Genomic DNA, 122289 nt, shown 5'->3' on the forward strand with positions numbered 1-122289 from the left:
GGCCCTCACCCTGCACCTGGGGCATCTGTCACCACACCCACGTGGGGCCAGGGGGAGCAAGTCAGGGTGAGGATGGGGATGGCCACCTCGTGCGGGCTGTCCAGTCGGTGCCAAGCCACTCTGCATGCAGCTGGTCCCTCTTGGGGTTAGTGGGGTCATGGCTAGACACAGGGCAGGAAGAACAGGAGGCCCCTCTCTGGGTCTAGTTTTGGACAGGAAGTGCCCAGACCTCGGCTTCCCCCACTGCTGTCAGTCACCACAGCCCTGAGCACAGGGCTCCTTCCCTCCCTCCCTGCTCTGGGACACACAACACTGGCTCCCGAGGGCCCTGGTGAGGAATGGGACCCCTCCTCACACCTGAAGGGCAGGAAGAGGAACTGGGAGAAGCAGGTGCCTGGACTAGTCAGCCAAGGACAAGGACTTAGTGGCCAACAGAATGGTTGGTGCTTTCAGATGCTGGGCGGAGGGACGGGCGGACCTGCTCACAGAAATGGCATACTGACTGACGGAGACGAGGCGGCTCAGGGTAGAGAATAAGTTTATACACGTCCACATAGTCCAGGTGCCCGCGCTGCTGGGCCACGGGTGCCTCTGGTGCTTGAGTTCATTTACAAGCATCGAGCCCCGCCCCTGCTCTGGAGCTTGAGGGGCGGGCACGCACCTGCATGTCATCGCCTCTCATAATGCTTTATTCAAGGGCAGATTAATACGCAACTTTTTGGGATGATTTTTACAAACGTCAAGAACTAATCAGGCATCCTGTACAGACTCTTCAGACCAGGGAGGTCTGCAAAGCAGGACAAAGTGCTCTTTACACAGGAATCGGTAGTACGCTCAAGTATCCGGTCCAAATATCCGGTCGTGTGGAGGCCCCTGACCGCCCTACACAAGCCCCAGCCAGCCAGGCTGTTGGGATGCTCAGGAGGCACAGAGTGGGCTGGCAGGCAGTGGTTTCTCGCTAACGTCCATTCTCACTACTTCCTCGGCTCCAGAAGTGGTTCCACACGGGTCCTGGGCCTCTGCAGGGCGTGAGAAGGAGGGGTGTGTGGCTGGCTATACCCACGGGGCTCCCTGTGAGGAGCCACCACCCCTGCTCTGGGAGCCTTTTCTTGTTTCAGTGGAAGGAGGTGGACAGCCCTGAAGCCAGTGGAGGCTCAGGTCACCACTGGGGCACCCCAAAGCTGTAGACCCACTCACCTGCTCTGTCAGATACTGTCCTCTCCCACCCAGGCCCTGTCCCAGCTCCCCCCTCACTCAGAGTGGCGGGCAGCCAATCTCAGCCTGTCCTCACCCTGCACTCACTCCTCCCACTCAGCCATTCCCGCTGCAGAACCTTTGCATGTCCCTCTGCCTGGATGGCTCTCCCCTTTCCTGTCGATCTGAATGAGATGCAGAGTTGGAACCCTTCTCACCCCCAACATCCGGGATATCCATGATCATGCAGTCGCCATCCTCCTCCTCCTCCTCCTCCTCTGTATCTGCCTGGAAGCCATCCACATCCCCGGCTCCAACCTGGACAGACAGGGCACACAGACCATCAGCAGGGAGAGGAACCCACATGCCACGTATGTGGTGGGCATCGGTAGTCCCCTCTCCCTGCATGTGCACACCCGCTAAGGCCCCCGGCAACTGGCAACAACTTCTTTAAACCTGATGGTTTGTCCGAGAACCTGTGGCTGAAGAAAATCCTGGGGTTCTCTAAATGAGCTGAAGTCAGATCACTGACAACTACCATCATTATCTGCCTTAGGACAAAAATAGTTTCTGTTTTGGGTTGAGCCAGGCACATGCCTGTAATCCCAGCGGCAGGACAGTGAGTTCGTCAGCAAAAGTGAGGTGCTAAGCAACTTGGTAAGACCCTGTCTCTAAAATATAAAATAGGGCTTGGGGTGTGGCTCAATGGTTGAATGCCCCGGAGTTCAATCCTTGGTACCTTCCCCCAAAAAAGGTTTCCAGTTTAGGTTGAGAGGTCGACAAGCTCCCACTTCCTGATCTGAGCCGGCCTGCGCTCTCTGCTGCAGTCTCGGGCACTCTGCTCCCTCGGCATGGCCTCGCAACCCCCTTCTGCGTTATGCTAGACCAGCTCTGCCGGTGGGAGTGCCCCAGACTATGGAACAGGGGCTGCTACCCAGAGAAGCTCGAGCCCTCGGCTTTTGCCCAAGGAGAATAAGCACTCAGGCAACATGAGTGACGGTGACCAAGGGTCCCACTCCAGCGGGGGCAGCTTCACACCCCAACTGGGAGGCCGTTCTGAGACACTTCTGAATTCCTCTTTTGTAAAAATCTGCCTGGAAGAGTGACAGCCCCGAGGGGGTCAGTTGTGCAAGGTGCTTTCCTGGCTTCCCTGCCGGCTGGCCCAAAGCACAGCCCGATGGCCTCCTGCCGCCAGCACTGAGTAGACAGGCCCACCTCCCCAGACCGCCTGCAGCACTGGCTCTCCTCGCACAGGGAAGAGCAGGTGGGGCGAGCAAGGCTTTCTTTAGATCCAGAATGTCCAGAGGAACCAGCACCCTACCCCTGGGGCCCAAGCAAGGGCCAGGGACCACGAGTCCCTCAGCCAGGAGCTGGCTGACCACCACCATCACCAGCACTGATCGCAGTGGCCAGGGAAACAGGAGCCAACGCCTGCTGTTCTTTGCCTTTTATTTTTGAGACGGGGTCTCACTATGCTGCCCAGGCTGGCCTTGAACTGGGCTCAAGCTTTCTTCCCGCTTGAGCCTCCCAGCAGCTGGGGCTCCAGGTGCATGTCACAGGGGCTACCTGGCTGCAGGGCAAGTAGACCCTCTATGGAATCTTGTTTATGGGGTGCTGAACCCAGGGCCTTGTGTGTGTGAGGCAGGCCCTCTACCAGCTGAGCTGTATCCCTAGCCCCTATTTAAACATTTTTTTAATGCTTATTTTTTAGCTGTAGTTGAATATAATACCTCCATTTATTGATTGATTTTTATGTGTGCTGAGGGTCGAATCCAGGGCCTTACACATGCTAGGCGAGCGCTCTACCGCTGAGCCAGAGCCCCAGCCCTACACTTTTAAAAATAGAACTGAGGCCCAATAGTTGAAGCACCCTAGAGCCAGAGGTCCTCGAGGAGGGACTGGAGGCCCAGTGCAGCCCTACTGTCCGAGGCCAAATGTCACACTACTCTGAGCTCTAGGGACGCCATTTACAGCCCCGGGAATAAAGACCCCAACTTCAGCTCTATACACATGCCACCTAGGGTCTTGGAACAGTCCTCCCCAAGGAGGCAGGACTGGGGTACCCGGCGTCTGCAGCCACCTGCGGCCTCTGTGCACTCTGGCCACAGAGCTGCTCAGCGCACACCCCAAAGCTGTTCCTGCCCAGGACTGTCTTCTGGGAGTCAGGGTCTCCTTTCTTCAGACTCTGGCAGCTAAAGAGCACTCTGAGGGCTGGGGAGGGGCTCAGTGCCCAGCATGCACAAAGTCCTGGGTTCCCAACACCTCAGAAACAACAAAAACTAAAAAACTGCCCCTTTCTTCCCTTCCAGCCTCCCCAGAGGGAGGTGACTAAGAGCTGGAAGAAAGGCCTGGCGCAGTGGCACGTCCGTGTTGGTAATCTCAGCAACAGAGGAGCCAAGATGGCAAGTTCAAGGCCACCCTGGGCAACTTAGCAAGACCCTGTCTCAGAATAAAATTTAAAAGGGCTGGGATGTGATTCAGGGGCAGAGCGCCCTTGGGCTCCGACCCCAGTACTGTGTAAAAAGGAAGAGGACAACGAGGAGGGAGCTGACCACAGCAGGAGGCTGGCCCAGCTCTCAGGACACACTGGGGAGCCAGGTGCTACGTGCCTCCTGGTGTGATGCACCCACTTCTCTTCCCATCAGTTTCTGGGGGTGGGGTGGGGGGTACCTTACAAATGCAGACTTCAGGGAGCCCTGGGGCCTGCTGAGGCAGAACTGTGGGGCACAGGCTAAGCTGGGTCTGGCCTGGGCCGCACTGCAGGGTCTTCAGCAAGACCCCCTGTGCTGCTGAGCCTGGAGGAGCCTCATGTGGGAGGGGTGGAGACCTTGCTGATTACTTGAGGCTGCTGCAGACAAGACGCCACCTGCAACGTGTCACATGCCAAACCTTCTGACCGCCACCTCCTCTTTGTTGGAGGTTGGATAAAATAACGAAGCACCACACTGCCCATGCAGCGCAGATCCCCACACCAGGCTCCATCCAATGCTGCACGCGTGCCCGAGCCACTGTCCTCCACATTGAGGGACGTGGGCCAGCCTGAGAAAGGGGGAAAACAGCCATGTCTAACAAGTTGGGGGACACGCTGTCTGGGGACAGGAGGCCTGATAGAGCACTGGGCACTGAGGGTCCCCAGGGAGGGCAGATGGGGGCAAAGGCTGACACAGCTGCTTGGAAAATGAAAAATGACACAAACAGAAGGGTGTCTTTGGGCCCTGGCCAGTCTCAATCTGGGACGTTCGGTTCACCAGCTAGTTTTGTGCCAGGCAGCCAAACCTGGGTTCCTTTTCAGATGGCCTGGGAGGAACGACAAGAGGGGACTCTGCTCCTCGGGCACAGCTTACACCGACGACAGACCAACCAGCACTTCTCGTTTTAGGGAAGGATCTGCGGGTCCTCCACAATGTCAAGTGGCACTTGCTGAGGGGAGCTCTGCATACAAGCCACATGAGGTCAGAGACTCTGGGGCTGACAGGAACAGCCACAGCAACGACACCAGATCCTCTTGGGAGTTCCCAGAGGCCCCCTTGCTCTGACAGTGAGAAAGGTCTCAAGGTATCCAGGCCCTCACCTGGCCTCTGCCCCACGGCCCTTTCAAGTGTGAAGCAGACACAAGCAGGGGCCTGAGCCCCCCTCCTCTCACCCTCCCCACCAGCTGCCACCCACGCAGCACCACTCTCTGGGTGCACAGGACGCTGGTCTCAGGAGTCAGTGCCCACAGGGCAACGCCAACTTCATGACAAAAGGGACACACTGAACACTAACCCAGGCTGCCTTTGGTTGGGCAGGAACCCAAGGCCCTAAGCAACTCAGCAAGATCCTGTCTCTCAAAAGGTCTGGGATGTGGCTCAGTGGTCACATGCCCCTGGGGTCAACCCCTAGCACCAGAACACAGAAGAAGGCAGGAACCGCAGGGCCCGCTGCCCCACAGGCTCCGCTCCTGCAGCCGGGGCAGCTCACCTGCCCGTCATGCCGGCGCTTCTTCATGAACTGCGTGATGCACATGCTCCCCGCAGCCTTCCTCTTCAGCGGGACGGGCGGTCCCTGGCTGGGCCCCGCAGCAGGGGCGCTGCCACTGTCCTCCCTGGGGGCCGAGGGCACCATGGTGACGTAGCTCCACTGGCACGGCACGGGGAGGTGCTCTTGGTCGAAGCTCTTCAGCACCTGCGGGTGGACGTACCAGCACATCCTGAAGTCCGGCCTCTTCTCATACACCGAGTTCTCAGAAATAATCCGCTTCAGCCTGGCCTTAGAGGGCACCGCGGCGTCCTCGCTGGTGGCAGTGGGGGTCTGCGGGCGGGAGGCAGGGCTTGGGGGGCCGCCCACGTCACTGCTGAGCAGTCCTCGTCGGCAGTGCTCCTGGAACTCCCGGATGATCACCTTGCTCCCGTTTACATTGCCATGTAGCAGCGGGAGCAGCTGGGCCAGGACTGGTGGGACAGGGGACATGGTGTGGGTCAGATAGAAGGTGCACCCAGACAGAGCCCCACACGGCCATATAGGTCCTCAACCATGTGCAAGGTGCAGGCTCGGCCGCCGGGGAGCAGACCCAAGGCAGGGCTGTGCACCTAGTCCCTGGGAAAGCAGCACCGCCCAGGCAGCTCGGGCCTGCCGCCTGCGTGCTCCTTCAGCCACTGTGCCCCTGGCTTCTGAAAAGCGAGGAGGCAGAGTCGGCACGTGCCCTGGAGACACAACTGGCCTCCCACTCCTCAGCGCTCCAAGCTATGTCCAGGACGATGACTAAAGTCACCAAGGACAAGATGGGGCTGAGGAGCAGAGAGGCAGAGCATGAGTCTGTACCTGGCCTGGGTCCCCTCCCGGCCCGGAGGACAGCCAGCTAGGACAGGCAGCTGAGGCCGGCCTTGCCCAGGAGCAGACCCCCACTTACTCTGCTGGTCCCTCCTCTCCTTCTTGGAGGCCCTGGGCGCCTGCTCCTCTTCCGAGGGCGCCGTATCCAGAAGGCAGGCTGTGAACTGCTGCAGCACCTTCAGCTCAGCGACCGAGCAGCTGTCCCTGTCGGCCGCCCACACGCAGCCAATCATCACGGGCTGGAGGACACGGAACCGCTTCCCCTTGGCCAAGTACTCGTCCCACTCCTTGGCCTTCAGCTTCTGACGCACCTTGTAGTTCTCGGGGTCCATGCACTCCTTGCAGGAGGAAAGCACAGTTGCTGGGGGCTCCCACTGCCCTCTACCCAGGCCCTGGCCAGGAGCCACTCACAGAGCCAGGCCCAGTGGGGAGGATGTTGCCTTAGAGCCGACCCCCCAGCCCTCAGGAAGGAGGCACGGCAGGGCATTTCCAGACATTCGACAGCTGGAGGCAAGTCAGATGCTGCTATGACCTTGCTACGATCTTGCCCTGCAGGCAACTTACTGCACAGCTGCCTTCCTGGTCAGTGTATGATCACCACCAACAACCCCAAATTGCCACCTGCCAGACCTAGACCATCCTCTAAGTGGCAGACGTCTGGGGGCACACCAGGACACAGGAAGGCAGCCCTCCCCTTCCACTGCTGCGACATGGCAGATGATGTAGAGCCCCAGAGTGGCTTCTGCACGGCTGCTCATCTTGCAGGTTTTGGTGAGTGGTAGCAGGGTGGCAACCTGGAGGCACGAGGGACCGCTGGTGATGGGGTCCTACGTTCTCCACACCTTGGGAGTAGTTTCAAGAACGCAGTGCACCCTGAGCCCAAGAGACCGAATGCTGGGACTGCTGGGGACCACAGGTGGTGCTGCGCAGTCACTCTCCAGCTGAGCAAGTTTGGGACCCTCTGAGCCCCAACCATGGCTGACCAGTCCTCAGGGCTCTGCCAGGAGAGCCCCATAGCTGGAATCTTCCACACATTCTGCTGCCTCCCAGGCAAAACCAGGTCCAGGTCCAGATCCAGCCACCTCGAACCAGCCCAGGCTGAGGACCCACCTGGAGCTACAGTGGAGCAGGTAGTCCAGTGGCCAGGACAGGCATTTACCACGTCACCAGCCCCTGGGTGAAATTCTGAGCCAGTCACTTCCTCCTTCACCCTTTACCTCAGTCACGCCTTCGTCCTCAGACAGGTATCCATGGGGCACGAAGAAGCCATCATCTTCATCTTCATCTTCTCCAACCTCATCATCATCGTCCTCAAAGAGTAAAAATGAATAAACTGTCATGTAGGAAACAACGTGGGTGTCACTAAAACTCATATCCAGGCCAGGGCTCCCATCCAGCCTGAGAGGCCCGGGTTCCATCCACACGGAGGGTCACTTTTACAGATAGCATGGTGTCAGTGGGAATCCCATGGGGTCATGGTGGCTGGAAGTCAGGCTACCAGACTCGGGCAGCACAGTTGGCAGGAGGAGGAGTGGAGCCCATGGCCAGGCCCTGGGCCAGCTGCCTCCAATGCCACCGCCACAGGAAGCACCTCCATAGAGAAGCGAGGCCCAGGCTGGCTTTGCCAGGCTGAGGTGAGGTTCAGCATCAGAGCACCTGCCTAGCACGGGCCAGGCCTGGGTCTCAGACCTGGCTACAAGGGCCGCTCTGTGCTCAGACCTGCCCTCACCCCTTCACTGTGGGACAGGGACTCCCCAGGCTCCTCCTCTTCCCACTCGTCATCGCTATCCACCTCATAGTCGAGCAGCGCCTGCAAAGAGAGACATAGGGTGTCACTGTCGTCGACAGGTAGGGGAAAGGGCACGGCCAAGAAGTGAGCAAACTTGGGGTCTGCATGCAGCAGGACATGTGGGCCTGGGCACCTGAGAGCCCCTACCTTGTCCTGGGCCCACGGGTTCCGCGGGTGGATGACCACTGTCTTCTTATTCCACGTCCCCCAGTACGCTGGCCGGTGATTCTCAGAGAATTGTAGGAGCTTCATGCGGCCAAACTTTCTCCGCTCAGGAATGCCAGCCACCTTGCTGCTGCCCACAATCACCATGTCACTGGCAAATAAAGGCATCCAGTCTGCTTCCTCTGCCACTGGCTCCCCGCCTCCGGCACCCCAGGACCCACTAAAGGACAGGTGCACAGGTTAAAGCTGAACAGCAGCACTGCCCGGCTCCAAGCTCAGGGAGCAGCACATGGCGGGGATGTCCCAACGGCAGGCACCAGCACAGGGCTGTGGACTAGGAAGCCCCAGCAGGAGCACGGGGCCACCCTCTGCTGCAGAGGCTGGAAATAGGAGCCCACCCGGGAAAGTGGGGACAATGAGATGGCAGGGTTCAAAGGGAGGCAGGTGCCTGGGAAGAGGTGAGGACCCAACTCCTGTCATCTGGCTTCACAAGCCTGTGGGCAGAGGACGGTGTCCTCAGGCTCTACCTGTTGAAAACATCTGTGTCCCGGCTGCAGAGCCTGGTGGGTCCAGACCTGAGGGGCTGGCGGCCTTTTAGCTCTTTCAAGAAGGAGCTATCTCCACTCTGCTGCTGGAGGAGCTGGTCCAGCTGATGGCAGTGGTCTTGGTTGAAGGTGGCCCGACAGCGGGGGGCAAGGACCATGTGCTCTTTAATCTCAAAGGGGGCAAACTTTCCACAGGAGCCAGCCAGAGTCTGAAAAAGAGTGGCCCAATGGGACACTGAGTGGAAAATGAAGACACTCATCAATGGAGAAAATGTGCGGTGGACACAGGCAGAGCCTGCTGCCTCCACGACGGGCCACTGTCAAAGGACACATCCAAAAGCAGAGATACCGCCAAGTTTGTCGGCAAAGCTCCAGGGTTGTCCATCCTGTGGCTCATGAGCCGGGAGAGGAGGAGGAGGAACCAGAGGAGGTCTCAGTGACTGGTGGACAGTTTCCAGGCCTTGACCATGGAGACAGTTACAAGGCCTCTACCACCTATCAAAACTCACCAAACATCTCCCAAAGGGTAAATTTTACTGTGTGTGTAAGCTACCCCTCAATAGGTGGATGGACAGACACAGGTGACCTGAGACAGAGGCAGAAGTGGGTCTAGTGGGCCACCCCTTCCTCTCCCAGGGCCCAGAAGAGCCACGCCATACTGCAAACTGCCTGGAACTGGAAATACCCTGCAGCTGCTCCGTCTCATCCAAGTGTGAACTCTGGGAGGTCGGATCCTCTGGCCACCCCCTTCAGGGCCCACCCTCGTGTGAGCAAACACGGGGTCTGCATGCAACAGGACATGCAGAGGAGCACGGTGTGGGTGAGGAGGAAATGCTGCTGGTGGGCTGTGGCACCACTGCACTGGGCAACGTGCAGACAACAGGTGGACCAAGCGGGCGTAGCCACAGCACACGCGCACCCACAGAGCCTCAGGCCAACCACCTGGAATCCAGCCACTCCAGGCCAAGGAAGTACATGTTTAAAAATGGCCAGAATGATAGGACACCTGTCATCCCGGGGACCCAAGATGCTGAGGCAGAGGGTGGCCAAGTTCCAGGTAAGCCTGGAATAAAAAGGGATGGGGATATGGCTCTGTGGAAGACACCTGGATTCAACCCCTGGAATGAAAAGTTAAAAATTGAAAAAAAGGAATCAAACAGATGTAAAATGTACCACGGCAAGAACCTGAGACCATGGCTGAACACACAGAGACCAAGACCAACTCAGAACAACCCTCAAGTACACACTCGTGTGTACAGGGTGTGAACACACAGCACAGCACCCGGTAACTCCCTTGAGAAGAGAGCCAGGTGCACTGCAGCCCGGAGCGGAGGTCTGGCCGCCAGCAGGCTGGGGCGGCTCCACGCTGTGCCCGTCTTGAGCACCAGGTCCCCACTCACAGGCAAGCTCTGACGGCTCTGCACTGCTACCAGGCACGCACATTTTTGTTTCGGGGATGAAATGAAATGACTAGATATGAAACCTGCAGACGCCAGCAGAAATGAAGGTGCCCCTGGGTAAATGGAGGCCCCGTCTTCAGCAGACCCCTCTTCATTTCTAGAAGGGAGAAAGTCTCAAGACATGAGGAGCCAGGGAGGGGTGCTGCTCACCTTGGGGGCCTGTGGAGTCTTTGGCTTCTGAAAGAACCTCGTGATCTCAGCCTTCTCTGCCTTAATGCGCTATGAAGAGACAGGGATGGGGTGGGGTGGAGAAGCACTGTGTTCAGGGCACAACCGAGGCCCAAGCACTCTCGAGCAAAGGGCCACGAGACCGTAGCCCACAAACCCATCAGCCCACAATATAGGGAGTGCGGCCAGTCTCAGAATGGCAGCTACCCTCGAAGGCCCAAGTCCTGTCAAGATGCCCGGCCAGCAGGAGCGTGGAAAGCCAGCACGGAGAGCCAGTGACACCAGTGGCATTTGAACGGACTACTTGGTCCCCATGGGTGTCACCAAGCTGCCCAGAAAGCTCAGGTGTAGCGGGGGCAGAGAGGGCATTTCCAACACGCGGCCTCAGAAGCTGAGAGGCAGGGGGCAGCACGCTACCTTTTCTTCTTCCCGTAACCGTTTCTCCTCCTCCTTTTTCCTTTTCTCCTCGAGTTTAGCCCTGTGAGACAGCAAACCACGGTTCAGGTTTTGGCTGCTGGCAGTGACTGTGGCACTCGGCTGTTAATACCACAGTCTGCACCCACCGATCACCAACTGCTCAAATCTCCCACAAAGCCGGGGTACAGGGTCAACCAAGAAAACTGAGGACGCTGGACAGGGAACTGGCGGGAACACAAGGCAGCCCAGCCGGCGGGAAAGCCCACCCACCCGCATGCCCCAGGAGCCCCTGGGCGGCAGCTGTTCCAGGCGGAGGGCAGGCAGGAGGCCGGTCACCCCAGTGCAGTAACCAGTGGGAAGCCCGTGGAGGCCGCTGCCGGGGCTCAGAGGTGCGGCCTGTAAGGGGCGGGGGCGGCCTCGGGAGGGCGAGGGCACTCACTCGAGAGCCTCCTGCCGCTCCTTGCGCCTCTCCTCCTTGAGCCGCTGCTTTTCCGCCCTCTCCTTCTCGTCCTTCTCCCGCTTCTCGCGCCGCTCCTTCTCCTTCAGCTCCTTCTCCTCCTCCTTCTTCCTCCTGGCCTCCTCCTTGGCCCGCCGGGCCTCTTCTTTCAGCTTCTCCTTCTCTTCCCTCAACTGCTCTTTATCCTGGGGGACAACCACAGTTGGTTCTTGGACCTCCCTGAAGGGAAGCATGAGCAGCAGCTCCAGAGGCCACCGCATCTCGTGCCCTCATAAAACATGCCATGACACCAGTCCTTCGTCCCAGCGCCTTGGGGGTGGTGCAACGGAAGATTCATTTAAAATGACTTTAAAACATGGACACCGCAGATGTGGTGGCCACACTGCCTTCCAGCTAGGCTGCAGGCTGAGGCAGGGGGACTGCAAGTTCCAGGCCAGCTGGGCAACGTGGCGGGAGCCTGTCTCTCACGAAACAAAAATGGAGCACTTAAAAAAAACTATTTAAAAGACAAATAGGGGGGCTGGGGCTGAGTGGTAAAGCGCTCGCCTGGCACCTGCGAGGCCCTGGGTTCGATCCTCAGAACCACATAAAAATAAATAAATAAAACAAAGATTTAAAAAAAAAAGATAATAGGGGCTGAGGTGAAGCTGTGGTAGGGCACTTGCTTGGCACAGGCAGGGCCTCTGGGTTTGATTCTCAGCACTACACACACCAAAAGCCAGAGGACACGGCGCCCCAACGCCCGGTTCCTCTATTAAATTTCAACTGTGTATTCAATCAAAAAAGTATGTCAAAAAAACAGGAACACCCAGGCTCCGTCTCCTACCTTCAAAACAAACACCCCCCACCTGCCACCCCAAACCACAGAGTGACAAAGAAGACTGGGACGAGACAAGGCCAGGGGACCCATGAGCGAGTCTTACCAGGTGAGAGTAAACGAGGAAACAAAGTAAAATAAAAATCTAACTAAAACTTCAACCCATCTTTCATGTGAAGAAAGGACAGAGTAACCTCAATGGCTGGGGTAATGTCAATGGTATTGGGGGCTTCAATGACCAGTGTCCCTGAGGCTTTCCACGGAGGGTGGGCTTCACTTCACGGTGCTTTGTTCTGCAAAGGTGGTCTGTGGCTCGAGGCACTGGCTGACTACAATCCCCATATTACCCTCAGACAAGCCACCCGACTGGCCGAGGGTGGACGCGTCCTTCCTGGACAGCCAAGATTATTTCCACAGGACCAAGCTTTCAGCTGTGAAGAGCTCGTCTGCCCCACACGTGAAGAAACATGCTGACCCTGCCTTGATGGACCTCCAATCACGTTGACAGAGTGTCCGAGTGTCCATTTCTTGTCCAGGGACTTGTCAAGAATCCTATGCAACACCACAGGAGATGGAAGATGCCCAAGAAAGGGGACAAGTCTGTCCTAGACGAGACCACGGGCACAATGGCAGGATGGGGAGGACTGCTCCCAGGTGCTAAATAAGGAAGCCAAGGCTTGAAATCCCAGGTAAAGCACGTCTTTAGCTATACCTGAGGCTGTTTCTCGACATTTATGGAGACTCTGAAATTCCAGCAGGAATACAGGGCTGGGGTGCAGCTAAGAGGTAGAGCATGAGCTTAGCATGTGGCTTAAATACCCAGCACAAAAAACCTGAGTGCAGCTGTAATGAGGCCCAGGAAACCCTGGGGAACTGAGAGCCAACTGCTGAAAGGGCCCCTTGCCTAAGCTGCAGGGGATGGGGTACCTCAGTGGCTGTCTCTGAACTTTGGCATAATAAGAACCAAATGAGCTGGGTATAGTGGCACCCGCCTATCATCTTAGTGACTCAGGAGGTTGAGGCCCGAGGATGGCAGGTTCAAGGACAACCTCAGCAAATCAGCAAGACCCCAACTCAAAATAAAATAAGGGCTGCATAAGTTAGTAGCAAAGTACACCTAGGTTCAATCCCCAGTAACACACATAAGCACACACCCGAACATGGTGAACCCCATTAACAGAAGCAAAGCTGGACAGGGAGCCACTAACAATTATCACTCCTCTAGTGTATTACTATTATTATTATTTTTGGTGGTGCTAGGATTGTGAATGCAAGGCAAGCACTCTACCAACTGAGCTATAGTCCCAGCCCCTCACTCTTCTAGTGTAGGGACTAAAATTCCTCAGAAGAGACAGGGCTGCAGGGATCAGGTTCCTTCTGGTGCTAGGGGTGGAGCCCAGGGCCACACACCTGCTGAACAAGGTTCTACCACCAAGCCACGCCCAGGCCTGTGAGTGGCCAGCTACTGAGGCAGAGGACTACCACCCCTACTCCTAGGCTAGGAAGAGGCGGTGTGCAAAACCCTAGGATTTAGCAAAAAGTGATGTAACCCACAAGCTACAATGTCCACAACGTCACCTGATGGTCAGGGAAGGTGAAAATGGGACAAGGGAGGAGCAAAGGGCTCTGCTGGTGACAAGGCCAACAGGCATAGCAGGCAAGTGGGACTATGCTCTCCTACAGGGAAAGCGCCTTACTCTTTGCAGTCTCATCCTGTTCTTCTCTGTGGACCCTTTGACGAATTTCTTGGTTATCTGAAATAGAAAGACATTTGTTTTCTTTCTTGCAGGACTGGGGATGAAACCCAGGGCCTCACCATGCTAGGTAAGGGAATGCCCCAGCCCAGGAGATTTATTTTTAAGCAGGGATTGTTTCAATCACTTTTCCCAATAGACACCTTCCCTGAATAGTGGTGGCAACTAGGAGGCCACCACTATTAAGAATGTCTTTGCAAAACAGGATACACTTCATCCTTTCACAGCCACCCATGTTCCTACCAACAGAACCAAGATGTCAACACGGTGTCACAGATTCCAATAAATGTGCATGTACCTGCGTGTATCTGGGACTAGATAAGAGGGAGGGTGGGGAGGCAGATAAAGGAAGGACCAAAGGCGCTGAGTGCAGGAGAAACCAGAGGCAAGCTCAAAAATAAAAGCCACAGGCAAAAAAGGCGTAGAGGGACTTGTAGCAAGGGAGATAGGACCTGTCATTCCCAAGGGATGGAGCTCTTATTGGAACCTGAGCCAAGAGACACTGACTCCCAGGAGGAGCTGACACCTGAATCATGCTGGGGATTGAACCCAGGGTCTTGTGCACGTGAGAGAAGCACTCTACCAACTGAGCTTCATCCCCAGCCCGGGAACAAGCAAATTTTTAACATAATATCTAAAAATTGGTACAACTTCAAGTAAATAAAACATATTTGCAGCTTGGACTTGTGTGGGCCTTTGATGGATACTCTGCCTTTGTGTGTGTGGTGGGGATGAAACTGGGGGCTTCACACCTGTCAGGCAAGTGCTAACCATGGAGCCACAACTCAACTCTGCTTCTCAGAAAACAGTCAGCTTCAGGGGCGGAGATCTGGTCCACAGCCCTAGACTCTTAGGCACAAAAATCTCTACCACCTTGAAAGGAGGCTACATGCACAGCCAAGACAAGGGAACTACACTCGCATATCTGGAATAAGAGTTCACACTACTGGCCCATGCACCTTCCACCAGGTATCCCGGACAGACGATTAAAACCAAGCACAGTGGGGAGAAATAACTCTCCAGGTTCCATTCAAACTCGCAGAGGAGGCTGAAAAAGAAAAGGCCCATAAACCTGGAGAGGCTCCAACAGGCGCACAAGGCTGTGTTGAAGTGACATTATTTATTTATTTATTTTTTTATTTTTTAGTTTTCGGTGGACACAACATCTATTTTTTAAAATTTGTATGTGGTGCTGAGGATTGAACCCAGCGCCCCGCGCATGCCAGGCGAGCGCATTACCGCTTAAGCCACATCCCCAGTGCCTTGAAGTGACATCTTTAACTAGAAAATCTGAACCTCTGCCAAGGACCACGCATGGAATCAGACACAACCCAGGAGACGTCCTTAGCTCCTGGGACCCACTGAACATGGGAGGTGAGCACCTGCTATGGCATGACGGCTGTGCTCAGCTTCTGCTGGGTGAGTCTCAACAAACGCTGATGGTCTGCCGAGTCTGTGGGCTTCACCTCCACACTAAAGGGCCTAACAGAAAGTGTGAGCGGCGGCATCTCTGTTGCTGCCCTCTGTGTTGGGACGGTCCAGTGCACAATGAGAGCCAGCTTCCTAGATGAGGGGACTGGAGGGGACACACGCTCACCGAGCTGTGCCCAGACTTACTCAGCCTCATCTAGTGTGTACAGCCTTGCAGGAGGTTTCCCTTTGCCACCAGGCTTCAAGCACTGGGTCCCCAGGAGGAGCAGGTTCATGTGACAGCAGGCTCAGGCTTGGAATATCCAAGGGCCCCAGCAATTGCCACCTGTTCCAGACCAGCACTGCCACTGGTTCCCTGAATGTCATGGCCCTTCTTGTCTGATACAACCGTCCTCAAATAGGGTCTGGTGTTGATAGAGCTACTCTGAATCACACGATTCTGGCACATGCTGCCCACCTGAGCTTGGCCAGACAGCAACTTTCCAGCCAAGGCCTGACCCAGGACCCTAGGAGGAAATTCAAGCACAAACCCAACCATGGTCTCTGCAAGATGGACCCCACTGAGTCTGGGTATTAAAGCACCTGCAAAGCCTCTCCAGACCCAGTGGTTCTGACATTTTCTCAAGGACGAGGATTTTCTAGGCACAGGAGAGAGAAACTCAACAGCAGGGGAGCCAAGGCAGGAAGGTGACAGCCCCAGAGCAGTCCAACCTACGGCAACAAGGAACGCACGCGCCCCTATGAGCTGGCAAGTGCTCAGTCTCTCAGCAGCCCAAGGTGGTGCAGAGGGTTATCATGTTGTCATGGCACAGCACAGAGGCCGCAGAAGCCCCCCGCCAGTGAGGACGGCAGCAGCAGCAGCAGCAGCAGCAACCACCCTTCCACACCACAGCAAGAACAGAGCAGTTAAAAGACGACTTCCCCTCCAAGGATGAGTGACACATATCTCTCATGAGGAAACAAAAGGTTACTGTGTATTTCTGAGGGATCTCTCCCATGCAGAGGATCAGAAAAGGACAAGAGGCAACCCCAGGGCAGATTCAGCAGGAGGTCCCGAGGTCAAGGTGTATTGATGAAATGTAACCCTTGCATGGGTCACGCCCCCTTTCCCATGTCCACTGATTCCAGAACCCCCACAGGTGTTCATGTCCTTATATAGAATAGCATTATCATGTGCACACCCTCCCAGTGACCTACAGTCACCGCTGCTCAGTACACGTATGCATGACTTTTCACCCAGAGATGCAGAAGCTGCAAGCCATGCAGCTGGCTGTAAATTCATCTGCATGGAAAAGACCTGAAACCTGGGCTCATTTGACATCAAGGCAAGCCAGAGGGTCCAGCATCATGACTGCCGTCTATGGAACATTCATCCTGTATCATCAATAAAATACACTAAATTTCACACCTAATTGCAAACAAACTACACGGTAAAAGGTCGTAAAGCAAAAAAGAACCTTTGGCTTTTCCAGAGAGCTTGGTATTTTCTAAAAAAGGCAGTTCCCAGATCATTGTTTTTCTTTTTTCTTTTTCTTTTAAAGAAAGAGTGAGAGAATAGAGAGAGAGGGAGAGAGAATTTTAACATTTATTTTTTAGTATTTGGCGGACACAACATCTTTGTCTGTATGTGGTGCTGAGGATCGAACCCGGGCCGCACGCATGCCAGGCGAGCGCGCTACCGCTTGAGCCACATCTCCAGCCAGATCATTGTTTTTCAAAGTGAAAGTCTCCTGCCCCATCTGGGTAATGCACGCCTGTAATCCCAGTAATAGGAGGCTGAGGCAAGAGGATCTCAAGTACAAAGTCAGCCTCAGCAACTTACCAAGTCCCTCTCTCAAAATAAAAAATTTTTTAAAAGAGCTGGGGATGTGGCTCAGTGGTTAAGCACCCCTAGGTTCAATCTCCGGTACTAATTAAGATCCAATCACATAAAGATCTAAAGCGGACCTGGGTTTGTAGCTCAAGAGTAGAGCACTTGCCTAGCACATGGGAAGCACTGGGTTTGATCCTCAGCACCACATAAAAAACTAAATAAACAATGTAAAGATATTGTGTCCAACTGCAACTTAAAAGATTTAAAGTGAACATACAAAAGTACAATCAAATCAAACAATACATTTTGGGATTCTGGACTGATTTTTATGAGTTTCATTCTTGAGACCTTTTTAAATTTTTGTACCAAGGCAACTTAACCAACTTAACCCAAAGGCACTTAACCATTCAGCCACATCCCCAGCCCTTTTTGATTTATTTTGAGATGAGGTCACACTAAATTGCTGAGGCTGGCTTTGAACTTGCAATCCTCCTGCCTTAGACTCCCAAGATGCTAGGATTACAGGTGTATGCAACTGTGCCTGGACCCTTTTCCTTATTTTTGGTGGTGCTGAGGAATGAACCCAGGACCTTGTGCATGCGGGGCAAGCACTCTACACCAACTGAGCTATATCCCCAACCGTGTGCCTGGACCTTTGAGACCTTAAAAATGAGAAAATTGAGAAATTCACCATTGTGCTTTATTAGAAATAATAAAGATTGGTTATTCGTAATCCAAAAATCTGAAACCACAAATCCTTCAAAATCTGAAACTTTCTGAACACCAACATGACGCCACAGGCAGAGGACTCTATACTCTACCCTATGGGACAAATGCTATTCAGAATGTTGTGTACTAAAGACTGGGCTACTGCACAGGGCACAGAAAAAGGACTGGATGAGGTTCAGTGATCAGGATGTCTGAAGTCCTGGGTTCCCTCCCCAGCACCACACCACAAAGAAAACAAAACAAAAAAACAGGTGTACACAAAGCATAAATGAATTTTGTGCCTAAACTTGGGTGCCATCCCAAACATATCTCATTATATATGTGCAAATATTCCCAGATCCAAAATGTTCCTTCTCCCAAGCATTTTCCACATGGGTGTGCTTAAAGCATTAAAGAAGCACATATTCTCGGGCTGGGGTTGTGGCTCAGCGGTAGAGCACTCGCCTAGCACGTGTGAGGCCCTGGGTTCGATCCTCAGCACCACATAAAAATAAAATAAAGGTATTATATCCATCTACAATTAAATAATAAATATTAAAAAAAAGGGGGGGGGAGCTGGGGATGTGGCTCAAGGTAGCACACTCGCCTGGCATGCGTGCGGCCCGGGTTCGATCCTCAGCACCACATACAAACAAAGATGTTGTGTCCGCCGATAAGGCACTGGGTTCGATCCTTGGCACCACATAAATGTAAAATAAGATGCCGGTCCACCTATAATTTAGGATAAATATTTAAAAAGTACATTTTTTTTTTTTTTGGTTCCAGGAATTGAACTAAGGGCACTCGACAACTGAGACACATCCCCAGCTCTATTTTGTATTTTATTCTATTTACAGACAGGGTCTTACAAAGTTGCTTAGCACCTTGCTTTTAATTCGTAATCCTCCTGACTCAGCCTCCTGAGCTACTGAGATTACAGGCGTGTGCCACCGTGCCCAGCAAGAAGCACATTCTTTGAAGGTCACCTTTCTGGGTCATTTACTATGGTGACAGGTCCCTCATGTTCCTATCCCTGTCACTGCAGACGAGGTTAAGAAGGTAGCATTGCTGCCAAGAGCGGATTTTAGTTTCCCTTTCATCTGCCCATTGTCTTGCTGCCACTTCAAAGACAATCCAACAGGTCTACACTGGGGCAGAAGGAAGGAGTGGAGGAAAGAAAGCTCAAGTAGGAAGTGAGGGCACACCTGCCCACAGTCTTTGTTCACCAACACAGCTATCAATCAGGTATGGGTGACAAAGGCTGAAACGGTTGTTCCACGAGATATGGGCACCATGTTGAATAGCATCCTCAGCCCTCCACAACACACACAGAACCAAACAACTCATGGATTTCACTATCAGAGAGAATTCTGCATATTTAGTAAGTCCCAAGACCCAGTGTAGGGCCCAGGCAGCACCAGGACCTGGGGTTCTGTGGAGATACTCACTCTGTGGACAGGCGTGGAGGTAGAAGAAGGGCTGGGACCACGATGCTGTCTTCCAGGAGCCAACTGCCCCTCAGGTGAGCTGGTGGACGAGGAGCTCAGGGGTGAGTGGCTAAGGGCAGAGTCTTCCTCAGGGCAGGATTCTAGAGCCTCATTCTCTGAGGCCATGCTCTTGTCCAGGGGTGTCCTGAGAGGCTTGGCTTGAGGAGGCTCCACTGCCAAGATATCCTGCAAGACCACCACAGGAACTTTCCCTCTGAACAGGATGCCTCCGGCTTCACTCCAACTGTCCTGCTCCTTCTGGGGGCACATTCTTGGGCCCCCTGTTGGCTCTGAGCAGCTTTGAGGGGCACCTTCCTGAGAGCTGCCATTCCTCTTCAGGGCTTCAGAGCCAACAGGCTCCTCTTCTGATTTACAAGGAATGTCTGAAAGGGTTTCTGCAGGAAAGGTTGCCAGACCATGGCTGTGAATGATCCTTGATAGCCCCTGACCTGGGTCTTCTCCGATCCCACTGGCAGGTTCCCTTAAGAGGGAGGCTTCGGGATTAAATTCATCATGGTCCACAGTACTGTCTGGCTGGTCGCTGGAGTCTTCCGTCAAATCAACAATGACCATGTTCTGGCCAATGCTGGTTTGGATTCTATTTCTTATGAGGTTATCTAAGGGACCCTTCCCATTGACAAGTTTTGGTCTGAAGTCTAGGTCAGAACCCATATGACAGTTGTTCTCCAAGTTGTCCAAAGATGTTTCTAAATCGGGGACTTTCCCTTCCACAGAAACACTCTGGGAACTTCCAATGTCTTCTGATACATCCTCGCATTTCTCCTTGGGGACAAGATTTAGGCGCTTGAACGGCAAACGGGCTGGAATGAAGAGAGAAGGAGGTTGCCCTTTCAGTGAAAGTGTACAGTGACAATAAATACTTTAATATTCTGTATGCTTGAAAATTATTCACCTTATCAATTAAAAAATTGGAAAAAGAAAATAAAACTTGCTGCACTCTGGGCGGAAACTTTCAAGTTTAAGAAGGGAATTTTGGGGGTTAAGGGTGTAGCTCTGTGGTAGATCATTTGCCTAACATGTGTAAGGCCCTGGTTGTATCCCCAGTGCCGCAAAAAGAAAAATAAGCAAAATGGTGCTCTCAGGGCTGGGGTGTGGCTGAGTGACAGAGTGTGTTCGGAGCATGCACTAGGCACTGGGCTCCATCCCTAGCACAACAAAGAAGTGGGGAAGGGACAGGATGAGACTATTGCTTCACGCTGTACAAAGTCTTCATTAAAAAAAAAAAAAAAAGCGGGGGCGAGGGACGACAATCTTTTAACAGGGATATTGCCAAAATTTTAAGATTTTCTGATCAAGATCCAGTTCAAAACCCAAATGTATTTATAGTGGGTAAAAAAAACCCATTAAGATAACTGTTTCTGGTTTTGCAGAAACAGATCCTCATGAAAAGATTTCTCTTTGTAGTACCAGCACTCCAGGCTGCCAGATTTCCTCATCAGTCAACTGTCTTCCCAGCACCTGGCTGGCTCAGGCTGGCTGTAAGAGATGTGTAGCCAACACCTGAGGAGTGCGAGGAAATTCAATCAAATGGACTTTACATCAAGCCTACACCCACCTAAATGCCAAACCAGCATTTCAAAAACACTATTTTGTAATGTAATAGAGCAAATAAAATCAACCTATTCAGGATCATGTATACTTTCTCAGTTTTAAAAACAAGGATTCTGTCCAGTTCTACAGCTTTGCCTTAGGTCTTCACCCTCTGGACACATGCCCTCAGCAAAATTCCACCAACACCAATCCTGCTGTCAATTTCCACAGGACATAAACTGCTGCAGGAAAACTAGACAAACAACCCAGTTTATACAATCCAGCTGCTTCTGGATTAAGGATAAATACACTCCCTATTTCACACAAAAGGATTTGGGGACATTAACCTTCCTGTACAACAGTGGTTCTCAATAGGGGCAGTTTGTCTCCCAGGGCATCTGGCAATGCCTGGAGATGCCTCTGGTTATCACAACTTAGAGGCCACTGTTATCTACTGGGAGGCCAAGGATGCTGCTGAACCCCCTGCAGTCTACAGAACAGCACCCCAGGGAGGGGGGAAAAATTACAAAACCTCATAAGTGCTGAGGTACAGAAACCCTACAGAGGTGGGTTTGGATCACTATTGTTCCCAAGGGAAGCTAAGGTACAAAAACGGGTTTCTGGGGCTGGGGATATAGCTCAGTTGATATAGCGCCTGCCTAGCATGCACAAGGTCCTGGGTTCGATCTCCAGCACCCCCCCCACACACACACTGCTAGGCATGTGGTTCAGTGATAAAGGGCACCTGGGTTCAATCTTCAGTACCCAAAATGGGTTTCCCAGCTTCCTGGTACAGGTTATGCATCCCTGATTGGAAAAGCTCCAAAATCTAAAGTTTTCTGAGCACCAACAGTACATGTAAGAAGAAAAATCCACTCCCACCTTCAGGTGACAGGACACAATCAAAACCCAGGCACATTATAAATACTGTAGGATTACCTTCAGGCTATGTGTATAAGGCATATATGAAACAGTGAACAGCTGGATCCCATTCCCAGGGAGCTCATTATGTACATATAAGTATTCCGAAATAAGAACAGAATCTGAAATTTGACATACTGCTGGTTCCACACGTTCTAGATAAGGGACAATCAACCTGTAGAGGGAGTAACTGTCCTCCCTCCAGCCCATGAAGGCTTTCACTGTGGACCCCACCAGGAGACAATGAAAGAGATAAATTCAGAATAAAAGTTTAACTGTGTCCAGAGTGTTACCTTGTATCAACTTCTTAACTGGAAAAGCTGGTCTGTCTTTGCAATCCATGGCTGTGAATAAAAAATGGCAAAGGATAAATTAATAAGTGTTAGAAACATTAAGCTAGCAAATATACACACGGAGCCAAGGGGATTTTCAAGTGGGTATGATGCTGCCCACTGCCCCTTAGGGATGCTGGGCACCGCCTAGACACATTTTCATTTGTTATTTAGGGGGAAATCTTAGGTGTGCTCTAGGGCATAGTTAGGGGGCTGAGGTAGTTCATTCATTAGTAAAGCACTTGCCTAGCATGTATGAGGTCCTGGGTTCAATCCACAGAATTGCCAAAAAAATACAATAAAGTCTAGTTGGTAGAGGCCAGAGATACTCCTGAATACCCTGCAATGAACAGGTCAGCCCTCCAGGCCAAAGAGTCATTTGGCTCAAAATGTTAATAAGTTGAGTCATTCTGCCTTAGATTACCTCCATATCTTGTTTTGTTTTCTTTTTGGCACTCACAATGAAATATTTGTGATTATGCCTCCTGCCAAAAAAAAAAAAAGGCAGCTCTATGCCAGCAATGAGTTGTTTCATAGGTACCTAGAACACCTAGCGTGGGCTCTGGAACACACTGGGAACCAATCAAGATAGTAACAGGAACAATGAGGAGTGAACTGAGTAAAGGTAAATATGAGAAAAAACACATTTTCCTATTTACTTCCCCACGCCCCCAAAATATCCTTTTCTAACCCACCCCCTACATCACCACTAGCTTTGTAAATCAGGAAAGAATTCATTTTCATTTTAAAGGGAGCGTAGGAAGGAAACACAATTGAAAGTACTTTCAACTTGTCAGGCAGGAGCTGAAGTGCTCCATTAAAGGAGAAAAGTTTTCCAAATCAAAAAAATCTCAAGAAAAGCATCTAACAATACCAAAGTTGATGCAGAATTAACCATGAATAGAACCAAGTCTTTGGATAAATATCTTTAAACAGTTATGTTAAGCATACAAGACCACACCTGCTTGGCAATCTGGCTTAGAAAAATCTATTTTAGCTTATTTTGGGAATCATATTTTATAAAAGCTACGTGAAAATCAGACTGGGTTTTTCTAAACTCAGTTGTCCACAGCTGAAATTGCCACCTACCACCCAACTCTGACCTAAGCCTGGAGAATAAGGTGCCCATGTTTTCTTTCTGATCTTTTAAAGTGAATTAATAAAAACATAGATCCCCTCCCGCCATAATCTTCAGCCACTTATTATTTTCAGGATAACCTCATGGTCTTATTTGCAGGAGAGTCACCTGCATGAATTGAAGGGGAAACAGACATGCCCTGTGCCCAGAAACCACATCAGATCAATAACAAAAGGACCCACCCAGGGCTGGGGCTTCTGCAACTACAAAAAAACTAAACAAAAAAACCCTCTCGAGGAACCAGACTATTCAAAGATATATATTCAACACTCCTGTGTATAGTGTTACAGACTGCTCTTTATTTTTAAAAGATTTTTTTTAGTTGTCGACGGACACAATACCTTTATTTATTTATTTTTATGCGGTGCTGAGGATTGAACCTAGTGCCTCACAAATGCCAGGCAAGCACTCCACAACTAAGCTAGAGCCCCAGCCCAACTGCTCTTTTGAGATTACATCCTTCCTAATTTTATTTGGTCTTAAAACGGACTTCGTGTTATAATATGGTCGTAACAAGTGGTATTTGGTTTTATGTTTTTAACTAGACATCCTGACTTGGTTAAATAAAAAGATCACCAAGATCACCGCTCCACGATAGTGAGTCCTCCCAGACTTTATTAGTCATATGCAGGCGTCTGTGAAATCCCAGTCAGAGCAATGGTTCTGAAAGGAGGGTGCAGGGATCCAAACCCAGCGCCTCTGGGAGACATTTTTGGTTGAGGAAGGGTTGCTGCTGGCATGGGGTGGGTGTGGGTCAGCATGCTACAGTGCCAAGGACAGACCCAAATGTCAATAGTGTTGAGACTGAGAAACCCTGGACTAGACTAATAGATATCCCTTCTGGCCCTTAACTCATTCAACCAGCACACATTTATTGGGCAACTACTGCGTGCCAAGAACTGTGCCAAATGCTGGAGTTACCATGTGGAGTCAAGCAGGAAAGAAGGGCAGTCTGGATTTATTTGGCTGACCACCCCCAGTTCTGGGAAGCCTCTGTAGGCTAGAAAGACCCCTTCCAATAAACAGGGAGGAGAAAGCAACTTCGCACAGCAGGCAGGAGCCCAGCTCCCTGGCAATCCGCAGCACCCAGCCCTCTTACCTGGCTGGGCTTGCCCAGATCCCCAGAGGCAGCTGCTCTGATTTCAGTCCCCCCCCCCCCAAGCCGATGTGACCTCAAGCCTCGGTTTCCCCACCTGCTGCAAGGTCCAGCTCTCTTAGGACACAGTGCACTCGGTAAGAAGCAAAGCTGGCCCTCCACCTCTGGGGCCTGTTTCCCCTCCAGGCACCACCGGCCCGTCATCCACAGGAGGCCCTAGAAGGGCTAAGTGATGCAAAGGCGCCAGGAAGAAGGAATTTGTATATATGACCGCGACTGCAACAATAACGTCAAGAAGGGCGTCCTCCGGGTCACTGGGCGCCTGTCCGGTATCCGAGGGCTCCGAGGACGGCACGCTTGGCCCGGAGCAGCAGGCTCGCGCCCAGAGGCCAGCCCACCCCCAACCGGCCTCTCTGCTCGCACAGGCCGCGCCGCCCCTTTCCCTCACGCAGGCCCGAACCGACCTGCGGCCGCTCCCCTGGCACCCGACACCCCGCACTCCGGTTCCTCCAGCATCGCTCCGGCGGCAGCTCAAGCTCTTCTCGGGCGTCGGGGGCGCGGGCTCCGCTCCAGCGGCCGCTGCTGCTCGCCCTCCCTCCCGCGCCACTGCTGCCACGGCCGCCGCGCTCGTATTTGGCGGGAACCGCGGCGACCCCTGCAGTCTGTGAGCCCATTGGGCGAGGCCGCACCACGTGACATCCCGCCTCGGGAAAGAGGTGCGCCGGGAACATCCTCGCGAGAGTCGTGGCTTCCGTTCCCCCTGTGGCTCTTCTATTGATGCTCCTGCGAGCCGAGGTAGGGCTCCTTTCCGGTCGCCGCTCATTGGCTGGAATAAGAAGCCCTGTGATTGGGCATGGGAGATGTCTAACTGAAAGCTACGCACTGCGATTGGCTGAGCGTGTGGGATAGGGTTAAGGGGGGCCGGAGACAACTGGAAACTACGGTTTAGATGAGGCCTCTGAGGATTTGAGTTTATCCTTATTAGACTTTTGCTGAATATAGCAACTACAATTAAAATGAAATTTTCTATATGAGTAATAAAATAGAGTCTGGGCAGCCATCAGCAGCATTTGGTATGCAGCAGATATATTCGGAGAGAATGAATAAAACGGATGTTTCTGTTTTAATGCTCAGGATTGTTGCACAAGCCTGTTTCCTCCACAGGCAGCTCTTTTCCTGGCAGATTTCTATCATATTTCAGATCTTAGATCGACTCGTCAAGAAACCTTTACCTCCTCCATCTGTAACAAAATCGAGTGCTTGCAACACTTCCTTTTCTTGACGATATCTATGGCTATATATTAAGGTATCATTTGACTAATAAATCAATTTTAATAACTAATTTTTGTTTTTGTCATTAGCTCAATGAAGGCAAGTATCATTCATCCATCACCAGAACCTGGCAGTGATCGTAGGCGCTCAACTAATATTTGAGTGAATGCATAAATACCATTTTTATGGAATTGTTTACATCATGCAGGTTAAAAACCTCACATAGGGCAGGGACGTGTAGCTCGGTGACAGAGTGATCGCCAAGGATGCAGGGGCCCCTAATTCCATTCCAAATGCACACACACACGCACACACAAAGTATCATACAGAAAACAGCTTCAAGCCCCGTGGGGTTGTGCAAGCCTGTAATCCCAGCAGCCCAGGAGGCTGAGACAGGAGGATCTTGAGTTCAAAGCAAGTCTCAGTAAAAGCCAGGTGCCAAGCAACTCAATGAGACCCTGTCTATAAATAAAATACAAAATAGTACTGGGGATGTGGCTCCATGGTTGAGTGCCCCTGAGTTCAATCCCTGATACAAAAAATAAAAAATAAAAAATAAAAAGTTTCAGTATCAGAGTGTGAGTCTAGAAACAGGTTTTCTTCAGCAGCAATTTAATATCACAGAAATGGATATGATGTGAAAAGATTGGAAAGTAGTCCAAGTTTGGAGTTCTGTTGAGGATTAGATTAACTAATTAAATTCATAGAATTGGAAAATATGGAGAAATAGGAAACTAAAAGACATCATTTGGGGCAAGCCGTTTCATTACTCAAAGCTTCAGTCTCCCTGTCTTAGCCATAGAATGTGTTCTCCCCCTTATCTGACATTCTGTAATAATCACAATTCAAAGTGTGTATCAGAATCAGATGGGGAGCTTTTCCAAACTCTTCATAAGTAAAAAAGTGTTCATAGTAGCCTCATCATTATCTTTGGGAGTGAAGTTGGGGCACATGTATTCTGAAGCAACCATCTGATCTAATCCAGTATCTTCTCTTGAGCATGTGAAAACTTTCAGCAATTTTCTGGTACAAAAAAATCACTCAAACCTGTCAAAAACTTCAACACTGAAGTTCCAAGCACCTTGGTTGTGTCATTTTCTTGTTCTTCTTTTTAGAATCATTTATTCACTCCAATTCATTATTAATTTCCAATTCATTCAATACATTGTTATCAATAACAGTTGACGTGAGAATCAATATCAATGAAGATCATCTATCTGGGCCTGGGGTTGTGGCTCAGTGGTAGAGCATTTGCCTCACACGATTGAGACACTGGGCTCTATTCTCAGCACCACATTAAATAAATAAATAAATAAATATCTGTTTATTTGTCCATATACAACTAAATTTTTTTAAAAAAAGATCACCTATCTGGGGAGGCTTCCTGGAGGAGGTGACATTCCGAGTAGAGTCCTTGTTATGGTTCAGACTTGAGCTGTCCTCCAAAAGCTTATGTGTGAGAATACAAAAGCATTCAGAGGTGAAATGAATGGGTTATGAGAGCCTTAAACTAACAGGTGCGTGAATCCACTTGAATGGATTAACTGAATTGCTTAACCCTACCTGCTGACAAGTGGGTCACTGTGGGTGTGACATTGGGGTTTCTCCGTTTCTTTTGGCCATGTTCTTTTGGCCATCACACTTTTCCTCCAAGATGTGATGATGTTCTGCCTCCTCTTGGGTCCAGAGCAATGGAGCTGACAGTCTATGGATTGAGACCTCTAAAACTGGGAGCACCAACCCATAGGCGATCTGGGGATGTGGCTCAGTGGTACAGCACTTGCCTAACCTATGCCAGGCCCTGGTCTCCGTCCCCAGCGCCGAAGAGGGGTGACAGGGCCGAGTGGGCGACAGTGATCATTAATTAAAGAAGAGAGCAGAGAGCGGAAGAATGGACCGGTCCAAACTCTACAGGGTTTGTAGGAAGCTGGAGTGTATCCCATGGCTAGTGCGTGGACTTTAAGCAGAAGACGGATGGTCTGAATTGAATTCTGAACGTATCCTTCTGCTTGCCTGGTGTGGAATGCACTTCAGGAGAGAACCTGGAAGTGGACGGCCAGCGAGCAGGTTAGTGGACAGCTACGATCAGGGCAATAATACCAAATGGCGTGGAATTTGAACAGACGGACACGCGACAGGGCGGGGATGGGGCCTGAATACACAGAGAACTGGGTCTCCTTGAGATGAGCAGACAGGCATCTGGAGAAGCCCGTTGGCATTCCCAAGCGCAGATCTTCAGGACTGTGCGCCTTTCCCAAGCCGAGATCTTCAGGACTCTGGTTCCGCCGTCGGGACTCCGGGGGCGCTGCGGCCTCCATCGCCTCTCTAGGCTCGGCCGGCGTTACTCGTTGGCTGAGGAGGCTCTCCCGCTCGCTTCACTCGCCCAGGAGAAGTGCGCGTGCGCTATCGGGCCGGCAGGGGGCGCGCGTGCGCAGACGGGGCCGGGCGCGCGGGGGGCCGGCACCGGAAGTGTGCGGTTGCCATGTAATATCCTGGCCGCGCGGGCGCGCAAGCGGCTGAGGCGGCGTCGGAGCGGGCGCGGAGCTGGCCAGCGGGCGGCGGGGGCGGCGCCGACGGGGCCCGCGGAGGCACGCGAGGGGTCGGCGGCGCCCGGGATCCTGTGATCTGTGCGGGGCCTGCGGTTCGCTCGGTCCGGGCGGGAGGCCCGACGGCGGGAGGCAGCATGTCGGTGGCGGGGCTGAAGAAACAGTTCTACAAGGCGAGCCAGGTGAGCGGGGCCCGGCCCGAGGCGGGGGCTTGGGCGGCCGAGCGGCGGGCCAGGCCCGGCTTCGGCTCGGGCGGGGTCGCCGGCGACTGCGGGGCGGCGTTGGCACGTGTTTCGCGCTGGGAGGGCAGCGCCGGGGACCGACGGGGCCACCCTGGAGGTCCATCTCTGGGAAGGGCCGGCAGAGCCCCGCCGGGGCGAGATGCTCCCAGAGGCTGGCCGGGACGTGGACCCCGCGCCCTCCTGCCCCCCTCTAAGGCGCGACGCGGGCAGAGAAGGCGAAGAAACAAAGTCGCGAGGCTGTGGACCCCAGACTCCTGCCGGAGAGCCCAGGGGCAGGGGGAATTTGCATCTAGAGAGTTGCTTCCAAAGTCCTCTTGATGGACACGGTCCAAGTTGAAAGGGTAGAATGAAAGGCGACCCCGTCCTTCAGGCAGCCAACCCCTCTCCCCAGAAACGGGGAAATTCTCATGTTTCTTCCCCAAAATACGTGTCCACCTTCCCTGTAAAAGCAAAGCACACAGAGTGATAGATAGCCTATACTCTGCCCGACCCTGTGTTTTGTTAAATGTGTCTTGGAGAGAAAATTTCTCTACCCCGGCGTTGTTGACATTTTGGGGACAGATTGTTTTCCGGGGTGGGGCTGTCCTGGGTACTGCAGGGTGTGGTGGAGCATCCCTGGCCTCCACCAGTCCCGTGCCAGGAGCACCCTCAGTCTTGACAACCAAAAATGTCTTCAGACCTTACCCGGTGTCTTCAAGGAGCAGAAGCCCTCCCCACAACTTCTGTATTAAAACATATTCCTAGAGTTTCTTGGAATTCCTCCTGCCCCCAGAGGGAGATCTCTCTATGGTGCCCAGTCTGGCCTCAAATTCTTGGGCTCAAGTGATCCTCCTATATTAGACTCCCAAGTAACTGGAACAACTCAGGAGCCACAGCACCCAGTTTGGATCTTTCTCGTGGGCACATGGTATTCCATTGCATTAAGTTGACCACAGTTTCTTTAATTAAGTGTCTATTAATAGGTGTCTATATTATTTCCAGTAACTTACTACTACAAAAAGTACCACAGTGAGTAACCTGTGAATACCTCTACTCACGGATGGGTTTGGTTTTACAGGATAAATTCCCAGAAACAGAATGCTCAATCAAACACCAAACGTATTTTACATGTGATAGAAACAGATTTTTTGAAAAGTTTAAGACCTGCTGCCTGTAAATCTGGGGAAAGCTATGGATCCAAGAAAACTAGGCAAGTGTAAAAGTCAGTGTACAGTTTCAGATCTAAGAAACCCTAGATGCCTTGATTCCTATTGATCCATGCATTGTAGGTTAAAGATCTTGGGTGTGGAGTTCATGTGTACAGGTTCCACAGAAGAACCAACAATGACCTTAGGCAAACAGAGCTCTACCTGTAATTTGGAAAGACCCAATGAAAGGGAAGAGACATGAGTTCCCAGTAACGTGTGGCTGGTATCTTTTGCCTTTGGAAGGAAAATATAAGGACCCCAATGGTTGTCTAAGGATGAAGATATTTGGGGTCTGTCTCTATAGACAGCAGATGATAGCCAAACCCTAGAGGAAGCGAGATTTATTCCAGAGGAGTTTTAAGATTGTTGCAGAGAGTACTGCCCCTTTTTTTACCTAGCAGGGTGGAATTAAGTGGGTTGGGCCTTATCTGGCAGGCGTTTAGCCCCCACATGCCCAATGGAAGCACCTTAGAATGTGGCTCACTGGCCTGGATCCTCCTGTGGGGACAATGTCTCCAGAGATCTTGGAAGAATTCCTTTGTTCCCTCATGTAGGGAAGTTTTGAAGGCCCTGCCCTCCTCCAGCTATCAGGCCCTACTGGTGGCCCATGCAGTTCCACACAGACATTGCCAGAGGAACCTGCCTGGCCACTCAGGCCAACCACTAGAACCTTTTCTTTCCTGGGGCCTGCATTCAGATCTGTGACAGTGCCTTTAAACCTGGAAATCACAGTTCAGTGTGAGCTGGTGTTTAGGATCAGTTTACTGTTTCAACATTCCAGAGCTCTGTCCCAAAAGACTATTGTGACCCAGCCTCCTCACAGAGCTGTCTTAGCCTCCCAATCAATTATCAGGTTGTGTTCTCAGGAATCACCCTGGCTGTGTTCCATCTTCTGCAATATTTTCCACAGTCTCTGGCATCTCACTTGTTTATCTGGCTGTACACATCTATCTGCTTCTTTTCTTCTCAGTAAATCTCTTTGACCCCACCCTGTGCCTTCAGAATCCAGTCACCTGTCAAGAAGAGATTCCTTCCCTTCGGTAGTGATAGCTGACATAATGGAGTTCTCACTGTGTCACCAGGCTGCATGCTCTTAACCAGGAGTCTTGACTGGTGTCACTCTTCTGGCCTAAGATGAATGTATTCCTCTTTTATAACTCCAAATCAGCAGTGTCTGGGAGCATGTTTGGCCATCACACTTGATGGAGTGCTACAGGGATGCTTCTGAGTATCTTCCATATGGCAGATCCTTGTTCCCTAAGAATTAGGTAATTTACAGATATTAAAGCTTGTGTTTAGACCCCCTAAGACCCCCACCCCAGGTCTTTAGGAACACTCTAAATGTCTTTTGGTATCTGGTATTTTTCAGATAGTATAAGTATCATGGCTTCTTATGCTGGAATGACTCTCACTCTTTTCCTCTCCTCAATTTGGAAACGTTTGAGATTATTTTGAATTGTCATAATCTGGGGAGAAGGTACCAAAGACATCAAGTGGGTAGAGGCCAGGGATGTTGCCAAACAACATGGGATGTTTGACAGCCCTTTTCCCCTTCCAAGAATCATCCAGCCCCAAAAGGTCAGCGGTGCTGAGCTTGAGAACTCCTGAGTGGAAACATTCTGGATCTCAGAGACTTGTAACAGTGTCTAACTTGAGAAACAGAAGCTAGGAGGAGGGGGAACCTGAGCCCAGAAAGAGAAACTGGATTTCCTGCTGTGAGGCTGTGATGCTACTGAAGTCTGTGACTTCTCCTTGGTGGTGTGGTAACCACCGTAGCAGATCTTGTTCCAGTCGTCACCCAGCAGAGTCAGGTTCAGAAGCAGTTTTGTCTCAAGCGGGGGAATTTTGTAATGAGGTTTTATTTACAAGGCAGGGGAAGTCAGGATCAATAGAAGAGCAAGCAGTACAAAGTCACCTCCCTAGTGCCCAGGAAACACACTTCCTCAGCACATCTAGAATTGGGGTCTCTAGTATTTCCAGGGAAGTCAGGAAGTTTATGTACATATTTAAAACCCTACTAGCAAGATGAAAACTCAGAAACTCACTTCTTCGAGCAGTATGTGTTTGGGTGAGGTTACTTTCAGACCTAAACTGCTTGCTGGTTTCCTGATCGTTTTTTGTGGCCAGGCTGTATGGAGATTTGTGAGTGCAACTAGGGATGGCCCTGGCAGCTGCCTGGAATGCTGGCCTGTTGTCCCCTGCCCCCTTTTTGCCTGAAAGGAGGTAGACAGTTTGAAAGGAAAGATTGATCTGTCTGAGCTAAAAGTCTGTGTGTGTGTGTGTCTGTGTGTGTGTGTGTCTGTGTGTGTGTGTGTGTGTGTGTGTGTGTTGCTGGACATCAAATCTCAGGGCCTCACCCATGCTAGGCAGTGCTCTACCATACTGAGTTTACCCCAGTCTGTCTTCCATGGTTTTGAGGTATGTTGGACGCTTCCTAGACCCAGGGTCCATGCTTGGGGGGAAAGCTCATATTTCCTTTGAGAGACTTGAGGGTTAAAGGGTGCCCTAGAGGCTGGGGGCCCTGGACCTTAATCTATGAGAAAGGCAGTAGGCAGGGTAAGGAGAATTTGGTGTCTTAGAATGTCCCAAAATTCTGCTTGCTCTGACTTATTTTTGTTTTTGGTACTGGTAGTCGAACCAGGGCCTTGTGCATGCGGGGCACACGTGCTCTTATACTGAGCCCCACCCCCAGCATAGACCAGTTTTTCAGACCTCACTTTGTGGATGTGAGCTGTGGCTTTCCTAGCAAAGTGCTTGACTTATTAGTAAGAAACATGGAATGTGAAGCTCGTATCCCTTTGCTTCTATGTGAATCAAAGTGTGCAGCCCGTGCCCCGGGAGAGAGGCAATTCAGAGTTCTCTGTGTATCATCTGGAAAGAGGGTCAGGGCCAGGCACCCAAGGCTGTGCTGAGCACCCCATCCTCTGGAGCACCCTGTCCCACGGAAGGCACAAGCAGCAGATGAGGGAGTGGGTTTTGCTTTTATGGTGTCCATACCTGATGGGAACTAGTTAAGTCCACTCTGGCAAGAAGCCACAATGACCTGGCATTTGCTGTGGTATGAGGTCCCCAGGGGAATACATGGATGGTAGGTCCCGCTTTCCCTATGTAGCTTTCTGTTTCTTGCTTGCACAATGATATAAACAGTCACTGTTTGAGGCCTGAGCTGCTAGACTGTGGAGAAAGGGAAGACGTTTGAGACCATTTTTCCCTGAAGAAAACCTGGGGCTCCTTAAACTCCCACTTCCTGGCCCTGTCTGTAAAAGCAGCTCCTCCCGCTTGTCTCCCAGGCCCACTGTGATTCAGCCAGGAGGCTCTGTGACCCAGCATGCTTCCTGTCCACTCCCATTCTTAAGCCCAAACTGAATGGTCACCCTGTTCTGACTTTTTTTTTTTTTTTACTTTGGGGTGCTGGGGATAGAATCCAGGACCTCAAGCTTGCTAAGCATGCACTCTTCTACTGAGTCACACCCGCAGCCCCTGTTCTGATTTCTGCCACGTGTAACTGCTGTACATTAGGCCACATATTAGCTGAGAGCCAAAAGTTCACTTCTGACTCAGAATCCTGTGTTCTCTAAAGGCTGGTTGGAGCTCTGCAAGAGCTAATCGCCCTGCTTATCTGGGTGTGTTAACACCAAGCCCCACCATGCTTAATTGTAGTCCTTGTGCCACTTAATCACAGCCTGCTAGGTGAGGGGTTCACAGTATCTCCCTCTTCCCTTGTTGAAATTGGGTGTATCACATCTTTCAGACCCTAGACTTACCAAAGACTCAGAAAGGTCCTCAAAAACGTTTGCCCACGCTCACCTATCCATCAGCCTCTTGTTGGGGTAGCCACCATGGGAGTACTAGTGCACTTGGGGATGAGCTCCCCAGTTTCTCTTTCAGTTGGCCATATGCTCATCGTGCACACTGATTCCTCCTGTTCCTCAAAAAATCTTTCATGTGGGCCCATCCAGCTCAGACCTGCTGTTGACCTCTGTGTCTGCGTCCAGTGACCTTTGGCCCAGGGACCTAGGTTGCAGTTGTGTCCTGGCTCCTACTTAAGTCCTTGTCCTCCTTTTCCCTTGTCTCCAATGTTCTGAAACTGATCTGATCTGAGGAAAGTTAGTTTTTAATTTGGAAAGTGCAGCCAGCTTCCCTGATAGGCTTTCAGAGGCAAGGCACATTTTGGCACTGTAGCAGGTGGGTGGAAGGAGGAACGGAAAATTGCCTCCTACCCTTCTGTTTGCTGCAGGCTGGAGGTCTCTAAGGCCTAGGAGGGTTCCTTCAGTAGGGCTTCAGGCTTCTTGAGACTTTTTAGCCCCAGGAGTGTGGGGGTCAGGAGCTCAGCAGACCCACTGAGGGTCTTACACCCTCTCTTATCAACCCCTCATGGCTTTTTTAACAAACCTGGGAAGTGTCCTGGTGGGCTCTTCTGGTCCCTTTTCAGAGCTGTCCTTAGAAAGCTGGGGGAGAGTGTGTAGGCTGCTTAGCAGCTGGTGCCTGCCTCTACCCCCTCTCCCCACCCCCTCCGTGCAGCCAGGCCTGGCAGGCACTTTTCCTGAGCACTCATCTGGGGTTCGTTTCTGCTCATTTCCCATTAGGCAGTCATAGGGCCCCACACGCATGTTCCTAGAGGATGACTGCGTCTTCCTTTTCCACTTGGCTCCTAGAAAAACTTGCTGACTGGGCCCTGAGCATGGGGTCATGTGGAGACTTCCCCACCAGGGCCGGAAAATAGATGCTGTTTCCTTCCTGGACCTGACTCAGCACTGGCCCACTGACCGCTTTGGACAGGACTGTGGCTGGTTAGTTTCCCCACCTGGCTACAAACCCCAGCACCCTACGTGGATATCTGCAGGACCTCACAGTCCTGGTAGATACCATGATTTCTGGGAGTACTAGATACCCAGTGAAGCCTCCAGGGCGGGAGGCTGTCCTTCCCCATCCGTCTCTGCCCTTGCCCAGGCATCCTTCTGGTCTCAGGAGTAATGAGATCCTGGCTCAAAATTGCAGATAGATTTGGGGATTGAGTATTCCAGTGTCCTTGTCACTGGCTTATAAGCTCTTTGCAGACAGAACTAAGTATTTCTGCTCACCATTATAGCCTTATTGAGCTTAGTCCCTGGCATGTCCCAGGAACTCGGTGAATATTGGTTAAAAGGGTAAATGGCCTTGCAAAGCAGCCCCTAAAGAAGAGAAGAATGTCCCCAGGGGGCCTGGGGTACAGTCAAGCTAGCTGTTTTCTGGCATTTTGGACCTTCTAAAGCCCTTACCTGGGTCCCAGTTTTCAATCCCACCCTCTTCCTCTCTGGGTGACACAGTCAAACTGGTCTGCTCTGCTGTACTCTGAGCCCTATATGCCCATGTTCTCTGCCTCCTGTCTGGTGGCACTGTCTGTCCTCTTCTTGCCTGCCTGTAACGCCCTGTGCCTCTCCTTCACCCTCACATCTTGTGGGACTGCCTGCTGGAGGGGCGTCTTCCCCTGTGAGCAGCTGGCCTCTTGGCTTCCCACCCACATCACAGTCCTGTCCTGCACCAGCTGTGCTCTTCTCCCATCAGACAGCAGCTCCTGAGGGCCAGGCCAAGCTGGACACCTTGTGCCAGGCCTGGGGCCTACTGGGTAATGTCTTGCCCACAGGCTCATCAGAATTACACATAACCAGGTCAAGTTAGTGTGCTCCTTCTCAGGCAGGAGTGGGGCCTCCCACAGCGTCCCTAATGGCATCCCAACACCAGTTCTACTCTCTTGACCTGGTTTCTGCTCAGTCCTGGCAGAGTTCCAAGGACTTGGGTAGTTGAGAAGACCTTTGAGAACTTGGTCAGGAACAAGTCCAACTAGTCTAAAAAAAATTAGGAAGCTCAGAGATTGTTCTCTTTGGCTTAGGTTGTACTCCAGGCACAGTGACCAAGAATGACCTGCACTCAGCTGAGGCCAGAAGGGCCTGGCTGGTGTCTTAAGTAATCTGGTAACATGGATCCCACCAAGCAGGCCCTGTGGAGCAGAGATAGGATGTCCACTTTCCTCCTTGAAGGAGCCAGGCCTAGAGTTCCTAGGACTGCCCAGCCTCGAGGCCTCCTTGGAGAGGGTATTTTCCTCACTTCTGATTTTCCCTAAGATAAATCATGCCCTAGCCTCCAAAAACCTGCTCCCCAGGTCCAGGCCCTTTCTTAGACTTAACTCTCTAAACCTCACTGTGCCTGACACTCACCTCCCAGATTCCACACCGAGGCCTGTTTTCTTTTTTTGATACCTGGGATTGAGCCTGGGTACAGTTCAGTGACCGCTTATGGGTGCTTTAAGCTCTTAAGCCACATCTCCAACCCTTTTTATTTTTTATTTTGAGACAGGGTCTTGCAAACTTACTTAGGGCCTCACTAGTTTAGGCTAACCTAGGCTAAACCTAACTAGTTTGAGGCTAACCTCTGTTTGTTTGTTTGTTCGTTTATTTATTTTTGTATGTGGTGCTTAGGATACAGCCCAGTGCTTTACACGTGCTAGGCAAGCGCTCTGCCACTGAGCCACAACCCCAGCCCTCTCGTCCCTTTTCCTCCCCCATCATGGGAATTATAATACATGGGCTCCCAAGAGTCCCTCCTCAACCCTGCCATGAGCTGACTGTGGCAGGAAGGTAGGTAGGTGGCCTTCAGTTTGGACCCAGAATTGGTGGGTGTCACATGTTCAGGCAGTTGTGAAGTGTGATATTTCAGCCATCCCATTGTGCTGTGTGTCCCTGAGGGGTGTAGCCAGCTGGGGGTTGCTCTCCAGGCACAGGATCAGCTCTCTGGTCCAGAGAGAGATGGACCTGGGGTACACCAAAGGTGCCCACGCTGCTTTCAGCTGAGACCTCCATTAGTGCAGGTGCCAGAACCCATATGTCCACTTTTGCTTTGCACAGGGAAACTGAGCTTGCAGAAGAATGTGCACCTGTACCCTCCCAGGCCCCTCCCCCTCCATCGCTAGGGCCTTGGCAGGATCATATAGGTGTCCATCCTAGTTGTTATTCTTTCAGAATTTTCAAACATACTTTCTTGCTGAAATGTATCCTAGCCCCCAAATCAACACTCAAGTTCTTTCACAGTCATTCATGGATGTGCACAGAGTAGTGAAAAATTTATCTTCCCTATATCTCCCAGCTAGGGCCACAGGCTGCAGCGCTGTTGTGCTGTCCCAGCTGTCATGCTGCAAACCAGGATTCTCTCGAGGTCTGCTTAGTGCCGTGTTTTTCACATTCTGGGGACTTTGGCTGGTGTTTAATGTGATCCCTGAGGGCTAGGGACTGTGATGAGCCTCAAAGAGGAAGCACTAATGTTAGAAAAGCCCCAGGTATGAGCACTAGGATTTACTGTTGACTGTGGGGTCAGCATGAATGAATCAGAGTCGTCTTTAACAAACATACAGAACAACATCATGTGTTGATCAACTGACGAAAGGCCAGCAGGTACCTACCCACAGCATGTTTCCTCTGAGAGCAATGGTCAGTGTTAATCAGCTTTCTTTCTCTATAACGTTCCCAAGGGAGCCAACTTTTTAAAGAAAAAAGTTTACTTTGGCTCAGAGTTGGAAGGTTCCAATTTATTGCTGGGTTGGCTTGTTGCTTTAGGCCTATGGCAAGGCAGGGAACATGTGGTGGAACAAAACAGCTCACCTCCTGGCCAAGGAGCCAGGGGCCTACCAGGCCCTGCCTCTTTTTTTTTTTTTTTTTATACTGGGGAATTGAACTCAGGGGCACTCGACCACTGAGCCATACCCCCAGCCCTATTTTGTATTTTATTTAGAGACAGGGTCTCATGGAGTTGCTTAGCACCTTGTGGTTGCTGAGGCTGACTTTGAACTCGCGATCCTCCTGTCTCAGCCTCCTGAGCTACTAGGATTACAGGTGTGAGCCAACTCGCTTGGCCCAGGCCCTACCTCTTAAAGGTACCATTATCTTCCAGTAGCCCCAAGCTGGGGGCCAAGCCTTTAACATGTGGGTATTTAGCGGACACTTAAAGTTCAAGCTGTAGCCAAGTGTGTATGGGTCTCTATTCCCACCTAACCTCCAGTTTAATGACTGAGTTAGTATGAATTAAGTGGAATTGTAGAAACTGGCCACGTGTTCAGATGTGTGCAGAAAATGATCTTTCTTGTCCAACCCTGAGGATACCCCACACCCAGAAACCCCTCTATCAATCCTATCCCTCATGCTTAGGGCCATCCTGAGCTTGGTGGCACACTTCTTCTGACAGAAGAATGCTGGAGGCTCATGCCAGACACTCTTCTTAATGACCCTCCATATCTTCAAGGTGGACCTTTCAAAATCCTGTCTGGGCTGTTTCTGAGCCAGCCCTTACTAGCACAGATCTCCATGTCCCCTTCTTTCTCCCTTTCCTCACATTTTCTTCCTTCCTCCTTCAAAGCCAGTGCCAGGCCCTCGCCTTTGTGGCGCATCTGTGGCCCTCTCCCTGCACAGAACACCAGGTGTCTCCTGCCTGAAGGCCTCCCTCTAACCTGGGGCATCGTTAGTGTGTGCCTGTGTTATCTCTGTTCTTTTCTCACCTGGCTGGACATGTGAAAATAATGAGATACTTGTTGAATGAACAAGCACAACCTTAAAAAGATAGATCCAGTCAGCTGACTCTAGCCCCGGAGAGTCACCCTCCCACTTGAGAGTGGGTCAGCCCAGGCCAGAAGAGCATCCCAGACGCATATGATGGTGGCTATAATTGAAATAGGGCTGATGATGATGCGCCTATGAGTGTCGCGACACACGACTAAACCAGTCAGGGTCACTCCCAGTGAACTGGGCTGGCACAAAATAATCACACAGAGACAAAGAAATACCTTTTTCTTTGGGTTCTATGACAACTCCTTTGACCCAGCTCCCACAAAGGGGGTAAGGCAGGCGAGAAAGAGAAAGAGCACACCTTGAACCCTGTTTTATTTGGGGAGAAGCCATTCAGATGAGGCAAGGGGCCAGGTTGCAAGCGGGGGTAGTCTAGCTTCTTGATGTCTTACAGGTCAGCAGGTTGACTGACCTTGGAAGGCCACGCTCATCTCATGTGTTGTGTGATGATCAAAGACAGAGCAAGCAAAAGGAACACACATACGTGCACAGCCCAGAGAGAGCTGCATCGCCAGTCCAGTTCAGTGTACTCAGAATGCTCACACTCACAGCCCATGGCTGGCTCGCCCCGTCTCCACATTCCCATTGCTCAAAGCTAGGGGGCATTCAGCTCCTGTGTGGCAGCTCCCGACATAATGGGGAGCAACCATGCTCTTTGTGTGGGAGGGGAACCCGAATGGTTCACACATGCCACAGGCTCTGAAGTGGGAAAGATTGGGGTGTAGGAAGAGGATAGAAGGAGTGATCCGAGTCTCCAGTACAAGCGACCCCACCCTGGGCACTTCCTTGGGTCATCAGGAGGGGGAAGGCCCAGGTTGCTTTCCCCATCATCCAAGGGCCAGGCAGCATCTGTCTGTGGGTCGGTCCTTCCAGAGAGCAACAGTGGTGCTGGAGGAACCCTGGCCACTTGGGAGAGATTAGAAGACTCTACAGCTCTCAGCTCAGGGAGTGGCTGTGCCAGACCCTGGCACAGAGCAACTCCACAAAAGCAAAATGAGGCCTCCGGAGAAGACCAGAGGACAGGGCTGCTTTTCTTTTGCAAAAAATTTAAAATCTCAATCACAGGGCATCGCTAAGTACTTTGAGTTTGCACTGCAGCACCTGTCTGTCCCCTTTGGGTCCCCTAGAGTCTCCTATGCAGATTGTGGGCCTTGTGTCCTGGGAGAGATTGTGCATCAGCCCCACGTCTGAGGGTGGGATGTCCTTAGAAGGATCTCTTTGCCAGGCCGGAAGCAGATAGAAGGATGCACAGGGCGTTAGGGTTCACTGCTGTGTAGGCAGGGTGATGGGGCAGCAGGAAGAGGCCCTGGGGCCATGGGACTGCTGGGCATCAGACACAGGGGAGCTTCTCCACAGGCCTTCACATTGAGCCATTTGTCTCTTAGCACTGTTCCTTTTCTCCCTGCTTCTTCCCCCACGAGAGAGCACAGTGGTCTATTTGCATGTTCACAGAGGCCATTTGCATGTTCGTCTGGCATGGGGAGCTGTGTGGTGCTGGGTTACAACCCAGCACCCGCCTCAAGAGCCCATGGCACAGCGTGGGTTCAGTCTGCCCTCCATGCTTTGACTCTGTCCCAGTGGTTTGTGTGTGTGCAATCCAGAGGTGGGTGTTACTCCAAGAAGGATGTTCTTTTTGTCCTTCTAAAAGAAGAGTGTCCATATAGCCTCTCAATCCAGGAAAACTGGGTGCCAGTGCCATAAGAGGGGCTGAAGGAAAAGCCCTCTCCAAGCTTCTGTGGGCTGCACCTCCCCGGTGTGTGGTAGAGTGGGTAGTGTGGGATCTGCAGAGCAGCATGTGGTTCCTGAAGTACCTGCACACCTATGTCCTACAGCAGGCCCTTTGTAATCCCCCTGCTCTACAGCTGAGGAACCTGAGGCTAGGGGAGTTTGCAGTTTGGAGGGCACTTTATCCTCCCCACAATACACACAGTGCTGGGGCTGGAACCCAGAGCCTCTTGCATGCCAGGCAAATGCCCTGCTACTGCACTAAACCTCAAACCCTGAGTTTGCATTCTTTCTTACAGTGACAGCCTTGATGGACAGAGCAGAGCAGAGCAGACCCAGTCTTGAGACTGCCATTCTCAGCTCCCCTCCCCTTCCCTGTCACCTGCCCTGCCTTGTGACTTAGTGGGCATGACTGTTTTGATTTGTTATTGACACACTGAGAGCAGGTACATTCGTTTGTTATTTATTTATTATCTCTATAAATATTATTATTATCCCAGCAAATATTCAGTAGCCAAGCACATGGATCCAGGGCTTCATGTACCTCTACTAACCCTGTTGATGCCCAGCCCTGCTGTCGGAAACACATATTTGGGGACAGAATATGTTGGGGTGGGCAGAGGATGCCAGCTGTTCCCTGGTAGTGGTACACAAATGTAACCACGGAAGAGGTCCAGTCTCACAGGCAGGTAAAGGGCCTAAGAACTTCTGTTCTCCATTGTGTGGCCTGAGGGGGATCCTGGGAAAAGCCACACACTCCCTAGACCTCACAGGTGTGGGTGCTCTGGCCTCCCCACGGGCACAAGGGGCAGTGTCAGCAAGTGCTGTGTGTACCTCAAGGAGGAGAGGCCACCAGTCCCACTGCTATAGTGTAAATGGCAAAGAGGCAACAGCCACTGGCCAGTGCCCACCTGTAGCAGCCCAGTGCCCGCAGCTTCCTCCTCTGTGTGTCCTGGGGTGGTTAGTGCTAAGATTCAATCAGCTCCAGGTTTTCAGGACCAGCTCTGACATGTAAAGGGCAGGTGCCCTTTGTGTTTAGTGGGTGAAAACCAGGAACTAGAGGCAGTACAGATGCCTGGGCTCTGGGCCGGGCTGCCCTCAGGGTGATCGAAGCCAGCATCTAACACAGCCCAGCTGACAACACATTCAGCAGACACCCAGGTGTGGGCCCCTCTGACTGCCTCTCCGCTTGCTCATCCACCCTGCCCTGTGCTGTCCTTGGTGTTATGACCTGCTGGGGCACATTTGGTAGTCAGGGCTCAGAATTCTGGTTTCCCTGATCCTGGCCACATGTGACCTGGCAAAGGCACATTTGTCAGCCCAGCTTCTCACCAGCTGCTGCTGAGAAGGTTTGGGGACTGTTTCTGTTTGGCTTTCAAAGGAATTTGCCTTTCTAGTATCCTGGAAAGGATAGCCAGACTCCATACCCATGGTTTTCTCAGGGGGTGGCTGTCCATAACAAACACCCCATGCCAGGGCCCTCAGAATAGTCCAGTCCCCCAGCATACAGGCCAGATCTGGCCTAGCTTGCTTTGTTCTTTGTGATTTTTCCCAAACCTTCAGCTCTCTTGTGAGGGAGCCAGCTGTGGGAGTGGGACTGACAGCCTCCAGCCAGGGCCAGCCCTCCTCCAGCCCCCAGAAGCAACATACCAGAACTTGCTGAAGGAACAGCATCCTCTGGCTGGCTTCCCAGAGCTCAGCCCCCTCCAGGGGTGGGGTGTGGCAGCAGGAACCCCAGAAGTCTCAGGCTCTGTTTTTCATTCCAGGGTAGATATGGCTCTGGCTCAGGGTATGGCAACGGGGGAGGCCATAGATGAGCAGATGGAGGCACGGTGATAGGTGATGTGAGACAGGACAGGGCGACAGGATGAGGGGCTGGCTCAGGGCTCGCACAGCAGGGTCCATGGAGGGGCAGCACAGACAGGAGCAACCAAGGGAAAGGTCCTGTGGTGGGCATGAGGTTGGCACCTTTATGGAACAGAAAGCAGGTGGGGCAGAGACTTGCAAGGAGAGATGGCCTTTAAAAGTGGAAGGGGTTGGGCTGGGGCTGGGGCTCAGCAGCAGCGCACTTTCCTGGCATGTGTGAGGCACTGGGTTCGATTCTCAGCACTGTGTATGAATAAATAAAAAATAAAGGTCTATCAACAACTACAAAAAACAAAAAGTTGAAGGGGCCTTAGGGACTGGGGGATGGCACCTGTGTTTCAGGAGGGGGTAGGAACGGGCTCTAGGCTCTAAGTCAGTCACCCTGGCATATCAGTCCCCAGGGAGCTGTGACCCTCCTTGGGCCCTGCACCTCTAAGCTGTGCTCTCAGTGTGATACAGAGGCGGTCCAGTGCTGTCGCAAGCCAAGCAGTCCCCGCCTGACCTGCCTGACAGGATTGTGCATCCCGTCCCATGATCAGGCTCTTCCTGAAGGGCTCTTGCGTCAGCCTTGCCTTTGATGAGAGATTTGTTCTTCCTAGAGCGCCTTATCATTTCCATGCACGTGTGAAAAGCTGATCATGCCTCAGCCAGCAACGCCCCACAGGCTCCTGAAGCAGAGCTGTGCTGCCCTGCCCAGCAGGGACTCTGGGGACTTATTGCCTCATTTGTTTGTGGCTTGGGTTTTTCTTTTTATAAGTTTTTGTCTGAAATTTATTTTATCAGCTTGTGACATGCAGCCAACTTGACCCCAAGATGAAAAACTAAATGTAGAGGCTGATTTCTGTTTGGAAGCTGCTGCTCTGGTGGTAGGAGCAGGGTCTGTGGCCTAATTTGGAGCCAGCCTCTTCTCTAGCAGGTTTGTGCCCACATTAGGTCAGCTAATGCTGTCCCAGCACCCTGATGGCCCCTGGTCCTAAAAGAGCACTGGGGAAGGGGGGCCAAAATCAGGGTGTAGGCGCAGCCTCTGTATAGAGGAAGGTGTGGGAGCCCAGGACTCCCTCAGCTTCATCAAATGCTTGGAGTGCTGACTGGCCATGGACAGAGTGGCCTCCTCCTCTTTCCATCTGTTGAGTGAAGACACCTGCCCTGAGGTTATACCTGAGCCAGGTGAGTGAGGAGGGCCCAGATGATGAAGGAGCCAGCTGGGCATTAGATGGAGAGAGCAGCGAAGTGTCCATGCCACATTTGAGGCCAGGCAGTCCTGCCCTGCCCACAGACACTGGCAGAGCACTGGCCTGCTGAAGCAGAAGAAAGGATGTGCCCTCCCAGACATGGCAAAGCAACCAGGGACTGGTAGGCCGTGAGTGGAAGAGGGGCCAGTGTTCAGTGCCCTGCTGCTTGTGGGGAAAACCTGGCAACTCTGATGGCAATCCCAGGGCTGCCTGTTAGAGCTGGACCTGGAGAGCATTCTCATCTTGTAGATGAGGAAGCAAGGGTTGCTGCAGGAGTCCCCAGAGGAGCTGAGGACAAGGACCATGATCTGCCAATCTCAGGCCACTGCCCCACACACTGGCTTCTGGCTAGGCTGGCTGTGAGGGGAATGCCCATTCCCTCCCCTCCACCACCCACAGGGAGCTGGGCCAGCAGGGTGTGAGCCTTCTTACCCCTTTCTAAGGACCGCTGAGTCACCTCTGAGGGAGGGGTGGAAGACTGAAGCCATCCGCCTATCTTGTCCTCACTGGGACTGGAGGAGCAAGAAACAACACTGCAACTCCTGTGGCTGCCTTGTCGCACAGTGCAGTGTTGTGGGCGCCCTGTGTGCCAGGCAGTGCACAGGTCCCGGGGTAGCGAGGAGTGCTGGCAACTGCTGTGTGGGGCACTGGGTCAGCCAGGTGTCCATCACCCACCGGACTGCAAGATGATGTACTGGTCATGGTGGGAAACAAGGCCCACGGAGACAGAGGGGGTGCTGAGTTAGAACATGTGCTTGGAATGGCTTCCTTAACAGGAAGTGACACCAGAGCCTAGGCCTCCAAAGCCAAGTAGCAGTTTGTCCAGAGCAGAACAAATGGGCAAGGGAGGCAAATCCCAAAGAGGCCCTGAGCTGCCAAACAGCGAGGGCTGTGTGTGGACAGGGGGCATGGGTAAGGCCTGCGGGTGGCAGGCTAGGGAGCAGGCCACACTGGAGTCCTAGGGGAAGATGCCAGGGTGGGGGCCTTCCAAGGGTCTCAGACCGAGGACCTCATCGGGAACGGATGATGTGGACAGAAACCTCCATCAGGACTGGTGACTTCGCTGTCAACACAGATGAGTTCTTTCCAGCCCTGTGCAGAAGGGGTGGCCATGCCTGTAGCTGCCCTGTCTGCCACTAGACAGTACCGTTTTCTGTCGCAGGGGCAATGACACACAGAGCTGCCTCTTACAGCCTGTCTGTTGTGACAGCCACTGAATGATCTTGTCCATTTGCTGTTGCCATTACTGTCTAAAGCAGCTCCCTTCTGACAGCAGCCCCTCTGCCTCCTGTCCAGGCAGTGCTGGGCCACAGACGCATGGTTCAGGTACCCCTCTCACTATAGGTTCCCTCCCTGCCTCCTGCAGCCTATGCAGGAAGAGGGGCAGCAGCTATCACTGGGAATGCTCTCAGCTCCCTGCCTTTCAGGCAGCAAATTGTAGCCAGGCACAGTGGTGCAAGCCTATAATCCCAGTAGCTCAGAAGGATCACAAGTTCAAAGCCAGCCCCAGTTACATAGCGATGCCCTATCTCAAAATAAAAAGGGCTGGGGATGTGGCTCAGTGGTTAAGTGCCCCTGGATTCAATCCCTGGTACCAAAAAACAAAAAACACAAAGTTGGGCTGGGGATGTGGCTCAAGCGGTAGCGCGCTCACCTGGCATGCGTGCGGCCAGGGTTCGATCCTCAACACCACATATAAACAAAGATGTTGTGTCTGCCGAAAACTAAAAAATAAATATTAAAAATTCTCTCTCTTTCTCTCTCTCTCTCTCTCTCTCTCTCTCTCTCTCTCTCTCTCTCTCCCTCTCTCTTTAAAAAAAAAAAAAAAAACACACACACACACACACAAAGTTGCTTATTCATGCCAGCTGGGTGCCATCCTTAAGCTCAAAAAGCCACACTGGGAGATGGGGTCAAAGTGACTAGTGCTACAGTGACAAAAGACATCCTCCAGGAGATGAGCCTGACCACAGCCCTAATGCCAGGCTCTCCACAGCCCATTTGTCCCTCTGACAAGCCAAGTCCCAGGTGAGGTACCTGGACTCTTGAGAACCCCCATAAGCTGGCCAGGAGCAGAGCCCTTTGGGGTGGAGTGGTGCTGGGATTGAACCCAGGGTGCTCTACAGCTGAGCCATGTCCTTTTTTATTTTTTATTTTAAGACAGGTTCTTACTGAGTTTCTGAGGCTGGCCTTGCCATTCTCCTGGGTAGCTGGGATCCCAGGCATGCACTACCACTCCGGTCTCCTTTCTAACTGATGTTGAACTGTTGTCTTGTCCATCAGCCCAAGTCCAGGGGACAACCCAATTGGCTAAGAGGACACCCTGGGCTTCGGTGCTACTGTGCTTTGACACCAAAGCTTGGTTCCCCAGTAAACCTTGACAAGCAGTTCAGGGGGTCAGTGGGTCTCTCTTAGGACTTGAACTAATGGTGGCAGTAGCACATGGAAGGCCATTTTAGAAGCCTTTTCCTGATTCTTCTCCTCTGCTGCCATTCACAAAGATTGCTTGCTAAAAACAGCATGGCTTTGGTGGACAGAGAGGCCATCTGTGTGGGGAGGGCACATCCGGGAAGCCTGGGATGCCTGGTGTATGACAAAAGTGGAAGTTGTACCTCCTGCAGCTATGGAAGGGGTGGTGGCCACCCAAAGTCTTATTTACACAGCCTGAGGTGGAGTGCGCCATGACACATGGTCCTCCCCTTACCAGCCTACTTCATCCTCCTGACTCACCCAACTGGGGCCAGAATAGGAAGCGTCTTTGGCACACAGTGGTGCTCCTGTGACCTCTTTTCTCTCTGCCCTTTTCCCTGCCCACGTGCTGCTTCCATTCAGGAGTGCCAGGCTGCACTCTATGGCTTTTCCTCTCGTGGAATGATCACTGCCCCATTGAGCGCTACAGGAGAAGCTCACCTCCAGACATCATCCTGGTGACACTGGGGACCACTGAGAGGCCCCTGGCCAGAGCAGACAGACGAGGGCAGTGCCAGCTAGTCATTTCCCTTCCTGGAAGATCCAGTGTGCTGTCTAGTCCCTCCTGCGGGGCTTTGCCAGCATCTGCAAGTCAGGAGCCACAGTGTAAGCACAGAGTGAGCTGCAAGGATGCCAGACGGGCAGCAGAGCAGCCTGCAGGCATGCCACCTTTTGGCCCGGCTCAGGAGGAAGACTAATGGAAACTGGGAGGGTAGCTCCATGTATGTCTGCCAGTGGCTTCACAGATCCAAGCCAGCATGGAAGGGGTGTAGCTGGACAGGGACAGGGACAGGGACTTACAGACCACAGATCTGCCCTCATGCCCCTCCCTTCCCTTTCCCTGCCCTCTCACCCAGTGTAGGGATTTCTCCACACTGCCCAGGACAGTCTCAGCCACTTCTTGGGCCTCCCTTGACTCTATGTTCCAGTTGTGTCCCACACACAGCTGTCTGAGAGCCCTACTTCCTGAAACCCAGGCCTCCCTCCTCCTATCTCACACATGGGCGGAGTCAGAACTGGCCACCTACAGGAATGTCAGGTTGGACCAGTGGTCATTCGGCTTCCCTGACTACAGCTTCAGGGCCATAGAGTTCCTTGGCCTCTCACCCATGTCCCCATCTGTAAAACGGGTGTGTCCCTATGTGGTCATCTAGTAGGTTTTACTAATCAATGACATGGGCAACATGGGGCCCAGTAGGTGGTGCTCCTATTCCGTACCCTGCCCACCTCCCTGCATCTCACCTGTGTGGCTGGTTTTGCCCATTGGGAACTTGCCTTGTGAGTCCAGCACAGGTGACCTGGGCTCTTCGCAGCCAGGCCCTCCTCCCTCACTTCCTGTAGCTCTTTCCACATTCTCTTTGCTGCTGTTCTGCCTCATTTCTTAGCCACCTGGTGGCTTCCTCAAGACTAGGACAGAGACTTACCACACTACCGAGCCCCTAGAGCACACAGCATCTAGTTGACAGCTTGTTGATCAGGGCCTCCGGCTGGCACTGGTCTGTTGCTGTGGTGGACACAAGGCATTGGTCCCTCCCTGATTGATTGCCAACTGGGCCACCCACCAGCCCCACCCTAGTTCCTGGTCTACAGGGTGCTGAGCCAGGCTCCCTCCAACAGAGGAGAACAGGACTGAGACACACCCTTGAGAGTTCCACTGAGAAGGACTCAGAAAGGAGTGTGGGGCTCTTTTTGTGGTGTGGACAGTATCACCACAGGTCTAATGGCTGGGTTGGTAGAAGCTCACAGGCAGAAGGCAGGAGGGGAAGCCAGCTCCAACCCTCACCCTGGCCCAGAGAGGACAGGTGACCCCTGTGGCGTCCTGTAGGAGGTTACTTCCCACTTCAGGGTCCTAAGGAAATGAGGCCCAGCAGCAGCCCTCTGCCCTCCCACTCCTCCATGCTGCTTTCTTTCCTTCCAACAATCCACCGAGCCGGCAGCTGGCCACTTGTTCTCCATCCCGTTGCTTGGGATTCATCCCCCACTCCCACCCCCACTGTGGTGCAGCAGCTTGGCAACCTGTTCTGTGCATTTCCACTGTGGTGGAACCCTCCTGTGTGTCAGTTCCTTACTTCTGCCCAAAGATGGCCAAGGATTAGGACTCAGAAGAACGCTTGTCTTTGAAAGAAAACCGCTTCTTTTAAGGTCTTTTTTCTTTGGTTGGTTGGATCCCCATCCTCAGTAATGGGGATGGTGCCTGGGGCTTGGTGCACGCTAGGCAAGCGCTCTACCACTGAGCCACCCCCAGCCCTGGTTATTATTAATACCGATGGGCCACCTGTGCTACCAGGAGTCACATGCTCTGGAATGGAGACTCATCTGATTGCTTGCTCTCCTGGTACACAGGTGACAAACACAGTAAAGGGGCCGTGCTGGTCAAAAGCAAATGTGTGTGAGCGGGGGGCCGGGCACAGGTGGGTGGGGCACATGAGGTAAGAGCAGGCAGGTCTCCACTGGGCAACCTTGGGCTGACTCTGGGGTCAGGATCCAGCTTCAGGAGGTTCTGAGGATGTGTCCGGCAGGCAACAGTGACTTCTCAGCCCGGTTTCCCACCCAGCAGGGACCACCTGGGTATGGCCTCTGCAGGAGCCTTCACAGGAAATGGGCTGCTGCCCAAATCTAGGGCAGTCTTGGATGAGTTCCCTCTCAGGGTCCAGCTTACATCTGTCCTGGGACTGGGTAGGAGGTGATGGTGTGGGTTTCACGCTGGCTGCCCTCCTGGGCTCCACAGCTGCTCTGCCGACCCCAGCAGGTGCTGTGCCACACTGCTCACTCAGCAGGGCTCAGGCCCGTGCTGTGTGTGCTCTGCACCTGGCTGCCATGAGGCAGCGTGCACTTGCTCCTCGGCCGTCTGTCCTCAGGGTGGGACTCCAAGTGGCCTCACTTTGGGATGGGCTCTGTCAAAGGCTTCATTTCATATCTGCTGCTGAGTCTATCACGGCTCTCAGCAAGGTGGGGCAGTATGCTAGTCCCCCGTGGAGATGACGGCAGCCCCTCCATGTGACAGGGACATGAATGGCACCACTCTTCACGTGGAAACTAAAGGTGCGTCCTTGTAACCCATATGTGTATGTTCTGCCCCTGCCCAGGTGCTGTCCTTCCATTGCTACTGGGCCTGTAGTCAACATGAGGCAGACTCATCTCTCCCACATCTTCCTTTTGACCCTTGACCTTTCTGTCCATTTGTGCCTGTTCCTAGCCTGTGGAGCTGCGGAGAGAAGGGACTTCTCAGTCTTACAGATCCCTCCTGGTACAGACAGTGGCCATGTGAACATGGAGGTCCTGAAGACGTTGTGGGGGCCTTGGGAGGCTGAGGCCAAGAGACACATAAGAACCCACCAGCTGTGCCTTGCTCAGAACAGGTCCTCAGGCCCAGGTGCCCTCAGGAAGTGGTGGTTTGTGCCTGGTTGGCTTCAGTTCTCAATTCACTGCAGGAGCTGGGCTCAGATTTCCCTGTGGGCAGCCCCAGCTCTGAGAGCGTCCTGACGTCCCACCCACAAAGGAAGCGAACTGACCCATGAAACTCAGTGGAACGCCCCAGAACTGCTGGCAGAGGGTCTTTATTCCTAATCCTGGCCTAATCCCTAGGCCAGCCTTCCTTATGGGGTGGAGCACACTGTGCAGGGCCAGCAGTGACAGGGGGCCAGTGTCCCTCCCACTTCTTTCCTGCCTCTCCCCTAAGTCCCAGGCGCCTCCTGGACCAGGAGTCCAGCCTCCCAGTGGGCGTGGACAAGGGGATGTGCAGTCAGGTGATCTGGAAGGCTGCCTTCTGTGGAGCAGGCCTGCTCCTGGGCCCAGCAAGCAAATCCGGGAGGGTGGGTACTTCTCAAGCCTCCCCATTTCTGCTCTTGGACCATTTCCTCCTGGTTTGCTGTCCTTCCTGTGAGATCCTCACTGTCTCTACCTGTGTCCTGGGCCACCAAATGCTCTGCTAGGCCTCCCCTCATATAGCACACTGGGCACTACAGGGACCATCACAGCATCCCTTGCTCACATTTTGCAACATTTGGAGCCAGGGAGACTGCTAGGTGTAGACTGGCAGGTACCCCTCAGTCTTGGAATGATAGTTACCAGTGACAGCAGATGACACCTTCCACTCTTCTGTGACCGTTAGCTGCCAGAAGGACACAGCCTCTCTCTGCTGTCCGGGTGTGTGTGCACACATACGTACCTGCACACTGGGATATGGTCACATACCATTAGACCAGGACATTAAATGTACACGGTCACTTGAGTGACATCAAGCGTCCTGACAGTTGAACCACGTGGGGGTGGGGTGAGTGAGCTGTGGAAACCACCAGAAGACTCAGGCCCTCTGTGCCAGAGCCTCACTTCAGGTGGGAACAGGCTGCCAAGCCATCCCACATAAACTCTGATGACTGGAAGGACCCCGTGGCTGTCCCTCCTCTCGCCTCATGCTGCCCACTCTGGAAAAGCTCTGATAAGTCCTTCAGTGAGAAACCCTTCTTAAGTAAACGGGGCAGTTTCCGTGTGCTGTCTGCCCCTGGGCCTCTTCTGCACTGGGGCCTGCTCCCCTCTAGGAATGCCCATAGAGGATGGATGCCCTCTGGGAGATGGGGGGCCAGGCCCACTCAGTTTCCTTCCTGGAGAGCCAGGGAGCCTCTGGTGGGAGGTTGAGGCACCGCAGTAGCCCAGGAGCAGCCTCGCTGCCATCCATCAGCCTCCTACCCAGGAGGGCATCCCAGCCCTGTCATAGGGTTGTCAACGTGTCATTCAGCCACAGTTGGCTCCTGCATGCACACCTGGTGGTACACAGTGTCTTTGAGCAGGTGTTTCTAGAAATGTCTCTAGAAATTCTGTGTGTGTTGGCATCTCTGTGCCCACAGCCAGGCCTAGCACCAGACCTAAGGTTTCCTCCTAGGGCGGGGTGGGGCTCCTCGGGGTGCGGTGAGCCTGACGTCCAGTGCCACCTGGACTGTCAGGTCTCACCCAGGCACAGGAGCCCTTGGTCAGGGGGCCCCACAGCCTGTTCTGCCCAGGTGGTGGGAGGTGGCCAACCTGTTCCATTTCTTAATCTTGCTCCAGCTGTATGTAAGAGGGTCTGTGTTTGGCTTAGAGAACTGCACATTCCCTGACAGGTGCTTTGTCTCGTCCCCATCTCCCTCCTGGCTGAATGGACTGGGACTCAGGAAAGGTACAGCAAGCCTGCCTTTGTGCTCCCTGTTCACAGTGCCCTGAAGGCACTGGACAAGGAACCTCGGCAGAGCAGGGACTCGGGCCCTCAAGGTTTCCAGTAGACCAGCCACCATGTCACACAGATGTAAACCTGCACCAAGCCCTCAGTGTACCAGCATGATTGAGGCTCCCCTGGCTGATTCTTCCCAGTTTCAGGGATACTTTTGCAGCCAGTGGATTTTTTCATATTCAGGCACTTGGTCAGAGGGTGCGGCTGGTGGATGGTGTTCTTGTTGTGCTTACCCTCGCATTCCTGTAACTGGTTTACATCCCTGACTGGCCACCCTTGTAGGTCATTATAGTCACAGTACTGGTCAGTCCCGGAGGACCCAGGTGTGCACTCACCTTGTGAACTTCCCGGGAGCTCACAGTGTGCGTGTGGGGCAGCCGCGCCTGCTCTGCAGCTTGGAAGGGTGTGCCTGGGTGTCAGCTGCAGGGGTCGAGCACATGCACGTTCACCGGACCCGCTCTGGCCACCTGCCCCTCTGCCCAAGACCATTTACCTGTTGGCTGGCTCTCAACCAAATTATGAGCAGGGTTTTGGTGGATTTGTTTGTTTTTTCACTGGATTGAAAGACACTCAAGAAAGGTGTGGGGCAAATCCGCACGTCTTCATCTGAAGGGGGTTCATGTAGGCACTTCTGGAAGTGTGTCTCCAGGGCTGTTTTCCTACACAGTGGGATCCTGCACCCCTCACCTGTAGGTCTGCCTCTCCAAGGGGAGTGTTTGGTCCTGGGTGCACCCCTAACGTCCAGTGCCACCTGGACTGCCACGTCTCGCCCAGCCACCTTGTCAGTCTTGCCTTCGTCACCATGTTTAGGTTCCCTGTAGGCCATGGTGGCTGCAGCAGATGCGACTGGGATACACCCAGGGGTGCCTCTTTCTCCTCCTCTGCACTTCACACGGTCTCCCTCCTTTTGTCTTCCAGTTGGTCAGCGAGAAGGTCGGAGGGGCAGAGGGGACCAAGCTGGACGATGACTTCAAAGAGATGGAGAAGGTAGGGAACTGCCCAGGCTCCTCACGCTGGTCAGTGCTACTGAAAGAGGGGCCCCAGAGTGCTACCTCACCGTGGAGCCCCAGTGGACGTGCCTACCCTGGCAGGGCTGTGACTGACAGGCCCGTCAGTCAGGTGGACTCATAGGTAGCACCTTCCACCCAACCCCAGGCAAACAGCGATGGGGACAGGATGCAGCTGAGCTGATGGACAGAGTTGGGCAGGCCTGTTTAGGCCTTGGGTGCCAGTGGCTGTGGAGCACAAACACTGCCTCTCTCCACAGAAGGTGGATGTCACCAGCAAGGCAGTGGCAGAAGTGCTGGTCAGAACAATCGAGTATCTGCAGCCCAACCCAGGTAGGGCCAGCTTGCTGTCTGGGGTCTGCCCAGGCCTCCTATGTCAACAAGAATCTTAAATTAACAGATTTAAGAGGGACTACTGTGCCTGGGTGGGTGGGCTGCAGGCATGGCTGGATCCAGGGGTCCAAGCACCATGTTTAGGATCATGTACTTGTTTTCTATTTGAGCTGATAGCTTGCCTTCCTCTACGCTGGCTTCACTGTAGGGCCAACTTCTCTGCATAACAATCTTACCCTTCAGTAACCACGCCACCACCACCGCCAGCCAACAGGCCCTGCAGAAAAGAACATCTTTCCCCTCCTGACACTGGAGCCGTGTACAGGGGGTGTCAACCTCCTGATCTCTCCAGGGATCCATCCTTGGAGCATGGGGCTGACTCCTGGGCCCAGAGCAGGCAGAACCTTTCCCCTGGTTCTGCAGTGGGAGACAAGGAGCACAGATGAGCAGCAAATCCAGCAGCAGCCACTGGAGGCCAGTGCCAAGAACAGAAAGGGACAGAGGTCCACAGCTGTGTCCCCCAGCCCTGAGGCTGCACGTGCAGCTCCCTCCTCCCTCCTGCAGCTTTTGTTTCAAGGAGGCGCTGGGAGGAGGGAGCACTCACTCGGGGACCCGCTCTTCCTGTGCACTGCCAATTCTTTTGTGGCTGCTGGGGTGTCCAGAGGGGAGTCACACTCCTGATGGCCTGTCTTGTGGGCGATCTTGGGAAATAGGTCTTGCACAGGTGCACTTTAGGAAGGGACAGGTGCAGGAGGAATCCCCATGGCGCCCCCCCTGGCTGGTCCTGTTGCAGCCTCTCGGGCCAAGCTGACAATGCTGAACACCGTGTCCAAGATCCGGGGCCAGGTGAAGAACCCTGGCTACCCGCAGTCAGAAGGCCTCCTGGGAGAGTGCATGATCCGCCACGGGAAGGAGCTGGGCGGAGAGTCCAACTTTGGTGAGCTGCACATGCTGCCCCCTGCAGGGCAGCCCTGAGCATAGTCCCCAGGGGCACAGCTCTCAGGTCCTCTGTGCCAAGTGCCATCCTTGGGGCTGGGGATGTGTGATGGCACAAAGAGCTTCCCCATGCAGGGGGCTGTCCAGATCAGTCGGGGTGGGCGGGCAGGGGTCGATTCACCCAAACCTGACCATAGGGAGGGACACTAGGGAAGAGCCTTTGTTTGGTACCAAATTCCAATTGCCAGGATGTTGGCTGTTGAGGGGCCGTTCAAGAGCGGGGAGGATATCGATCCAGCAGGAAAGGCCCCTGTGACAGCTTCCCATGCCCGTCTTCTCTGCAGGTGATGCCCTGCTGGATGCAGGGGAGTCCATGAAGCGCCTGGCTGAGGTGAAGGACTCACTGGACATAGAGGTCAAACAGAACTTCATTGACCCGCTGCAGAACCTGTGTGACAAAGACCTGAAGGAGATCCAGGTGCTGCTGCAGCATCCCACTGCCCAGTCCCGCCCTCAGCCCAGCCCCAGGGTCACCCTTCCACAACAACCAGGTCACATGTTGGACAATTCTCCCGTCTATCCTGGGAGCCACCAGGTGACACTTGTCCCCTGCAACCTACAGCACCACCTAAAGAAGCTGGAAGGTCGCCGCCTGGACTTTGACTACAAAAAGAAGCGGCAGGGCAAGATCCCTGACGAGGAGCTGCGCCAGGCCATGGAGAAGTTTGAGGAGTCCAAGGAAGTGGCAGAGACCAGCATGCACAACCTCCTGGAGACAGACGTGCGTGGCCGTATCCCGCTGTGCCCTCCTGTGTGGCCAGCTGCCCTGGGTGTTGTGGGGGTGGGGTGGCATCACAGGAGCCAGGGTAACCCCCCCTGTACCTGGCACACCCAGGCTCAGCGAAAGCTTGAGGGAGGCCACATGGCTTCAGGGGGACAGAGGGCTGCAGGCAGTAGCCTGCCCACTGCCAAAAGCGAGGAGCACTCCCCAAACCTGGGGCCCTGCTCAGGCTGCAGCGTGGGGGTCAGCAGGGAGACAGCCACCATAGTGGTGTCCCTCCAGCCCTGCTGGTCCCACAGATCGAGCAGGTGAGCCAGCTCTCGGCCCTGGTGGACGCGCAGCTGGACTACCACCGACAGGCCGTGCAGATCCTGGACGAGCTGGCCGACAAGCTCAGGCGCAGGTGGGCCGCCTCGCTGTGGCGGGCATCTTCTCTGCTGGAGTCCCTCTTGTTCTCTCCCTGTCCCCGATGGCTCCCCGCCAGAGTTCCCTGAAGCCTGAGTCCCCATGCTTCCTGCAGGCCCTGGGCCCTCGTGCCCCTCTGTTGGCCATAGGGACAGCAGCCCCATGTGAGAGGCCGCCCTGGTGTGAGCAGGTTCCACAGCATGGCCCTGAGTCTGCTTCCAGAGTCTTCCAGAGTCTCCTGAGTTGGGAGGGGCCACATGAGAAAGCAGGACATTATTTGGCTCGTCCTGGTCCCTCTGGGAGACAGCAGGCGTGACATGAGGGCCAAGAGGTTAGAGGAGTGCTGAGCCACCCAGTTCACCCTGAGGTCCACGGTAGCCTGCTGACCCCTCCCCACCCATGCCCTGCCTGAGGCTCACCTCTGAGGCGTGTGGTCAACTAGAGCTGGGCTGGCTTCAGGGAGCCGGAACAGGACGTGTAGGGCACCTGCTTCCTGGGCTGTCGGGGACCTCACAGCGTAACCCATGCATTGAACTATCTAGAAGTAGTCTGCAGCTTCTGAAGGTGCCGGGCAGGGTGGGGGGACCAGCCCAGGGCCTCTGACTGGTTCCAGGAACCTCCAACCAACAATGTCTCCTGTGATGGGGCCTAGGGCATCAGCTTGGATCTGGAGTGCTGAGGCCCTCATGGCCAATGATTCCCCTCACAGGGTGCGAGATGCCTCCTCACGCCCCAAGCGGGAGTACAAGCCCAAGCCCCGGGAGCCGTTTGACCTCGGAGAGCCTGAGCAGTCCAACGGGGGCTTCCCCTGCACCACAGCCCCCAAGACCACAGGTAGCAGGGAATGAAATGCTGCTCTGGGTGGCAGAGGGCTGGCCCTGTCCCAGGCCTCTGATTGCCAAGGCCCAGGAAAACCCGAGCCCGCTGTCCACCTGGACTACAGGAGGGATCCCCAGGGACCAGGAAATGGCCCCCCCATACACTGTGATCAGCCTCCCTGTGTTCTGTTCATAAGCAGCTTCATCGTCCTTCCGATCTTCGGACAAGCCCATCCGGACCCCCAGTAGGAGTATGCGTGAGTGTCCCCTGCTAATGGCTTCCCTGCTGATGGCTGAACTTAGCTAGCAACACTGCCTTCTGTTGTATTCCGAAGGGGTCTTTCTCCTACACATCTACTGGGCCAGGAAGTCCCGCCTGTCCCCTGTGGGCAGTGGGGCCCAGATGGGAGCTGGTTGGACCGCCCCCACCGCCGGTGGGTCTCCAGCCCCTAGCCTCATGTGCACACCAGGGGCTCAAGTGCTGAGGGCCAAGGACACCAGCCTGGCTCAAGGCTGTCTTGCCTGTACAGTGCCCTGAGTGCTCTGGCCAGTCTCCCTTCCCCATGACCCTGTGGGCATCTCCAGTGCTTCCCAGCAACACTGTGGCTGACCATTGCCAGACCTGGCTCCTCCTCTCTTCCTCCAGCAGTGGGGGTGGGGGGGCAGCTGAGTGGCAGGGCCACCAGGGAGAGGGGCCAGGGCTTGGTGAGAGAGAGCTGGTGAGGGCACAGTGGCCCTCACATCTCTCCTGCCCCCAGCACCCCTGGACCAGCCCAGCTGCAAGGCACTGTACGACTTTGAGCCTGAGAACGACGGGGAGCTGGGCTTCCGCGAGGGCGACCTCATCACGCTCACCAACCAGATCGACGAGAACTGGTACGAGGGCATGCTGCACGGCCAGTCGGGCTTCTTCCCCCTCAGCTACGTGGAGGTGCTCGTGCCTCTGCCGCAGTGACATGCCAAGGCCCTCCCGCCCTCCGTCCACACCAGCGGGTCTCCTGCATTCCATTTAGCAGCTGATTCAGGCCCACCAGGCGGCCTGTCACCAGGCTGCAGGGCCAACGGGGCAGGCAGCTCTCATCCAGGCATGTGAGGCCCTTCTGCACCAGTGAGTGTGGGCCCGCACTGGAGGCAGCGGGCTCCCTTCCCCACCTTCTGGCAGTCCTCCTGGGGCTGGGCTGCGTCCTTCCTTCCCTTTCATGGCCTCCTTCCCCGGCCAGCAGGCCTGAGGTGGGACTAACACTAAGGTGCTCTTAGAAACACTAATGTTCCCTGGAGGAGCGGCAATTCCCTCCCATCCTGGGGCCATCCTTGTTGTGGCTGCAGGGCCCAGCTCCTCTCCCTGTCACCTGACCTCCTGCCTTAACAGGGTGGGGTGGGACTGAGGCAAGACCCCTGGCCACCTCCCCACATCCCAGGTTTTAAATCCCCTCCCCGCCCGTTGCTGGCGATGGGCCAGGCCCCCATCCAGGGCACCCCAGAGGCCTGAAGTCCCAGAGGTGCTGTCCCTGAGCCTTGCACACATGCTACTTCCTGGAGAGCTGGGGCCCTCAGAGGCCCCTAGGCCAGGGCGTCCCTCACCTCTTAGAACCTGCTGTCAGCTCTGCTTGTGTTCAGGACGAGATAGGCCTGGGTTCTCGGAGGCTGCCTGCTCAAGGACAAGCCCTGTCTCAGGAGCCTGTCACCCTCCCAGCCAAGTCCTCAGACACTGGCTGGCTTGTACCCCCCACCCACAGCCACCCTCATGAGGCCAATGGGTCCAGCCTCTTAAAGCCCCAGCCCAGCACATGGAGGGCTGTGCCCACCCTGCATACAAACAGCTCACTCGGGACCACGGCCCATCCTGCCCTGCCAGAGGTTGAGCTCGAATGCGCTGAAGACTGGCACCTCAGACCTGGCTTGCCAGCACCTGCCTTCCCTACACCAAGCCAGCAGCTGTGTCCCGAGACCCCTACCCAGACCAGCAGGATCCCAGCCCCAGCTTCCACTCCCTCTCACCTAATCCAAACTTGACTAAATGGAGGGACCTCTGGGCTTGGCCACATTCACATTCCCTTCCCCAGGACTCCACAAAGCCCCTGGGACACCAGGCTCTGCCTTTCTCTTTTGCCCCTTTGTGGCTACCACATGGGGACACGCAGTCTCTGCCAAGACAGGCGGTGTGACCTGGCTTCCCATCCAGGGTGGACTGAAATGTATGCCTAATTTTTTTTAAAAAAAGAAGTATTAAATGTTTCTTTCTACAGCCCTGGCCTCATGTTGGTGCAGGGGTAGGCCTCAGCTCCTCTGTGCGGGCCAGTAAGGGGCACCCCTAGTACCAGCCCCCAGTCACTTGTGGGTGATTCTGCATCCCAAGGTGCTCTGCTGCCTAAACAGCAGCCCTCACCCAGTAGGTGCTGTGGAGCTGGCTGGGGAACCACTTGCATCTGTAGCTCAGTGCCCTGCCCCGCCCTGCCCTACTACCCAGAGGAGGAAGCCACACTTGGAGCTGCTCAGGGGACCCAGCTTGGGCATGCAGCTGGCTCTTGCCCACCCCATGAGACACACTGCAGGCTGCTGGCTGCTCAGTTCTTTATTATTCATGCCTGTATACATCACACAGGACGGGACAGCAACAGACGGAGTCCTTGAGCCAGTCCCCATAGTCACCTCTGATCTCAGGACAGCACCCTCAGCTCCCCTGCTTGAGGAGACTGTAGACCTGCTCCAGCACATGGCACAGACCTTGGTCTTTGGGTGTCCTGCTGGCCAAGGAGATCTGAAACAAGCAGGGCAGGTGGCTCAGTGCCCTGCCACCACTCAAGTGAAACACCCTGGCAGAGCTAGATCCTCAACCAAGCACACAGTGGTGTTCCTAAGTCCCAACTCGCCAAGGGGAACAGTGCTCTTGACCCAGAACCAGTGGGCTGCAGGCACGATGTCCAGGCCAGGGCAGGGGGGCCTGCCTGCCAGATCCCAGGCCACTGATGTCCAAGTGTGAGTGACAGGCCACAGGCGGGCAGGAAGGTGCTTCTACACAAAGTACACCAGACAGATTCAAGTAGGAAGTAAACAGGGCACCCTCAGAAGGCGGCGGCCAGGGGCCAGCAACCAGAGAAGCCAGCTCACATGCCAGCTATCTCTGGCCTTGCTGGAGCTCAAGGCTCCAAATCAAATCAAAACCTGTGTGCCCTCTTCAGGTGGCCCTGCAGTGACACAGGTCGGATGGAGAGGCTTCTCCAATTGGGACGTCCTGGGGGTTGCAAGGTTCAAGGGGCTTTGTGCAGGGGAGAACCAGGGCCTTGTGTGTGCTCAGCACAGCCCCTGCTGAGCTGCTCACCTGGGCTGTTCCCATTTTTATTTTCACTGTGGTCACTTCCTTGGGGTGTCCTGAGTATAGTCCTGGGTGTTCCCTATGCACAGTCCTTGGGGCTGCAGCTCCTGGGGACAGATGTGGTCTCACCTTTAGCTTGTCCAGGTAGCTGTGCTCCTGGCTCCAGGGATCCTGGAACCTCACCAGGTCCGGGGCGCCTTTATAGAACTCCACCAGCAGCATCTGCGGGAGGGCAGGACTGAGTGCCGTCCCTCCCCTCCCTAGAACCAAGCCAAGCAGCTGTGTCCCAAGACCCCTATCCAGACCAGCAGGATCCCAGCCCCAGCTTCCATTCCCTCTCACCTAATCCAAACTTGACTAAATGGAGGGACCTTTGGGCTTGGCCACATTCACAATCCCTTCCCCAGGACTCCACAAAGCCCCTGGGACACCAGGGAGCAGGCCTGCCCTGCTGCCTCTTCTAGCCTAGGGCCAAGGAATGGCACTCAGGCCCAGCTGTGTGAAGAAGGTTGGCTTTTTTTTTTTTTTTTAGCACATGCTGAACGTGTGGTTATCAAGCCTATGAACTGGGCTGGGGCGCATCCCCAGTGTGAGCAGCTCTGGCCTAGTGTGTGCAAGCCCTGGACACAACCCCAAACTGCAGTTTCTCTACTTGGAGAACCAGTGGCGGGTGCAGAGGCCCAAGGCGGGAGCTAGCCAGGAACAGGGAGAGGGGCTGTGGAGGGTCTGGGGCTTGTCCTAGGATTGGCAGTCAATCTGGATGTGCTGGGTGCCTCTAGCAGGGCCTCTCCCCCGTCCCTCCCACATGGAGCTCACCATCTCATGCAGGATGTCGTTGGTCAGAAAGCCGTCCTGCACGTAGGCCATCTCCACCTCCATGGGGATGCCGTAGTCGCTGGGCCTTTGCTGAGGGCAGTGCATGCCAGTCAGAAGACCTTGCAGCCCACCCATGGCAGTGGGGACAGCAGAGGGCCTGGGGCTACGGACTATATGGGGCCTTGGTAGAGCCAGATAACGGGGCCAGCATGGCATCCTGCCCACAGATGCCAAGAAGAGACAGAGCCCAGAATTCCCTCCAAGGATGACCTCTGACCCCTAGCGGGGCCTGGGCAGTGAAGCCAGGCAGGGCTTGGGAAGGAAGCCACCGCACTAAGAGCAGCGGGCTGCACCCAGGCCCACATCAGGCCTCATCGAAGCTCAAATAGGGTGGCCAACAGCTTCTGCCGGAGGGCAGGACTGGATGCTGGCTCCCTCCCCTCCCTAGACCAAGTCAGTGGGAGAAACAGGCCCAGAACAGAAGTGCCCTACCTTGAGCCACCAGCACCCCTCCTCGCCCTGGCACATCTGCCCACACCAACTCACACCCCCTGCCTCCCAAGAACCCTGGAGCCCCACCTACCTCGGGAGGAGGCATCACCCAGAAGGGTGAGATCTTGGACTCGGGTCCCGGGTTGCCAGAGTAGTAGGGGGCTGGGGAAGGAGGAGGAGAGGGCTCTGGCTGGAGGCTCAGCCGGCCCAGCAGGGCGCCACTCCCCAGCCCAGGACTCACAGCACAGCAGCGCCAGGCAGGGCTGGAAGCCGTTGCTGGAGCCCTGCAGCCGCAGCTGATAGTCCATCTGTGCGTCAATGTCCTGCAGCGAGGGCAGTGCCGGGCTGTGCGGATGGCTGTGGTACCAGCCGACCAGGGACAGGCCTCGCAGGAACAGGCTCTGGTAGATCTGGGCAGAGGCAGCAGCAGGGTGGGGGACAGGGTGGTTCTGTTCAGTGCCTCTCTCTGCTCCTGCAACTAGAGTGGGCCCTCTATCTGTGGGGGACACCGGGATCCCAGGGTGCTCAAGGCCCTTGCACAGTGCAGCACAGCATCTGCACGGAACCTGTGCACACCCTCCCCTGGGCTGGAACTGTCCTGGTGGCCTGATACCTGACACAGTGTGTGTTGCTCAGAGAATGGCAAGCACCAGGGTCCGTGCGCCCACGGTTCCCAACTGCTGTGGCAACTGCGGTGGGAGGCACAGAGCCCACCCCGCCCGAGAGGGACCTTCCCAGCCATGAACAAGGAGAGGCAGAGATGGACAGGGCGGTGACATGTGCCTGATCAGCGCCTGCTCACTGTCCCCTGCGGGACACTGTGACAAAGCCTCCAAGAGTGGTTGCAGAGTGCTCTGCGCAGTGCCAGGGACACACTGAGCTCCATCATGACAACAAGACTAAGAGCAGCAGTGGCATGGAGCACAGCCCAGGACCCAGGAGTCTCCCAGGTGAGTCACGAGTCCCAAGCCAGCCTGGGTCACCTAGCAAGACCGTGTCTCAAAAGAAATTGAAAAGGGCTGGGGATCTGGCCCGCGGAGGAGCACCTGCTTATCCTGCAGGAGCCCCAAGTTCCAGCCTCAGCACCACAGAAAAGGGAAAAGCACGCAGTAGCCCCATGCGAGCTAAGGGCCAGGTACCGCACTGCATGAGACGAGACACCTCAGGTTTCACAGAACACCGAGGGTCTGAGGGGAAGGGGCTGGTAGGGTTGGCAGAGAGCCTAGAAGCCAGGGCTGGGTTCCATTCGCACATCTGATGAGCGCTAACACTGCCAGCTGCCAGGACAAGGGCAGGACAGCTGCGTTCTGCCCAGGCAGCCCCTCACCTCCTCTTCAGTGGCAGCTGCCATGTCAGCGTCCCCAAGCCGGCTCCTGCAGGGGAAGGCTCTCAGCACCGTGAGCACTGCAGGGCAATGGGGAGAAGAGATGTCAGCTCTACTCCCAGCACCCCGTCCACCCGGCCCCAATACGCACTCTGGCTGGTGATGTCCCAGCGGCCTCCAAGGTACCCCACGACCTCACTCCTAGTCAGGTGGCTGTGGAAGTCCTGGGGAAGGGAGTAGTGGGCACTGGCTAAGGCGCTGCTCCTGCCCCCAACCTGGCCAGCCCACCCTCCTCTTCCTCCACATATTTATTGAGCAACTACCATTTACCCGTAGTAGACATGTGTTGAGAACCTACTATTAACCAGGACAAACAAAGCTCCCTGCTCTTACACAGCTGCCATCTCAAAGACCCCTCCCTCCCTCTCTTCCTCATTCCTGGGTACCCCAGCCCCTTTCCAGGCCAGGGAGCCCCTTGTCTGGACACAGGGCCAAGGTGGGAGATGAGTCACGTACCAGCAGGAAGAGCACATTGCTTGAAATGGCCACATTGAACGGCTGGAACTTGTTAATAGCTGCAAAGGATGTCACTTCCACCAACGTGTGTGGGTTCCTGGAGGGGTCAAGAGTCCCACAGCCTCAGGCACCCCTGGGCTCCTCCCTCATCCCTGAAACTATCTCCACCCCCACCCGGCCAGCCAGGGCTGCAGAGGCCCATCTGACCTGGCAGAGTCACGACTGCCCAACATGCAGTAGCGCACAGGCGCCCGGGGCTTGTTTTCCACCCGCTTTCCTGGGGGTGTGGCCTCTGAAAAGGGGGAGGAGAGAGAAAGAAAGCATCGGAAAGCCCTCCCCAGGCCAATCTGCATACCCAGGCAGTGCAAGAAACCAAAATAAATCCATCTAGAGGCAGCCTTAAAAATCAGGCAGAAACAGCTGGGAAATAAATGTCAACAAATCAGACAGATAGCCTTTTAAAAAAAGAGCTCAGGGGGCTGGGATTGTGGCTGAGGTAGAGCGATCACCTAGCACATGTGAGACCCTGGGTTCAATCTCAGCACCACATAAAAATAAGTAAAATAAAGGTAGCGTGTCCAACTACAACTAAAAAATAAATATTTAAAAGAAAAATGAGCTCAGAGCCAGGCACAATGGTGCATGCCTATAATCCTAGAGGCTCAGGAGGCTGAGACAGGAGGATGGTGAGTTTGAAGCCAGCCTTAGCAACCGGGAGATGCTAAGCAACTCAATGAGATCCTGTCTCTAAATAAAATACCAAAAACTCAGGAAACCAGGTAGTGGGCCAAAGAAATCAGGGAGCACATAAGGAAATGGGGCCGAGGTACTCAGAAACCCAGCATTAGAGTTTAAGAAAACAGGCAGCAAATGAAATTGGGCAGCGGGACTACCAAGTCAGCCAGGCAGGATCTTGGGGGCTCCGGGAGAAGAGCAAGACGCCAACTCTCCCCGCCCCCTTCCATGCTCCAGGGCCACCCCTTCCCGCCCTGCGTCTCCTGACCCCCTCACCAGGGTGTGCAGGCTCCGAGGGACCCTTCCCAGGGGGTCTCCGATTCTTGTCCTCTGCTGAGACCCCCGCCAGGACCTCCTCCTCCTCTTCCTCCATCAGCAGCTCCTCCTCCTCCCCTTCGCTGGCCGGGCTCTGGCGGGGACAGCAGCCAGACACTCAGCTGGACGCTCAATTGGGCACCCCAAACCCAGACTTCTAGCAGACGGGAGCCCCAGGTGCCATTGCCCAACACGACGGCTAGAGGGCGAGAGCGAGCAGAGGCAGTCTAATGCGCAAGCGCAACTCTGGCCTGGCTGGCGCCCACAGGCTGCTTTCCCTCTGGTTCAAATTTGCTCTGCCTCTTACAAGGGGGTGTGACTCCAGTGGACAGCCCTAACCCCTCCACTCCCGTTCTTATCTGTCAAAGGACCCAGTGGTCTCCAGCCCCATTGGGCTGAAGTGAGATCATACATGTAAAGCATCTGGCCCGCGCCTTCGAGTTCTGTTTCTAGAGCAAGTTACATGGATCACTGTAATTCCCCTGACTGCCCCTCAAAAACCGCCTCCTGCCAAGGTGACCTCTTTGGGTTCAAATCTAAAGGTCACATTTCCATCCCTGCACTCACCCTCTCAGCAGTGTCTGCCACTACAAGACCCCCTCCGTCTAGGAGCATCTCCCCCGATACCCAGACCCAGCACCCAGGGCCCCCTGCTACCTCTACGGGTCCTTCCCCAGGTGGACCCACACGTCGGCCTCAGACCTCTTCCTCCACCCACACCCTCCGAGTGGCCTTGTCCATCTCAGACTAGGGGTCCAGCTGCCCACAGATGTCTCAACATGGAAACACTGGGCCAGACTGGGCCAAACTAGGCCCCTTACCTGCTCTTCCATGTCTCTCATCTCTTGAGCTCAGCTCCGCCCACCCACTCAGGATCCCCTTATCTGATGCATTAAGTCCTGTCAGATGCACTTTCAAAAATACCCAGGACCTGGGGCTGGGGCAGAATGCCCACCTAGCACTTGCAGGGCCCTGGGTTCGCTCCCCAGCACCACATAAAAACGAATGAATGGAAAAAAGATATTGTGTCCAACTACAACTAAAAATTAAATATTAAAAAAAAAATCACATCGATGGCCTCAATGGCTCCAGCTGCATCCTTAGCTCACCAGGACCAGCCCAGTCCCCTCTGCCTGGTCCCAGCATTCCTACTCTCACCCCCCAAAGCCTGTCCTCCCTACAGCAGCCACCACAGGGCCCCTGTGAACACCGAGAGTCAGTCTCAGTTCTCTGTTCACAGCCCTCCATGGTTCGCACCTCCCTTGGGGAAAAGGTCAAGTCCTTCCAGCAACCTGCAGGGCCCTGCAGGAACCACCCTGTCCCCTCTGTGCTTCACCTACTCCCTCTATCTCCCCCTCTGCTCCAGTCACACGGGCCTCCTTGATGTGCTTCCAACACACCAGACTCTGTCCTGCCACAGGTCCTTTGCATGGGCCGTTTCCCAGATATCTTCATGGCTTCCCCATCCCCCTTCAGTTCTCTGTTCAAGTCACCTTCTCTGGTCCAGCACTAGAAGTACTGTATGCAACTGAGCACCCCTCATCCAACAGTGAGTCGTAGAGCGTTTACTGCAGGAGCCAAAGGACATACCTCATCAGCAGGAGCTACAGGCACGTGCAGCTGGTGCCGTCGGAGCCAGGCAGCCTTGTACTTGTCCAGTTTTTGGCCCTTGTACTTGACAGAGGCCCAGCCACAGCCGGATTTCTTGGCAGGGTTCACCAGTTTCTTGCAGTGTGTGGCCCAGGCACTGGGAGAGTTGAAGACCTGCCCAGTTTCCTGCCACACAATTCTCCCATCCGGCTGCAGATCCCCAATGAACTTCTTCCCCTGCAGAGACAGTGGGCTGGCTGTGCCCAGGGCCTGGTACCCTCCAGGGGACTCCTCCTGACCCATGCTCCCTGAGGCAGAGCTGCACTTTCCAGTACAGTGACCCTTCCAAGTCCAGGATCCTTTCCTAGGCCAGTCCCCTCGTCCCTGGACTGTGAGCCCTGGAAGGGCAAGGACAGGGTCCACCTTGATTAGTACTGTACCCCAGTACCCAGTATGCTGCTTGGCATACAGCAGGTGCTCAATGCAAAAATCAAGCAATAGCAACCACGACAGTACATGCTTTTAAAGCCCTTGCCGGACAGCAGAAATGTGTGGACTGCTTTATTCACTGAATCCACTGGAAAGGGACTGGGAGAGGGAAAACACCCATTTATACAGAGGGGGAAACCGCTACCACCCAGAGAGGCTGCGGAGTCACACAGCCAGGAGGGCCCATCTTAGCCTCAGACTCTCAACTGCAGAGTGGGGCTTTAGATGAATCAGGTCCTCCAACCCAGAAGGGGCTCCATCCGGGGACAGGCTGCTCCGTGGCTTAGTTCCCCTCCCCACATCGGGGTCTCGTCCTGCATCAGGGCGCTCTGGGCCTTGGGTTCCCTTCTTGTCGGAGCTGGGATGAGGGTCAGAGGACGCTCACCAGGTAGTAGATGGACAGCACCCCGGCGCCAGGCTCCAGCAGGGCGTCTTTGAGCAGCACCCGCAGTGTGACCGCGCGCCTGGTGAGCGCGCCCCCCAGCGCGCCGCAGAGCCCCGGCCCGGCCCCGCCAACGCCGCCGCGCCCGCAGCCCGCGCCGGCCGGCCGCTCGGGGTCCTCGGCCTCCGCCTCGTCCTCGTCCTCATCCGGCGCCTCCTCGCCCGCGCCGCCCGCGGGGGACAGTGGCTCCAGAGCTGCGGGGCAGCGACGAGCTTAGAGGGCCGCGCACGCACGGCGGGTGCAGCCCCCGCGCGCAAAGCCTCGCCCGCCGCCCGGGCCCGCCGTACCTGCCATAGCTGCGGCCGCCCGGCGCCACGCCCCGCCCCGCCCCACACGTCACCCGGCCCCGCCCCGCGCCGTCCGGCCCCGCCCCTCCTGCGTCATTCGGCTCCGCCCCGCGCCTCCCGGCTCCGCCCGCCAGCCCGCGTCGCAGGGCTCCGGAGTCCCGGGACTCCCGCCTCCCGGACCCTGACGGAAACCAGCGGGAGCGCGGCCTGGAGGAGGAAATCGAGGTCCCGGACCTCGTCTTTCTTTGGGGTCGTGACTCCGCCCAAGGCCACCACCTACTAGTTGCATCTGGGCTCAGGAGTGGCGCAGCCTGCTGGGATGAGCGGGGAAACTGAGGCGGGAGCGCGGTGGGGACCAAGAGCAGGAGACTGAGGCCCGGGCCTCCGTCTTTGGAAGACTAGTGGCCCCACCCGAGGCCACCACGTGCTGAGTTGCAGCCTGTGGGTGCAGGAGTGCCACAGCCTGAGGCCACGGAGGGGAACTTTGGAGCTGGAGCTGGAGAAAGGGGAGAGAGTCGGGGAGCGCGCGCGAACGGGCAAACGGGGTGTGAACTGGGGCTTGCGCTGTAGCCCTTGCCGCCGCGCTCCACCCGCGGTACTTGACTCTGAACCCAGAGGCGACCTCCACCGAGCTACACCACTGGCCCTGTTTTTATTTCATTTTGAAGAAGATTAATTTGCTGAGGCCGGCCTTGGTCCTTCTGCCTCAGCCTCCCGAGTTGCCAGGATGACGCGCGGGCGCCACGCCTGGCGTGTGGTGGGGGGTCTTGGCGTTCTGCACCTCCTCTGCGGCTCACATCTCCTTAGCATCTTAGGTTTCCACCTTGGGGCGTGATTTTTAGTATGCTAATAAAGTAAATGGAAGGTTGCTTTGCTGGTCAGCACCTGGAATCATCTCTTTATGGGGAGAGGCCCTAATATTATTTTCAAAGCCGGGCACACTGTTGTCCTGTCTCCGGTTTAGTGACCTTGTCTTTCTGGCTCTGACTTCTTGAGTTTATAACACAGAGTGGAGGCGATGGGTTCTTTGTCTCCTGAATTTGGAGAATGCGTTCCACAGACAGGAAAGCTAAGTACAAGATTTATTAAAATGACAGAAAGAAAGGAAAGCTCTGCAGTGGAGGGGTGCCAAGGGGGTGGCCAGGGGTGGCCAGGGGCGTCTGCTGTCCAGGTGTTTATATGATAAGGTTAGAGAGGAGAAAGTGCCTTGAAGACCACAGGCTAGAGATGTTCAAAGCAGGATCTTTGAGTCCAGTAACACCAGGGTACCTGGGGTCCATGTGTCTCTGGCCAGTCAGGTTACAGTGTTACCATTTGTCCTGGTTTGGAAAGGGCACTGGGTCACAGATGTTTCAGTTTCATCTGGTTTTTGAGCTGGCCTGTCTGTGGTCATCCTGCTTTGTTACAGAGGCATCTGACCCTCCTGGGGCCAACAGTTTCTGTCTGCCCAAGTTCCTACCTCAGCCAGTCTGCTGCCCAGAGTCTCAGGCTGGGCTGACTCCAACCTGCCAACTGAAGGCGGTCATCTTAATTCCATAGCCTTGAAGGATGGTCCACTCTAAGTTGCTGAAGCTGGCCTGGAACTTGCATTTATCCTGCCTCCCCCTCTCAAGTAAATGAATTTACAGGTAGTTGTCACTGTGCCTGGCTCCGGACGTTTATTTTTGTGTGTATTATTTGTTTGTTGTTTTGGGTACCTGGGATTGAAGCCAAGGACCCTTAACCACTGTGCCACATCCCAGCCCTTTTTATATTTTATTTAGAGACAGGGTCTCACTAAGTTGCTTAGGGCCTTGCTAAGTTGCAGAGCCTGGGTTTGAACTCATAATCCTCCTGCCTCAGACTCTGAGCCTCTGGGATTACAGGTATGCATCACTGCACCTGGCTTCTGGTGCATTTTTTAAATATATATAATTTGTTTTAATTAGTTGCACATGACAGTACGATGATCTTGACATATCATACATTTGAATCAGATGGGATATAATTTCTCATTTTTCTGAGTGTACAGGTTGCAGAATCACATTGGTCATGCAGTCACGTGTATACACACAGCAATAATAATGTCTATTTTATTCTGCTGTCCTTCCTTTCCCCTCCTTCCTTAAATGTATGTTTTTTAAGTTGTAGATGGATACAATACCTTCATTTTATTTATTTTATGTGGGGCTGAGGATCGACCCCAGTGCCTCACACAGCAGAGGCAAGTGCTCTACCGCTGAGCCCCAGCCCCAGCCCTTCTGGTGCACTCTTAACTCCTAGTTTTCTGGTGTTGTTAGGTAGCAGTGAGATGTGAGCAGTGCGGGACAGGGCTTTAAGAAAAGAATAAAATCAGTTAATTGACAGGCCTGCCTCCGGGGTGCCTCCGGTGTGACAGGGTACTCACTTCAGGCCCTGCCTGGCCTCAGCCGGGCACACTGTTTCAACAGGAGGAAGATGGGTAAACCAGGCTAAGGACCAAATGGCAAGGGTACGCACACTCAGAAGGTCCTGGTGGTGAAACATCTTAAGCAAGACCTGCAAAAAGCCGACCAGGAGAGACAGACCCAGGACCAAGTCCCTGGGAAGACAGGGCGACTCGGAGTCCACCCACCATGCCCTTTGCTCATCAGCACGGTGTTACGGTGTCATCATCAGAACCGCAGCTCTTCTCCCCACCCGTGGGTCACGGCAGGCGCAGTGTAGGTTTAGGGATCCAAAGCAGCTGCAGGCACAGGGCACACACCCGCCCGTCATCCCAGCAACTCGGAGACCGAGGCAGGAGGATCCCAAGTTCAAGGTCAGCCTGGGAGACTTAACAAGACACTAAAGCAGCTTAGCCAGACCCTGACTCAAAAAATAAAAAGGGCTAGCAGGGCAGCCCAGTGGTTAAGCACCCCTGGGTTCACCCATGGTACCACACACACACACACACACACACACATAGTGTTTTATCAGAGTTGAGGGGTGATTCTTGGGTAAGACCCTCTAACACCTCCCCAAAGAAAATTCCAATAACCCTGAGAAAGAGGAGCAGGTGGAGACCCGTGCCCGTCCTTGCTTTTTCTCGTTTGTACTAAGCTTTTACTACGTTTGCCATCTTGAAATCTCTGGGATCAGCACCCCTGCTCACCACAGGAGATGGAGGGCAGCTTGCCTGTGTCTCCTGACCCCCACCAAGATCTCGTTCCTTTACCTTTGGGGTGCTGTTTTCCATCAGCAGGGCTGTCTCAAGCCCATTGGGATTAGCAGAAAAATGGAGGCTTGGGCCTGCCCTGCATGGGAGCCGGAGTCCGGGGCAGGAGCATTCAGGAGAGAGGCCAGAGGCTGGTGGCGACCTAGTGGAGGAAGTCCAGGCCCAGGCCCTCCTCTTTAGGGGCCCAGTGGTTCCACCCAGGGCCACCACTGACCGGACTGCCACTGGGGCCCACCCACTTCCAGGCCTAGGGCTAATGATGCAGGGGGACTTTGGACTCTGCTGCTAGGAACAAAGGGACTCCAGTCAGGATGAACCCCCGCCAGACTTTATTGGGGCTTCTGTTTAAGTGTGTCAGGCTGGACAGGTGGTGGCACATGCTTGTCATCCCAGCCACCAGGAAGCGGGGGCAGGAGGATGGCAAGTCCCGGCCCAGCCGGGGCAACCCAGTGTGATAAAAATGGGCTGGGGCTGTAGAGCACCCCTGAATTCAATCCTCAGAACAACAAACAACAGACCCTGTCAGGTCGGCACTGTCTGGTTCCCGAGTGACGGTTTCAGGTGAGCTAGAGGCGAGGATTTTCACTGGCTTTCGGCACAGTTCCAAATGTGGCCTCCTGGGCAGGCCCTTCAGTTTTGAGGGATGGGAGGGTTCTGGAAGCAGAGCTCCCATTGAGCAACATCCCATTTAAGGGTCATTGGGTTTGGGGCAAAGGCCTCTTCTTGTAATTTCTTCCTGTTACGGGGGACAGCTCAGAAAACACTCTTAAATCCAAATTTGAAACAAATTAGAGAGTCTTTATTACCTGGCCAGGGACTGTTTGTCACAGGGACCAAGAGGCCCTGTGGGAGAACAGCCCCGTCTGTCGCAGGCTAGCATATTTAAGGAAGGAAATCACATCCTATGGAATCTGCGAGTTGCTAACAGTCAGGGTACAAGGGCTGAGAAAGCAGTTAGCAGAGCAAAATCAGACAACCCCATCCTGGGTTGGAGCACATCTGTGGCTCCATCCTAGGTTTGAGTACATTTGAGGGAGTATAAAGTACATAAAAACATTTTTTTTAGCATCTTAGAAGAGCTTACATAACAGTTTCTCACAGGAGTCATAAAAATGGAGTCACTATGTGGCTATATTTACTTATACCTGTCTATAGCTAGACCTCGTACTCAACTACTGTCCCACTAACCTACACTCACCTGTGGCTATATGAACCTATGGGCTCATTCTTTCCACCTTCCACTGTTCCACATCTTATTTCTAACAACTTAGATCTTATGTCTTACAGTTATGTGATTCTCTTCTTCTAACTCAGAGCAGCTTAACATTATTTATTCCATAACACTTATCACATAATGCCATTGTCCTACTTATTAATATTTCATAACCTTTCATCTATATTGACCAAGCTTAGATCATAACATTTCTGCTGATATGGGGGCGTTGATTCCGTGTATCCATGGAGGTTACAAAGATGTCTTGCGCCTGGTCTACAGGGGACAGGGTGGACCGCGCAGGCTCCTAGTCTGGGAGGGGCTTGTATTTCTGGGCAACCATTGATTCTTTTTGAAACTCCTGGATTGTCCAATCGACAACCTTAACCACCGATCAAAACAGGAATAGGCCGAGAACAAGGAACAGCAAAAGGCTAACCAGTAGATGGAGGACGGCCGCACCCAAGCTTTCGCAGTGCCCAGCTGGCGCCTGGGTCTGGGTCCTGGTAGCCCTGGCTCAGCCGGGAGACCTGCTCCTACAGCTCCTCGGTGTGCGATTCCAGCTCCCCGACTGTTCACACAGGTGCAGCAGGTTGTGTTAATGAGGACACAAACTCCCGGGTGTTCTGCCTGGAAATCGTCCAGGGAGAGTTGGTTGTCTGGATCACGTCTGCAGGGGGTCTGCTGAAGACTGCAACGCAAAGATGTTTCCTGCAAATGGGGCCAAGTCCTGCAGGGAGTCGCAAGGTTCCGAGGGTGGCCTCATGGGCAGCATGTCGGGTCCCTGGCACTGCCAGTCGGGTGGCTGCTCTCCAGCCTTCCAGGATCAGTGCGCCCTTGTGTGCGGCTGGCCCAGCGCCTCTGAGCTCCACGCGCGCCAGGATGCATTTTCGGAAGGACTTGGAAGTGGAGCCCAGGCAGGTCGAGTCCCGGGTGTCCCAGAGGAGCGCGACGGTCCGCGCCCCTTCCCAGCCACGCTCCAACTGAGGCCCCAGGGCGGCGAGCGCGCGCAGTCGGACGGGCGGCCACAGCGTGGAGCCGCTCCAGGGGAGGCCCCCGCCGTCCGCAGAGGGTGAGACTGTGGGAACAGGGGACACGGTCAAACAGGGGCGTGACGGCGGAGACGATGACGGACCTCACACCCTGCTCCCGGGCTGGACGCACCAGGGCAGGTTGGCTTGTTGAGGGACAGTGCGACGGTGACCTTGCGAAGCTGGGGTTGAGTGCTGAGCACGAAGGGCAGGTTAGGTGGACGCTTAGGAGGGACGCAGCAGGTGGAAAGTTAACTGGAGTGGGATCCCTATTTGGGGGTCTCCCCCCCGAGTAAGGTTAGAGTCACATTTTCTCCAAAAGGGACGAATGTGCGGCCTCCCAGGAGCGGCTTGGAGTGGTAAATCCAGCAGCCAGTGAGGTCCTCCCGCCCCGTGGGCGATGCTCCGGGAAACGCTGAGGATGCAGTCGGTGGCCAGTGGGAGAGGAGGGCGACAGCGCCCGTGCTGGGCAGGAACAGGACCAGGTAGGGCAACAGGCGGCGCCAAGACCCCTGTTCGTCCTGGGTAGATGGCTGGAGGGGGCGTCTGTCCGGGAGGATCCGCTCAGGCGCCCTCGTGGCCTGTCTGCTCCCCGGTGCGGACTGTGGGGCCCAGGTTGAATTCTCGGCGGATGCCCACCTGGAGATGCCCGGGCCCTGCGGGGAGGGTGCCTAGCGACCCCGGGTAGGCTCCTTCCATTGAGGCCAAGGGGATCTTTTGGGAAATGCCCCTTTGGAAGGGCTTGGGGAGCCCCAAACCAGGAACAAATCTTCAGAGGCATTTCTGTACTCTTAGGAAGCTTCTCCAGCCCCGTGAAGTGTCTGGCTTTCAAGGGGAATTTGGGTTAAGGGTTGCCAACTTCCCCTGAACAGGTGCCAGGTGATGGACAGGCTTTACAACTTAGGGACGACTGGGTCACTTTGCATGCAAATCTGCCAGCTTTGAACAAGCTGTTCAACAGTCTTAGGACGTCTCTTTCCAGGCCCCCCACCCCAGCCCCGTGTGTCCTTTCCTTAATGGGTGAATGTCTACTGCCGTCCTTGGTCAGCCTCAGGAATCCCAACCTGTCGTCCATCTGTGGCCACAGATGGCCGTCCTGCCTCACTAACACAGTAGCCTAATTCACTCCACTTTTTTCCCTGCTGGTACTGAGAACTGAGCCCAGAGATGCTCTAGCACTGAGCCACGACCACTGAGGCACAACCCCAGCCCTTTGGGATCTTGCAAAGTTGCAGAGGCTGGCCTTCAACTTGCCTCAGCCTCTAGAGTCTGGGATCACAGCACGCACCACTGCACCTGGCCCCATGTGGACATGTTTAGAGCTTGACCAGAGCAGGGGGCCCAGGATCGGGGTCTGCAGCATACCTTGTCACGCAGACTCCTCCGTGGGACCTTGGGTTCTGGCCAAAGCTGAGCAGTCTCGGGGTCATGCTGGCTTCACGGCTTACCAGGATCTGTCCCATGGGGGCCCTCGCACTGACTCACGGCCCCCTACCTGTTCAGGAAGCTGCACTGCCTTGGGAAGGTTCAGGTGAGGGCCTTATACTTTTTGAACCCAGGGCCTGGAGCATGGCAGGCAATCACCCTACCAACTGAGTACAGCCCCTGCCCCAGGTCCTTAGACTTTATTGGGGAACTTTTAGCTGTTAACACCCCCTTCCCCTAGTAGCAATGTGGGCCTGAGATCCTGGAATCGGGGCTGCAATTTCCAAAGGGCCCTGGCTTCACAGGTCACCTGTCTTTTCCCAGGGCACCTGACAAATGTGGGTGGTGACCACCCTGTCATCCCAGCAACTCAGGAGGCTGAGGCAGGAGGGTTGCAGGGAGTCCAGGCCAGTTTTAGCAAGACCCTGTCTCAAAATAAAAAATAAAGGGGAGGATGGGACTCAGAGGTGCTGCACCCCTGGGTTCAATTCACGGAACCAAAACAACAAACAAACAAACAAACAAACAAACAAAAAAACCCAAGCAAAGTTTAATTTAGTCCGAACTGGGAAGGTGTGAAGGACATCATCCTCTGGAGTCAGCCTCCCAAACTGGCTCTTAAAAATCACGTCCTCCCCAGGGATCAGGGGGAGGGCCAGCAAATGAAGGCTCCACTCTCTGAATCTGGCTCCCGGGGGATGACAGGCCTGCTCCTGCTCAGGTCTGTAGGTCCCTCTGTTACAGAGGGACAGGACACTTGGGGACACAGAGAGAGGAACAAGAGATGGTTTGGGAACCGACTCAGAGCAAGAGGGAAACCCAGCGTGTCACCGAGGCTCGCTGTCTGCTCCCTAGGGTGAGCTGGGGCAGCGCGGGCCTCCCCAGTGTGGACGGGGAGTTTGACCGGGCAGCCTCCTCCAGTGTGAGGCTGACCGGGATCCTAGGGCCGCAAGATGGAGTCAGCTTCCAGTGGCGCCAGGAGGGCTCAGGCTGGGGATGCCACTTGGTCACCCTTGGGAGGGGACCCATCAGGGCACTCCTGGAGCCACAGCCTTCTTGGTGGCCGAGACTGGGCCCCAGGGGCTGCCAGCCAGAGAGCTCGGAGCTCCTGGGGGCTCTTTGCTGGGTCACCTTAAAGGGGTTATCTAAAACCCCCAACCCAAAGCTGGGGTCTTAGATAACTGTTGGCCCCCCAGCTCCTCTGCCCCGCCTCTGTTTTTATTTATTTGGTAGCAGGGACCGAACCCAGAGGTACCTGACCACTGAGCCACATCCCGGTCCTTGTTATTTCTTATTTTGAGACAGGGCCTCACTAAATTGCTTCGGCTGGCCTCGAACTTGTGACGCTCCTGCCTCAGCCACCTGAGCCACTGGGATGACAGACGCCCCCCTCGCCCAGTCTGTCTCGATTATTAATCTAATCTCGATTATTAATCAAAGGCCTCATCAACCATCGGAGGCTGATGTCCCTGTTGTAGGTTCTGCAGTTCCCTCCTCATGCCCAGGCTCACTGCCCTTACTCTCAGGGGCTCCCTGTGCGGAGTCAGGAGCTGCCCTGGTCTCCCGTCTGATAGCTTCCGCCATCCCCGTTAGGAGTACGCTGGACGTGGCCCTTCCTGGGTCTCTGGGACTCTGTCATAATCTACAGGTTTAAGGGTGCCCCTCTCCTGCCTCAGGTGCGCAGGTCTGTCCACTCCCCGTGGCCCGCACCGCTGTAATCCCGTGCAGGTCCTTCTCGGGAGTGTCACTCCCCGCCTGTGTCCACCGCTGTCTGGGCGGGCGGTAGGAGTCCACTGACCACCTCCCTTGCCTTGGTGATCGCTAGTCTTTTGGTTTATTCTTTTTTTTTTTTTCCTCTCTTTCCTTTTTCCACCGTGAGGGAGAACATAGGCAGGGCCATTCTGAAGTACATCCTCCATTTTAGAACAAGAGTCACTCTGACCCAGAAGGGCGGTCAGCCTGACCGGAACCCCAGACAATGCCTGTCATTGCCCAAGGATCAGAACTGTTACAGGGAACTGAAATCTTGAGAAGCATCCTGTCCAACATGGGACGGCCACCTCAAAGAACGGAGGTGAGGACCCCCTGGCAAAGGCCAGAAGGCAGAAACTCCCTCCCCCTCGCTGCCCTGGGTATAACCCGGTGGGCTCCAGTCTGCACTGGCTCCGCCTCCAGAGGTTTGTCCCCAAATACTCCTGAGCTGCTGTTGAGCAGCCGTGTTCTCCTCTTCGTTTACCTTGATTTGTGTTTTACCTAAAACCACTGAGCGGCACCCAAGCATTTTCACTTACTTATTTTTTATTTTAAGACAGGGTCTCACTAAGTCACTGAGGCTGGCCTCCAACTTGCGATCCTCCTGCCTCAGCCTCCAGGATGGCTGGGATGACAGGCGTGGCCACCACACCCAGCTCTAGTCTTTTTATCTGTTGCTCCAGGACCATCATTAACTTATCCTGGGATTTTCCAAAAATTTTCCAACCCTTTTTTATTTTGCCTGGTTTGGAAACACAGACCCTCTGAAGTGCCAAGCTCTAAGCTGTTTAACCTCAGGACGTCCTCCTACCAGGAGGGAGAGCTGCATGGGAGGACCTCTGCCCGTGCTTTTTGCCCCCCACAGAAGGAATCTAACTGCAGAATGGTGTCAAGCCCGGGCAGCGGCCATGCAGCCCTCAGGGGGAGGGGGAGGGGGAGGGGCCGGGACAAGAGGACGCAGGGGCTGGGGAGGAAAGGGGCTTGGTCACCAGGCAGAGGGCTGGGGCCAGGCTACCTGTTACAGTGACCCAGGAGGAACCAAGAGGGGCAGCTGGCGTCTCTGGCAGGGGTCTCACTGTCTGGGTGGAGCCACCAAACGATGGTACCAGAGGCAGGAAGTTTTCTGAGGGGGCAGGAAGGCGGGAGTGAGCCCAGGTGCCCAGGCCAGGCTGGACTGGGCTGGGGCCGCAGCTCTCCGGGACATTGGGCTGCTCCCACAACAAACAGGGGGCTGGTTTTATTCGCATGCAAGGGGCCAGCCGAGCCGGGGTCTAGGTCTTTCATTGGCTCTCGGCACATTTAAAAAAATGTTTCTCCCGCTTCTATTCTGAGGGGCACGGGCAGTCACTGTATCTCCCGGTACCACATCCGGTATGAACGTCTTTGCCCGTGACAGGGGTGGGTGGCTGCGCCTGGAGCCCTCCAGAGACCGGGGAGGGGGTCAGAGAGAGTCCACTCCTGCAGGTCAGGCCCGGGCGCCACTGCAGCCCCAGCCGCCTCCCGGTGTCCTTCTGCTGTCCAGCCCGGGTTCCCACAGACACATCCTGGCTCCAATGAGGCACCTGAGTCTTGAGGTCAGTGAGAAGATTGGAGAGAAGAAGGGACAGGGAGACAGGCTGCTTGGGAAGCCAGATTAAAGGCAGGCGGTCAGCGTAGCTGGGTGGCTCGGGTCTGAGGTCGAGTCTGGGAGAGAAGTGGAGGCCGATCGGAGTCAGGAAATCGGAGCTACACCCGGGAGACTGAAGTGTGTGTCCCCAAGGCCCCGGCCAGGTCTGCGGGACGTCCCCCGAGGACCCTGTGGTCGGTAGTTTCCTCTTTCTTGCAAAAGCCGGGTTTGCACACAGAGGGGTGACCGTCTGCAAGCCTGTGGTACAAAGAGCCACTGTTAGGCCCCCGAACAGTAGAAACTCCATTTTAATTCTGGGACTCCATCTTAACCCCAAACCAAAACCTATGAACTGCCAAGAAAAAGAGACTTCAACACCCTGTTCCCATACCCCCGTCCAGGCCCCTGGAAACAGAAATCTGTTATCACCAAGCACCGTCGCCCAGGGTCGACTCGGGCCAACTCGGGCTGCCCTCGATCCTTGTGGGAAGACGGCAGAACCTCTCCTCGTGCAGCTCTGGCTGAAGCCCCTTGCAGAAGGCAGGCCGCAGACACTCTGTCCCTGAACCTTTGCTTGACTCACAGCTGCGTCTCTCGTGGACATCTGTGCAGCTACCCTGACATAAAGACCCCTGTCTGGCCTTTACAAAAGCACTTCCTGAGAACTCAAAGAATGAAAAAAAAAAAAAAAATGTTTTTCTGTGCATCTCCAACCCCGCACCCAACACTGGGTATAAAGTTCAAAGAATTTCCAAAATCTTTGTTCAGAGGAAGAATTCTTAGGCGAGAGCCACCTCTGAACCCTGCAGTCAATAAACCTGCTTCCAGAAAATTCCTCGGGTGTCCAGCCTCAGCTGTCCCCTTCCCCGTCCCAGAGGCTGTGACTCTGCCCATCAGCAGGAACGAGGGGCTTTTAAAGAGGTGACTCGAAGGCTCCGGTGGTGGGGGGTGCTCAAGACAGACACCGCTGCCCAGCGCGGGGGGGAGTCCCTGAGATCAGGGGGCGCAGGGAGAGAGGAAGAGGAAGAAACCCGGCCATTCAAAAAGTAAGCCGCGGGGGCCCAACAGCCAGGACTGTATTCCAAGCCCAAAGTGGACCAGTGTCCCAAATGGACAGGACATGTCCCATTCCTCAGGAAACTGAAGCAAGGGGTGAAGGTCAGACCATCTACAACTGCAAAAATCAAAATAAAAACAACAACACAGAATCCTGAGTGCTCAAACTGACACTCTCTAATCTAAAGGGAGGCAGGGCGGGCTGTGTCTTGACCTTTATAGACCCCAGGGCTCCCTTGAATCATCCGCTCCCTTCTCCCCAGCGTAGGTGCCCAAGGGCTGCAAGGAGCCGGAGCAGAGGTCAGCGGTGGCCACCCACCCACCATCCTCATCCTCCCCTCAACCCCAGCAGTCACCGCCCACAATCACGCCTCTGATGGACCCACTTTCCTGGTGGAAAATGAGCCACTGGCCACAGGAGGAGCTGGTGCCTTTACAGGTCACACTGAGAAGCTGTAACTGAGAAGGTGGCTTGATTGGACAGTGTCAGTCTGAGCACTCAGGTTTGTGTTGTTGTTATTTGATTTTTTTTTTTTTTTTTTGTAGTTGTGGATGGACAGATGCCTTTATTTTGTTTTATTTTTATTTATTTATATGCAGCACTGAGCATCGAACCCAGTGCCTCGTGCATGCCAGGCAGGCGCTCTGCCCTGAGCTGCGGCCCGGCCCTGTTGCTGTTTTTATTGGGCAAGGTGGAGGGTCCGGGTGTGTGCCAGCATCCGGAAAGGATTTATTTTGGGAGAGATCAAAGCTTAAGTCTCTTCCCAGAGACTCTCATTCTAGGTTTGATGGATACCGTCTCCCTGGGGCCTGTCTTGTCCCTGGGAAGGGATGTATTGAGAAAGGATCCATGTCTTGTCCTCTCCCTCCTCCTCTCTCCCCAGGCCACCCTATGTTGGGGTTTCTCATGGTTGGAATTGTTACGGGCCAGGCTGTATGGGCAGCGACCAAACAGACCTCATTTTGCCCTGAGACTGGACGTCATGTCGAATGCTTCTCCCATGGGAACACCCTGCCCCTGCGCCCACCCAGAGTCGCTTAGCTCAGCATGTTCGGCAACACAAAGTGGCAATTCTTATACGACGTAAAATTGTTCTCTCTCTGGTTCCCGCTTTTCTTGGACAACGTCCCTGTCAGAGGTTGATTGTCTAGACGTTGGTGACCATCCCTCAACTTGTCCTCAGCGAGGGTCTTTTGACCCACTCCCCCTTCTGCTTAGGATTTGGGATCTCATGTCATTTGTTTATGGTTTAGAACCATAGCCACAGCCACCTATGACCAATGTGGTTTTGGATTATAAACGTGTAGTCAAACCCTGTTTGAGGGGGTCGAAAGGTGTGGTCTTGCAGCCTGCCCTCGGGCCACCAGCTGGTGAAAAAACATGTCTTCATCTCCTGTTTTACATCAACTCAGTATTGATCGCAGTCTTGCCATAACAGTATGTTAGAACCTCCCCCAGCCTTCATTAAGAACAACTGCCATTTCCAGACCATGTGATCTTCATCTCTAGTCGCCAAATTTCAAAACCACGTTGTGATGTAAATAAACTGTAAGAAGGCTGTCCTGAGAATTAGTGCTGGCACAGAGAGAGGTCCCCTCCGCTTTCCGTCAGCCCTTCTTCAGGAAACCTGATTAACACCGTAGACCCCTACCTTTTGGATTGTTAGTAATGACCTCTAGGAATCTAACTTCTCCCCTTTGAGATGTAAGGCCCAAGGGTAGAGGCATAAGAAAGGCCCTGAGAGGTGCCAGTTCTGCTCTGACCACACTCTCCTCTGCAAACATGCCCCCGCTTAGGGTGGCTTCCCCCTCCCTCACTGGGCAGCTGGCCCATGAGAGATGCAAAGGGTTATTGTCAGAGAATGTCTGCCAGGCTGCCCTCCTGCAAGGTCAGCATCCTGGGGGGCGATGACAGCGACTTCTTAACTATATAGTCAAGTTCAATGGAGTAGTTAAGAAGTAACCCGCCGGTCCTGTGGTTGTTACCTGACATTTCTGGGACTTTTTCAAGGTGGGCCTGGGAGAGCTGGTGCCCATTTTCAAAACGGAATCACTTTGGCTTAGGGACCTAGGGACCTCACACCCAGTTGACACACCAAAACGGCTTTTCTGCTAGCGGCCCCCTTGGGCTTGGTGGGAGTTCCATCTCTTCCTGCTTAAACATATCCTGCTCCCTTTACTCTACCCTTCTGTGATGGTCCATGGATTTTATTCTTCAAAATTTGTGAAGAACCCAGAGGAAATTGGTGAAGTGTGGAATCTAGTCTCCTCTCAAAACTCTGGTTTCATTGGGCTCCCGATAAAACCCAGGGGCAGGAGAGGAGCACCATCTCTCTGGCCTCTGAGTGTAAGGAAAGAGACAAGTGGAGGAAATAGGAAGCAGATGAAGTAGGACAGACAGAGGAGGCTGGCCCCCCAGAAGAGCAGGAAGCAGGTCTATTGGCTGCAGCCAGGTTCAAAGGCGGAGGGGGGGGATTTTGCCTTCATCAAATCACCCCTCTGAGCCCCAAGTGTAGAAAGTTTAGGACTTTACACCAGTGTGTAAGGGGAGGGGCTCAGAGGCTCACAATCTATAGAAGTTCACACAAAAGCAGCCTTTTCACTGTTCTGGGCACCCAATTCAGGCCAAGGACTTTTTCTGTGATAATTGGTGTCTGGGAAAAAGAGAGTCCCCCTCCCCTTTCTTCCCACCAGCTGACTATCATCCTTTGAGATGCAAACGCCTCTGTGAAGGCCTTGGGTTAGTTTTTCTTATCACACTGTGTTTCTGCAGGAGCATCCCCCGCCTGAAAATTCTTTTGCAGAAGTTTTGCTGAGAGTCTGAGAACAAATTATGGTGGGGTCAATGGAGAAGCTTAATTAAGAAGGGGGTGCACGACAGAGAGGCAGCTCAATAGTAACACAGGTTTATTGAGGATGTAAGATTTATGTTTTCTTTTCTGTCAAGGTTGGAAACCAACATGGTTACTGTAACTCAAGTCTCACAGTATATAACGGAGCCATCTTAAGTTAGGGAACCAGGTGGTCAGAAGGAAGCCATCTTGAAAGGGTGGAGTCATGTGATTAAAATAGAGCCATCTTGAAATTAGGAAGTCATGTGACCAGAGTGGCACCATTTTTAAATTCCCTAACAAATGTCCAATCATAATTGTAGCTCTTCCCTTTTGCTCACCCCAATTTTATTTTATTTTAAAAAATATATTTTTTTTAATATTTATTTTTTAGTTTTTCGGCGGACACAACATCTTTGTATGTGGTTCTAAGGATCGAACCCGGGCTGCACGCATGCCAGGCGAGTGCGCTACCTCTTGAGCCACATCCTCAGCCCCTCACCCCAATTTTAAATTAGCTAATCACATAGATTGTACCACCAAGCTCTTTCCATCAGGAGCAAGGGGCGGTCCTTCCTTGGGGATGAATGTTGGTGGACTGCCTGCTCAGGTGTGCTCACTCCCAGCTTCTCTTTGGGAGCGCACCCTTCTGCAGAACACGTTTCCCTAGCTGACCCACTTCCAAGCACACACTTAATTTCTTATGGCATCTCGTCATTTCTAACAGGGACAAACCTGCAGAGGTAGGTCCAGAGGACACTGGGATTCACCTCAGTGGAGACTGAGCATGGGGTAGTTATAGAAGGTGAGGCCATTGCTAGGGGGTAAGGGTCCTTGTGGTGTCACCTCTATTCTTTGAGGTGGTCACTGTTCCGTGTCAAACCAGTTTTCAGGATTCAAGTCTCAGATAAGAGTTCCTTTTCTTTGCATGATAATGGAATACTGTCTAGGTTTATGTCAGACTGAGTCAGAGATCATGAGGAGACTCTTGTTCTAAGATGGGGTATATGTTTCAAAAGGCATTGCCGGTGTCAAGTATTCCTAACAGAGAAGACCCACTCTCCCTTGAGAGTGTTCCCTTAATCCCTTCCCCATCCCTTCTACTAAACTCATCCTATTACTCTGAGTGGCTTGTCTAAAATCTTTCTACCTCGACGCCAAGAATTGGGGTTTAAACCAGGCACAGTTGCACACGCCTGTAATCCCAGCAGCTCAGGAGGCTGAGGCAGGAGGATCGTGTGTTCCAAGCCAGCCTCAGCAACAGCCAGGTGCTAAGCAACTCAGTGAGACCCTGTCTCTAAATATAATACAAAATAGGATTGGGGATGTGGCTCAGTGGTGGCGTGCTCCGGAGTTCAATCCCCAGAATCCCCCAAAAAAATAATTTGGGGATTTGAAGGGGAAACCTTCGGGTGCCTCAGTTTCCTGAACGATCCCAGCTCTGTAATATCCCCAGGTGGCCCTTGAATTTCTCAGTTCCACCGAAACCACCCTTTGGGAGCGCACCCTTCAGCAGTTGCAGCCTGGCGCTGAGGGCGCAGGAGCGGCTCAGACTGCTGGGCCGAGGTGGAAACTGAGGCCTCAGGCCTGACCACCAGCGGAGAGGCCAGAAACTCAGTCCTCTAGGACCATTTGGGAAACTGAGGCCGTACGCTGGTGGTGACCTGGAGGAGCAAACTGAGGCCCAGGACTAAGGTCATACCACCCTAAATGTACCCGACCTAGTCTGAGGCCCGGGACTAGGGGTTGCAGGTTGGGGCCGCGGGCTCAGCCTTACTGTAATGAGCAAGGAATCTGAGGCCCGGGATCACCGCTCTGGAGGGGCTTGGAAGCCTTGGCCGTTGGAACCCGTGGGGACACTGAGGCCCAGGGACGGAACAGACTGCCGGGGCAAAGCAGCCTCGATGAAGGGTTAGTCTAAAGCGCCCAAATCAGGCTCCAGCCTTCAAAGGGTTAAGGCTCCCGCTCTCCCACCGATTCCCTGATTGGACCGAGGCGAGCCTGTTAAGTAATTATATATTTCACCTTCAGCCAATCGGCAGCAGCCGGTGTGCCCCGCCCCCAGTCAATATTTCGCGGCCGAGTCTGCCGGACTCGAACTCAGCCAATGGGCAACGGTGCACATCCACCAATCACCAGGACGCCCCACCCCCCGGTTTCACGCACCCAATCAGGTGCAGGGTCTGGTTCTCAACCAACCAATCAGCTCGCGGATAAAACCTGGACCTCGGCTCTGGCGCGCCGGCGGAAAGGGGGCGGAGCGGGCTGGTTCCGCGCCGGACCCCGCAGTTTTGGCCTTTGCCCTCGGCTCAGTCCCCGGCCTCTGCCCCGGACCTTCGCCCCCAGGCCTGGCGCTGGAACTCCCTCAAATCCCGGATGGGACTTCGCCGAGTTGAGAGGCGCCGTGGACTGGCCTCAAATGTGGTGGGTTTTCCTGCCGTCGGAAAGAGTGGACAGAACGTTCTGGGCGCCGGGGAGGACGCTGGGGACTCTGCAGCGCTCTGAGGAGCAGGTCGTGACACGGAACAAGAGCAGCAGAAGTGTGAATCATCAGCATGTGTTATTTTTGTAGGCAAAGGACTCCTGTTTGAGTCACCACCCTGACTGACCAGCCAGTAACTGGACCCTCCAGCTCCCCCCAGACTCAAGAGACCAAGGTGGCCTCAGCTTATTTCCCCACATCCTTGCTCACTTTCTCTTCCACCTCTTGCCTTCCAAAATTTTGAACCAGCCTTCCAGCTGCTAGAGCCCACCTGCATGGACCAGGGTCATTTCTTCCTTGGGCACCCCTCCAGCTCCGCATACTCACCACCTAGCCCCAGAGGGACCTTGCTAAAAAGCTCGTGTTACCACCTCCCTCCCCTGAACTAAACCCTTCTATGGCTCCCTACTGCGTTTGACAAGTAAAACTGAAACCAACCACTGTGACCTAACGGGCAACTTCTATGGCACGTCTGTGTACATCTTACGTGGTTGATACTGTGTTCAGTTGCTTAGCAGAGGAAGAGATCTGTGGAGTACAAAGGCTTTTTGCTGTCTGTATAACATCCATGCACCTGTCTCTGTATTAAGAAAGTTGAATATGTGATTTTTTAATATATATATTTTTAGTTGTAGATGGACAAAGTACCTTTGTTTTATTTATTTGGTGTTGAGGATTGAACCCAGTGCCTCACACTTGCTAGGCAAGCGCTCTACCACTGAGCTACAACCTCAGCTCCCAATACGTGATTTTAAAACTCCAGGTTTTAGCGGTTTAACTGAAAAGTTCTGCCATGGCTGGGGATACAGATCAATACTAGACCCCTTGCCTAATTTCTGTGAGGCCCTGGGTTCCAACCCTAGTACCACAAAAACCAACAAAACACTCCTGACCTTCTAACCTTCTCCCTCATGACTAGACACAGAAATCCTTCACGAAATAATAGCAAATAAAATTCAGCGATCTATCAAATGAGCCAAGCTCCATGGCACACACCTGTCATCTTGGCCATCTGGAAGCTGAGGCAGGATTGGGAGTTCAAGGCCAGCCTGGTCAGTTTAGCGAGACCCTGACTCAAAAAATAAAAAGAGCCGGGGGGACTCAGTTTGGTGGTTCAACACCCCTGGGCTCAATGAATATATATAATGAATTATACCAGTTACACAATGTGACCTAGTGAGCCTTGTTCCAGGGACATAAGGCTGCTTCAGTATTCAAAATTAATCAATTCACATCATCCATCATTTTTTCAGGCTGTGGTTGGCAGAATACTCTTCCCCTGACCTGTCATCTCAGGGACAGTAGGTTGAGGCAACTTAGTGAGACCCTGTCTCTAAATAAATAAATAAAAACAAAAAAGGGCTGGGGATATACCTCCGTAGTAAAATGTCCCCTGGGTTCAATCCAGCCACTCAGTCCCCTAAAGATGTTCATATCCCAGTCCTCAGAACCTGTGAATTCACCAGGGTATGTGGCAATGGGAATTGACGACCGTGGATGGCAGGCTGGGGTGCCTCAGTGGTAGAGCACTTGTCTGGAATGTGCAATCTAAAATGGGTCCCATTCTCAGCAGCAGCAGGAAAAGAAAAAGAAAAAGTTGAAAGTTGCTGATCAACTGCCTTTTCAGATGAGAGCATCCTGAAGTATCCAGGATAAGGTCCACAGCCCCTGAGAACTCTTGATCCAGAGGGACCCACGGAAGGCTTTGTGGGTCCAGAATAGGGGAGCGCGGGAGGCTCTGAAAGCTTAGAGAAGGCAGAAGGTGGATTCCTGCACAGGGCTGTGAGAAAGGACGGGATGGTGAGGCAGGAAGGCTGACAGGTTCCCTGTTTGGCACGCACGTTTGGGGTGGTTCCCATGGAGACCCCAGAGGCGAGCTTGCTCCAGCAGGCCAGGGGCCTGTGACCAGGTTCCTGTGAGGTGGCTGTGCCACCCCTCGGCCCTCAGGCGCCACCTGCTTCCCTACTCAGTCTGGCTCAGGAAAGAGCCCAGAGAGGCATTTCCCTGGGATCCTGGGCCTGCCCTGTCCCAGCCCCCGCCCAGCGCTGGCAGGGGAGGGAGGTGACAGGGGAGGGAGGTGACAAGCTGACAATCGAAAGGAAATTCCCCTGGAACCTGTTTCTCAGCTTCCTGGCTGGAAGGAAAGGCAGGCGGAGACCCAGGCCGTCATGGCCTCGGCCCCAAGCCCACCCCGGGTGCCCAAGCCCAAGGGCATCCAGCCTTCACACTATTATGAGAGCTTTCTAGAGAAAAAGGGACCCTGTGATCAGGTAAGGTGGGCAGGGAGCCAGCGGTGCTGGGTGGCCCCGGCAGGTGTGCCACCGCTCTGAGCCTGTCTCCCTGCTGGCACGGCGTGGGGGCGGTGGGGGCTGGACATCTGGGCCTGCTGGGGCTGGGGCTGGTTCTGACCCTCGGCTGGCTACCCCTGTGTCTCCGTTTCTCAGGCTCCGGCTCCAGCCTGACCTCCTCTGTCCCTCCTGTCAATCTCTGCCTCCTCTCTGTACAGGTCTCAATCCCTCTTTCCATCTCTTGGGTACAAACAAATCCAGGGACTTCCTCCAGAAACCGGGAGCCTTCTCACTCCCACACCTCTTCCCCTGCCCAGCCCTCAGTTGGCCCTGTGAACTTTCGCTGCTGGGGTCAAGGCCCTGGACAGGTGGCCTGTGGGGCAGGGCGAGATGCTGGGGGCCACATTCAGCAGGGCCAGGCACCAGCCACAGGACCAAGGCGGGGGCGGGGGCGGTGTGTGCTCCTCTGGGTAAGGCCTCAGCCCTCAGTTTCCCTTGGGCACTGTCTCTCCCTTCCCCTGCCCAGCACCCCCTGCTCCCCCCTGCCTCGGCCACCGGAGTTCCCTCCATCTAATTCCATTGCTTTCTGCCCTGGGCACCCAAACCTTCCCCAACCAACAGATCCCTGCAGCAGCAGGGGAGAGACCCGGGCTCCGCTCCTCTCGGCCCCGGCCTTTGGCCTCAGTCTCTGAGCCTTGGTTCCACCTGGCAGGATGTGGGTGGGTGAGCACCCGACTCGGGCAGGCACCTGGGCGCCACATCTGTCTACCCACCTGTTCTCACAAGACCCCAAGGTGGCAGCCGCTATCATTGCCACTTCTACCCAGGGAAACTGAGGCCCTGAGAAAGAGGATTTGTCCCACAGCGTCCGAGTTGAAGCAGGATGAAACGGGTTTAAAAGAGCCCAGTCCCAGTGAGGACAGGCCCCGAGGTGCGAGGTGCCGCGGGACCAAAGCACAGGGGCAGGCAGACCCCATTTCCCACAGCGTAACTTCCTGGGGGACATTCTGACAGGCCCCTGTGATTGGTCAGAGAGCGGGGGCGTATCACTGTGTCAGGACAGAAGCAGCTTCACCCTGGCTGGAGGGTACCTGGGTTATCCAGCTCGTCACACCCAGGCGCAGCAGGGTGCGGTGGCGAAGTCCCACACAGCACTGTGACTGTGCTATCCATTTACAATCCGCCGGGAAACTGCAGGAAACAGGGACTCAGATTATGCTGGGGCGATCTTGGTGGTTATGACCCAAGATGGCTGAGGTCACGCTGGGCTGGATCCACAGCACCACCCCGAGGTTAGCCAAGCACTGTCCATTCTGTGCCTGATGGCGCCTGGGGCACGTGGTCCCTGTGGTAGTTAACCTCCAGTATGTGTCTGTGGGCAGCTGGAGTGAGAACTGATGGGCAAGTGGGCTGCTGGCTGGATGGCTGGGTGTACGGGTGGATGGTAGATGGGCAGATGGAAGGTGAGGGGTGAACGGCTGGCCGGCTGGGCAGATGAGTGGATGCGGGGAGGGGTGATGGTGGGTAGATGGCCAGGTGGGTGGCCGCTGGGTGGCGGGCCCCGAGAACAGCCGGTGCCAAGGCCCTGAGACACGGAGTGTATGGCAGACGCCCGGCTTTGCCACCTCACCTCCTTCCCCCTCCACCTCTGGTCCGCAGGGTTATAAGAAGTTCTGGGCAGGTCTCCAGGGCCTCACCATCTCTTTCTACAGCAGCAATCGGGACTTCCAGGTAAGTGCAAAAGTGAGACCAGGAGACGGTATGCGTGGTAAGGCCACCACAGCAGCCACATCATCTAGAGGGCCTGAGGGGACAGAACCTGTGCTCAGACCCCTCTTCTTTGCCCCAGCCCCTGGAGAAGCTAGACTTGAGAACCTTTGTGAAACTCACAGATGAAGCTCCCTGGGCAGGCTCACGTGACCCTGGCGTCCACTTCAGCCTGGTCCTCCGGGATCAGGAGATCAAGTTCAAGGTAGGCCACTTGGAGGGGCTTGTCCCTCCTTATTTCCCTGCCCCATTAACACACACAAACATGGAGTCAAGTGGACTCTTATGCTGGGTTGGTGACGCTGTGCAAGTCACTCAACCTCTCTGAGCCTCAGACATCTGAGAAAGAGCTCACGGGCAGAGGGTACAGCCTGTGCCAAGACCCCGAGGCAGGACAGAGCGTGACAGAGTCCGTGTGTCGAAGGCCTGTGTCAGGAGAGGGAAAGAGAGGAGGGAAGCAGGAAGGGACAGGGCGGGGCTTGTGTGCTGCAGGACTTGGGAGCCACCGGGAGTTGAGCCTAGGGAGGTGTGTGTAGTCTGATTCATGTGTTTTCCCTTCCTTCCGTTTCTTTTCCTCTTTCTCCTTCTCTCCCTCTCTCTCTTTCCCTCTCTTTCTTTTTTTCTTTCCTCGTGCTGGGGATGGAACCCAGGGCCTCACACGTGCTAGGCAAGTGCTACGTATTTATTTTCGTACCAGGGATAGAACCCAGGGGTCCATAACTGAGCCACATCCCCAGCCCTTTTTACACTTTATTTTGAGACAGGGTCTCACTAAGTTGCTTAGGGCCTTGCTAAGTCGCTGAGGAGGGCTTTGAACTCATGATCCTCCTGCCTCAGCCTCCCTGGCGGGCGCCCAGCTAGATTCCAGTTTTTCAGTGGTTGGCATAATAACTAACAGTGATATACCCCACCTTGGTGAGGACTTATATCCAGACATCATTGTACATCAGCCTGCCTAACTCATCTCATCTTCAAACAGCCCTTGGGAGCAGGGGCTGTTATTGGCGGGCGGGTTCCACAGCGGAGCGCACGGGGGTCCAGTCAGCGCTGGGCTGGCTTTCCCTCCCTAGGTGGAGAGCCTGGAGTCTCGCGAGATGTGGAAAGGCTTCATCCTGACCGTGGTGGAGGTGAGTACGGCCCTGCACCTGCTCCCTTTCCCCAGCAGACCGCCTTAGAGATCCTCTCCCTGTCCACGCCTCAGTCGGAAGGAGTCTCTGGAGTGTGGCACACTGGTCACCAACTGGCCACTTGCGGGCACAGGAAGCCCACAGACATCTGTTTGGCCAACATGATGCTAAAACTCAAAATTAGCTGCCATTGTTTCAAAACTAGAAATTTTAGCCCCCATTCCTGATTTTTCTCGTTTACTTATTTGCTTCCTGCCTGGCCCTGGCAGGCCACTGAGTTTGGGACTTGCTGCCCCTGTAGACTGTGGAGTGTGAGACGCCAGACTCCAGCACCAGCAGCGTCCCCCTCTGCAGGGCCTGGGTCTCATCCTCTGGAAGCCCTCTTTGCCCCTACGGTGTCCTGAGGCTCTGGAGCCCTCAGACCCGGGGTTCTTATCCTGGCTCTGCCAGCTGGCCTCAGTTTGCCTGTCGGGGATGTGGGCACACATGCTGGTTCACGGCTTGTGCCCTGATCACCCCTCAGCTCCGCATCCCATCCAAGCTGACCCTGCTGCCAGGACACCTGTATATGATGGCCGAGGTCCTCGCCAAGGAGGAGGCCCGCCGCTCCCTGGAGACGCCGTCGTGAGTGCCAGGGCCTGAGGGACTCCAGGATGGGGACGAAAAGGGGGAGTGGCTGAGGGTGTCCCTGAGCTGGCTCAGGTGACCTGGCTCGGGTTGAGTACAGGCTGCATCAGGGTTGGAGCGGGGATAAGAACTCATACTGGGTGCGGTGGAATGGGATCTTGGGTCTCGGTGCCTAGAGGGTCTACAGATGGCCTGCAAGGTGGCCAGGCCTTGTGGGCAGACGGGCGTGTCTGGACCTTGAGGGCAGGGCCTGAGGATGGGCCTGGCCTTCAAGAGCGGTCCTAGGTTCCTGGGGAGCCCTCCAGGGAAGGGTCTGGGTTTGCCGGGCGGGAAAGTTCTCCAGGTGAGTCCTGAAAGGTTTACCTGGCCTTCTGACTAGGGGATGGAGTGGACCTCCAGGGTGGATCACGTGCCCAAGCAGGACTGGGCCTTCAGGGGCGGGGTTACTGAGGAAGGCGGGGCTTAGCTTCTGGGGGCAGGCTCTCGGTCTGGGGGTGGGTCTGGGTGTCCGGGGCGGGGCCTGGACCTGGGAGGTGGGCTTGGGCATCCCGGCCACGGGCTCCTGGGGGGGACCGGGCTTGGTCTCTGCGGACCCGGCGGTGCCAAGTAGGTGGCCCGGCCCGCCCCAGGTGCTTTCTGAAGGTGAGCCGGCTGGAGGCCCAGCTGCTCCTGGAGCGCTACCCCGAGTGCGGGAACCTGCTGCTGCGGCCCAGCGGGGACGGCAAGGACGGCGTGTCAGTCACCACGCGACAAACGCTCAACGGGTACGCGGGACCGGCCAGGGGCTTGCACTGGGCTGGTGGGCGTGGGGCGTGCTCCGAGGAGCGGCCGAGCCAGGACCTAGGGGACCAGCGTGACGCTGGATCCCCCTTGGGCTTCGTCGGGGTGGGGTCGGGGCCACGTGGACGGTGGAGGGAGAATGTGGGCTCGCGGCCGCCGCAAGAGAGGGCTCCTTCTGGGGTGCGTCGGTCGGCCGGGTCCCTGCGGTGGGCGGTGCCAGCACTGGGGGCGGGTCCCCCTGTGGGGTGGCCAGATCCAGGACCAGGGCCGGCCGTGCCTGGGAGCCACCCACCCAGTCTGGGCTACCTTGCAGGGCGCCGGTGGTCCGGCACTACAAGGTGAAACGCGAGGGCGCTAAGTACGTGATCGACGTGGAGGATCCGGTGAGCTCGCGGGTGCCGAGAAGCGCCCCGGCGCCATCCGCCCCCTCCGCCCTCGCCGTGACCACTACCCACTCTCCCCAGTTCTCCTGCTCCTCGCTGGACGCAGTGGTCAGCTATTTCGTGTCGCACACCAAGAAGGCGTTGGTGCCATTCCTGCTGGAGGAGGACTACGAGAAGGTGTTAGGTGCGCGCGGCTTTGCGGATGGGGGCGGGGTTGGGTGTGGAGGGCCCTGTGCGCGCCTCTCCTCTCCTGGCCCTGTCCAGGCCACCCCCGGGCCAGCCTCTGGCTATGCGCCTTCTCCAGGCCACCCTCTCTGTTCCAGGCTACGTGGACGCGGATAAAGAGAACGGGGAGAGTGTATGGACGGTGCCCTCAGCCCCTGACTCCGACCCAGGTGAAACTCCCTCCGCTGTTGCTGGGGCGCTGGGGCGGAGGAGGGAGGGACCTAGGACCCATGCCGCCTCACCCCCTCAGCACATGCCCCCCCCCACAAGTGCCTGATGCATACCCAGAGTCCAGGGGCAGAAATTACCCAGTCCTTGTCCTGAGGAGCTTGCAGGTTGGGGGTGGGGATGGCCACAGCTGGACACAGGTAAGTCCCATCCCTGTGGGGTGGAACGTGGGGTGAAGGGGAGATGGGAGCTGAGGAGGGGGCACCTTGAGGAACTGGAGGAGAGGGAGACGCCTGCAGGAAAGGCTCCCTGGAGGGATGCTGTTGGCTGCAGGTCCCAAGGGATGTCAGTGGGCAGAAAGGGCATTGGAGGGACAGACGATGCCCAGGAATGGGTGAGTGACAGGGAAGAGGTGGCAGTCCGTTCTGTTTATGGGGCAGGAGGAGGCAGGACACCTGCAAAGCTCTGTGGGTCGGGCATTGCAGGGTCCCCTCACATGTCCACACGCAGGCGCAGGCTCCATGAGCTGCGTCCACCCGCACCACCGCAGGCTCCCGTGTGCCTATGTAGACACGACAGTCTACACATGCATGTGTCCCGTGTTCCAGCCACGTGTCCACACCACACAGCACACACCTCCTGGAAGCCGGCAGCACATGTACACACACGTGCAGAGCCCTCTCAGTCCTAGATCATGACAACAGCAAAAGGCATGGGCCAGCGCGGGCCTCCAGAGCTGCGTGGGGTCTCGCGCACAGGTGCAGCAGGCGCAGCAGGCGCCTGCGCACAAGCCTTAGGCATATATTTAACTTATACAAATCCAGTGTCTGCTACCCAGGGACACAAATGCAGGTTCACAAAACCCACACATGCCCCGGGACATATAAACGTATTCAGACATGCACACAGACCCACCCTAAGGCATCCCTGTACCACATGTGCCTGACAGTGACTGTCCCTGCCAGGTCCTGCACCCCCTGCAGGTGGCTCCAAGTCACTGCTTCCTGTGGCATCCAGCCAGGACAAACTGCCCCCACTACCTCCCCTGCCCCCAATACCGAGCCAGGATGACAACTACGTGACCCCCATTGCAGATGCCCCAGCTGCGGACTACGTGAATCAGGATGGTGCGAATCAGGATGGTGCGTGGGGCAGGGTCCTGTTGGGTGGGGGCAGGCTAACGGCCCCTGTGACACTGCGCATTTATCCACACAGTGTCTTCCTCTGGTTGTCCGGTTGTCCCAAAGCCCAAGAAGTTAGCAAAGGCTCCAGCAAAGCCTCCAAAGCCACCCACTGTGCCCAAGCCAGGTAGGGATCCCTCCCCACTTCCTCCCTCATCTGCCAGCAGGCAGCCGGGTCCCACATCTGCCTTCTTTACAGTGCCCAAAGGCAACAACAGGCCGCCGGCCAGGAAGTTGGTGGGTGGCTCACCCCAGGCTGCCTTCCTTGCAACAAGTAAGTGGTCTGTGGGTGCCTGCAGGGTGGGCTTCCAAAGGGCGTGACCTGGAGGGTCACACAGGACCCCAAGGGCCCTGCAGCTCGGTGCTCTGGTCTTCCGATTCCTAATGCCTTGGGACACATCTAATTTTGCCTTGGGCCCTAGACATCTGTAGATGGTGGGGTTGGGGTGGACACAGGCTGGGATCCCAGGCCCAGCTGAAGCCCCAGTACCACCCCCCTAGGGCTGGGGGACGTGACGGCTGAGCTGCAGGAAAAGCTGCAGAAGAGGCGGGCCCTGGAGCAGTGAGCCGCGCCGGGGGACAGGAGGGCTTCGGCCCCAGCTCAGCACGCCATCTGCTCTCCCAGGATTAAAACTTGAGTGACCAAGGCCCACGTGTTTGGCTTGGCTCTGGATGGGGTGGGACGTGTTCTCACGGCTGGCACCACTTACCCCAGACACCTCAGCTCAGCCAAGCCTGCTGCTGGGTCATTTAGGAAAGCCCAGGAGGCCCCAAGGCCAAGCAGCAGGCAGGACCACCCAGCCCCAGAAAGCAGCCCGCGCCTGCGCAGTGTTGGACCTTTATTAGGAAGTGAGGTGGGAGGGGCCACCTGGGCCACGCCCTGGCGGTGCACCCCTCAGGAGTTAAGGCTCCAAGCAGCAACCGAGAGAAAGGCACCCAGCTGAAAGGGCCGGGCCAGGCGGCCCACAGACACCCTGCCGCTGGGTGGCCGGGGGCCTAGGTGAGGCTGGTGTTGGAGCTGCTGGTGGCACTGCCCCGCTTCTGCAGGCAGCGCACGGAACTGGGGACCTGGAGGCCTGTCGTCACCTGGAAGCTGCCACACCACACCTGGGGCAGGTGGGGAGGAAGGAGGCTCAGCCGCGCCCCACACCCTCAGCCCCCCTCCTCCCCGGGCCGCAGGGCCGCTCACTGTGAAAGCAGGCAGCAGCGGCTGTGTGAACTTGGCCTTGAAGGTGTGCAGCAGTTGCTTGGTGCGGGCATTGTAGAAGGACAGGAGGCCTGGGGCGGAGGGCAGAGCGACAGGGACCGTGTCAGGAGTGGATGCGGACCGGGGCGCTGGCAGGGGCAGGGCACGGGCAGGGCACGGGCAGCTGGAGGTGGGGGTCACCTTGGTGAAAGTCACAGTGCACGCCCAGGCAGTCGGGCACGGGGGCGTCCAGCACCTTGACCTTGTTGGCGTGCTTGGCCGTGAAGCTGACCTGCAGCCAGTTGTTGACGTGCAGGCACCAGGACGCAGCCGTCTTGCCTAGCTGCTCAAAGCGGCCCAGGCTGCGGTAGGCCACCCCAAGGCCAAAGGCCTTGCTGTCCGGTTCGTAGCGCACTTCCCAGTACTGCTCCCCGCCATCGATCAGTGTGTCGCCTGTTGGCCAGAGTAGGCAGTGGGGATGGGGCAGAATCCAGCCCAGATACACTTCCAGGGAGGGATGGCCACCCAGGTACTCCCCACACCACAGCTTCTCCCTCTGGGTACTCCTCCTCAGGCCCCAGTTGTCCCCCAGGTTTTATGGACTCTCTGGACACTCACTAAGCCTAGATACTCTCCAGGACTCAGTGCCCCCTCCCCCACTTTTTTTGTCACTGGGGATTGAATCCAGGGGCCCTTACACCATGGCCACATCCCCAGCCCTCCTCCAATCCTACAGCCTCTCATCTTCTCAGATGCCAGCTTCTCTCCCTGGCTCCTTCACATAACCTAAGCCTCCTTCCGCTTCAGCGCCTCTGCACCCAGGTGCTCCATAGGCACCATTCTACCAGCTACTCCTGAAACCCAGACGTGCCCCCAACTCCCAGCAGCCCCCCCCCCATGTTCCCGGACGTCTCCCCTAAGCTCCTGCCTGCTGCTCCTGCCCCCAGTTCCCAGACCAGAGCAAGGTCTGGCCAACAGCTGCCCTGTCCATCGAGGGTGCTGTCCCTGCACCCTATGCCCAGGGTCCCCCGAGTGCTCCTGTCCCCCTTCCTGCCCCTCCTTACCCAGCACCGTGTAGGATTCAGCGGTGAAGCGATCCCTCCCACCGCGCCCTGAGGACATCCTTTTGGGAGAGGGAACACCTCTGTGGGAGGCAGAGAGGCAGCAGGGTTCAGGCCTGCTCCAGAGGGGGTCTCTGTGGTCAGTCCCTGACAGGATCTGGCCCTTTCTGTATGGTGGGCCCTTCCAAGTCCACGTCAGAACATGCCCGTGCCCCTCCTCGCCTGGAAGGCTCCTGCTCTCCATGGGCACCCTTCACACCCTCCGCCCCCCCTGGGGATCCTGGAGCCCTGGGCTCCTCCCTCCTCCCCAGTTCTGAGCTCTGGGCTGTCCCGCCCCTCAGCTTGAGCCCCCCAGGCCTGGGCACACAGGTACCTGGCGGGCGAGTGGACAGGAGACGCCGTCCGGCCCTTGCCCTCCTTCTCGCGCGCTTTGATGTCCTGCACCTTCCCGCCCATGGCGTCCCACTCCACGGCCAGGTCCTCCACCCGCAGGTTCTGGTGGGATGTGGACGCATCCAGGCGGAACATGAAGGCTGGGCCGGCAGACGAGGGAGTCACAGAGATGGGAGCACCCAGAGAGACACAGAGACAGTGACAGGCAGGACAGCAGACAGACAAGTACAGAGACAGGCGGGAAAACACCAACAGAGACAGGAGGGCGCAGGCGGAAACCCAACACGGAGCGGAGGCAGAAGGTCCAAGCGTCTAGAGGCAGCCCAAGGCACTGCTCTGCCCTGGGCCTCCACTGAGGACTCATCACAGGAAAGGGGAAGGACTACAGCATGGAGGACTTAGACTAGACAGCAGAGGGCCTTCCTGGTAGAGGGTGCACGGTGTCACTGTGGGAGGCTGCAGAATCTACTTTCACTACTGATATTCTGGACCCAACTCTAACAGGACTGCTCTATTTGATGAGAGAGGGACAGCATATGTATGTATTAAACCATCCATGTACAATGGGATCGCTCTGAGAAAAAGCAGGGTGGTACACGACAGCCACTGTGGACTCAGCTTTGAGCTTCCTGGCAGCCAGGGCAACAAGGGCTGCAGAATCTGGTTAGTGGATTCTCATGACACACTGGAACCCAGGGCTCCAGAAGGGAGGGATGTGGACAGGGAGGGGGTGGGAGCCAGTCACCTGGTGTCTCCAGGGTCACCGGCTCAGAAAATTCTCCTGCAACTGCCTTATTGCAGGCTTTCACACGGAAGTTCATGTATTTCATGTCAAACTTGAGGCCTGGGATGCAACATTTGGAGGTCAGTTCTGTGCACTCCTAAGCCTTGGGCCGTGGGGGAATGCCATCCCACCCATGCCACCTCTATCCCACCGCCCCCACCCCAGGCTTGTCAGCAGCACCCTTACAAGCAAGTCTTCTTTCTGAAAAACTATGCTGATCTCACCCACCCATGGGGGCCACGGATTACTGGACTCCGCCTCCAACCCAGGGCAGCCAATCAGAATGCTTTACAACAGAGTGGTTGGTTGAGATAGGCACATGACCCAAGCTGACCAATAGAATTGGCCCTGGGATTTTGCTCCTATTATATCAAGCAGGGTGTCCCCTCCCTCTGGAAAAAGTGCCTTTAAGCAAATTTGCTGTCACATTTAAGATAGAAGTTCTGCCACCACGGGTCAAAGGTGACTGTTATTGCTAGAAGCCTTGAACTTAGCTACCCATGACTTCTTTTTTTTTTTTTTTTTCTTTTTTTTTGTGCTGGGGATTGAACCCGGGGTGCTGTACCCCTGAGCCACATCCCCAGCCCTCTTATTCTTATTTTGAGACAGGATCTCGCTAAATTGCTGAGGCTGGCCTTGAACTTTCCATCCTCCTGCCTCAGCTCTAGGGTTACCGTGTGGCCACTGTAGCTGGCCGTGCTGGTTAATTTTCCCTACCCCTAGGATATAATCCAGCCCCAGCCCAGTTTCCTGGATTGGACAGGAACTACTGTTGTGTAAACCAGCACCACGAAGGAAGCTGGGGGAAGGGGACAAAGATCCTGAGAGCACTTTTTGAATTTTCACAACTTCCTATGTATCTGTAACCATTTCAAAATAAAAAGTTACAAAAAAACAAACAGAAATCAGGAGGACCTAGAGGTGAGGATTGTGGAATCCCAGAAAAGAAAAAAAGGGTGTGCATGTGTGTGTGTTTTGATTCCCATGAAAGAAAAAAACCAATAGCTGCTCAGGCTGTCTGGGTGATTTTCCCCTCTGCAATTAGCAAGCTCATTATTAACCACATATGCTAATTACAGATAACTAGCAGGCTGATGACAGCCTGGGAAGGAGGAAGTGAATGGGGATACCCCTGACGTCAGCACGCTCTCCGCCTTCAGGACTCCCCTTTCTAAACTCATTAGGGAGCCCCCACTTTCCAGCCTTCAGACCCTCCCCCAGCAGCTGGGTGGACTCCAGGCTTTCGACTTCTTGTAACTGCCAAGGAAATCCCGAGTCCTGGGAGGCCAGTCCTAGAGTCCCCACAGAGGTGAGGCTGCGCTTGCTGCCAGGCCAGCCCGGATCAGCGAGTGGATGGCTGGCTGCTGGACAGCAGAGATAGGGAGATACTTGCTGCGCTTCCTGTCCTTCCTGGGTCACATGGTGACCGCAGCCACACCTATGATGTGTGTGCTCAGTCATGGCACAGCGCTGCCGGCCATCTCTCCTCCATCTTGTTCCTTTCTGATGCTCCTGACCGGCCCACCCACAGGTTGCCCTAGACCCTGAGCTCTGGGGAGGTGGGCCAGGCCCAGGTGGACTCATGGCTCAAAGGCACCTGGAGGCAGTGAGCTGGGTGGGTACCTGTCAAGGTGTACTCTGTGTGCCGGATGCCCTCAATCACCATCCAAGGCTGGTCCTCCTTGAGGCGCGGCGGGCCCTCGAAGTTCGTCCTTCGGTACTCCAGCACATAGTGGTCAATCTTGCTGTCCTCATCTGGCATGCGCCACACCAGGGTCACACAGTTATCTGCCACCAGGGACTCGGCCAAGTCGATCACAGGAGCGCTGGGCACTGCCCAGGACAGAAGGGAGGGGGGATCAGGACTCTGGGTCCTGTGGGGGTACAGGCAAGGGGCTTGTGGCAGTGCCCCTGCCCCAGGATGACCTGTCCTCTACACCTGGGCAGCCCCTCTGGGTTTGTGACGTGGGGGTGGAGCCTCCTCATGGCGTGGGGGTCGGCCAGGGCCTTCCCAGGGTTCACCCAACACAGTCAGACCCTGTCAGATTCCACCAGTTACCGGGGCCAGGTGGCCATGCCTGTAATCTCAGGGACTCAAAAGGCTGAGGCAGGAGGATGGCAAGTTCAAGGCAGCGTAAGCACGTAGCAAGACAGTGTCTCAAAATGAAAAGTAAAAAGGGCTGGGAGAGTGATCCAGTGGTTAAGGGCCCCTGGTTCAATCTACAGTACCAAAAAAAAAAAAAAAAGTCCACCCTTTAGAAGCCAGACTTTCTCAGAATTCACTACCAACTGGGGGTGGCTTTCTTTAGGGCTCCACTGTCAAAATGTCTCTCAGAGTGTCAGTTCCCTGCAGGGGTGCCTCTCTAGGCCTTGTCCCCTGGGGACAGGGTTTTCCGCAGGGCCTGGCTACTGTGCCTGTCTTGTGGCCCACCCCCACGTGGGCGGGGCTCTACCAGGCTTTGCCGACATTGGGCAGAACATTCTGAGTCCCACCCACATGGGCAGGCTCAACTAGGGCTCCACCCCTGTGTGGGTGGGGCTAAAGCAGAGCTCCACCCATACAAAAAGAGATCATAGTTAAGGCTCCACCCCCCACATGGGCGGCGCTTAGCCAGGACTCCTCCTCACTTCCCCCCCTTATGGGGTGGGGTATTCTCGGGCCCCAGGGATAGGAAGGGGCCTTCCATCACAGGCTTCAGACACCTGTGGCAGCTTCCTTCCAGACACTTCCTTTCCTTCCTTTGCCTCCCTGGGCATTTCCCTAAAATCCTCGCCCTCCAAGCAGGTCCCCCTCTCACCAGGCAGGAACTTGAGGGCCTGTAGCATCTGCCGCTCCTGTGCAAAGTCCACCATGAGGTGACTCATGTTGTCACTGACCTTGGCTTTCAGTGACAACCGGAAGGCAGGGGCCATAGTCACACTGCAGGGAAGAGGGGAAGCAGCCTGCTGGGGTGTGTGTGTGTGTGGGGGGGTGACCCTAGGCTGGGTCATCTGAGATGTGGGGGGACCCCTCCCATGTGTTATGGTCCAGGGTCCTGGGCCCAGGGGCCCTTGCCAGGATGTCCCACCTTCATGGCAGGGTAGGGTGGGGGGGTGTAGGAGCCAGATCCCAATATCTTACCCATCTTTGATTTGTTTGGCAGCCTAAAAGAGAGACAGAATAAAATTTAAAAATCTGTCATGACCAAGCCAGAGAGCCATTATACAGACAGGAAGACTGAGATGCAGAAGAGAAGCAATTTGGCAAAGTCCCCATAACTAAGAGGCAGAAGTGGCGACCTGCTCTTCTTCTAGCTGTGCCTGGAGGGGACAGGAAAACTAAGGCATGACCCCACCCTCACCCTGCTCAGTTCCCAGTACATGCAGGGTGCCCAGCTTAATTGACATTCAGATGAACAGCGAATGTTTTTAGTAGATCCTGTGCAATCTTTGAGAGGTACTTATGCTAAATACTGCACAAGTGTCCATATTAAACACTCACTCACTCCTGAGCTAAAATGCAAATTAATCTGGATGCACTGTATTTTTTATCTGCCACCCTACGGTACCCACCTGAGGAAAGTCGTCACTGTCTGTGGCCTGCAGGGTCTGGTTGGCAGTCTCCAGAAGTTCCTCCGAGCTCTCCAGGGCCCGCATGCAGGCGGCCAGCTGGTTCTGTGGGTAGCATGGCCCCGGTCAGCATGGTGCCAGGGACCAAGAGGAGATGACTCACCGGGAGCCCCACCACTCCCAGGCTCCCCCCCACTGCAAGGGCCAGGGCCCTCTCAAGCTCCAAACAGGAGAGGAAGTTGGGACCTGAGGGCCCAGCCCGGTCGGCCAAGGCTCCAGGTGCCACCTCAGAACCACCTGGGGAATCTCTTCCTTAGAAACTCATATACCCAGGGCACACCCATATCCCCTGTCCTGAGGACACGAGTCTAGGGTGGACAGAGTTACCCGGGAGGGTTAGATGTGGGTTAAAGAACTCCGGCTTGGAGCGTGAGAGCCCGCGGGAGCCTGGGAGGGCACCATCAGATCTGGGGGGCCAGCAGGAAGGGCTGACCAACTGAAGCACATGGTGAGGACAGGAGGGGGATCATGAGCCACAGGTTGGGGGTGGTGCTGGAGAAGGAGTTGGGGGAAGCAGCACAGGGGACTGAGGGGCCGTGGCTGGGCAGCGGCAGGGAGAGCCCACTGGGAGCATCTGGTTTTGGAGGAAGAGGCCAGGGCCACCTGGGCTCTGCGGTGTTGGAGGTGGGGGCCCAGCCGCCCACCTGCAGCTCGTAGGTTCGGCTGGCCCGGTCCTGCTTTATCTTCATGAGCATGCCCTCCTTGAGCTCCTCCAGCACAGAGAGGAGGGACTGGAACTCCGCCTCAAGGTCCTCCTGCACCTTGGCCGAGTTCGCCTGAGTCAGAAGGCCAGGGTTAGCGGGAGCCCGTGATCAGACGGGGAAACTGAGGCCTGGCCTCCTACAGGATGGGAAGGAACAAGGCCATTGCTCTGGTGGGCACCCCCCCTCACCTCCACATTGAGCAGCATTTGCTTGAGGGAGTAGATGAAGCTCTGGATCTCCTCATTCTTCACAGCCAGAGTTGTGATGATCTTCCGCAGCGCTTCCTGCCCCACACATGCACACAGAGCAGGTAAGTTCCTCCACCTGGCCCGCTCCCTGTTCTCCCTCCAGAGATCCAGGAGGAGAGATGCAGCCACCATGCTAATGAGCCCAGGAACCAGCCACAAGCAGGCCTGGGTGAGCCTCTGGCCCTCTGCACCTCTCCTCATTTCACAGATGATGAAACAGGCTCCGAGAGCCTCCAGGGATGGGACAGACCTGACCCAGGCTTCGACCCAGGCTAGGCATAAGCTGAGGGGAGCAAAGAACTTCCAAGAGGAAAAATGGGCTAGCCTGGGGAAAAGGTTATCTGTGGAAAGAAAAAAACTCTAGGAGAGATGGAAAGCCTGGGATAAAGACTAGCCTAGAAACAGGGGTGAGCCAGGCAGGGGCATTCCTACCTGGAGAGAAGGGTTAGCAAGGAGAAAGTGATTACCTGGACAAAGGTGGCACCTGGGCAAAGGAGATGCCAGAGAGCCAGGTAAGTGGGAAGGGAAAGGGAGGTCGCGCAGGCGGATCTGCTCTGGTATGTGGCTCCGACCCAGGCCTTGGATGGGACCCTTTTCTGGGGGCGCAGGTCAGTGGGATTAGCACTGCGGAGGTGGCGGGGCCAGCACTGAAACACCTGGCCTCGACCAGGAGGGAAGGCGTGGGGGATGGGGTCGGGGCTGGGACCTGGATACTGGGCGGGGTGGGGGGGCAAGGAAGGGACATCTTGGCCCCAGGCCAAAATGATGGGGGTCTGCGTTCTCAGATGGGGGAGCCCTGGATCCGGGCGGGGTTGCAGCGGGGGTGGAGCCGCCGCCGCAGAGCAGCTGGGGTGGAGGGGGAGGGCGCTGCGGCATCACCTGGTCCCCACCCGCGCCCACCCCGCAGCGGCCCCGCCCCGCCCCACCCGGTCCTACCCTCTGGTCTTCCATGGCTGCAACCCAGGTCACCCCGGCCCGGCCCGCGGGCCCCGCTCGCTCCTTGAGCCCCCAAGCTGCCTTTGCCGCTGCCGGGAGCCAATGGCCCGCGGAGCCCTCGCCGCCGCCGCGCCCCCGGTCAGCGCTCCATCACTGCACGCAGTGCGCAGGCGCGCCCCCCGCAGCAGCCTGGGAAATGTAGTTCCGCGCTGGGGGTCTGCGAGGGCCTGACCGCCAGAGACTGGGGCTCGTGGGGGAACCCTAGATTGATGCCAGCCGAAGACAGCCCTGCTGAGACTCCTGTCCAGCGGCGTGACCTCGAGGTCATCCCAGTCCCCGCTGCCTCAGTCTCCCCACTTGTTCACCCGCACACCTTCTCCGTGGTTGCTCCAGCCGGCAGCCCGCCTGCCCCGCTCCACCTGGCCCTTGGCCACCTACACGCGAAGCATTTTACTGAGGAGCCGGGTCTTTATCCACACAGGGTCTGGCCTCTGAACCTCTTCCCCTCCAGCTGGTGCAGCTCAACGTCTATGCCTCCCACAGAGCCCCAGACTCGACCTCCTCCAGAAACCCTCCACCAGCTCGCAGCCCACGGGGCTGGGGGTATTGTTATCCGCAGGTAGCGCAGGGCCCTCACTGGATCCGGGAGGGTTGGATCAACACAGGGAACAGATGGACAAGGAAAGTGGTCCTGCCGCAGGTCCAAGCTGGGGGGGCGGGGGGGCAGTCAGACGGCTTGTCCCGGCCCACGTCTGCCCCTCGCAGGCAAAGAGCAAAGCCAGCTGGTAGCCAAGTGCAGGTCTAGTTGACCTGAAAGCGGGCAAAGTGGGAGAGAAGACAGGACACTCACGCAGATTTAGCGACCCTGCTCTTGATTTCAGAGGGTTCCCCCGATTCAGGCTGTTTCCAGGTCTGTCTCTCCTACCAACATGAAGGGGTCCGGGGCTTAATCCATTGGGGTCCTAGTATCACCCCTCCGTCCGGGGAGAGGAGTGGGGAGGTTGGAGGCTGAGCCAGGGTCTGCTGGGGCTGGGGACGGGGCCACTGTCGGCCTCCCTGGGGTTGAGAGGGTGGATTCTGTGGAAGTGGCAGGTCTCGCAGCTCTGAGTGAGAGAGGAGGCCACTTCATTTGTGATTGAGGCGAGGCATTGAGGGCTCTGGGTCAGCTGCCTGCTTAGGGGACACGCATGACTAAGGGGAGGGTCGCAGGGCCCTGGCACAGTGAATTCCCACCTGTAAGGACCCAGTCATGAGCAGCCGGCCCTCCAGCAGGGCAGCCTGCCTGCTGCTAGTGGGAGACGTCGCCTGGCACGTGAAGCTGGGGTTCATTCCCTGCGCCCAGAAAAAAGAGGAGAACAAGGGGGAGAAATCCATTCCTCTAGACCTCAAAAGGAAGACATTCTGGGCCACAGCAGTTGAGACAGAAACCCCTCTGTTACTCGCCACTCTGGCCTCTGCCTTGGCCCTCCTCCATCTGTATCACTCTGACCACCAGGGACCACACCGTGCCCCCCCAGTGCCTCTCAGGTCTAGGCTCCAAACCCTCCCCCAGGCTCCCTGGGGTTGGACAACAGGTGCCTGTGTACACTGCAGGCTGACAGAGCCCTGGCCTCTCTGCCCCTGCAGGGAGCCACAGGCCTGAGCATGCAGGTCGGGCTGGGCAGTGAGGTGACCCTGCCTCTCCTGGTGACCCAGGTCGGGGTCTGGGAATGGCTCTGAATGGCATGGACCAAGGAGAAGGACATCTTGTGCCAGCTGTTCATTACCAGCAGCAGCCTCAGCTCGGGGACCTCACCCTGGGGCCAGCCCACGGGGGCTCCAAGGGCAGCAGGGACTATATGTACTGGGCGACCATGGAGGGCCCCGGGCTGGCCCAAGGGAGGGCACCTCCTGCAGCTCCTGGCAGACGCAGGTGTGAGAGCCGCGGAGGGGAAGATTCCGGACACTGGGACTCCTGACTCTCAAACATCAACCCTGAATTCCTCACCTGGGACTCAGGTTGGACATCCTGCAAAGATGAGGACACCCCAGATAAATAGTAAAGATCTATTAAAAAAAAACACAGCTCGTAGGCTGAACTTGGCCCACAGCTGGAAGTTTTCTGATTCCTGCTCAGAACTTCACAATCATAAGGCTCTTGGAAACATGTGATTCTGGAGTTTTGATCAAAATAATTCCAGAATCTTAAAGTGTTGTTAAAACATATTCCACCTGCAGAGAAAGGCACACGTCCAGAATATGCAGCTGACCCAGGCATCTACCACCCAGCTGGAAATCACAAATTCCAGAGCCCTCGGGGTCCCCCTCACCTCCTGAGAGCTGCTACCCCATCCCTGGCACTGTCCTGACTGCTCAGAGCATGGATCTCTTCTGCCTGGGGTTTGTTTCACTTAAATGCATCCATGGAGTGTCCTCTTGTATCTGGCTTTTTGCACTCAACATGACATCGGAGGAATTCACCTGTAGTGATACACATGGTGGTGGCTCCTTTTTCTTTGCTGTAGGGCCACATGTGACCACATTGTCATGGAACTCAATTTCTTCTGGCTTCTGGCTAGTATGAGTAGCCAGAGCCACATCCCCAGCCCTATTTTGAATTTTATTTAGAGACAGGGTCTCATTGACTCGCTTAGCGCCTCACTTTTGCAGAGGCTGGCTTTGAACTTGAGATCCTCCTGTTTCAGCCTCCCCAGCTGCTGGGATTACAGGCGTGTGCCACCGTGCCTGGCTGGGTTGCTTGTCTTTTGGTGAAGATATGTAGACATTTCTGTACCTAGGACAATTCCAGAATCTCAAACCACAAAATAGAATCTTGCAGTTCTAGAATCATAGGGACAGAAAATTCTAGACACTTTGATTTAAAGCATGTATTGTCTCTAAGGAGGTGGATGTTGGTCTTACTGATAAAACCAGATTTTCCTTTAAAAAAAAGTTTTTGTAGTTTAGTGTGGTGGCATATACCTGTAATAACAGCGGCTCAGAAGGCTGAAGCAGGAGGATCGTGAGTTCAAAGCCAGCCTCAGCAAAACCAAGGTGCTAAGCCAACTCAGTGAGACCCTGTCTCTAAAATAAAATAAAATACAAAACAGGGGGGCTGGGGATATAGCTCAGTTGGTAGAGTGCTTGCCTTGAATGTACAAGGCCCTGGGTTCAATCCCCAGCACCACCAAAAATAAATAAAATACAAAATTGGGCTGGGGATGTGGCTCAGTGGTCAAGTGCCCCTGAATTCAATTCCTGGTACAAAAAAAAAAAAAAAAAAGAAAAGAAAAAAGGAAGAAAGAAAAAAAATTTTTTCTGATGTTGCAGGTGAACTCCAGCCCTCTTGCATCCTAGGCAGGTGCTCTGCCACTGAGCCACATCCCCAGCCCTTTTTATATTTTATTTAGAGACAAGGTTTCACTGAGCTGTTTAGCGCCTCACTGTTGCTGAGGTAGCTCTGAACTTGTGATCCTCCTGCCTCAGCCTCCTAAGCCACTAGGATTACAGGCGTGACCATGTGCCCGGCTCTTTGTGTCCTCTTTTTACATGTAAAGCTTAGATGCATGTACAGAACACAAGCAGATTTATAAGATACCCAAAAGGAATAAAATTTCATAGGGGAACTAATTAAGAATTTTTTAAAAACATCTAAAGCATCTCCTTTCCTTATTAGTAATGAAAACGAGAGTGAGAAAGCCCCAAGATAAAGAACTGGACCATTCTAGAACCTTAGAATCGCAGTACCTCAAGCAACAGACTCAGTGTTGTACAGTCCTAGGGTGCAAAGGAGCAGAGAACCCAGAATCCGCAAATGAAAGCCATCAACGCTCAAAGCTGGCAGGAACTTTCCAGATCAGCAAAGCCAGCTGCTCCCTTTTACAGATGAGGAGGCTGAGGCCCAGAGAGAGCCCAGAGGTGTCCCAGTCCAGGGACCTCCGAAACAGGGAAGTGGCCAGTTTCCTGGATCCCAGCTCACATGACTCCACCCCGCCCTGACACTGTCTCTGGGGACAGACCCTGTGCAGGGCCAGACCCAGCCCATGCCACCTGGCTTCTGCCCCCTCAGTGGCTCCTGCCCTCTGTGGTTGCCCCCAGCCTCGGCACATGCTCAGCACCCAGCAGCTGAGTTAGAGCTTCTGGCTCGGCCCCAAGAGAAACCTTTCCTCTTCAGCTGGCGAGGGTGGGTGCCCGCCATGGGGTGGTGTGTTGTGGCTGAGTGGCGTGTCCCCACCCCTGCACTGTCAAGGGGGCCAATTAGCAATTAGCAGAAGTGAGTCAAGGGCTCCAGGTGGCGCCTTGGCAGCTGCAAGGGACCCCACCCAGCTGCACACAGCTGGCTTCTTCATCTGGGAACAAAGGCTTGGCAGCATCCGGGGACCACCTGCCCACCTCGGAGCCTGCGAGAGGAGCAGGCTGGGTTGCAGGACCTTATCCGTCCCAGCATCCAGAGCTTCTGGCTGGGTTTATGTCAGGTACACAGACCTGGATTCAGACTCTACTTTTTTCATGGACATGCTGAGTGACCTTGGGCAAGTAACTTGATATCTCTGTCCCTGTTCAGCTGTCAAAATACAGCGGATCTGTGTTTCCTAGCTAGAGTGCGTGAATTGAGAGTGGTTGCATCTATTAGTATGGGTCTGGGACATAGTAAGCCCTCAATAAACATAAGGCAGTATCATGTCTATGATGCTTATTCAGCAAGACACAGGTTCAGATTGGTGAGAAAACATGTTTTTCTCTGAAACAGGGAAGAGGGGACAGAGGTGAGGAAGGCCTTTGTTCAAAGCGGGTCCCTCTTGCTACCTGGGTGTGGGATCCCTGGCAATGACTTAGCGCTCTGAGCCTCAGTTTCCCATCTGTAAATGGGTTTGGCCAGAGTAGCAACACAAACAGCAGGAGCCAGGATTGTGATGGTGTCATGAGAAAAGTGACCATGCTGGGCGAGGGTGATGGCCAAGGAGGGGGATGGAGTTCAGGGAGCCGGAGCCTGTCGTGGGGTGACAGGGCTCACAATGAGGACCCTGGAGCTCATGATAAGCCCCCAGTGTTGTTGTTCCAGTGACCCAACAAGACAGGCAAGGAGCCCAGGTTCCCAGCGAACACCTGCCTAAACTCAGTCCCACGTGGGGTGACAGGGATCTATAACCCCCGAGCGCGCCCTTCCCCAGTCTCCTCTGGGCACTGCTGGTGGCGGGGTGCCGAGCGCAGCTGTGCTGTGGCACTGGGCCCGGGGATCCCGGGTCTCCGCCGCTGCCCCAGCAGCAGGCGGGACTCAGGGGAGAGAGCAGGGACCTGGCGGGGCGGCCGGGTGCCCACTGGGGACGGCCGCTGCCTGGCCAGGGGGGCAGCCGCGGAGCTGGAGAATGCTGGCCGCACACCCGCCTGCCTCAGAGACCCGGCTCCAGAGGGGACGCCTCCCCTGAGTGGCTGTCACCCTGGATTTGTGTCACCTCCCCTGAGGAAGTCCACTCTATTGCAGTGCCCCATGGGACACCAAGGAAGAAGGAGCCTGGCCTGGAGAGGGAAGGTGCTGACCCTGCCTCCCCCGCTGCCCAGCCCAGGCCCCCCCATCCCACATCGGGGTCTCTCCTGGCCCAGGCCCCACTCGCACGGCCGGCAGAGAGGGTCCTGGGAAGTCAGAAGAGGAATCTAGACCCCTGGAGACCCAAGGACCACATGGGCAACTTCTGCTTCCACGGGAGGAGGAGGCTCGGACAGCCCACTCCTCAGGAGACTCAGAGGAGCCCCCCGCGGGCCCAGGGACATTCAATAGAGGGTGCTGCAGAAAGCAAAGCTGCAGCTCATGGCGAATTGGGGGCGCTGAGAACACTCGAGTGGTCATGGGGGTGTTCCAGAGCCCCAGGGAGGGCTGCAGAGGCTGTGCCCAGGCACTCTGTGACAATGGTGGGGACATGGCCAAGGAGCAGGGAAGCGTCACCAGGCCTGCTAGCAGTGTCCAGCGCTGGAAGACCCCTCCCTGCCCATCTGGTCCCTCCCCTCCTCGGGCTCCCTGGTGTTTACCAGCCAGCAGGTCTCTAGTCCCATTGTCACCTTGAAGTGACACCAGCTGCGCCTGCTCCCCTCCCCCACTTCTGCTGTTTCCATGGGGACAGATGTCCTTTCTGCTGATCTGGCCTAGCTGCCAAAGAATGAGGAGGAGCCCAGCCTCACCCCTCTCTCCATCTTCCTCTCTGAGGGTCCTCCCCCACCCCTGGGGTTTTCCTGCCTCCAGACCGCCCCCTGAGACTCGGGTTCCCACCCCAAAACAAAGAGCTGGGGAGGCTCTTGCCCCTCTAAGGCCTCTCTCCTAGTCCTCCAAGGGGCCAGTGCCTCTGCAGGGCGCTGGGACTCTCCCCGCAGCTCACTGGACACCCCTGGGGCTAATTCAGGCTGCAATGGCCGCCCAGGCTCTCTCTCTGCGATCCCCACCTCCCTGCGGCCCAGAAAGGACGCTGGACAAAGACAGCAGCTTCTTTATTGCCGGGCCAGGGGAGGGCTTTTAGACACCATCTGGGCCCTGGAACACAGCGGGGACCCGGAAGGCCACTCTGATGGAGACTTGGCATGGGCGGGCGGGAAGGGAGTCCGTGTGTCCATCCCTTCCCTAGTCCTCCTGGGGACCAGAAAGGCCTCCGCTTAGCGGCAGGACGTCGGGCCCTCAGCCGGGCAGTGGGGCTGACTCAAGGTCTCTGCGTGGTGACGGGGTACAGCAGAGCCAGGTGCTCGGCTCCCTGCACGGGCAGCGGGCGAGCGCTGTAGTGCAGGACCAGCTCGGGCACGCTGGCGAAGGGCCCGCTGTGCTGCCCCAGCACCACCTGGTTCTCTCGGGTCCACGTGAACTTCAGATGCAGGAAGCCCTGGCTGCTCCTGGGGGTCAGGGGGCAAAGGTGGCCCTGAGCTCCCCAGGCCCACCCACACTCTCCACTGCCCCCAAGCCCCCCTCACAGCTGGCAGGGTGGGTGCTGGCTCCCCAGGCGCCTCTAAAAAGCCAGGGTCTGGTGGCCAGTGGTCAGCCCACCACCCAGAGGCAGGACGGCCTTGGCAGGCTTGTCCTGTAGACCTGAGGTCCTCCGGGAGCAGGGCTGGTGTGCAGGCCCAGCGCTCACCTGGGTCTGAGAGGAGCAGGTGCCCTCTGCGGGACCCCACTTCCTTCCCTCCAAGCCCTGCTGGCACTGTGGCACCAGGTGCCCGAGGCACATTCACACCACACTCCCCTGTGGCCAAGGGAAGGGAGCCTTTCCCTTCCAGGGATTCCTCCCACTCAGCTAGTGTGGCTTTTCAGAGACACCCTCAGCCCCCTGTGACTTCCCAGGGTCTCACATTGCTCTTATCCCTTATCTCAGAGACTGTCTTGATCTCTGGCACAGCCAGAGCGTCAGCACCTAGAACAGGGCCAGGAACGTAGGAGATGCTCAATTAACGTTCATTCAATGAAGGGACCAACCCTAATGGTGGGGGCTCTAAGACCCCTCTTGGCTCACTCCTAGCACCCCTAGACTTGGTCCAGTCTCTCTCCAAACTTCCAAACTTTCCTTTTTTGGTGGGGGGGCACAGGAACTGGGGATCGAACTCAGGGGAACTTGACCACTGAGCCACATCCCAGCCCTTTTTATATTTTATTATTTTTTATTTTTTGCAGTTGTACATGGACAGAATGCCTTTATTTTATTTGTTAATTTTTATGTGGTGTTGAGGATCGAACCCAGTGCCTCACTCATGCTAGGAAGATGCTTTGCCACTGAGCTACAGCCCCAGCCCCTTTTTATATTTTATTTAGAGACAGGGTCTCACTGAGTTCCTTAGCTTCTTGCTGTTGCTGAGGCTGGCTTTCAACCTGTGATCCTCCTGACTCAGCCTCCCGAGCTGCTGGGATTACAGGCGTGCATCACTGTGCCAGGCTCTCCAAACTTTCTGATCCCCCCAACTACTCCCTCCTGGGTACCACGTGGTCCGCAGGTGTGGGGGTGAGGGGTGGTGGCCCTAGAACCCTGAATCACTTTACCATGATTAACAGTAACTAAGCACCTCTTGTTTCTCTGGCACAGTTCTCAATACTTTTTTGATTTTTGTTTTCTTTTAAATTTATCACCGTGCCACCATGATGTTGACGCTGTTTTCCTTGTTTTACAGATTTTACAGACAGATTGGGTCATTTACCTTAGGTCCCACAGCTGGAAAGTGGCCGTCAGGATTGGAATCTGTCTCCAAAGCCCTCTTCTAATTTTGTCCTTTTAGATCTTGCTCCCAGATACCTGGTAGGATCTTGGGAGCATTTTATAGTCTCACTCAGAATCTTAAGGATAGAAAACACCTCGCTGGCCCATTCTGAGACTAGGGTCTGAGATGGACAAATGGATGAACTTCAACTTTCTTTTTTTTCTTTTTGTACTGGGGATTAAAGCCAGGAGCCCTTTACCACTGAGCCACACCCCCATCCCTTTTCTGTATTTTATTTAGAGACAGGTCTCACTAAGCTGCTTAGGGCCTCACTAAGTTGCTGAGGCTGGCTTTGAACTCAGGATCCTCCTGCCTCAGCCTCCGGAGCCGATGGAATGACAGGTGTGACCACTGGCACCACAGCTCACAGTGTCCAGCTTGCTCCCACCTTATTAACCCCAAGTATGAGGCATGTGGTCCTGTGACACTCTGTCCCTGCAAGGCTGGGGTCTCACCTGAGGGACAGGGAGCAGTCCTGGGCGCTGGTCTCACTGAGCCGCACGAGGTAGCTGCCTTCCTTGCAGAGTGACAGGAGGTTCTCGGCATCCACTCGGCTCAGGGGTCCATGAAACCACCTGCAGGCGGGGGCAGGTGTCTCCTGAAGGCCACTGCCCCTTGACATCCTGGGGGAAGGTCAGGCCAGGCAGCTGCCAGGTCTTGTGACATCCCCCAAACAAGCCAGGAAGTCCCCTTGGGAGGAGCTGGGGCTGGGGCCATTCAGCATGGGCACCCGACCCCCACCCCCTTTCTCTTTTGTTGTGCTGAGGGTGAGTTCAAGGGCATCGGGCACTGTATCTGAGCTGCAGCCCCAGCATCACCTGATCTTAGAGCCTGCCTGGCATCCCGGCCCCAGCAGCCCTCCCTGGTCCCCAACTTCAGTCTCTCTCATCTGCTTTGCCACATCCTGTACCCTGCCCCCCACCGTTCTGCACTTAATATTTTTCATTAATTGTGCTGAAAAAAAAAAAAGAACAACTGAGCGTGGGCCAGAGAGGAGCACCCAGCTGCTGGTTTCTATCAAAGAAAACTAAGAGGCGCCTCTCACTCTGGGCCTCAGGTCAGGTAACAGGCCCCGCCCTCTGCAGAGGTTTGGGCCTGGGGGTGAGGGCAAGGTCTGGGCTCCGGGCCTGGAGAGCACCTGCGGAGGGACACAGGAGACCCAGAGCCCCTCAGCTCAGGCCCCACACTTCTGCACAAAGTTCTGAGCGAACTGCTCCTCCCAGCTCCATTCCAAGATCTTCTGGGGGCGAGGATGATTCCTGTGTCCTTCGCAGGCTCAAAATCCCCTCCCAAGTACCCAAGTGAAGGGAGCAGATCCTACGCTGAGCCAGGCACCCAGGGGGGTTTGGACTTAGAAGCTGAGGGTCCTGACTGGGGCCACACAGCAGGAGATGCAGAGCAGGGGTCTGAACCCCGAACCTGATTCCAAAGGGAAGGGGCCCTCATCTGCAGGGAGCCTGTTCAGCAAGCAGTGTGTGTGTGTGTGGGGTGGGCAGTGATTAGCTGAAGAAATTAATGAAGTTAATAAATGAATGAATCCAAGTTCTTCCCAGTTCCAGGGTCCCAGGCGGGAAAACGTCTGCCTGCCGGTGCAGTGGGGCACACCTGTAATGCCAGCAACTCGGGAGGCCAGGCAGGAAGGTCGCAAGTTCGAGTCCTGCCTTCACAATTCAGCAAGACCCTGTCTTAGCATTTAAAGGGTGGGGGTGCATTGCGGGAGGGGGATCTGGAGACGTAGCTCAGTGATAGAGCGCCACTGGTTCAATCCCCAGTACCTAAAATAATAATAAATCAATTTTAAAAGAAAAACGTCTGTCGGGTGAATTGGAGCCTGTTGACGGTGCCTTCAGCTCTCCCACTCACGGCTGTTTCTCCAGGGGCAGAGCGGGATCCACACGCTCTGCGGGCTGGGGGCTTCTGGGTGAGGGTCTCCGTAGCTCCTTGACTGAGCCTGGGGTCCTTTCCCACTCTGGACTGTCAAACTGCACTGGAAGGGGAGAGTTAGAGATGAAAGAGTTAAGTCCAGTCCACCTCAAGGGGGCGGGGCAGAGTCAAGCCAATGAAATTTCATTGGGGAGGCGGTGCCAGTTTGGATCACCTATCAGAGCTCACAAAAGGAGGAGCTAGGCTAAAGAATGGAAGGATTGACACAGAAGCAGCCAATTAGCTTTCAGAAGAGAGGGGCGTGGCAAATCATAAATCTGGGGGCACGGAAGGGGTGGGGCAGCAGCAGGAGCATCAAATCCAAGAGCAGGTCGGTTACAGAGCACCCAGGGCTGAGTTCCCTTCGGGTTCTGTTCCAACTTGGACCAAGTCTTAAAACTGGAGACCATCCTCCATATAAATACAGGTGGGTGGAAGCAAAGAGTCCCAAACACCCTCCCAGTCATACAACTTTTGAGGCAAGGTCATGTGGGCACAAACCTTCCTGGCCTGGGTTCTTTTATTTAGTAGTAGTAGTAGTAGTAGTACTGGGGATTGAACGTCGTCGTCGTCGTTGTTATTACTATTATTATTCTGTTTTACTTGACACAGGATCTCCCCAATCTGCTGAGAATGGCCTCGAACTTGCAATTCTCCTGCCTCAGCCTCTTGAGTCCACACCCAGCCTGAGTTATTTATTTAATTTGGTGCCAGGGATTGAAACCCACGGACACTTAACCACTGAGCCACCTCGCCAGCCCTTTTTATTGTTTTATTTATTTTTTATTTTTAGACACGGTCTAGCTAAGTTACTCAGGGCCTTGCTAGATTGCTGAGACTGGCTTTGAGCTTGAGATCTTCCTGCTTCAGACTCCCAGACTACTGGGATTACAGGCATGTGTTACCAGGCCCAGCCTGAGTTCTTTTAATTTTTAAAGCTGATCTTATTGTTACTATTTTTATAGAAGAGGAAACTGAGATTCAGAGACTCAGTCAAGTTCCCTCAATTCAGCTAGGGATTGACCCCAAGTCCTCCTGGCTGACCTAACTAGAGGATCCTGCCCTTCCCGTCTAACAGCTCTCCTGTCATTGGGCCCTGGCCAGCATTCAGTTTACAAGAACTCTCTTCAGTAGGTACTATGATGGCCTTTTATTTTGTGGGTAAGGAAACTAAGACTCAGTGACTTGTCCAAGGAAGTGACACAAACCCAGGTCTAGTGTTGACCAAAGCCCCGTTCCTCTCCCTGCACTCTGCTGAGCAGAATGAGTTAGGTTTTATTTCACAAGGCCTTTCAGTTGCCAAAGAATATGCAGGTTTTCCTGGGGGGAAGAATTTGTGACTCTCAGCCATTCCCACTTTGGTGAGAATCAATGAACTACCTTAAGGCAGGTAATTGGGCTCTACTTTATAAATAGATGCAGAGAGGTGACTAGATGAAGAAATGGAGGATGGGCCACTCAGAGGTCAGGGTTCGGTTCAGAGAAGCACCTGCAAATGCTCTGGAGATGTGGTCTTTCTTCCACTCCCAGGGCTGGTCATACTCATCGGCTGGACGTTCATCCTCTTGGGGCAGCCGACTCTGCCGAGGCCTCTGATCAAAAGGGGGCCCGTCCCCCGGCTCTGGGTCCTGCTCTTCATAAGGAGTATCATACAGCTGTACCACTGCGCCACAGGGCAGTTCTGGGAGGCCAAGGACACCAGTCAGCCCCCATCCCCTGGGGACTTGACACCCCCCCAGCCCTGCTTACTCACCACTTACGACCCGCTGGGCGTCATAGGGCTCCATGTAGCCATCATCTGGGGGTGGCGGGTGAGGCTGGGCATCGAAAGGGTCTGAATACTCAGTGTCAACTTCCAGCTGGGAACAGAGGAAGGGAGAGAACTAGGGAGACCAGAGCTCCAGAGAGCCCAGATGGGTGGTGTCAGGAGTCCAGCTGGCCCAGCTTACGTCCCCCTGTCCCCCTGTATTAGATGCTCTGCATGTGTTTATCTGCAAGAGCAACACTCAGCAGGTACACAGGCCCCATCTTACAGGTGAGGAAACCAAAGCACAGAGAGGGCAAGTGACTTGGGCAGGTCACACTCTGGTGAGTGTGAGGCAGTTTGATCCCAGCCTTCTGATTTCCCTGCGTTCCCTCCTTCTATCTCCCTGTGCTCTCAACCACTGCCCAAGAGAGCTTTGGTGAGCCTTAGTCTGCTGAGGCTGAAAACCATGTTGACAGGGTGGGCACTGCAGGCAGCTCTAGGTGAGGTTCCAATGTTAAGGTGCCAGGCTTTGACCTTGGGCTGGAAAGTCACTTCTCTCCTGCCAGCCTCAGCTTCCACTTTTGTAAAATGGAAATCAAGGAGGAGGGGCAGCATGGCTAGGGAACCCTTGCTGGCATCTGTCTTCTAAGCTGGGGCCAGTTGCCAAGAGCAGAGCTCAAAGGAGGGGATTCTGGGGGCCTGGTGTCTCCTGCCCCCAGCAGGACGGACAGCACCACCTATTTAAAAGAGGTATCAGACTCTGCTGAGCAGGTGGGGGCGGAAGTGTCCGGTGCCCTGCCCACCTCTGGGATCGTGCATAAACCACGCTCCCTGGATCTGGGGAGCCGAGCAGGACCCTAGCACCCAGTGTCCCGCACCGCTGTCTGCGGAGCTGCCCAGGCACGCACCTCTTCCCCGGGGTTGTCCAGCAAGGCTTTGGCTCTGGCCATGTCTACGGCCTCCACTTTGATGAGCCGGTGCTTGGGAGAGTCGAACTTGGAGTCTCCGGGGCCCTTGGTGTCTCCGGGGTCTGCAGGGTCTGGCTCTGGGCGGCTCTCGGAGTCCTCATAGGGGTCCTCAAAGTCCAGATTCTTCTGCACCCTATAGGCCCTCAGGATGTCGCTCTCGGTGTAGTCGGGGGTGGGCGGCTGCGGAGGGGGTCTCCGACCGCCAAAGCTCAGGTAGTCCCGAAGCCACTTGGCCATTTGGGCTCGTGTCACCCCAAACCTGGCTGCTGTAAGAGGAGGACCCACATACCTGTTTTGGGTCCCTTCACAGAGGGGAGGAGTGCAGGAGGGAAAGGAGGAGACGGAGGGGGAAGAGCTCAGGTGTGCCCTTCGGTTGGGCTCAACAGGGGCAAGGTGAAAAGGTGAGAGAGAGAGGAGGAGAAAGAGGAGGGAGGAGGAAGCCCACCTTGGCCCGGCTCTCCAAGAATCACAGGGTAAGGGGCACCCGGCAAGTCCCTGAACTCGGCGCGTGGGGTCGAAGGGCCGGGACGAGGGGCACCCGCGGAAGCGCGCAGACTTTGCGCGGGCAGCGCACTCCAGTGTGCGGCGCCGCCTCCGCCGCCTGGGAGGCTCCGGGATCCTCGCTGGGGCTCCGAGGTCCGGGGAGCGCCGCCCGCGGACGCCCCCAGCCCTGCTCAGCCGGGACGCCTGGCTTCTCAGCGCAGCTGGCTGGCTCCCCTGGGGCGCGAGCGCCCCGCGCGAAGTTGCGCGGCGGGGACGGTGACCCTGGCAGGGTATATCCTTTGTTGCGCTCCGCTCCGCGCTGGGGGGAGCCCTAATCCCAAGGCCCCCGGCCGGCTGCCTCCATCCGGCCCCAGCCACCGCACAAAGGGAAATAAAAACCTCCTGCAATCCGCGTTCAAGCTTTCGGGGACTTTACGCGCGACCGCGGGCGCGCGTGGCCGCGAGGTGGGACTTTGGGAAGGGGGCGCGCCCGCGGTCGCCCCGTCCCTACCCGCCCCGGGCCGCGTCCTGGGAAGCGACGTCAAGGCTTCCCCGCCCTTCCCCTCCCCTGCGCTCCCCTCGGAGGTGACAGAGACCTTCAGCTGGTCGGGGAGGGAGGGAGGGAGGGGAGCCGCGGCCGCCGAGGGGAGGGGGCTGGGGGCGCAGGAGTCGCTGGGGCCGAGACCGCGGCAGCTGGACACTGACCCGGAGGCCCGAGATGCGCAGAGGCGAGAGAGGAGCGCGGCAGGTGGGCACGGCCTGGGGCGGACACAGCTCGCCGGCCGGCGCGAGAGGACCCGGGAGGCAGAGCCGGGAGAGGGGGGACTGGACTTGACCGCCAGAAGGGACGAAATTGACCGGGAGATGGGATGAGAGTGACCGCTATTGAGGGACGAAATGAGCCGATGACCAGGCAGTGGAGGGGGTGGAACTGTCGGAGAGGTCACTGGCTAAAATTGACACTGATGCCGCGGAGGGAAAGCGGGAGGTGGGAGCCCGAGGACTGGCCTCCCCTCCCCCAGAGGGCTCGGCTCTCTCCCTCCCCAGGGGACCCATTGCAGGGCCGGGAGGGGTTGGGGCAGCTGGCAGGGTAAGGGAGATGCTATCTGTGCCTGTCTGGTGGCCTCGCGTCTGTCCCTTTGTGGCTTCCAGGGCGGGAGGCTGGAGGCGGGTAAGAAGTGAGGGGGATCTGCCTGTCCTGGTCGCTGCAGCTGCCTGGGGGGAGGGCACCCAAGGTGTGGGGGTCAAAGACAAGGAGGGGCGCCTTTTCTCTCCTCAGGCAGCACGTGCTGGACTCCCCTGGGTAACTGGAGTGAGGGGTGTCAGGAAGAACCGAGGCTCCCCAGGAGTACAGCTCTGAGGAGCAGGGCCTGGAGGAAGTCACCTGCACTATCTGTGAGCTGTGCCCTCCCCAGGACCCAGGCCAGGGCAGGGCCTTCCTTAGTGCCTAGGTCTCCTCCATTAACAGGAGGATCCTAACGGGAAACCCCAGAGCCCAGGAAGGATTGCCAGAGGGGGCAGTTACCACCCAGGACGTTCTTTTACCTATGGGAAAGCTGAGGCAAGGAGGAGGTGGCCTGGCTCACAGCTACCCAGGGGCTCCTTTGTGCCTGGACACCATCCTGTGGTTGGCTTGGGTGGCACCAAGATCCCTCCCCTCCACTATTAGCCCCATTTTTCAGATGGGGAAACAGGTCCAGAGCCCATGGGCCAAGACCCCATAGCAGTGGGGGTCTGCACACTTCCATATCTGCCCTTCGGAACCAGCTGTCCCCACAGCACCTGTTGAGCTCCACCCTCCCCCCTGCAGCTCACTTCCACAGTCGTCACCGCCCCCCTCCCTGATCAGCGACAGCAGCGTCCCCAGAGACCGCCTGGGAGCGTGGTGGGTAATTGTCCTGTTTTCTGTCAGCCGCAAGGCAATTCCCGGCTCGGGGATGAGCTGTTGACAGATCTCATCAAATCTGAGTCCCCTCTCCGTCAGATAAATAGGAGGCGTCTGAGGTATAAATATTTGAAAGGGGCCTTCTAATTACAGTCCGCGTCAGGAATAGCAATCAGAGGCCCCCAGGCAGAATCAAGCGGCGTTTGACTTCCCTGCGCTTTTGAACTGGCTGCAGCCCGGGCCCCCACCCCAGGAGAGGAGAGGGGGAGGGTGGTGGAGAGGGGAGGGAGGGGGCAGCCAGGGAGGAAGCCAGGCTGGGGGTGGGCCAGCTCCCTGATGGCTGGACTGGGTGACCTTGATGGGGGCACCCCTCTAGGGCTTTGGCCTTCTGATCTGGAGGGGCTGGGGGGGGGAGGCCGGAGGTGCACTGTGGGTAGAGGCCAGGAGGCAGGACGGGCTGGGGCTTGGGGCAGTGGGGACCTCCTTTCTTTGGAGGTTGGGAGGCAGGCTGCCGAGGCCTCTCGGGGTGAGCGGGGCTCAGGGTTCCTACCTGGTTCTCCAGAACCAGGTGCTGGAGGCTTCAGCCCAGGACCTCACCTTGGGTAGGGCCCAGTCGGTGTCCTGGCCCCTGTGAATGCTGGCGGCCAGCGGTGTCTGGGATGCTGCTTGTGTTTTGGATATGATCCACACACCCTGCGCTCACCCCCTCTCTCAGGTGCTGGGGGGCACTTTCCTAGCAAGAGCCACACCCTGGGTTCCTTCCCCGCATTAATTTACAGGGTACAACTCAGTGGGTCTCCGCATATTCTCAAAGCTTTGTGACTGTCACCACTGTCTAGTTCCAAAACATTTTTGTTATCTCAAAAAAAAAAAAAAAATCCTATAACTTGTGGCAGTTCCCTGCGCCCTCCCCAGGCCCAGAACCCTAAATCCACTTCCTGTCTCTGGACCCTGTTCAGTGACGTCTCACACTGTGTGTGCAATGTGTCTGCCTCTCTCACTGAGGCAGGTCCTGGAGGTCCAGCCAGGCTGCGGGCTGCAGCTCCTGGCATGTAGTAGGTGCTTCATGTATACTTAGGCTTGCTGGGACTTCAAAGGCCACCAAGGGGGGTTCCTGGCCTGGTTGTGCCTTCCACCTGTCCCTGGCTGTGCCTGCCCCTGTCCTCTGGTCTTCTCATGGAGCATCCTCATTAATCTGGTGGCATCCCAGACACCAGGACAGGCAGGGAGAGGGGTGGTGGTCACGGTGGGCTTAAAAGTTCCTAATCCGATTGGGGAAATGTGCCCTCCTTCTCCCTCCCTCCCTCCCTCCTCTCTCCCTCCCTCCCTCCCTCTCCTCCCTCCCTCTCTCCTTTCTCCCTCCCCTTTCTTCCCTCCCCTCCCTCTCTCCCTCCCCTCCCCCTCCCTCCCCTCCCCTCCCTCCCCTCCCTCCCTCCCTCTCTCCCTCCCTCCCTCCCTCTCTCCCTCCTTCCCTCTCTCCCTCCCTCTCTTCCTCCTTCCCTTTCTCCCTCTCTCTCTCCCTCTCTCCCTCCCTCCCTCCCTCCCTCTCTCCCTCCCTCCCTCCCTCTCTCCCTCCTCCCTCTCTCCCTCCTTCCCTCCCTCCCTCTCTCCCTCCTTCCCTCCCTCCCTCTCTCCCTCCTTCCCTCTCTCCCTCCCTCTCTTCCTCCTTCCCTTTCTCCCTCTCTCTCTCCCTCTCTCCTCACTCCCCTCCCCCTCCCTTTCCTCCCTCCCTCTCTCCCTCCCTCTCTCCCTCCCTCCCTCCTCTCTCTCCCTCCCTCTCTCCCTTTCTCCCCCTCTCCCTTTCTCCCTCTCTCCCTTTCTCCCTCTCTCCTTTTCTCCCTCCCTCTCTCCCTCCCTCCCTCTCTCCCTCCCCTCCCCCTCCCTCCCCTCCCTCCCTCCCTCCCTCTCTCCCTCCCTCCCTCCCTCTCTCCCTCCTTCCCTCTCTCCCTCCCTCTCTTCCTCCTTCCCTTTCTCCCTCTCTCTCTCCCTCTCTCCCTCCCTCCCCTCCCCTCCCTCCCTCCCTCCCTCTCTCCCTCCCTCCCTCCCTCTCTCCCTCCCTCCCTCTCTCCCTCCTTCCCTCCCTCCCTCTCTCCCTCCTTCCCTCTCTCCCTCCCTCTCTTCCTCCTTCCCTTTCTCCCTCTCTCTCCCTCTCTCCCTCACTCCCCTCCCCCTCCCTCCCTCTCTCCCTCCCTCCCTCCCTCTCTCCCTCCCTCCCTCTCTCCCTCCTTCCCTCCCTCCCTCTCTCCCTCCCTCCCTCTCTCCCTCCCTCTCTCCCTCCTTCCCTCCCTCCCTCTCTCCCTCCCTCCCTCCCTCCCTGCCTTCCTTCCTCCTTTCCCATGCTGAGATGGAACCCAGGGCTTTGCAGGTGATGGGCAGGTGTCCACCCACTGAGCTACATATCAGCCTTTTTATTTTCTTTTGAGACAGGTCTCACTAAATTGCCTGAGTGGCTGGGATTACACGAGTGGCCACCACTGACTTCCTAACCCGTGGCCTTGCCCCGAGACTCCCCAGTCTGATGGAGGAGCTGTGACCCTCCCTCTGAAGCTCCCAGTCTGAAGGCAGAACCCGTGGCTGCTTTCCTGGGCTCGCGGTCTGCCGGAGGAGGTGCAGGGCAGGGCAGGTCCCCTCCGGGTCGTCCCAGGTCCGTCCCTCGCTCTCAACCAGCCTTGGCCAAGGAGCCTGCGCCCGTCAAGGCAGTAACAGTGCAGGTGCCCCAGAGGGGAGAGCCTGGACTCGGGGCTGCCTCCGGAGGGGGCTCAGGTGCCAGTGAGGGCTCAGCCGGGCAGGGCCTTGCCGTCCCTCTGATGAGCTGCAGCAGCCAGGCAGCCCCAGGGGAGCTGACGGAGGAGGTTTCCAACGCGGCTTGACAGCGCCGAGCGGTGGGAAGGGGGAGGGGCAGGCGGGGCTGGGGGCAGGGCGGGAGGAGGGGGCTGCACACACCGGCCCCCAGTGTGTCCAGGGCCTGTCCCTCTGCTCAGTCAGCCCCAGAACCGCGTGAAGGGAACCTTGCCCAGGGTGGAACTGGCCCCAGGACACGGGTGACAGACCAGAGTCCCTGGGGAAATGTAAACCCCAGCACTGTGTGGAGGAATGGGAGGGGTGGACAGGCAGAGGCAGGGTCCCTGCCCGGATGACTCAGTCACAGGGGCTCATGGGCACCTGCCAGATGCCTGATGCTTCAGCTGGGGCAGAACGCAACCACCCGGTCACCACCTCCTGACGCAGACCCTCGTGTGACCTCCACTGCGCTGCCCACTGTGCTCACGGTCCTCAGCTTGAGCTGGAGAGGCTGGCACCTGCTCGTAACCACAGGGCTGCGGTGGAGGTGGAGCTGGTGGGGACTCTGTCCTCTCCGCGGGCCTTTGGAAGCATTGTGGGCAATGTCCTGTGGGCCACATGGAAGCCAGTCCCTCCCAGCCGAGCCTTCAGATGACACCGGCTGCAGCTTGTCTGTGTCTCTGGCTCATTTTGTGTGAGTGGAGCTGGCGATGGAGCCCGTCCATCCGAGCGTGTTAGGGAGGTGCCCCCCAGCGAGCACGCCCAGTCTCACCCAGCGCTTTTGGTTTTGGCTGACAGACCTTGGACTCCTGGGTTCAAGTGATCCTCCCACCTCAGGAGCTGGGACCACAGACACATGGTGGCCCCTAGTGTGTGAGTGTGTGTGCAGCACGCTCTGTACTGAGGATTGAACCCAGGGGTGCTTAACCACCCACATCCTCAGCCTTTTTTATTTTTTATTTTTTTATTTTGAGACAGGGCCTTGCTAAGTTGCTGAGGCTGGACTCGAATTTGCAATCTTCCTGCCTCAGCCTCCCACGTCACTGGGACTGCGGGTGTGTGCCATGTGCCTGGCCCAGTGTTTTCCACTTTCAGAGTCCCTGCAGATATCCCCGGAAGCCACACTGGCGATTCTGCTGCTTTAAGGCAGGGAATTTGGGAGTAAGGTGTCATGCAGCCCCCTGCTCCTCAGCCCCTCGCTCTCACCATGGTTACCCCCTTGTCCAGGGAGCATTCATTTTACTTATATTTTATTATTGTACCTAATACAATAAAAATACATTGTATAAAATATTTATTATATTTATATCATCAATCATGTTAATCTTATTGATATTCATTGTTTTCATCTTATTTATTTGATTTGCAGTGCTCTATCACTGGCTGCCTCCACAGCCCTTTTGAGACAGGAAGGTGACATCTTCCTGCCTGGCCTCCTGAGGGGCTGGGATCCCAGGCGCCCAGCTTTCTTTTGTTTATTTTATCTGAATGCGTAATCTCTTACACCCCCACCTCCCAAGAAGAAAGTCACTCTGCGGGAGGGGGCTTTGCCTGTTTTCACTGCTGTGGCCCCAGTGCCTAAACCAGAACTGGGTGCACAGTAGGTGCTCAATAAACATATGTGAACGGCAGATGGACTCCACCTTGTAGTGGGAACAGGAGTGAGGGGGTTCACAGGCAGCTCAGCCCAGGGTCCTCAATGGCGCGTCCTGCATCTCCTGTGCTGTTGGCCCTGCTCTCTGAGTGACTTCTGTACTCCCTCTGGCCACAGAGTCATGGCAGAGGGGTGGGGCTTTGGGACTTGTCCTCAGATGGCCACAGCTGGGGAGCTGCAGGAAGTGTCATGACCCCCACCCTGGGAGGCCTGGGAACCAGAGCAGATCCCAGGAGCTGGATGACCCACGGTGACTCCCTGTGGGTTCTTAGCTCTCATGGGGTCCTAGGGGCAGGAAGAAGGAGCACACAAGTAGGCAGTTCAGGCTGTCAATAAAACTTTATAAAGACAGACCAAGGGCCAGATTTGGCCTGTGGTTGCAGTTTGCATTTATTTGACTTATATTTTATTATTGTACCTAATGTAATAGAATACATCATACACAATCCTTATTTTTATATTAACTCCACTGTACTACATTTTATATGTATTGTTTCTATTTTTTTATTTTGCAGTTTAGAATGTGGTCAGATTAAAATTTAGTGCTGTTAGATAAGTAATAGTAATAGATGCTCCATGAACTTGGCAAAAGTTAAGTGTGAATAAATCAAAAGAAACCAGAGAAGCCAGGTGCAGTGGTGCACACCTACAATCCCTGTAATTCAGGAGGCTGAGGCAGGAGGTTCACAAACTTGAGGCCAGCCTCAGCAACATAGCAAGACTGTCTTAAAAAAAAACACCCAAAAAGGGCTGGGAGTGGCTCAGTGGTGGGCTACCCCGGGGCTCAATCCCCAGTGCCAGAAAAACAAGAGAATTTAAGCCAAAGGGTGGTTTAGAGCAAGGGCCTGGGAAAAGCTGGCCAATGGGCGTGGGGGAGATGCGGTGGTGTGGGGGAGAGGCGGTGGCGTGGGGGAGAGGCAGTGGTGTGTCCGAAGCTGCTGGCACCTACCCTCTGGAGCTGGGCTGCTCTCTGGTGCGCCAAGCCCTCCCCGCAGACACATGAAGCTGCTAAAACATGGCTGAATGCAGAAGACGCGCATATCCAATGACTGTCACCAGCTGCCACTGTCACCCCGGGGCCCTGACAGGGAGCTCTGGCTGGTCCTGGAGCGCCTTCCCAGGAAGCCATCTGGCAGAGCTGCTTTGCCACCCCCACTGTCCCCTAATCATTCAGGGTCCGTCCCTCCCTCCTCCTTGAAGGGCGCTCACCTGCAGAGTCTGTGGGCACCAGGATGTCAGGGCCCCTGTCCCAGCACAGGGACATCCGCCCACAAAAGTGCTTCAGCCCCTGACCCCGAGGGAGATGGGGTGGGACTGCGGAGCGGCCCCTGGGGTCTCAGGAGGCCCTTCCCCCCTGGGCTTCCCCTCCGGAGCCTGGCTGAGGCCAGGAGGCTCAGCCTCCACCTCCACCTCCACCCGTGACAGGAGGGAGACCCCACCTCCCGCCCGAAACGCGACACCGAATGCCAGTCAGTGTGCCCCAGTGTGCCTGTCTGGGTGAGGCCACCAGGTGCTGGAGAAGTGGGGTGGGTCTCCCAGTAGCTGCTCCTGGAGCCAGAGAATCGGGGACATGGGGCCACCCCCGAGGAGGTGAGCTGTTCAGTCAGAGTTAGGGCCAGCCATCGCGCTAGTGACCCACTGTGGCCAGGAGACAGTCCCCCAACTGGGCACCAAACAACGCCCCACCTCCTGGTTCTGAAAGCCAGGAACCCTTTACGGCCTGACCGCGCGGCCCTGCTCAGGGTCTCCAGGGGCTGCCATCAAGAAGCTCAAAGTCCCATATACCCAGTCTCCAAGGGACATCCCTGCCCCCAAGGGCCCCAGCTGGTCCCCAAGGCAGCCTGCCTCAGGAGGGTGCAGCTCCTCCCTCTGACCCAGGGGACGAGGAGCCTTGGCAAGTCACGTCAGCCTCTAACACGTGCCCTGCCAGGTCTCAGCCGCACAGCGCTGCCATCAGGCCCCAAGTACAGCCACCCACATAACCAGAAGAACGCGGGCTCAAGGCAGACACAGGCCACGGTGAGCTCAAGACCCCCCGTGGAGCCCTCCCCAGCCCGCTGGGCTGCTCTGCTCCAGCCTGGCTGGTGCTGCCCCAGGCCCTTTGCACTGCTGTGCTAAGCCCCCTCTCTAGGGCCCTGCCCCTCTGTCCCCGAGGGAGCTCGTCCCTGGTTAGTGCAACGCAAACCATCCTCTGGACGTCCTTCCCGACGGTCTCCATTTTCCAGAGTCCTCAGAAGAGAGGACAGAGGTGGAGATGGCCACGTGAGGAGCACGCACATGAGGACCAGGCGTCGCAAACAAGGGAATGGCCAGGTGTCCCCCAGGGAGGCCTCCGCGCATCCGTGAGCGCCTCATGGGACCCATTTCTGCTACTCTCTGTGGAGGCCCGCAGGGTGGGCTCCCTTGGAACCCAGGGGGTCCTTCATGCCTCCCCCAGGCTCTGGGAGCCCAGTGCCCCTCAGGGCCCCACCCCATCCCCTCGCCTGCTGTCCAAGTTCCCTTTATTTTTGGTACGGGGTGGGGGGACCCGGGGTGCTCCACCACTGAGCCCCCAGCCTGGCTGCCAACTTGCCATCCTCCTCCTCCTCCTCCTCGGCCTCCTGAGTAGCCGGGGTGGCAGGGGTGGCCACTGCGCCTGGCTCCAAATCCCCCTTTATAAGGCCACATTGGGACAGGGCCAGCCCCAGGCCGTGCCCAACCCGGAGACGTCCCTAAGCCACACCGAGGCCTGGCCCACCTCTCCTCCTTTCCTACTTACTTACTTACTTACTTATTTTTTGTGGTGCTGGGATGAACCTGGGGCCTCCCTGGGCCGCCGGCACCCCACCTCCGAGCCCCTCTACCCTGGGGCGCCCCAGCCACCAGCACCCACCTCCTTCCCGCCTGCAGCCCCACCTCTGAGGGTCCCTAGAGACATCTGCACAGGGGGACGGCCCACCTGTCCCTGAGCAGGGAAGGTGGAGGTGGCTGGTCACAGGGCGGTCCCTGGAAGGAGCTGCTGTCTCACAGACCTGGGCCACCCCAGGGTGAGCCGGGCCTCCCCAGCTCTGCTCCCGGCTCACTGTGTGACCGTCCCTCTGGCACCCGCTCCTGCCACGTGATGCCACACGCTAGGCAACGCGGTTACGGCGGCCCTTGCCAGAGCCAAGCCTCGGGGACTGTGAGCCAAACAAACTTCTTTATAAAGGGCCCGACCTCGGGCGTGGCACTGCAGTGACAGCAAACGAACAGACGGGTGCTGCGCCCCTCCCCTGACTCAGGCAATGGCAAGGCCCTACTGAGGTGGATGGCGCAAGGCGTCCATCCTCTGGAGGAGCGCAGTATGTTTCTGGGAATGGGCTGATTTGTTTTTGTATTCCTTTAATAAGTATACTTGTGACTTCTCGTATGACCATTGAGTATGAAGGAAAAAACTTTCCCAATAATGCAACTACTTCTAAAGAATAGATCTGTTTGCTCTAAATGCAATGATTCAGCTGTGGAGTGTAAATTGTTAATGTCTAATGAAAAACTCCCTGTATTCCTGTCAAGGAAGTTTTTGAGAAATTAAATTAAAATCTAGAGAAGAAAAATTAATGTTAAGAAGACAGATTAGTGCTTAGTACTGGGCAACTTGTTCTTGTTCCTGTG

The 122289-nt window shown here is 55.5% G+C and overlaps 6 protein-coding genes and 1 non-coding gene across 20 annotated transcripts; 3 read left to right on the plus strand and 4 right to left on the minus strand.

The window, feature by feature from the left end:
• Nucleotides 1-400: 400 nt before the first annotated feature.
• On the minus strand, nt 401-24670 carry Chaf1a (chromatin assembly factor 1 subunit A). Of its 3 annotated transcripts, none has more exons than XM_076872138.1 (15): nt 24517-24670; nt 21780-21830; nt 18976-19835; nt 13519-13575; nt 10987-11189; nt 10548-10608; nt 10113-10181; nt 8485-8711; nt 7940-8084; nt 7733-7813; nt 7221-7313; nt 6083-6341; nt 5155-5624; nt 1413-1512; nt 401-1019 (listed from the first exon to the last, which is right to left on the minus strand). In XM_076872138.1, the coding sequence occupies exons 1-15, from the start codon at nt 24566-24568 to the stop codon at nt 919-921; spliced, it is 2829 nt and encodes a 942-aa protein (XP_076728253.1). In that variant the 5' UTR covers nt 24569-24670; the 3' UTR covers nt 401-918. The 3 variants fall into 3 exon arrangements, with proteins under 3 accessions (XP_076728253.1, XP_076728244.1, XP_076728261.1); XM_076872129.1 differs by having other exon boundaries at nt 7940-8108; XM_076872146.1 differs by lacking the exon at nt 24517-24670 and adding an exon at nt 24150-24167 and having other exon boundaries at nt 7940-8108.
• A 3180-nt stretch (nt 24671-27850) lies between these two features.
• On the plus strand, nt 27851-56907 carry Sh3gl1 (SH3 domain containing GRB2 like 1, endophilin A2). 4 transcript variants are annotated; one of them, XM_076851320.1, is made up of 11 exons: nt 27851-28052; nt 51301-51369; nt 51650-51722; nt 52516-52659; nt 53003-53136; nt 53281-53439; nt 53739-53842; nt 54554-54678; nt 54860-54919; nt 55421-55538; nt 56399-56907. In XM_076851320.1, exons 1-11 carry the CDS (start codon nt 28008-28010, stop codon nt 56673-56675), a joined length of 1308 nt encoding a protein of 435 aa, XP_076707435.1. In that variant the 5' UTR covers nt 27851-28007; the 3' UTR covers nt 56676-56907. The 4 variants fall into 4 exon arrangements, with proteins under 4 accessions (XP_076707435.1, XP_076707443.1, XP_076707463.1 ...); XM_076851328.1 differs by having other exon boundaries at nt 54863-54919; XM_076851348.1 differs by having other exon boundaries at nt 55676-56492.
• A 312-nt stretch (nt 56908-57219) lies between these two features.
• Nucleotides 57220-65003, minus strand: Mpnd (MPN domain containing). The gene is made up of 13 exons (XM_076872161.1): nt 64982-65003; nt 64638-64888; nt 63764-64000; nt 62135-62267; nt 61331-61415; nt 61124-61220; nt 60759-60831; nt 60611-60687; nt 59525-59693; nt 59375-59445; nt 58792-58881; nt 58105-58197; nt 57220-57420 (listed from the first exon to the last, which is right to left on the minus strand). Exons 1-13 carry the CDS (start codon nt 64986-64988, stop codon nt 57334-57336), a joined length of 1470 nt encoding a protein of 489 aa, XP_076728276.1. The 5' UTR covers nt 64989-65003; the 3' UTR covers nt 57220-57333.
• Nucleotides 65004-83666: 18663 nt separating this feature from the next.
• Stap2 (signal transducing adaptor family member 2) lies at nt 83667-90745 on the plus strand. 5 transcript variants are annotated; one of them, XM_076872173.2, is made up of 13 exons: nt 83667-83822; nt 85500-85571; nt 85690-85812; nt 86678-86734; nt 87258-87358; nt 87991-88125; nt 88455-88524; nt 88606-88708; nt 88848-88919; nt 89883-90059; nt 90133-90225; nt 90298-90372; nt 90600-90745. In XM_076872173.2, exons 1-13 carry the CDS (start codon nt 83721-83723, stop codon nt 90662-90664), a joined length of 1245 nt encoding a protein of 414 aa, XP_076728288.2. In that variant the 5' UTR covers nt 83667-83720; the 3' UTR covers nt 90665-90745. The 5 variants fall into 5 exon arrangements, with proteins under 5 accessions (XP_076728288.2, XP_076728299.2, XP_076728311.2 ...); XM_076872184.2 differs by having other exon boundaries at nt 89883-90044; XM_076872196.2 differs by having other exon boundaries at nt 90012-90059.
• A 349-nt stretch (nt 90746-91094) lies between these two features.
• Nucleotides 91095-99034, minus strand: Fsd1 (fibronectin type III and SPRY domain containing 1). 5 transcript variants are annotated; one of them, XM_076872201.2, is made up of 13 exons: nt 99020-99034; nt 98024-98119; nt 97776-97907; nt 97075-97176; nt 96644-96666; nt 96321-96442; nt 95146-95355; nt 93484-93582; nt 92719-92878; nt 92349-92428; nt 91486-91737; nt 91288-91376; nt 91095-91205 (listed from the first exon to the last, which is right to left on the minus strand). In XM_076872201.2, the coding sequence occupies exons 1-13, from the start codon at nt 99032-99034 to the stop codon at nt 91095-91097; spliced, it is 1491 nt and encodes a 496-aa protein (XP_076728316.1). The 5 variants fall into 5 exon arrangements, with proteins under 5 accessions (XP_076728316.1, XP_076728317.1, XP_076728319.1 ...); XM_076872202.2 differs by lacking the exon at nt 96644-96666 and adding an exon at nt 97000-97009 and having other exon boundaries at nt 97071-97176; XM_076872212.2 differs by having other exon boundaries at nt 91181-91205; nt 91577-91737.
• Nucleotides 99035-102115: 3081 nt separating this feature from the next.
• On the plus strand, nt 102116-102188 carry Trnas-uga (transfer RNA serine (anticodon UGA)). The gene has a single exon. It is a non-coding gene; the product is annotated as a tRNA-Ser (tRNA).
• A 3493-nt stretch (nt 102189-105681) lies between these two features.
• On the minus strand, nt 105682-112093 carry Shd (Src homology 2 domain containing transforming protein D). Its single transcript, XM_076872221.1, has 6 exons — nt 111797-112093; nt 110895-111000; nt 110631-110822; nt 109082-109205; nt 107674-107793; nt 105682-105868 (listed from the first exon to the last, which is right to left on the minus strand). The coding sequence occupies exons 1-6, from the start codon at nt 112091-112093 to the stop codon at nt 105682-105684; spliced, it is 1026 nt and encodes a 341-aa protein (XP_076728336.1).
• Nucleotides 112094-122289: the final 10196 nt, after the last annotated feature.

Source organism: Callospermophilus lateralis, chromosome 1, assembly GCF_048772815.1.
Source record: "Callospermophilus lateralis isolate mCalLat2 chromosome 1, mCalLat2.hap1, whole genome shotgun sequence".
Lineage (NCBI taxonomy): Eukaryota > Metazoa > Chordata > Mammalia > Rodentia > Sciuridae > Callospermophilus > Callospermophilus lateralis.

Excerpts from the sequence above, each read along its gene's own strand:
- Chaf1a (XM_076872129.1), bottom strand. The coding sequence starts at position 24,568 with ATGCTGGAGGAACCGGAGTGCGGGGTGTCGGGTGCCAGGGGAGCGGCC. Across the intron at positions 10,182-10,547 it reads GGTTACGGGAAGAAGAAAAG|CGCATTAAGGCAGAGAAGGC; the intron begins GTAGCGTGCTGC and ends GTCTCTTCATAG. Across the intron at positions 5,625-6,082 it reads GGAGAGGAGGGACCAGCAGA|TCCTGGCCCAGCTGCTCCCG; the intron begins GTAAGTGGGGGT and ends CTGTCCCACCAG.
- Sh3gl1 (XM_076851320.1), top strand. The coding sequence starts at position 28,008 with ATGTCGGTGGCGGGGCTGAAGAAACAGTTCTACAAGGCGAGCCAG. Across the intron at positions 28,053-51,300 it reads AGTTCTACAAGGCGAGCCAG|TTGGTCAGCGAGAAGGTCGG; the intron begins GTGAGCGGGGCC and ends TTTGTCTTCCAG. Across the intron at positions 53,440-53,738 it reads ACAACCTCCTGGAGACAGAC|ATCGAGCAGGTGAGCCAGCT; the intron begins GTGCGTGGCCGT and ends CTGGTCCCACAG.
- Mpnd (XM_076872161.1), bottom strand. Across the intron at positions 61,416-62,134 it reads CTCGGAGCCTGCACACCCTG|AGGCCACACCCCCAGGAAAG; the intron begins GTGAGGGGGTCA and ends CCCCCTTTTCAG. Across the intron at positions 61,221-61,330 it reads GGCAGTCGTGACTCTGCCAG|GAACCCACACACGTTGGTGG; the intron begins GTCAGATGGGCC and ends TGACCCCTCCAG.
- Stap2 (XM_076872173.2), top strand. The coding sequence starts at position 83,721 with ATGGCCTCGGCCCCAAGCCCACCCCGGGTGCCCAAGCCCAAGGGCATC. Across the intron at positions 85,813-86,677 it reads ATCAGGAGATCAAGTTCAAG|GTGGAGAGCCTGGAGTCTCG; the intron begins GTAGGCCACTTG and ends TTCCCTCCCTAG. Across the intron at positions 87,359-87,990 it reads CGCTCCCTGGAGACGCCGTC|GTGCTTTCTGAAGGTGAGCC; the intron begins GTGAGTGCCAGG and ends GGCCCGCCCCAG.
- Fsd1 (XM_076872201.2), bottom strand. Across the intron at positions 92,429-92,718 it reads CCTGTCCACTCGCCCGCCAG|AGGTGTTCCCTCTCCCAAAA; the intron begins GTACCTGTGTGC and ends TGCCTCCCACAG. Across the intron at positions 91,206-91,287 it reads CGCTGCTGCCTGCTTTCACA|GTGTGGTGTGGCAGCTTCCA; the intron begins GTGAGCGGCCCT and ends CACCTGCCCCAG.
- Shd (XM_076872221.1), bottom strand. The coding sequence starts at position 112,093 with ATGGCCAAGTGGCTTCGGGACTACCTGAGCTTTGGCGGTCGGAGACCC. Across the intron at positions 111,001-111,796 it reads TGGACAACCCCGGGGAAGAG|CTGGAAGTTGACACTGAGTA; the intron begins GTGCGTGCCTGG and ends CTCTGTTCCCAG. Across the intron at positions 110,823-110,894 it reads CGCCCAGCGGGTCGTAAGTG|AACTGCCCTGTGGCGCAGTG; the intron begins GTGAGTAAGCAG and ends TTGGCCTCCCAG.